Source organism: Somniosus microcephalus, chromosome 13 (genome assembly GCF_052327205.1).
Source record: "Somniosus microcephalus isolate GS21.2 chromosome 13, FLI_Smic_1.0, whole genome shotgun sequence".
In the NCBI taxonomy this organism is placed as follows: Eukaryota; Metazoa; Chordata; class Chondrichthyes; order Squaliformes; family Somniosidae; genus Somniosus; species Somniosus microcephalus.
Window position 1 is genome coordinate 172,741,457 of NC_140999.1, and position 138,135 is coordinate 172,879,591.

Consider the following 138,135-nt stretch of genomic DNA (forward strand, 5'->3'; position numbering starts at 1 on the left):
CCCAGCCGACACCCGCGACACCACAACAGCCACGTCGGTCGCAGAGGACTATCAAACCCCCGAGCAGACTAAATCTATAGAAGGGGTGAATGTGATGAAATATTCCATTCATCACTGCCTGTGACTGTGGTTGGTTTCAGGTTTCAGTTCCCTTACCTCAGTTCCGTCTCCTCACCATTGTATTGTATATTGTAATGTATTGTGTGTAGGGCTCCGCCCATACCTGACCCCTATGTAAGCAAGCTCAGTCTGGCCTCATATCCAGTACTGCAGACCTCCAGCTGGAAGATACCTCTCTCCACTGCGTGTTACCTTCTAAGTTAATAAAAGCCTTGTTTTGTTTCGCTAACATCGAGTCTCGGAATTATTGAGGCACATCACTACTCAGAGCTCCGACACGGCAAGAGAGCCCCAGATGGGCAGAGGAAATGCTTCAAGGACACCCTCAAGGCCTCCTTGAAAAAGTGCAACATCCCCACTGACACCTAGGAATCCCTGGCCCAAGACCCCACAAAGTGGAGGAGAAGCATCCGGGAAGGCACCGAACACCTCAAGTCTCTTCGCCGGGAGCAAGCAGAAGCCAAGCGCAGAAAGTGCAAGGAGCGCACGTCAACCCAAGCATCCCACCCACCCGCCTGCCCCTTCAACCACCATCTGCCCCACCTGTGACAGAGACACTAGGTCCCGCATTGGACTCATCAGTCACCTGAGAACTCATTTTTAATGTGGAAGCAAGTCATCCTCGGTTCCGAGGGACTGCCCAAGAGAGAGAGGATGCAAAGAGGCTTCAAGGCGATTTAAACAAGGTAAGTGCGTGGGCAAATACATGGCAAATGCAGTATAACGTGGATAAATGTGAAGTTATCCACTTCGGTAAGAAAAACAGAAAGGTAGAGTATTATTTAAATTGTGATAGATTGGGAAATGCTGATGTACAATGGAACCTGGGTGTCCTTGTACACCAGTCACTGAAAGCAAACATGCAGGTGCAGCAAGCAGTTAGGAAGGCAAATGGTATGTTGGCCTTCATTGCAAGAGGATTTGAGTACAGGAGCAAGGATGTCTTGCTGCAGTTGTACAGGGCCTTGGTGAGACCACACCTGGAGTACTGTGTGCAGTTTTGGTCTCCTTACCTAAGAAAGGATATACTTGCCATAGAGGGAGTGCAGCGAAGGTTCACCAGACTGATTCCTGGGATGGCAGGACTGTCGTATGAGGAGAGATTAGGTCGACTAGGCCTGTATTCAATAGAGTTTAGAAGAATCTCATTGAAACGTATAAAATTCTGACAGGGCTAGACAGACTGGATGCAGGGAGGATGTTTCCCCTGACTGGGGCGTCTAGAACAAGGGGTCACAGTCTCAGGATATCAGGTAGGACATTTAGGACTGAGATGAGGAGAAATTTCTTCACTCAGAGGGTGGTGAACCTGTGGAATTCTCTACCACAGAAGGCTGTGGAGGCCAAGAAACTGAATATATTTAAGAAGGAGATAGATAGATTTCTAGACACAAAAGGCATCAAGGGGTATGGAGATAGAGGATCAGCCATGATCATGTTGAATGGCGGAGCAGGCTCGAAGGGCCGAATGGCCTACTCCTGCTCTTATTTTTCTATGTTTCTATGGAGCCAGCAGGTAAGTGCGTAGATTTTTCCAGATTGGAGGCATCCGCACTCGGGAAGCCTCCGATCGGAAAATCCGGCCCACTATTTCAGGTTCTACCTTATCCCCATGTGAGAGCCCCAATCTTTGTTTTGCTCTCTAACATTTTTTAAAAGTCTAGATTCTTATTTCCTGGTTCCCTGCCTGCGAGAATTCTGCAATGTGATTGGCTGCTTAGAGAGCTTGTTGACATCACAATAGCTTGCAATCATTTGAACGTCGAAAAAGGCAAACTTCTCGCCACAGAGATCTCTGTGGGCAGCTTCTTCGAGGCCAGCAGCGAACACCTTTGCTTCGCCGCTGACCGCAAATTCCGGGCCCATATTTATTTTTCTTTAATATTTGGCTTGTATTCCTCAATTTACTTCTGTACTCAATGTAATTATCCTTCTTTCATCATTCCTTCTATTGCTTTAAAGTATATTTAAATTATATGCATCTTTGTACTTAATCCGTGTTTACATTTTTAAATTATGTACTTGCCACTTAAAAGTGAAAATTATAACTAAAGCTGAGTTTTCTCAATTACAGCATTCAATATACTCATTATGTTTTTCTCAACAGAGAGAAGGGAGCAAGCAGTGAAGTTCAGGTAGAGCATGGGACTAGGAGAGTGCAAAGTCCAAGGCTGAAGCAGGGCCTAGGCTGGAACTGAACTGAGATAGCAATAGTTGGAGGCCTGGAGTTGAGAGGGAGTAGCAGGAAGATATCTCATTTTTGGGAGCGAGTGTGGTGGGAAGAGAGATTACATGATGAATTGGGAGACTTGAGTTTGGGAACACAAGGCAGCCAAAATGGGGCTGAGGCTGGGAAGGGGGTGACAAAGTATGGGACTGTTGGAGGATGGGACAATGCGAGAGGGGGGATGTCTGGAGATGTGAGAAAGCTTCTGGAAGTTGTAGCTTGGTTGCTTTCTTGTGTTGAATTAGCTTTAAAGCTTTAAAGGGAGGATGTTTCCCCTGGCTTGGGGGGGTCTAGAATGAGGGGTCACAGTCTCAGGATACGGGGTAGGACATTTAGGTCTGAGATGAGAAATTTCTTCACTCAGAGGGTGGTGAACCTATGGCATTCTCTACGACAGAAGGCTGTGGAGGCCAAGTCACTGAATATATTTAAGAAGGAGATAGATAGATTTCTAGACACAAAAGGCATCAAGGGGTATGGGGAGAGAGTGGGAATGTGGTATTGAGATAGTGGTTCAGCCATGATCATATTGAATGGTGAAGCAGGCTCGAAGGGCTGAATGGCCTACTCCTGCTCCTATTTTTCTATGTTTCGAAGTACAGTTGTGCTATTTCTGCATGTGTTGGGATGAGGTTGGGTCATATAGTGGCTCATGGGAGTTGGAGTGCAGCTGGGCAGGCTCAGCAATGATGTATGGGGAATGAGAGTAGCCAGGTGAGGAATGTTAATGAGGGCCAACAAGGTGCGTTCCACATGTGTGTATGGTGGGGGGGGGGGGGAGGGAAATTGTTGAGGCAACTGCAATGTGGGATGGATAATTTTACGAGTAAGTTTGTAATTTTTTTCTAAATTGTTGAATTTATGCTTTTCTGACATAAATTTTATTTTTAGGGGAATATCGTGGGATATGGGGTGGGGGGGGATTGTCTTGGTGGCTGTACTTTGGAGATTTGTTTTTACTGTATCCTAAATGGGGAGTTTTTCTTGATTGAATGGGAGAAAATTGAAATCGGAAACAAAGATTATGCGCAATCTAATTAATACACAACAAAAGCATAAAGAACATAGCACTCTATACCCTGGCCAAAAAGTTAGAGAGGCACCATGTTCCCAGAACCATATTAATGCTAATCTTCTGCCAGTTGTTATAAAGTATTCAAGAGTCAAATGGACTGAATTAGCCTCTGGTTTTCCCTGTCTTTCTGGCGAATGAACAGCCCAGTGGCTCCCCCTGATGTTGTCTGAGGGGGATTGCAGGTTCAAGCCACTGTCATCCTGTTCCAACAAACATTGACCGACCTTCTCATAGCTCCACATTTTTGCATGAGACTTTTTTTTTACCCCCGCCAATACTCCAGAAATTCATAAATTAAAATTCATTGAAAATATCAACAGTTGTTGGTTCGTTTGAGCAATTTGTAGATTTTTAATGCCGAGCATTAATTCTACAAAAAAAATAATGTACATTCTTGATAAGAATCGAAATATTTTAGCTGGGCTGGAAGTTATTTTTTTTGTGTAAGCTGAAATATATGGAACAAGAGATTGAGTAAGAACATGCAGAGAGTCACAAAGACATATTTAATTAGTCAGTTCACTGAATTACAGGTTGTAAAAGAAACTGACTTAGATGGGGCAACATCATACACAAATACTAGTGATTTGCTGGTACCATACTGAGGGCCAGTAGATCAACGCTTCTCGAGACCATGTGATCTCACCAGCAGTTTCTGCCACGCAAGTTGGAAACTTGATATATTTAACAGTGGTAACTTGGTACAGTTTGATTAACACATCTGAAAATGGGTTTATCACAAAAAATAAGCATTTTTAATCACAGATTATTACAGATTACAGATCTGTAGGAGCAGAAGGGAAAACAACTAGGAATGGAGAAAAATATCTGCCTTGACATGGAATTTGTGTCAATTGTGTGTGTATGCACACTGGTTTCAAATGGAAATAGAAAGAAAGGCAGACTTGCATTTATATAGCGCCTTTCACGACCACCGGACGTCTCAAAGCGCTTTCCAGCCAATGAAATATTTTTGAAGTGGAGTCACTGGTGTAATATAGGAAACGCGGCAGCAAGGTCCCACAAACAGCAATGTGATAATGACCAGATAATCTGTTTTTGATATGTTGATTGAGGGATAAATATTGGCCAGGACACCGGGGAGAACTAGATTGGAGATATTCACTGGGTTATTGCAACAACAAAAAATTTGCACGAGGAAAATCGTGTAATTCATACAAGTGAGCTACAAAGAACTTTCTCACGACTAAAATTAAAATATTTCAGAGTTAAAATCTGAAGAAGTTGTATAAAAATAGTTGTAACTTAAAAGCCAGTCAGTTCAAAGGCCCAGTATTTGCAATTGCAACGCTGACATTGAAATAATCGAATTCTGGAATGGGGAGAGAAAATTAGAAAAGGATGAGAATTGGCAGTTTGGAGAGCTGAAGAAATCCAGCTGGAGATGGGGCACATAATTAAACAGATGGAAGAGATGAAACGAGCAGAATAACTGAGACAAAAATGGTCAGGGAGGGCAAAACAAGATTATAGTCAAGAATAAAGCTAGTAGAAGATTCAGTAAGATAAACCGTAGGAGTCGAGAAACTCTAAAGCTGTAGGATTCAAGCAAACAGTTAAGGTGGAAAGGAGAGAAATCATTGAGACACACAATTTAAAAGAAATATCAAAGCAGGAGGACGAAGAGACATTTTATAGGACAAGACTCGAAAGAAAAGACTTCAGATAATCAAAGGAGATGGCAAAAGTGATTGTTGCTATTAATTATTTTGTTAGATGTTAGATGGATTTAATATTAATATAACAAGTAATTTAGAAATTACTGTATTTAAATATCTTGTAATGTAAATAGGCTGTATATAAAGCTAGGAATATTTAGTTTCAAATCTATAGTTAAAGTTAACTAATGTATTACCTTTTTTATTATTCAAATATTAGCTACAACCAATTTCAGTCACTCATAATACATCATAATGAAGTCTACAGGCTAGTCAGACCCAGCCAGGGCACTTGTTATATCATTATTTTTCAAAAGTTTTACAATGTCAATAGCAGGTGTTTCAGACTTCCCCAAGAGTCATGTGAGGCAGTTCTTGCCTCTGCTCAAGAGTATCTGGTGGTCAGTTTGAAAATTTCCTGCTGGGATCCTTTCAAACACTTTGTACAGCCGTAACTGTTTGTGGAGCTTCTGAAAACGTTGTGGCTGAATTACACTTGTCCAGGTATTTTTATGAATGCACTTGTTCTGTTGAGAATATAGCAGTATATATGTATATGCATATGATGCAGATATATGACAAGTTGTGGGAGTGTTGCTGAGCTGCGGACATCCTTGATGACTAATATACCTATTCTTGCTCACTCGGGTCAGTTCCTAGCAGCTTTTGATTGCATCACTGGAGCTACTTACCAATGTTTTACCTAGTGATTTAAAAATCAACTCCATAAAAGGAGACAGGGTAGCACAGTAGGTTTTAACAGCATTCTTTCACTGGGATCTTGGCTTGAATTCAACCCAGACTGGTGCCATCAATGTCTTTCCCATCTGTCAACTATAAGTGGCTTAAGAGTGGATGGATGAATATTGTGGATTTTAGCTTGATTAGCTTTGGGATCAAGGAGAATTTATGTAGAATTTTGCCTCAGGTATAATTAACTGGGTGAGGTAGATTCATGATAGGGCTTCCTGTACATTATTTGTGGAAGGGTTAATTAGCCTTCTTCCAAATGGTCTTTTCTTGTTCTATGTTCTGTGATGTTCTTTAGTGAAATTGCATTGGACAATCTCAATCCAGTTCCTTGGCCAGAAATCCACAACACCAAATTGCCCATAATTCCACATTAATTGGCCAATTTCTTTCAGAGGAGCTACAATGATTGCTAGTGTAGGAGAAATGGATATTCTACACTAATGCTCTACTGAGGTTGGGATCAAGGAATTGTTACAGCGGTGTAAATAACCTTTACCCCGTAGATATACCTAGTCTGGCAGCGCTTGACATTGATTCTATATTTAAAAGTGGAGGAGGTCTGCATTCACCAATACTGACATTCTTCAAGTTAATGGGTACAAAAATTCGACACTCACAATTTCTATAAGCTATCTTCATAAATCTGTGCCAATCTTTTCCACAACTCCATGTTTGACAGATTTCCACCCTGTCACAGCACTAAAATGGCCCTATCAAAATTACAAATGACACTGGCCCAGAAATTCGGGTCGGGGGCTTCCCGCGGGTGCAAGCCCCCGACCTGCACTTACCTACCGCGCCGGCCGTTGAGCTGTGGGCCCGCGTGGGATTCCGATCCTGGGCCTCCTCCAACTGCCAGCGCGCAGTGCTTGTGTATCCCAGGGGCGCAGTTAGTTCGATGCGTCCCCTGGGATCACGTGCGCCATGGAGAGCCAATGGTAGCAAGGAATGCTTCACTCATAAGTTTGACAGGAAGACCTGTCAAACCTATAAACACTATAAGCCCAAAACATCACTAAATCTTCAAATAAATTTTTAAAAAATCACATTTTTAAAATAAACTATAAATTACATGAAATAACTATTTTAAACAATAATTTCAATTTTTGAAAAAATGAATTACATTTTCTAACGGGGCTAAAAATATACTTACCTTTCTTTAAAGTATTTAAAAATAATAAACCTGTGGGAAAAATGTTTTTATTTTAATTAATTCACCACTTACCTTGTAAAAAGCAAGCCTTGCGACTGCTTTTTACATGTCTTAACTTCTGGAGACTTACCCTCCCGGGAAAATCTGCAAAAAAAAACGTAAGTTCAATGCGCATGCGCTGCCTCTCCTGCGCACGCGTTCGACTTCTGAGCCCCTTCTTTCAGGGGAATGGAAGTGCGCAGTGCATGCACGAAACCGGCACTTCCATTGGGCCTACAGGTGAGTACCCTGTGCATACTCACCCGTGGAGACCTGAATTTCTGGGCCAATATCTGTCACTGTGGTGCATTATCCCCCCTAATCTTTGCCACAGTTGACCATGCCATCCTCCTCCAACACCTCTCCTCTGTTGTCCAGCTCAGTGAAACTGCTCTCGCTTGGGTCCATTCTTACCTATCCGATCAAAGCCACAAGCACTTCTCTTCCTGCTTCTGTGCCAGTACCTCTATAGTCCCCCAAGCATCTATCTTTAGCTCCTCCCCTTCCTCATCTACATGCTGCCCCTTGGCAGCATCATATGACCATACAAAAATGACAGAGAGGAAAAGACCTACCTCGCCCCTTCTTATCTCTGCAACCTCCTCCAGCCTTACAACCCTCCAAGATCTCTGCGCTCCTCCAATTCTGGCCTCTTGCACATCTCCGATTTTAAATGCTTCACCATTGGCAGCCGTGCCTTCAGCTGCCTAGACCCTAAGCTCTGCAATTCACTCCCTAAACCTCTCTGCCTCTCTCTCCTCCTTTAAAAACTACGGGCTAGATTTTCAGTATAGACAGTTTTGGGGCGCTAACCTTAGCGCCCGCCCGAAGTTAGCGCCCGCCCCAAAGTAGCGCCCCGTTGCCGGAAATTCAGTGGCTTCGCCCTAAGAGGTTGGTGGAGCGCTAAAAGCGGCGTTCCACTACTATCTTTAGGCGCTAAGCCGGCGATGCAGAGCGCAACACCCGAGCTCGGGCGCAGCGCACGGCAGACACTCTGGTGCCAGTGAGCTCTTAAAGGGGAAGGGTGCATGTGTTTTTTTCAAAGGAGGAGGAAGAGGAAGAGGAAGAGGAAGAGGAGGAGGAGGAGGAGGAGGAGGAGGAGGAGGAGATAAATCATAAATACACCGTTCACAACAACACACTGGATCCTTCCACACAACACATGCAGACTGCCTTTTATAGTGCAGGAGGAGTGCCCTTTAATTTGCGCTCCCCAGGGTGTGTTGCGTTCCATTTTACAAACGCTCTGGACGCCAGCCGCACAATGGGGCGGTCCGACTGAAGTTTGGATTCGGGGCGGCCAAAGGGCGTTGCACGAGGATGTGACGTCATTTTCTGCGCGCGCATCCGGGCGGCCGCTAAACTTTGCGCCGGCGCTAACGGGCAACTTAATTTGGGGCGGGGCGCAAACTGCGCTGCGCCCGGGTGCTACACGCATAGCGCCCGAAAATCACTTCCCTTAAGGCGCTAACTGCTGGCGCAAGCAACTGAAAATCTAGCCCTACCTCTTTGATCAAGCTTTTGGTCATCTATCCTATTACCTTCTTCTGTGACGTTTTGTTTGATAACACTCCTGTGGAGCACCTTTGTATGTTAAAGGCGCTATATAAATATATAAACTGTTGTTCATCTTTTTCTTCTTCTGACTCTGGGCTCTTGTACATTCCTCCTTCCCCTTTGCCCCACCATTGGCAGCTATGGAATTGCCTTCCTAAACCTCTCTTCTTCTCCCTCTCCCTCTCCCTCCCTGTTCATAGACTACAGCTCAGCATTCAACACTATCGTCCCCAACAAGCTGGCCACCAAACTCCAAACTCTTGGCCTGAACACTTCCCTCTGCAACTGGACCCTGGACTTCCTAACAAACAGACCCCAGTCTGTCAAATTAGGTAACCACACCTCCCCCCCCCCCCCCGACCCTGAACACGGGGGCCCCACGAGGATGTGTGCTGAGCCCCCTCCTCTACTCCCTCTTCACCCACGACTGTGTGGCTGTTCAAGGTTCCAACACCATCATCAAGTTTGCGGATGACACCACGGTAGTAGGCCAGATCACCAACAACGATGAGTCAGCCTACAGGGAGGAGGTCCAGCATCTTGTGAAGTGGTGCGCCGATAACAACCTGGCCCTTAACATCAAGAAAACCAAAGAAATCATTGTGGACCTCAGGAAGTCCAAAGGCGGAAGTCACACCCCCATCCACATCAATGGGGCTGTGGTGGAAAGGGTGGACAGCTTTAAGTTCCTCGGAGTCCACATCACGGAAGACCTCTCCTGGTCCCTCAATACCTCCTCTCTGGTGAAGAAGGCCCAGCAGCGCCTATATTTCCTAAGGAGGCTGAAGGGATGTAATCTGTCACCCCTGATCCTCTCTAACTTTTACCGCTGCACTATAGAGAGCATCCTGACAAACTGTATCACAGTATGGTATGGCAGCTGTAGCTACTATGACCGGAAAGCCCTGCAGCGGGTAGTCAAAACTGCCCAACGCATTACCGGCACCCGGCTACCGACCATAGAGCACATATACCAGAAACGCTGTCTACGGAGGTCACGGTCCATCATCAAAGACCCTACCCACCCCAGCCACAGTCTGTTCGCCCTCCTGCCATCTGGGAGACGCTACAGATGCATTCGCACCCGTACGACCAGATTTAGGAACAGCTTCTTTCCCAGGGCTGTCATCCTACTGAACTCCACAAATAAACTCTAAAGCCTGCACATCTGCTATTGCACTTTATTATGGTTATGTTATGTTAATATACTACAAGCCAAATGTATGTTGAATGTTTAAATGTCTTAATCCAAATGTACACTCTCGGGAGCCGCAAGCTTACATTTTGTTGCACTGCACTTGTGCACTAACAATGACAATAAAAGTTGATTTGATTTTTGATTTGATACTCTAAACCACCTCTCTGTCCAAGCTTTTGCTCATCTGTCCCTAATATCACCTTCTTTGGCTTAGTGTCCGTTATCGTCTGATTACACCTCTGGGAAGCGCTTTGGGATATTTTTTTATTTTAAGGGGTTTTATGCACGTTATTTATTATTGGCTACAGTTCACACACATTCAGTACTGGTTTCCTACTTTTAAGTTCTCCTATTTCACCCTCCTTGTTAGAAGAGCAGTACTCCACAAATGCTGTAGTTTACCCACTGGAGTGGATTTCTATGTAACTTTCCTCCTTCTTACACATAACCCAGCTGTCCCAACCAAAACTTCTTTCCAGAGCTAGTGCTGGTGATCTCCGGTCTCCTGGTGTTGCAGTGATCATCCATGTTATTGAAACTGAAAGTGGTATATTTAGAATTTAATATACTACCTTCAGTTCCAATGGCATGGCATATTCTTTGTAATTATTCAAAACATTATACAAAAAGAAGCAGAACAGTCCCCAGATGTCGATGTATTTCAGCAAAAGTTTTGTGATAATAAGCTCAACTACTAACCCTGCTGGATGACGGTGGTAAAACAGTTAAAGAAACACCAAATTAATTGAATAACAAATTGCCTTCTGCATTTTGCACAATATTATGAAATTTAAACAGATGGGAGATGTTTTGGTTTAAATTTCTGTACCACAATACTTTGGGGGGAAAAGTGGAGGTTAATTATTATCTCTTGGTCTTAACCTGACTTAAAATGAGCAGATGCAGCACTTTCATTTCACAGGCAAGCTTCTTGTGTGTTCATTATTTAAGTGTCCTGTCCAATATTTATCCCTCAATCAACATCACTAAAACAGGTTACCTGGTCATTATCACATTGCTGTTTGTGGGAGCTGGTTGTGTGCAAATTGGCTGCCACATTTCCTACTTTACAAGTGACTCCACTTCAAAAAGTACTTTAGCTGTAAAGCGCTTTGAGACATCCGGTGGTCGTGAAAGGCGCTATATAAATGCAAGTCTTTTTCTTCTTTCTAGCAGCATCTTACACTCTCTATCTTAGTATTTGAAGTTGGTACAGCTGGCTTCTTTTCCTCAGATGCTGGGTTACCATTTTTGCTGTATAGGTTTTCAGAAAGAAGGCCCTGAGGGAAGGTGAAGGCTCCACGTGGGTTGGTACTGAGCTGTGTACACCAGGAAAGTTCCATTCCTGATCTGTGCTGAGTTAACTGACCCCAGCTGAGGTGGCATTACGGGCGCTACAATCGGCCATAGTGCCGTGAGCTGGGGAAGGATTAACCAGAACACCTGCCCTCGTTGCCAGTCAGTGATTTCTGGTATAGAGTGTGTGTATGAATGCTGGGTGATGAGAGAATCGGGCTTGTTTTGGTGCCCCACAAGAGGCAGCCTGTCGATATTCGCCATCAAAGCTCGGATATGAGTAATGGTCACTCAGATGAGGCACTAAAGGACTAACAGCACCTGTGGAACTGAATCTCAGTCCAAATCAAATGGGGTAAATATGATTGCAATAATATCAACATTCACCATTACTGCATCAAACGTTATCCAAAATACCTGCCCAATGCTAATAGTACTCAGTGTTAAACCGTATCAAACGTTTTTTTCCAGACTAGTAAAGAAAACACTTGAGGCAACAAGTCCTTCAGTCATTTCTATAAATGAGATAATGCTGTAATTGCTATTGTTCTGCATATATATCTATCAGCATATATATCTTTCCTCCAATTTTATAAATCTAGTACCAAAGACATTAAAGTTAAGATAATGCTGACATCCACTGTAATTGCTTTCTAAATATTTCAAATTTATCACATTACTCAATCACGAGGAGGTTCACCATGAGAAGTTTTAAATGCTGGGTATTTTTCAAGTAGCCCACTAGGTTGGGTTCAAAGGTGTGTTACATTTCTAATGTAGCGGTCATGGGGAATGAACAGACAAATCTCTTGGTGCAATGTTGACTAATTGACATGACACCTAAAGCAATTATTCCCCTTCCCTCAGACTGCTCTCCAGTCCATTTTCCAGCAAATAGTTTTGATTTTACAGACTCTTCAAGGTGGAATCTAACAGGGTAGATTCTCTAGCTCACCTACTCGGGATGAGCTGGACAGATAAAGTAGCAAACCAGCGAATCAAAAAGACCAAAGTAGCTGCCAGAAGCCAACATGTAAAGCAAAAGCACCTCATTTGGTCAATTCCACTAAATCCTGAAGTGCCGGCTGGATGGTATGGGGAAGTGTAGCTGGCCAAGAACAACTTGGCATTAATAGAGAAGGTCCTCCTAGAAGCTGACATCAGGCTGGCGTGGAAGAGGCTGTTACTGGCCCCATGTGGCAGGGTTATGACAGGACCTTCTTAGTTCAATTACGATTTTTCTGTGCCCACCTTCCCCCGCACCCCCCCCCCCCCCCCACCCCCACTCCTCCCTGTCCACCCCACCTCCACCCCTCCCAAGGTGAAGGATTTTTGTACTGGGGGATGGACCCAATTTTTTTTAAAAGGTCTTCTCGGCCACCAGATTATAAATCCAGCAAGTTTACTTTGGCATTGCGCATTGTAAATGTGTAGGGCAAGTTCCTTTATTCGAACTCTAAGGGCTCGATTTTCAGTGTGCCGTGGAGTTGGGATTGGAGGCGTGCGGGGGGGGTTAAATTCCCGAAATCGGGGGTCCCGACACCATCCCACCCCCAACCCGCCTCCATGCCAGTTTCAAAGGAGGAGGGTACCCGCCCCACACTGGGACCCGCCTACCCAAGGCGGGAAGGGATTTGTGCCAATTAACTGCCTGTTAACAGGTAGTTAACAGGCAGTTTTTAGCCTAATCCCTATTTTGAAGCTTGAACTGTGGGATTCCCGACGGCTCCAAACCAAGCCAAGTTGGAGGAGTCGGGCCATCGGGCTTGGAGGGGTCGAGATGTCGGTGTTCAGGTGAGTGATGTGTGCATGAGTGCAAAGGTAAGTGTGTTTGGTGTGTCTAAAGTGATTAAAGAAGTGTAAATTACCTTTTCTTACCTTTTCAGCCTTCCTTCCTTTAGGTTCAAGGAGTCCCTCATCTCACCGGCACAGAAAGCAGAATGGCCGCGAACTGTCAAAAGTGACAGCCTGCAGCTTTCTGTGCAGGGGAGATTTCTAACTGAGTCTGTGGAGAAGGACTCAGGTTAGAAATAAGACTGTCAGTGTTTGACAGCTTCAAACAGCTGTGAAACACTGATATTTCATCTGTCAAAACGTCTTGACAGATGAAATTTCAGTCTGTGACGTCACCTGTTGCCGGGTGGCCCTTAATTGGCCTGCTGAGCCCACTGGGTGGGCTCTACAAGGTCAATCAAGTTAAAATCGCATGGATTGGCCACATCTCGATGTAGGCGGGACTACAACCCCGACAGTTGTAGTCCCGCCTCCAACCCGACTCCTGCATGAAAATCCTGCCCTAAGAATCAGATCTCTGCATTACACAATGGAGCGCAGAACCGTTACAAAGACCTGCCAGAACTTTTGCTGGAAGTGGAAGTGGAGTACTTGGAGGTCACTGTTCTGAGTAGGACACTTTTTAAAGAAAAATGTAAAAGCACTTTCAAAATGCTGAATGTACGTGTACCTCTCAAGGGTTTGGAATACAAAAGTGAGGAAGTAATGCATCAGTTGTTTGAGACTTTGTCAGACACCATCTGGAGTACTGCATTCAGTTTTTGGTACTGAACCTCAGGATCAGGGAAGATAAATTGGCCTTGGAGGGAGTACAGCACAGATTCACCAGAATGATACCAGGGCTTAAAAAGTTAAATTGAGGATAGATTGCATAAACTTGGCTTGTATTCCATTGAGTTTAGAATGTTGAGGGGTGATCTAATTGAAGGGTTTAAAATGATTAAGGGATTTGATAGGATAGATACAGGGAAACTATATTCTCTGGTGGGGGAAACCAAAACAGGGGGCACAATCTTAAAATTAGAGCTAGTCCATCTAGGAGTAAAATCAGGAAGCACTTTTTCACAGAAAGGGTAGTGGAAATCTGGAAGTCTCCCTACTGAAAAGCTGTGGTTGCTGGGTCGATTAAAATTGTCAAGACTGAGATCGATAGCTTTTTGTTAGGTAAGGGTGTCAATAGATATGGAACAAAGGTGGGTAAATGGAGTTGAGGTACAGATCAGCCGTGATTTAATTGAATGATTGGCAGGCTCGAGGATCTGAATGGCCTACTGGCGTTCCTGTGTATATTGTGTATGATTTTGGCAAACAATACACAATAAATACAGCAGACTGCTCCATCTGCAGGCGAACTATTGTAGGTGTAGAATTATACAGGATCTGTGTAGTTATTTTAGGAAGGTTGTTTAATGATGAGTGGAAAGTCATATCCCTCAGAAACCATGTAATTATTCACTTAAAACTCAAGGTTGCCACAACATTTTGTTGATAAGCTCTGAGGTAGTGGGACTAGCATTATGTCAACTGCAACAGCATTTGGGTCTTCACCTTGCCATTTTTTCTTAAATTCATTGACCAGGTTCTTAGTACATAAGGACAAAAGAAATAGGAGCAGGAATAGGCCACTTGGCCCCTTGAGCCTGCTCCGCCATTCAATAAGATCATGGCTGATCTTGGGCTCAAAGCCACTTCCCTGCCCGCTCCCCATAACCCTTCACTCCCTTATCTTGCAAAAATCTGTCTATTTCCACCTTAAATGTATTTAATGATCCAGCCTCCACGGCTCTCTGGGGCAGAGAATTCCACAGATTTACAACCCACTGAGAGAAGAAATTCCTCCTCATCTCAGTTCTAAAAGGGCGACCCTTTATTCTGAAACTGCCCCCGAGTTCTAGATTTCCCCACGAGGGGAAACATCCTCTCTGCATCTACCTTGTCGAGCCCCCTCAGTATCTTATATGTTTCAATAAGATCACCTCTCATTCTTCTAAATTCCCATGAGTATAGGCCCAACCTGTTTAACCTTTCTTCATAAGTAGTTTACTTTTCTGTGCTTATTATCTTGAGGAATGAGCTAAACATATGGAAGGTGTAGTGTATGTATCTTTAAGGGGAGAACAACTTTTTACAGCTCCTGTATACTGTAGTACCGGCAGTGACCACACCTGTATATAAACCCTGAGTAGGGATCTGTACTTTAGTTTTAGAGTAACCTTCATCCAGTAAACACCTGTCGATTGTTCCTCTGCAGTCTCTGTCGATTTATTGAAGGACACCATACATCAAAATTCACGGATTTAACAGTGGCGATGAGTCGATAAGAACCTACCTGCAACTCTGTAGAAGAAGGCCGATTCCACCAGTGCGGGCGTCGGCCAACCGGAGAGGACTTGAACATCGCAGAGGAGGCTGTGGAGAGCTGGGCTTGGTTCCCCAGTCGCGACGATCCAGCACAGCGGGCTGGCAGCAGGTACGGCGCAGACCCTTCCCGGACGGCGGCGGCTGGAGCCGACCGACGGCGCAGAAAAAGGCCGAGCAACGTCGACGTGGTAAGAGAGAGGGTAAAGCGCACAGGGCGCAGCCGGGGTTGAAGACCGAGCGGCGTCAACGAGAGAGGGGAAAACGCGCAGAGCGCGGCCGGGGTTTCAAGGGCTGAGCAGCGTCCGCGGGGGAAGAAAGGAAGCGCGGGAGACGCCATTTTGAGCCAGCGGAGAAGAAGGGAGAGTGCAGGAGACGCCATTTTTAGCCAGTCTAACCACACCCAGGGATGCCGAAGAGTGGCAGTGTCACAGCGTTCGACAATGAAGTCGAAGATTGGGCAACATATATAGAATGCGTAGAAGTGTACTGCAAGTCGAATGAAGCGCCAGATGCCAGGAAAGCACTGGTATTGTTGAATTCCATGGGTGCAAAAACGTATGGCTTACTGCGAAACCTAGTAACCCCAGAGAAGCCAGTGGAAAAGGATTTTGAAAGCATAGTGGCAATCCTACAGGACCACTTAAACCCCACACCGCTGCTGATAGCAGAAAGATTTAAGTTTCACAAAAGGAACCAGCATAAAGACGAAAGTAATGCTGAGTATTTAACGGAACTGCGCAAACTATCGAAACACTGCCAGTTTGGAACGGGACTAGCAGATACTTTAAAGGACAAGTTTGTGTGTGGGCTTCAAAGTGAAGGAACCCAGAGGCGGCTTCTATCAGAAAAGGATCTTACGCTTTCAGCATGGCAGTATCACACGAAGCAGCTGCACGGGGTGCTGCAGAGATACAACGGAGACCGCAAGAATATGGCACAAATGAAATGTCATATGGAGCAGTGAAGTGTTATCGCTGCGGCAGAACAACACACGACCATAAGGTTGTTGGTTCAAGGACCAAGTTTGCAGACAGTGTGGAAAAGTAGGACACATAGCAAGTGTCTGCAGGTCGGGAAAGAAAACCAGCAGCAAGAAATCTCCACAGGAGAAGTACAAAAAGGTACATAAGGTGACGGAGAGTAGTTCAGACGAACAGAAAAGTGATACAGGCTCCGGAAGCAAGGAGCTGGGTTGTCTGAAACTACATCATGTAATCAAAATGGAGGATCACCAAACTACCTGGGTCACGCTCAAGATAGACGGAGTCCAAGTGAAAATGGAATTGGACACAGGATCAGCCCTAACAGTCATAAACCGAAGGGACTACAAGCGGCTATTCTCACATATACCCTTGAGAGATACAGAGATTGTCTTGAAGACGTACACGGGGCAAAAAGTCTACCCCAAAGGAAAAATAAGGGTGAACGTGATATACAACGGCAAGGAAACACCAAAAATGGACCTATGTGTATTGCCAGATGGAGGACCACCACTACTAGGGCGTGAATGGATCCGGAAGATACAGCTAGATTGGCATTCCATACAAGCACTGACTGTAGATGCCAAAAAGGATGACGGCGTCACACCTGGACGACTGTCAAAAATGCTAACTGACGCACAAGAAGTGTTCCAGGAGGGACTCGGAACACTAAAAGGCATAACAGCAACGAACAAAATAGAGGAAAATGCAAGCCCAAAGTTTTTTACGGCCAGACCGGTACCTTATGCAATCCGCCCAGCCGTCGAAGCAGAACTGGAAGGTTTGGAACATTCAGGAGTACTATCCAAAGTGGACTGGAGCGAGTGGGCTACACCCATCATTCCTGTAATGAAGAGGTCGTTGAGTAATACGCCTGGGGAACCAAAGAAGGTTCGCATCTGTGGGGACTTTAAGGTGACAGTGAACCCAGTCCTTCACACTGTACAATATCCGCTTCCGAGGATTGAAGATATTTTCGCCTCGCTATCTGGAGGGAAACGCTTCACTCAGATTGATCTGGCCCAGGCGTACCTGCAAATGGAGGTAGAAGAAGCCTCGAAACAGTACTTCACGATCAACACTCATAAAGGTCTCTACCAATACAACCGGCTGGTGTTCGGGGTAGCATCAGCTCCGGCTATTTGGCAAAGGGCAATGGATCAAGTCCTGCAAGGGATTCCAGGGACCCAGTGTTATTTGGACGACATCCTGGTCACGGGCGAAAATGACAGTGATCACCTCGCCAACCTGGAGCAGGTGCTCACCAGATTGAAGGATTATGGGCTCCGAGCTATTCGCCACAAATGCGAGTTTTTCCAGAAGCAGATCTCGTATTGTGGCCACGTTATTGATGAAGAGGGGTTACATAAGTTCCCTGAAAAGATTGAGGCAGTAGTCAAGGCTCCAGCACCGGAAAATGTGTCACAACTGAAGTCGTTCCTCGGGTTGGTGAACTACTACCATAAGTTCTTGCCAAATTTGTCTACAGTACTACACCCACTGAACACCCTACTGCAAACGGGGGTACCATGGAAGTGGAATGACGAATGTAAATGAGCTTTCCAGAAGTGCAAAGAATTGATCACATCAAAAGAGGTGTTGGCTCATTTCAACCCAGCACTACCAATTCACCTGGCGTGTGATGCATCACCCTATGGCATTGGAGCGGTGCTGTCGCACAAATTCCTGGACGGCTCAGAGGCCAGTAGCCTTTGCGTCTCGGTCACTAACCTCAGCCGAGCGTAACTACGCCCAGATTGACAGGGAGGCCCTCAACCTAGTGTGGGGAGTAAAAAAGTTCAACCACTATCTGCACGGGCAGAAGTTCACCTTGCTGACTGACCACCAACCACTTGTCTCCATCTTTAATCCAAAGAAGGGCGTTCCGGTGATGACTGCGCAACGGCTACAAAGATGGTCCCTTTTTCTAGGGGCGCACCAATATGATATCGAGTATAAGGGCACGAAACAGCATGGAAACACTGATGGGCTATCACGCCTGCCACTGCCTACTGCGGAGGAAGCACCAGCAGTGGATCCTGTTGAAATATTTCATTCGACTATAATTGAATGCTTGCCAGTAACTAACGCTGGTATAGAGAAGGAGACCCGAAATGACCCGACACTGTCTCAGGTATATGATTTGACGGTGAAGGGATGGCCAGCACATGGCGACTCACTGTTGCCAGCATGCTCATCCAGAAGAGAACAGCTGCCAGTATGCCAGGGGACCTTGATGTGTGGATCCCGAGTGGTAATTCCACCCAAGTTAAGGGAGAGAGTGCTCAATGAGCTTCACGAAGGCCATCTGGGAGGGGTGAAAATGAAAAGCCTTGCTAGGGCTTATGTGTGGTGGCCGGGGATTGATCAGCAAATCGAGGACCTGACAAAGAGCTGCTCAGGATGGCAGAAGGTCCAAAATGCACCACCACATGCCCCTCTACACCCATGGGAGTGGCCCTCATCTCCATGGCAACGGGTGCATATTGATTTTGCTGGTCCATTCATGGACTCAATGTTTTTAATAGCCGTGGATGCGCACTCGAAATGGCCTGAGGTGATCAAAATGTCCTCCACCACCACGGAGAAAACTATTGCAGTCCTACGGACCATATTTGCCAGGAACGGCTTGCCAGAGCAGATTTGCTCTGATAACGGACCACAGTTTGTGTCTGAAAATTTTTGAAGATTTATGAAAAGGAATGGGGTAAGGCATTACACATCCGCCCCGTATCATCCAGCCACAAATGGATTGGCTGAGAGGTTCGTACAAACCTTTAAAAAAGCAGTCAGGGCCATGTGCGATGACGACATTCCACTGCAGCATAAGGTGGACAATTTCCTGTTAGCCTACAGAAATCCGACACATGCAGTCACCAACCAGACCCTGGCCATGATGTTCTTTAACCGAAGGTTGAGATCTCGTCTGGATTTGCTCAGACCAAATGTACGAAGAGATGTTGAGAATAAGCAATTCCAGCACATCAATGAGAAGCCGACAAGGAGCTTCAATGTAGGGCAACCAGTCTTGGCCCGCGACTACCAAACAGAGAAGTGGCAACCAGGAACGATATGCACATGGCAGGGGCCACTAATGTACACAGTGGATGTTGGGGAGAATATTGTGAGACGCCATGTCGACCAGATCCTAGAGTCACAGGAACGAGTCAACCCCAGGTCTCGTGTACCTGGTGATGAACCCGACATACAGGTAGCATCTACCCCAGAAACAGTAGCATCGGAAGCTGATGAACCAACCGACGACAGGGGGCCAGAATCGCCTCTGCACCAAGAGCAAGACACTCAGGAAAGCCGCTATCCAGAAAGGATCAGGAAGCCGCCCCAAAGACTGAATTTATAAATAGACTATTTGCAGTTAATGTTGCATGTTAAAAGTGTTAATTGTTAAATGAATGTTATGGTACTGTTAATCTAAAAGGGGAGGAATTGTAGTGTATGTACCTTTTAAGGGGAGAACTACTTTTTACAGCTCCTGTATACTGTAGTACCGGCAGTGACCACACCTGTATATAAACCCTGAGTAGGGATCTGTACTTTAGTTTTAGAGTAACCTTCATCCAGTAAACACCTGTCGATTGTTCCTCTGCAGTCTCTGTCGATTTATTGAAGGACACCATACATCAAAATTCACGGATTTAACAGAAGGTGAAATTCAACTCATGGCCGTCCGTTTCGTGCCTGAAAAATGGGTGGCTAGGAGATGAAAATCGGGGGAGAGGGGGAGGTGTGCTCTCCCCAGCTGCCCAAGGCCTACCTGATGCCATATTCAGAGGGGTCTGTAAATGGGCAAGCATCCTGCCTGTCTGAAACAGGCACAAAGCTGCTTTACTTTACCATTCGGAGTCCTATGCCAGCTGCAGGACCTTCAATACAGAATTCAGATACAAATGGGCAGAGTTTGCACCGTGCATGTTGCACCAGGCCTTGAGCTGCACTGGAGGTGCGCAAAAAAACGGCCACAAAACTTGTTCAAAGTTGTATTTTTTGTGGGCGCTAGATAGAACAGGTGTGCTCCTCCTGGCTCCACAAAAATACAGCGAGCCACTGCTAACCCGGGTCCGCCCCCGCCACCCTTCCCCCCGGCTTCACCTCCACCCCCCTCCCCCCACTCCAGTGGCCGGCTTGGCTTCGGAGCCAGCTGGAATTTGTCAGGCCTCAGCCGGGGAACCGCACTGGGATGCCCATTTGGCACTCGCAGATTGCCGCTTCTACTCAAATGAGGCCCGATGCCAAATTTATTGTGGGCCTCAGGCCGACACGGAACGCCGCCCGCAGCAATCGCTCCGTCGACTCGCCGCCCATTTTGGGCATGTGTGCAATTTCTCTCCCGTGCTGTTTGGCTCATAGCTGCATTATAAATACAACCTTGTGCAGTGAACAGCATCTGTTTATTTTAATAGAGCAATATAACTTGGGCTTCTGGGGGGAAAATTGGGTTGCTTTGTGCCTTCCGTTAGCGCCCCAGGGGGTGCTAAGCACCCAGCGAAATTCAGCGGGAGGTTAGCGGTAGCGCACCGCGGTGCTGTGCCTCCGGCGATGACATCATCGGCGTGCGCTGCGCCCCGCACGCAAACTTCGCTCGCGCCCCCTGACCTACTGCCGGACGATCTGTCCGTCCGGGTCAGGGCGGCGTTTTTGTTGCCGCGGCAGCGCTCATTATAGGGTAGGTGCTGGGCGGCCCTTTTTTTTGCCAGCACCTGCCCCCCTCTCGCCTCCTCATGCAGGGTGCCGGCCGCGATCGGTCAGCCCGGCACTCCTCTTGAGTGCCAGGCTCTTTTACTGGCACCTGGCCCTGGTGTGCGCTGTGCTAGGCCCCTCCCCTTTAATCAGGAAAGGGAGGCCTGTAGTACCGCGGCGCAACGTGCGTGGTGCTGTTGCACGTAGCGCCGCAATATTGAATGGTAGTGCCCCAGGAAGAGGGGGAGCGCTTCCAGCAGCGTCCCGCCTCCTACTTGGGGCGCCACCACTCAATTTACGACGTGGGGGCACTAACTTTTTCAGGGCGCTAAAAGTAGCTCCCCGGCGAAGTTAGCACCCCAAAGAGGGTGCAACTGAATTTTTCCCCCATGGACTACTTACACAAACAAATGGAACAAGAACCCAGGATTACAAATATCTCCAAGATATTCATCGTTCCTCGAACTACTGCTCTCGCCGCATCTTGAGATCCACGCTCAATGCCACGCGGCGCCACATGAACACACTCGACTTCTCTCTTCAGCAGCACCGACGCACTCTATCTCAAAGCTGTCCGGGTCCACGGTTCCATTTCATCCTTCGACTCATCCGACGCTTCAACAAGAAACTTTTTTTCTTCCTTTCTGCTGTCAAGGATCGCAAGCTTCATCAACTCTTGAACACAAACGCCCCTCCGGAACCTTCTTCCCCTTCACTTTCCTCTGACCCCCCTTCTCCCAATCTCACCCCCTGCCGCGTTTTCACTATCCCCTCTGACCTTCCCCTCTCTGACCCCGGCCTGAGCTTCATTCCCTTACGGCCCCACTTCAATTAATTTCGAGCTCGGCACGATGTTGAGCTCTTTTTCTGCCGCCTTCGTCTCCGTGCCCACTTCTCTGGCCAGGAGTCTTCCCCCGCACGGCTGACCCTTTCTCCCGCTTTCAGAATTCCTGTTCTACCTGGACCCCTCCCCCTGGCCCCTTACCCTCTCTAGATCTTTTCATTGCTAACTGCCGCCGTGACATCAGCCGTCTCCATTTCTCTGCTCCCCTTACTCACTCCAACCTACCTCCCTCTGAACTTGCAGCACTCCATTCTCTCAGATCCAACCCCGACATTGTCATTAAACCTGCTGACAAGGGTGGTGCTGGTGTTGTTTGGCGAACTGACCTCTACCTAGCGGAAGCTGAACGCCAACTCTCCGACACCTCCTCCTGCCTCCACCTGGACCATGACCCCACTACCGAACATCAAACCACTGTTTCCAAGACTGTCATTGACCTCATCTCCTCTGGAGATCTTCCCCCCGCAGCCACCAACCTCATAGTTCCCCAACCCCGCACAGCCCGCTTCTACCTCCTTCCCAAGATCCACAAACAGGACTGCCCCGGTAGACCCATCGTTTCAGCTTGTTCTTGCCCCACGGAACTTATCTCTTCCTATCTCAACTCTATCTTTTCTCCCCTTGTCCAGTCTCTTCCCACCTACATCCGCGACTCTTCTGACGCCCTCCGCCACTTTAACAGTTTCCAGTTTCCTGGCCTCCTTTTCGCCATGGATGTACAATCCCTCTACACCTCCATCCCCCACCAGGATGGCCTGAGGGCGCTCCGCTTCTTCCTTGAACAGAGGCCCGACCAGTCCCCATCCACCACCACCCTCCTCCGCCTGGCTGAACTTGTTCTCACATTGAACAACTTCTCCTTTGACTCCACTCATTTCCTCCAAATCAAAGGTGTTGCTATGGGTACCCGCATGGGTCCTAGCTATGCCTGCCTTTTCGTGGGATATGTGGAACACTCTTTGTTCCAGTCCTACTCGGGTCCCCTCCCTCACCTCTTTTTCCGGTACATTGATAACTGTATCGGTGCCGTTTCCTGCTCTCGCCCTGAACTAGGCAATTTCATTCACTTTGCCTCCAATTTACACCCTTCCCTCACCTTCACATGGTCCATCTCTGACTCTTCCCTTCCCTTCCTCGACTTCTCCGTCTCCATCTCTGGGGATAGGTTATTGACCAACATTCACTACAAGCCCACTGACTCCCACAGCTACCTGGACTACAGTTCCTCCCACCCCGCCGCCTGTAAGGACTTTATTCCAATCTCCCAGTTTCTCCGTCTCCGCCGCCTCTGCTCCGATGATGCCACCTTCCACACCAGTGCTTCCAACATGTCTACCTTTTTCCTCAACCGAGGATTCCCCTCTACTGTGGTTGACATGACCCTCGACCATGTCCGTTCTATCTCCTGCACTTCTGCCCTCACCCCTGCCCCTCCCTCCCGGAACCACGATAGGGTTCCCTTTGTCCTCACCTTTCACCCCACCAGCCTTCACATTCAACGGATCATCCTCCGCCATTTCTGCCACCTCCAACGTGATCCCACCACCAAACGCATCTTCCCCTCCCCTCCCCTTTCAGCATTCCGTAGGGACCGCTCCCTCCGAGACACCCTGGTCCACTCCTCTATCACCCCCAGTACCCCTTCCCCTTCGCCCGGCACCTTCCCGTGCAAGTGCAGGAGATGCAACACCTGCCCTTATACCTCCCCCCTTCCCACTATCCAGGGCCCCAAACACCCCTTCCAGGTGAAACAGCGATTTACTTGTACTTCTTGCGATCCTAGTATACTGTATTCGCTACTCATGATGTGGTCTCCTCTACATTGGGGAGACCAAACGCAGATTGGGTGACCGCTTTGCGAAATACCTCCATTCAGTCCATAGGGGTGACCCCGAGCTTCCGGTCGCCTGTCATTTTAATTCACCACCCCATTCCCACTCGGACCTCACCGTACTCGGGCTCTTGCATTGTTCCACGGAAACCCAGCGTAAGCTCGAGGAACAGCACCTCATCTACCGATTAGGCACTTTGCAGCCTTCCGTACTCAATATCGAGTTCAACAATTTCAGATCATAACCTCGGCCCCTATTACATTTTTACTTATTTTTTATCCATACTTTTGTTTTGTGCGCTTCCCCCTTTTTCTCTCTCCCACATGGCAGCTGTCTCTCATTCTGCCAGTGCATTTCACACCTAATCTAGAGCCGTCTTTTGTCTCTCCACTAGTCCTATCACCATCTCGTCTGGTTTTGAATACCTCTTAATGTCTCTTCACTTCTCTTTTTTGTTCTCTCATCCCCATTTCCCAACCCCCAAACTGGCCTTTTAATCTGTTTCATTTTCTGTGCTTTTTCAGTCCTGATGAAGGGTTTTGACCTGAAACGTTGACTCTCTTTCTCTCTCCATGGATGTTGCCTGGCCTGCTGAGTTTTTCCAGCATTTTCTGTTGTTATTTCAGATTTCCAGCATCCGCAGTATTTTGCTATCGTACAGGCTTATGTTAAAATTGGATTTACTTTTTAGACATTCTTTGGATGATTCATTTGTAAAAATGTAAAGCAACACCATATTGGGATCAAAACTTTTATTGGAGTGTTGCCCTCATTATACACATACGTATCCGGCCATTGTTTTAAACCCTCCATGCAATACCTAAGTAAATGTTGGGGCTCTGGGCCCTCGAGGTGAATCTATCCTTTTTCTGTTATCACAATTGAAAGATCCACTCTGATTTGTTTGGTTTTTCTGTTTAAATTTCATTTCTGCTGTATCTGCAATATTCTTAAAAAGATTCTCCTTATTGCTCATGTGTACATGGAACTTTCTGATGTCTTTTTCACTTTCACTCCCCCTCCCTGCTATTTGCACATTCTTTTGTCCTTTCCATATGTCTGCATTATCTCACTGCAGATCTTTTATATCAGTTGTTTTCTACTTAACAGTTTGCATTCTGGCCTCTTACGCATCCCCGATTTTAATCGCTCCACCATTGGCAGCTGTGCCTTGAGGAAGGAGTTCCTCTCCGCCTCTCTATCCTCCTTTAAGACGCTCCTTAAACCCTACCCCTTTGACCAACCTTTCGGTCGTCTGTCCTGACATCTCCTTCTGTGGCTCGGTGTAAAATTTTGTTCGGTAACACTCTTGTGAAGCGCCTTGGGATGTTTACTACATTAATGGTGCTATATAAATGCAAGTTGTTGTTGCAGGTCATTTTACACATTAACTCCCCCCCTCTGTAATTGTCATATCTGTTTTTTCCCTCCCCTTTTCCTCCCCTCCAGTTTCTCTCTACCTATCCGTGTAAACTTACTAAAATGCCCATTTATCTCTCAGCCTTCAGTCTGATGAAGGGTACATACAGGAAATGTTTTGACATGTCTTTTCCCTTTACAGAGGCTGACTAACCCGCTGTGTAGTTCCAGCAAATTCTGTTTTTATTTCAGATTTCCTGTGTTTGCAGTTTGTTTTTTATTTTATAAAAAGGATAAAACAGACTGTTCCGTTCAAACATCTACCAAATGTACACTTTCTTGCTAATGAACTGCTGATTATTTTCCCGCAAAAATGGCATCTCAAACTTTAATCCTTCAGTGTGAACACATCGCCAACACCAACGCTGAAATAAGCCTTTGAACTGACAAAAAGCTGAAAGAAACTATCATGAAAAATGATACTAGTACATAACAGATAACATGGAAATAATTTTGAAGCCTGTAATCTAACCTTCTGATCAGGCAACAGTATAAATCACTCCCAGTTTATTCTGCCATTTGGATCTAGTGATTAGCTTACTGCTTGGCAATCACTCCCAGATATCCATTATTCTCCATTTAACCCTAAAGTATTGGTATGCTTTAAATGATAAAAATACAATATTTCCACAGCCAGAAGTGTTTAGTCATCCTTCCTGAGGATAGTTAACATTTTTATGAAAAATGAATTTGAAAAAGGTATGGCACCTGTATTACTTTATCAATCCCATCTCCTTGTCCGTATCTCAAATGGGAAATGGGGGGGCTATATTCTGTTGGAAAATGTAAACCCTGGAGTTAATGTAAATTAATGCAACCGAGAGGAAACGTGCAGTTACCTCAGTTCACTCTCATTAAAACTAATGGCCCCAGTGTAGTAACAGAAGCCATGCCTCGGATTTAATTCAATTTAAACACAGATTTTTATTTGCCCGATTTTTGACAATACTACAATATTGGAAATTTTACTAATGGCACCAATAAGTTCTTCAAAAAGGCATGATGTTTATACATACCTTTTAAATGCACAGAGTTATTTGCTTTCTTACTCTATTTTTAAAAAAAATCAGTTTTGAAAATAGTTAGGGTGCAGCTTCAATGCAGTTTCTGTAGCTTCTGTTCTGTTTGCAGGTCAGGTATAACAACACCTTGGAGAAGGTGCAGAGGAGATTTACCAGAATGATACCAGGGATGAGGGACTTCAGTTATGTAGAGAGACTAGGACCATGTACAGCAGGCACCTCAAAGCACTGGAGCGGTACCACCAACGCTGCCTCCGCAAGATCCTGCAAATCCATTGGCAGGATAGGCGCACCAACGTTCGTGTTCTCATGCAGGCCAACATCCCCAGCATCGAAGCATTGACCATGCTCGACCAGCTTCGATGGATGGGTCACATCGTCCGCATGCCCGGTACAAGGCTCCCAAAACAAGCGCTCTACTCAGAGCTCTGACACATAAGAGCAAGAGAGCCCCAGGTGGGCAGAGGAAACGCTTCGAGGGCCCCCTCAAAGCCTCCTTGAAAAAGTGCAACATCCCCACTGACACCTGGAAATCCCTGGCCCAAGACCGCACAAAGTGGAGGAGAAGCATCCGGGAAGGTGCCGAGCACCTCGAGTCTCTTCGCTGGGAGCAAGCAGAAGCCAAGCGCAGGCAGCGCAAGGAGCGCACGTCAACCCAAGCACCCCACCCACCCGCCCCTTCAACCACCATCTGCCCCACCTGTGACAGAGTCTGTAGGTCCCGCATTGGGCTCATCAGTCACCTGAGAACTCATTTTTGATGTGGAAGCAAGTCATTCTCGGTTCCCGAGGGACTGCCTAAGAAGAAGAGCGAGACTGGAGAAGTTGGGATTGTTCTCCTTAGAGCAGAGAAGGTTAAGGGCTGATTTAATAGAGGTTTTCAAAATCATGAGGGGTTTTGACAGAGTAAAGAAGAAACTGTTTCTACTGGCGGGTGGGTCGGTAACCAGAGGACACAGTTTTAAGATGATTGGCAGAAGAACCAGAGAGGTGATGAGCAATGTTCCCGTTAAGCTGGAGGTCCCGCGCAGGCTGCTCAACGGCTTTAAAATTGAAATAACCACGCATGCGCAAGAAATTGAATGGGCCGCCCACCCAAAAAAAACAGCAGGAACATTAGTGTTGAGAATTTTTGTTTTTTACGCAGCGAGTTGTTGTGATCTAGAATTCACTGCCTGAAATGGTGGTGAAAAATGATTCAATAGTAACTTTCAAAGGGGAATTGGATATATACCTGAAAAGAAAAGAAAATTGCAGGGCTCTGGGGCCGAGCGGAGGAGTAGGACTAATTGGACAGCTCTTTCAAACAACAGGCACAAGCATGATGGGCCGAATGGCCTCCTTCTGTGCTGTAAGATTCTATGATTCTAGCACAATGAAGAGTCTGAAATAAAAACAGAAAATGCTGTAAAAGTTCAGCTTGATTAGCTAATAGGAAAAGGCAACTTTATCAATTGCACTATAGGTTTTTTTCAATAGCTGGAAAAGTTTAAATTAACCTTCCTATGTAAGCAACTTGTGTTTAATTTTATTAATTGGTAATGTAGAAGTTTTGTCATGTAATACATTTCTATATTTCTCTATTAAGTTACAGGATAGTAATATTCCAGGGAGGGAACATCAGATAAAATCTCCAGAATTGTTGAGCTCATAGAATGGTTACAGCACAGAAGGAGGCCATTCGGCCCGTCGAGCCCGTGCCGACTCTCTGCAAGAGCACCTCAGCTAGTCCCACTCACCCGCCCTTTCTCCGTAGCCCTGCAAATTATTTTCCTTCAGGTACTTATCCAATTCCCCTTTGAAAGCCACGATTGAGTCTGCCTCCACCACCCTTTCTGGCAGTGCATTCCAGATCCTAACCATTCGCTGCATAAGAAAGTTTTTCCTCATGTCACCTTTGGTTCTTCTGCCAATCACCTTAAATCCCTTTAGATCTCTTAACAGTGGGGAGAGAGTCACCATTTTCTGTTGAAAAGTGTAACCTCCTGGAGATCTGACGAGTCCCCAGGGTTTGTATTTCCCAACAGAAAATAGCTCCTCGCATGTAGGAACAATCTTTTTGTTGTACTTCCTGGGAGAATGGGGCAGGGGAGACTTTAGATAGAAAATATACTCTCCATGAATAATGCTCCCCTTAGAGGGACACTACCTTTACCCTCTCTCACCACTAGCATATTGTTTCATCTTAAAGGCTTGCTGCCTTTATGAAAGGTACTTGGCAAATTGTTTTGATTTTTTTGACAAAAAAAGATACGATAATGAATATTTCAAAATATGCCGTGTCACTTAGCATTAATGGAAAAAGGCAAACATTCCAGCTCTTCCAATCTGCACCCCCTAAAAAATGATTTGTCAAAGACTTTTGTGGAGACAAAGCTCCTTTAAAATAATTCTACTGTATAACTTGGCACAGTAAGATAAACTGTAACAGATGTTGCAGTTATACAAAGTGCAACAGATTCCTGCATTTTACCAGAGTTCTAAGTTGCAAAGTAACTGGAGAATCACTTCACTGATGGCTACATTTTTAGTGTAAGTTGCCGGGGTGGGGGGGGGGGGAAGCTTCCCGCCGCCCCCCAAAGCTGGTTTTTGTCTGATAATACTTAAGATGATATTCCAATATATCAACAGCAAATTTGTGCTGTGACTTCCAAACATCAATGTACATATAGGTCGCTATTTCACTGTTGCCGTGCATTTATAAGCGAGAGGTAATCATGGAGACTGTGACATAGAATTCATACCACTGAAGGGAAGGGGGTTTGTGGCATGATGCCAATGTTATTAAAATGATGAAAGAACTTTCTTTTTAAGAATATGTGTTCAATATTCCCCAAAGAAAAGTTGGTGGAAATTTATACTTCTGTAATACTTTCCATGTAGCTGATGTCTGCTTTTGAAATTGAACTAAAGTGATCTAGATTTAAACTTGCTGCAAAATGTATTTGTGGCTTCAACATCAAGGAAGAGTTTTGAGAAATATGGAACTAAATAGACTGGTTTTCCAAATGGCTTTTGAACACTACTGACCTTGAAATAAAAATGGTGCCATCACTTTGTAGGGTTCTTTACAAAGTTTAACAGAACTTGAAATAATCTGATGGGTGAGGTGATGACCTAAACAAGATTATCATTTGAGCAGGGAAGCTATACAGACCACAAAGATTCCAGGTTCAATCCCCCAGTCTGGGTTGAAATAGCTCATCTCAACTGGGACAAGCCTATGGGTCTTACAATTGCCTCAGCACCCCTGGGTAGGGGAGGAGAAAACTGGTCAGGGTTCCCACACCTGATCGCTAACCAGTATTCCCTGCTAGAAGTGAGTATGTGCAAATGTCAGGACATGATCGAGCCTAACTGTGATGCCACTTCCCTCCAAGGTCAAATATCCTGCCGACAACAACTCCCAAGGTTCCCATATCAATAATGGCCACTTCAGTGAGGTACTAGAGAAGAACCAATGGACAAGGAAGGAGTCAACAACTTACGTAATGGAAGTAAATCGACAGGGAAAATAAAACTTGATAAAAATTCAGATACTATAGTGCAAATCTTCTTGATGTGGATCTTCTTGTAACTGAACTTGCTCAGCACTCTTCCTTCCAATGACAAAGTCCCTTCTGAGATTTATCTGTCTTTGCATTTGACTTAATTAAAAAATCACATTTTTAAGGATAGTAGTCATGGTTTAGTAATTTTATGGCAATATTGTTCATTTTGAATTATTTTCTCTCATATGGTTTTCTGACAGTTGTCTGCATTGTTTCAATTAGTTTGGAGTAAAATATTACTCCATCGACCTAAACCACAGAAGTAAAGGCAATAGCAGAAGGATGGGGGTTGAGAATACATAGCTTTGCTATTACCACTTCCTCAGTTAGATTTATCAATCCTCTCATTATTTCAGATTAGACTCCCAGGGGGAGAAATTCAGTATCGCCCCATTTGGGGCGCGATTATCGGCTGAGTGCAAAGTTTAGCGCCCAGCGCTAATTATTGCCTCCGACTGCAAACTTGGCTTTTATCGCCCCTGGAGGTGATTGGAGCGCTAAATCAGGCGCTGCACACCTGTCTTAAGGTGCAAAGGCCAAGGAGCGAGGCACTAACTCAGAGCGCGGGCACAGCGCAGGTGATGTCAGTCAGCAATGGAACACAGACACACTGGCGCCGGCCAGTTCTTAAAGGGGATTGGGTCGATCTTGCTCTCCATCCACACCCTGCTCATTGCAGCCTTGAATCTCGGCCTGGAGAGACCTGTACATCAAATCTGTTGGAAAGAACAATGGAGAGGCCCAGGGAAAGAGCTCAGAGTGCAGCCCCCATAGTCTCTTCTAAATCGATGCAAGGAAGATGAAATAAAAATGAACCTGCAAAGTGCTGCTCAGTACCCAAAACTCCTCAACACAGCTTTGAATATCTCCTGCAGTCTCTCTCTCTCTCTCACTCAGAATGTGTGGTGAAAAAATGTTGCAGACAAAAAAAGGCAGGAAGCGGTCGCCTTTAAATAGCGCTCCCCCAGTCCCTTCCCAACTGCAAAACGCTCCCCTGAACCTGTCATTGCTAGTGGCAGGCAGTAAGACAGGGGGCGCCACTCAATATCCGGTCCGGGGCGCTACCGGAGCGTTGCACACTCGACTGACGTCACAATCTGCGGGAGCAGGAGATCGTGGCGGTAGTGCTTAGTGCTGCTGCAAAATGTCTAGTCAATTTTGTGAGCGGCGCAAACATTGCCATGCCCGGGCGCTAGTTGCTTTGCGCCACATTAGCGCCCTCTTAAGGCGCTAACGGGAGGCGCAAACCTACTGAATTTCCCCCCCCCCAAACTTTTGTTTCTGTCCTATAATTTCCCAGCCCAGATTCTCAATGCAGCTTGGATACCACAGAGCTTGTTGAAAGAATATTGTGGCCACCAATAAGGACAAGCAATGGCAGCTTTGTACTTTGTGGCCACCAGCAAGAATAATGGGCCAGGAATTTCCTTGGAGCTGCTCCTGCTACACCACCTTAACTTTACCAGAAGTGTGGTGGAAACCTGCATAAATGGGATTTATGGCAAAATTATGGTGGCAGAGCGGGAGCAGTTCCAAGGCCATAGAGTCTGCAATAACATTAGTTGACAGTCCAGAGTAGCCTGCAAGGTTGTACCAGCATCTTTCAAACTGAAATCTGAACAGCACAAAGGCACAGTACAACGCTTGTTTATTTCCCACTGTCTAATTCTTTGCATCCCATCTCTATCTTTCTGTTTGTATTGAACTCTGTTTCCATCATTCTCTTCCTGTGTCTGTATGTCTCTGGGACACTTTCATAGAAACATAGAAGATAGGAGCAGGAGTAGGCCATTCGGCCCCTCGAGCCTGCTCCGCCATTCAATGCGATCATGGCTGATCATCCAAATTCAGTACCCGGTCCCTGCTTTCTCCCCATACCCCTGGATTCCTTTAGCCTTAAGAAATATATCTAACTCCTTGAATATATTTACTGAATTGGCTTCTACTGCCTTCTGTGGTAGAGAATTCCACAGGTTCACCACTCTCTGGGTGAAGAAATTCCTCCTCATTTCTGTCCTAAATGGCCTACCCCTTATCCTTAGACTGTGACCCCTGGTTCTGGACTCCCCGACCATCGGGAACATCATTCCTGCATCTAGTCTGTCCAGTCCTCTCAGAATTTTATAAGTTTCAATGAGATTCCCTCTCATTCTTCTAAACTCCAGCGAGTACAAGCCCAATCGACCCAATCTCTCCTCATACGTCATTCCTGCCATCCCAGGTATCAGCCTGGTGAATCTTCGCTGCACTCCTTCCATGGCAAGAACATCCTTCCTCAGATAAGGCGACCAAAACTGCACACAATACTCAAGGTGTGGTCTCACCAAGGCCCTGTACAACTGCAGCAAGACATCCTTGTTCCTGTACTCAAACCCTCTCACTACGAAGGGCAACATGCCAATTGCCTTCTTAACCACCTGCTGCACCTGCATGCTTACCTTCAGCGACTGGTGCACAAGGACACCCAGGTCTCATTGCACTTCCCCTTCTCCCAATCTATTACCGTTCAGTTAATAATCTGCCTTCCTGTTTTTGCCACCAAAGTGGATAACCTTGCATTTATCCACATTATACTGCATCTGCCATGCATCTGCCCAATCACCCAACCTGTCCAAATCATCCTGGAGTTTCTTTTCTTTTTTCTTTCATACTGGAGCTTCTCTGCATCCTCCTCACAGCACACACGCCCACCCAGCTTTGTGTCGTCTGCAAACTTGGTGATATTACATCTAGTTCCCTCGTCTAGATCATTAATATATATTGTGAATTTTTTGAATTATATTGTGAATTTTTTGAATTATCTTGAATTTTGGCCTTGATTATTTCAATGGTGTCACTGGGTCCCACTTCAAGGGTGATGACCTTGCCCGTCAGGGTTGTCACAAGGATCAGCATGCCACCTCTCAGATGTAGTACTAAGTGCAGGGTTGATTCTGAAGGACACTGAGCTGAGGTCACACCTGTCCTGGCCAAAAAGCATAGTGAGTATGCAAGTAAGGGGCAAAAAAAACACTGCACTAAGTTCTTTGGGTTACGGTGAGGGTGTGGATTTACATCCACGGAGGTGTGGAAACCACCAGCAAGCAAGGCCCAGCTCATGGATCTAAGCTCTGGGAAAGTAAGTGAGAGGGGAGACCTGCGCAGGGAAAGGTTTTCAAGGCAGGCAAAGGCTTTCAGTGCAATTGGTGGAAACTCGCAATTTTGACCTGGGGGGACGGGGGTCAGCTTTGTGGGCGGGTCCTGATTCAGGCAAACTGAATTCTGAACCAGCGTAAAAGATCGCCGAAAACACGAACGCACGTGGTTTGGGGCGGAACTTACCTATGTTTTAAATTGCCCCATCTCTTACACTGGTGCGGCCGATTCTACCCTGATTGCGCTGGAATCTGGGCGCAAAATTTGTGGAAACTTCACCCGAGAATGCGCTATATGAATGCAGGTTGTTGTTATTGCAATCCTTTAAACTTTAAGTTAGGAATATGGGAACGGGAGGAGGCCATTCAGCCCCTCAAGCCTGTTCCGCCATCAATGAGATCATAGCTGATCTGTGACCTACCTCCTGCCTTGACCCCATATCCCTTAATACCTTTTGGTTAACAGCAATCTATCAATCTCAGATTTAAAATTAACAATTTACCTAGCATCAGGTGCCGCTTGCAGTAGAGTTTCAAACTTCTGCCACCCTAGCCTGTATAAGTGTTTCATAACTTCATTTCTGAAGGTCTGGCTCTAATTTTTAGACTATGCCCCCTAGTCATAGACTCCCCAACCAGCGGAAATAGTTTCTCTCTATCTACGCTATCAGTTCCCTTTAATATCTTGAAAACTTTGATCAAATCTTCCCCATACCTTTTAAATTTCATGGAAAACAACCTTACAACAGCAACTTATATTTATATAGCACCTTTAACGTAGTAAAACATCCCAAAACACTGCACAGGAGTGTTACAAAACAAAATTTGATGTTGAGCCACATAAGGAGAAATTAGGGCAGGGTCAAAGAGGTAGGTTTTAAGGAGCGTCTTAAAGGAGGAAAGAGAGGTCGAGGCGGAGAGGTTTAGGGAAGGAATTCCAGAGATTAGGGCCTAGGCAACAGAAGGCACAGCTACCAATGATGGAGCGATTAAAATTGGGAATGCTGAAGAAGCCAGAATTAGAGCGCAGATATCTCGGGGGTGGTGGGGGGAGGGTGTTGTGGGGCTGGAGATTAGAGAGATAGGGAGGGGCAGGGCCGTGGAGGGATTTGAAAACAAAGATGAGAATTTTTTTAATCGAGACGTTGCTTAACCGGGAGCCAGTGTAGGTCAGCGAGCACAGGGGTGAGGGGTGAACAGGACTTGGTGCGAGTTAGGACACAGACAGCCGAGTTTTGGATGACCTCGGGTTTACGGAGGGTAAAACCTAGTTTGTGTAATCCCTCATGCAACGCAAAAGAAAATAAACTCAATAAAATAAAATCTCTTCCAGTTTCTTTGCAAAGACAGAAGAATAAATAGATGTACTGCATGATTTGCTTAGATAAACAAGCCAAGCAGATTCTGCTGCCTCCCACGTGCTCGTGGCACTTGGGACTCCCGCGCTACATGACTGACAGCTGGAAGCAGCCAATGGAGTTCGAACACATCTACAGCACGCCCCGCCCAACATTAAAATTATTATTTTTTTTAATTTCAAAAATTAATTTCGACGAGGAGAAACATGCAGGCATCGACGATAGATTCAAACTCAATATATTTAACAATATTGATTCATATTATCGGGCATCTACCACCTTTGTGGAATGGAGGGGGGGGATGGTTCAGTCTCGTCGCCTCTTAATCAAACGTCAGAGCTTTTTGTGACACATCTTTGCAACTCAAATCTATTGTAAATTATACTGATAAACGAACTCGGAGCGATACAGCGGAAAATATGGATTTAAAAAAAAAATTAATTGTACCCTCTAACTGAAGTGGAATGGTCCGCTGACCCGGAAACGGATGTGCACAGGAGGGGCTGCCCTCCCTCCGGCTGGTTGACGACCTGAGACGCGGTGACAATGGGAGCTGCAGGTAATGGGGGCGGCTCAGAGAGCGGCTTGGAGCGGGGGACATTGTACACCCACCCCGTGGCACCGGAGCCGGAGTCTGACAGACAGGCCGGCCGCCGAGCTGCGAGAGGCTGAGTACCCCAGTGCGGACGTGGCTGGCCCGCCCGGCGGCCCCAACCTTCCTGTCGCTTCGCTCTGGAGCTGGCTTGGCTGGGGTGGGTGGGTTTAGACCGGGTCCCGCTTTAAACTCGGACCCTGCTTATTTGTGCCCTGGACATTGAGGGCAGAGGCCAAACCTTCCCCACCCAAAAAAAAAGCAGCTTCTAATCTCGCCCAGCTACAGACAGGAAAAGCAGGTGGTGCTGCTGCTGCTCCTTTTAACACCAGGCCAGGTTATAATGGCGAGCTTGTTGGTAATTCTGGTGCACAGTGATTGAAGGGCCACCTCTTCCGCCCTCACCTCTTCAGTTGTGAGGAGCACACGTGTTTGTGTGTCTTCAGCATTGAGGTTATCCATACAGTAGCCTTAGCTCCCAAGCCCTTCCTGAGCACCACCCCCCCAATTCTGATCGTACAACACTTTACCAGCTTCTCCAATATCCTTACTGTAGCACTGTTGGGAGTACCTTCACCACGCAGACTGCAGCGGTTCAAGAAGGCGGCTCACCACCTTCTCATGGGCAATAAATGCTGGCCTTGCCAGCAACACCCACATCCCAGGAATGAACATTTTTTTAAAAGCACTCACCAGTCTCATTCCCTCCATGAGATCCACCTGTTGTTCCTTTTGCCCTTTCCCAGTGCAGCCCCCACCCATTCAGCTATTTTCTTAGTCCAATGTTTACCGACCTCATTGATTCTTCTCTCTCAGGTAGTGTTTCCTCGTGTGCCCTTTTCAAACTGTAATTACTCTGCTCCTTAAGCCTCCCATTGACTCCTCAGAACTCTAACTACTCCCCCATCTCTAACCTTATGGAATGTGTTGTCTCCATCAATTCCATGTCTAACTTTCCCACTATGTTGAAATCTATTTAATGTCCTGCTTACAGCATTAAAACCATGCTGGCCAAAGCTGACTATTCTGTGTCACTGTATTGTGGTGCATTAACTCTCCATCTCTCGATTTTTGATATGATGGACCACATTATCCTCCAAAACTGACTCTCCCCTCCATGGTCTATCTGTTGCAACACAGCCAATACATCTGCAATGCCTTCTCTTTCACATGCATACTATGCGTGTGCAACAAAGTTCCAAACCTCAGCCACCTTCTATTCCTCATGTATGTTACAGGTCATTGACATTATCCATAACTATACTGATGATTTCCACCACCGCAGTTGTGCTCACTTAACTGTTTGTCTGACATTGTCATAGTTGAGCCAGAACTTTTTGTCACTCGATACTGGCAATACCAGAGCTAGAAACTATGCACTAAAGCCCCTGATTCTATTCCAGCTTTCTGATGCTCAACCTGATGACACACAGCCTCAGTGCCCTGTTGGATCCTGAATTGAGAGTCAAACCTTATTACAGTAGTCTTACCAAAGCCACCCGTTTCCACCCTCTGGAATGTCTGGTTCTGATTCTACCTCTTTCATTGTTGCTGAAATCCTTGTTTGTGCCTACGTCACCTCCTGGCTTCAGCTTACCAACAATCTCCTCACCAGTATCTCGAGCACCACCCGATATATAAACCCCTTCTCATTCCGCACTCTGTCACCCTCATCCAATCCTGCACAAATGCTCACTCACCTATCATACTAGTCCTTGCCAATCTCCATTGGCTCCCTGTCTTGGAAACCCTCATTGTGTATATATCCCTCCATGGCCTGAGTTCACAGTATCTCTGCAACATCTTGTGACCCGGAATCCTTGCTCACACCCTCTGCTCTTCAGACTCTGGTCTACTGTGTGTTTTCTCCCTTCCCTTAGCTAATTAGTGGCAGAGCCTTTAGCCATATTGCCCCTACATAAGAACATAAGAAATAGGAGCAGGAGTAGGCCAATCGGCCCCTCGAGCCTGCTCCGCCATTCAATAAGATCATGGCTGATCTGATCCTAACCGCCAATCTACTATCACAGAACCATCTCCTGAATCTAACAGAATTAGACACACGAAATAGGAGCAGGATCAGGCTACACGGCCCCTGGGCCCGCTCCGATACACACAGGGTCATGACCGATCCGAACCTAGACTCATGTCCAAATTCCTGCCTGCTCCCCGTAACCCTTTATTCCCTTTACTTCTAGGAAACTGTCTATTTCTGTTTTAAATTTATGTAATGATGTAGCTTCTGCAGCTTTTTGGGGCAGCATATTCCATGGACCTACCACCCTCTGAGTGAAGTAGTTCCTCCTCATCTCAGTTTTGAAAGAGCAGCCCCTTATTCTAAGACTATGCCCCCTAGTTCTAGTTTCACCCATCATCGGGAACATCCTCCCCGCATCCACCCGATCCAACCCCTTCACAATCTTATATGTTTCAATAAGATCGCCTCTCATTCTTCTGAACTCCAATGAGTAGAGTCCCAATCTACTCAACCTCTCCTCATATGTCCAGCCCCTCATCCCCGGGATTAACCGAGTGAACCTTCTTTGTACTGACTCGAGAGCAAGTATGTCCTTTCTTAAGTATGGACACCAAAACTGTACGCAGTATTCCAGGTGCGGTCTCACCAATACCTTGTACAACTGAAGCAATACCTCCCTATTTTTATATTCTATCCCCCTAGCAATGAAAGCCAACATTCCATTGGCCTTCTTAATCACTTGCTGCACCTGCATACTAACCTTTTGAGTTTTGTGCACCAGGACCCCCAGATCCCTTTGTACTTCAGTACTTTCCAGTTTCTTGCCATTAAGATAATAACTTGCTCTACGATTTTTCCTGCCAAAGTGCATAACCTCACACTTTCCAGTATTGTATTCCATCTGCCAAATCTCTGCCCACTTACTTAGCCTGTCTATGTCCCCTTGCAGGTTTTTTATGTCCTCCTCACTCACTACTTTCCCTCCCATCTTAGTATCATCTGCAAACTTTGATATGTTACACTCGGTCCCCTCCTCCAAATCGTTAATATAGATTGTAAAGAGTTGGGGACCCAGCACTGACCCCTGTGGAACACCACTAGTTACTGATTGCCAGTCCGAGAATGAACCATTTATCCCAACTCTCTGCCTTCTGTTAGATAGCCAATGCCAGAATATTACCCCCCAATCCAGTGATTTTTTATCTTAAGCAATAATCTTTTGTGTGGCACCTTGTCAAATGCCTTTTGGAAGTCTAAATACACTACGTCCACTGGTTCCCCTTTATCCACCCTATATGTTACTTCCTCAAAGAACTCCAGCAAATTTGTCAAACATGACTTCCCCTTCATAAAATCATGCTGACATTGTCCTATTAAATTATGATTATCCAAATGTCCTGTTACTGTCTCCTTAATAATGGACTCCAATATTTTACCTACCACAGATGTTAGGCTAACCGGTCTATAGTTTCCAGCCTTCTGTCTACTGCCCTTTTTAAATAAGGGCGTTACATTAGCAGTTTTCCAGTCTGCCGGGACCTTTGCTGAGTCCAGGGAGTTTTGGAAAATTATTACCAATGCATCCACAATCCCTACTGCCACTTCCCTCAAGACCCTAGGATGTAAGCCATCAGGTCCAGGTGATTTATCCGCCTTGAGTCCCATTATTTTACTGAGTACCACTTCCTTAGTGATTTTGATCGTGTTTAGCTCCTCCCCCCCCCTATAGCCCCCTGTTTGTCCAGTGTTGGGATATTCTTAGTGTCTTCTACTGTAAAGACTGATACAAAATATTCATTGTGTTTTTGCCATCTCCATATTTCCCACCATTAATTTCCCGGTCTCATCCTCTAAGGGACCAACATTTACTTTAGCCACCCTTTTTCTTTTTATATAACTATAAAAACTCTTACTATCTGTTTTTATATTTTTTGCTAATTTACTTTCATAATCTATCTTCCCTTTCTTAATCAATCTTTTTGTTTTTTGCTGTCTTTTAAAGTTTTCCCAATCCTCTATCCTCCCACTAGATTTGGCTACCTTATATGCCCTTGTTTTTAGTCGAATACTATCCTTAATTTCTTTACTTAGCCACGGATGGCTGTCTTTTCTTTTACACCCTTTTTTCAGTGGAAGTTGTTAAATAACTCCTTAAATGTACACCACTGATCATGTATCGTCTTACCCTTTATTAATCTATTTTCCCAATCCACTCTACTCAATTCCGCTCTCATACCTTCATAGTCTCCTTTATTCAAGCTTAGCATGCTTGTTTGAGATCCAACCTTCTCACCCTCTAATTGAATATGGAATTCAACCATGTTATGGTCACTCATTCCAAGGGGATCCTTTACTAGGACATTTTTAATTAATCCTGTCTCGTTACACAGGACCAGATCTAAGGTTGCTTGCCCCCTGGTCGGTTCAGTTGCATACTGCTCAAGAAACCCATCCCTAATACACTCAATGAACTCGTCCTCAAGGCAGCCCTGCCCAATTTGATTTGCCCAATTAATATGATAGTTAAAATCCCCCATAATTATAGATGTTCCCTTATTAGAAGCCTCAACTATTTCCTGATTGATACTCCGTCCAACAGAGTTGCAACTGTTCGGAGGCCTATAGACTACGCCCACTAGTGTTTTTTTCCCCTTATTATTCCTTACCTCCACCCAAACTGTTTCATTATCCTGATCTTTTGACCCAATATCATTTCTCTGTATTACAGTAATTCCTTCCTTTATTAACATAGCCACCCCACTTCCCCTTCCTTCCTGCCTGTCCTTCCTGATTGTTAAATAACCTGGTATGTTTAATTCCCAGGCATTGTCACCCTGCAGCCATGTTTCTGTAATGGCCACAAGATCATACCCATATGTAGTTATTTGTGCCATTAACTCGTCTATTTTGTTACGAATGCTACGTGCATTCAGATAGAGAACTTTCAAAGATGTTTTGTGACACTTAGTTCCTGCTTTTGCCCTTTTTATTACTTTACCTTTTACTCCATACCTTCTGCCCCTTCCTGACATGCTCTGGTTTTTAATTTCCCCACTGCTACCTAAGCCTATGACCTTCTCTGTTGTCATTTTTATTATTTGCTCTCTAGGAACCTCCCCCCCACTAGTTAGTTTAAAGCCCTCTCTACAGCCCTAGTTATATGATCCGCCAGGACTCTAGTCCCAGCACTGGCCAAGTGAAGCCCGTCCCAACGGAACAGCTCCCTCCTGCCCCAGTACTGGTGCCAGTGTCCCAGGAAGCAAAACCCATTTCTCCCACACCAGTCTTTGAGCCACGCATTTAACGCTCTAATTTTATTTGTCCTAGCCAAATTCGCTCGTGGCTCAGGTAATTTTATTACCCTTGAGGTTCTATTTTTTAATTTGACCTCTAGCTGCTCATACTCCTTTAACAGAACCGGCTTCCTAGTCCTAGCTACGTCGTTTGTACCAACATGGACCACGACAACTGGATCCACCCCCTCCCACTGCAAGTTTCTTTCCAGCCCAGAGGAGATGTCCTTAACCCTGGCACCGGGTAGGCAACACAGCCTTCGGGACTCTCGCTCTCGGCTGCAGAGAACTCTATCTATCCCCCTAATAATACTATCCCCTACCACTACAACATTTCTATTTACTCCCCCCTCTTGAATGGCCCCCCGTTCCACGGTGCTGTTGCCAGGTTGCTCATCCTCCCTGCAGTCCCTGCTCCTGTCCCCACAGGGAGTAAGAACCTCGAACCTGTTGGTCAAGAGCAAGGGCTGAGGCTCCTCCAGCTCTACCTCCTGGATCCCCGTACCTGCCTCACTCGTAGTCACACCGTCCTGTCCTTGACCATGGGCTACATCTGAATTACTTAACTTCATAGGTGTGACCACCTCCTGATACAGAGTCCAGGTACTTCTCCCCCTCCCTGATGTGTCGCAGTGTCTGAAGCTCAGACTCCAGCTCATCAACACGGAGCTGGAGTTCCTGTAGCAGCAGACACTTGTCACAGACGTAATCACCGTGAGCCTCAATGGGGTTCACCGGCTCCCACATCTCGCAACAGTAACACATCACCTGCTCCATTCTATGTAATTAATTAATTTTTTTATTGTTAGTTATGGACACCCTCTGCCCGATTTTAGATGCTAGTATCCCCTTTAATTAATTGGATTTAAATTAAATCAATCCCTCTAGTTAAACCAGTTAAATGGTTTACCAAGTCACTCTGCACCAGAAAGTCCTTGGTACACCACAGCAACCTTAACAACTATAAACCACAGACTTAAAGTTTTAAAACGAGAGAAATACTCCAACCAATCACCTACCTGTTTTGTGGTGACGTCACACCTTGAATACTTTTTACCTCTCTCCTTGCCTGAGATTGGAGATTGGTGAGGCCTACCTGAGCCTCTGGGGCCTTTTGTAGTCGCTCTGCCGCGCTGCTCCGCCTCCACCCGCTGCCGATGCCGCACTGAGGCCTACCTGAGCCTCTGGGGCTTCTTGTAGTCGCTCTGCCGCGCTGCTCCGCCTCCACCCGCTGCCGATGCCGCACTGAGGCCTACCTGAGCCTCTGGGGCCTCTTGTAGTCACTCTGCTGCGCTGCTCCGCCTCCTGCCGCTGCCGATGCCGCACTCTGGAACTCTCTCCCTAAATCCTTTCACCTCACCATAACTCTCCCCAACTTCCACAGCCTCTTTAATACTTAACTGTTGCAGCTGTGCTTTCTGCCACCTGCCCTAATTTCCCTCTTTCTTGAGTTTGACCTCCAGTCTTGGGACTTTTTTGCTATGTTAAAGATGCTAGAAAAATATACATTACTTCCAGGAAATAAAATGTAAATGCTGAGAGCTGTCAGACCTGTTTTTAACACACACATTGTTGCCTTGTATAGTGTTTTTCTCCAAGAAGAATATGCAGCATTGTAGTTAGTAATGGATCACTGATCTAATCTGTGCTGTAACTTTATCACTAATGCAAAACTTAAAAGTAGCAAATACATTGCAAATGTTTTTGTTGCAGCAAGTGTACTGTCTGTTGCAAAATTAAGTTAATACTTGCAATTCTATAGTGCATTTCACATCAGAATGTCTCTGCTTCACATCGGACATCACTTTTTGCAATGCATTGACGTGCCATTATGTAAATCTGGCATCCATTCTATGCTGGTAATACCCCCTAGATGGTCATGAAATGAAAAACCATTCAATTTGTATGTGGTATTAATTTGATTGTGGAATTTTGGCTAGAATACCAGAGAAACACTTTTTCTTTGAATAGTGCGTTGGGATGTTTTAACTTCTACCTGAACTAGCAGACGAGGAGTCAGTTAAAAGATTGGTACCTTTGACTGCGCTAGAGTGTCGGCTTAGTTCATTGTTTTCAAATTTTACTGTGTGGGAGATCCCCTGCACTTTGAGACACTTAATTTCCAAAGGACAGTGTCCGCTACCTAAAGGAAAACCGTGCTATAGTTGCAGGAAATATTCTAGTATACAGTTACAGAAATAACATTCTGGTAAATCCACAAACGTATAAAAAGTACTGAATACTTGAGACATTGTCCGCAGAACAGACAGAAATCTGGAGACTTTACAAGCATGCTATCTCCTTGTAGACAGCTATTTAAAAACCTACAGCCTAGATTATCAATTCAAGCTCTATTGTGGGGTTCGCACTGGTAAAAATCCTGGAATCCCGTGTAATAAAAATGGAAATTGACAGTCACAATAAACCAGTGGCCCTGTGCATAATGTATGTAGTATGCTGTAGATTAGATAAATAGGTAGAGAAGTGTTTTTGTTTAAAACAAAATACAGGCATTTTCTTCTGGTTTGGTCCTATGCAGCTGGAAGCATAGAGTTCAGTGCGAGTTGAGAATGTGCTTTGAGCATTCTCTTCAAATTAGAGTTTCCCTAAGAATGTTATCTCTCTTAAATATATTAAAGGGAAATTGTCTTAGAGCAGCATAAAATACATCTACTCATGCCTTCTGTCTCCACACCCCCCCATATGTGCACGCACACAAAACTGAATTCACATCAAATGCTATACTACAAAACTGTACTGAGGAATTAAATAATCTGTTTCCTTATACACACAGACGCACTTTTAAATAGGAGAACTTGCACTGCAACGATATACAGCCTGTAGCTGTGACGAGTGTATGTGTTTACAAACCATGCTAGATACACCTATGTTGATTTAGAGCGCTGTATTGTGTGGCAGGGATGTCATTGAGAAATATAGGCCCTTGTCAATTCTACAGCAGTACTTGCGATTTATATTTCGTTTTTTAATTTGTGACTTAATTTTTTTTGTATCCGGATACATTCAGATTTGTGTAACTCTTATTTGTGTTGTTATTATACATATGTATATGCAAAATACAATACGATTTGTTTATTCAATATTATATGATAACGTGTGGAACACAGAAGTCATTATTACATATGTAATGATAGCTGATGAATGGCATTGTGTGGCCCTTATCTAACTGAATATACCTAAACACTATTTGAGTATCACAGAAATGTGACTGGCAGTATAAGGGTTGTTATTTTTACTGTTGGTTAAAAGCACTGCACTGCCTGAAAGGGTGGTGGAAGCAGATTCAGTAATAATGCTCAAAGGAGAATTGGATATATACTTGAAAGGGAAAAATCTGCAGTGCTATGGGAAAGGGAGGGAGGAAAGTGGGACTAGTTGGATAGTTGTTACAAATAGCCAGTACAGGCACGATGGGCCGAATGGCCTCCTTCTCTGGTTGCTATGTAGAATCTTACACCAATGTTCAGATCCAATCATGGATTTATGTTTAAATAATTTTAAGATTATACTAACTGATGTGAAGTCCCTAATCTCAGATTTTTCTAATTCCCATAACAAATAACGTAGAGTTCCATTAAAATTACAACACGGAACAGGCCATTCTGCCCAGCCAGTCCGTGTTGGTGTTCATGCTCACACAAGCAGTAGTCGTACCTTGTTCCTACATCCCTTTCCCTCAACCACCTAACGGAACCTATTCTTAAATGTTGACATAGTCTCTGCTTCAATCACTAACTCCAGTATAGTGAATCGCTAACTCCAAATGTTGTACTGTGTTTTGTATTAGAATTGCATAAGTGTCAGCTTGGCCAATTTGGTAGTTCTCTGGCCTCTGAAATAGAAGGTTGGGAGGGTCAGGGCCCACCTGCCAAGGACATAACCTAGACTGACACTTCAGTGCAGTATTGAGGGACTGCTGCATTGTTCAAAGTACATCTTGAGATATTTGCGCATTCACCTAAGACCGCCTATTCCATCTCCGTAGCATTGCCCTGACTCTGCCCCTGCCTCAGCTCATCTGCTACTGAAACCCTCATCCATCCCTTTGTTACTTCTAACCTTGACTATTCCAACACACTCCTGGCCAGCCTCCCATCTTTCAGTCTCCATAAACTTAAACTCATTCAAAACTCTGCTGCCCATGTCCTAACTCGCACCAAGTCCCGCTCACCCATCACACCTGTGCTCGCTGACCTGCATTGGCTCCCGGTTAAGTAATGCCTCTATTTTAAAATTCTCATCCTTGTTTTCAAATCCCTCCACGGCCTCGCCCCTCCCTATCTCTATAACCTCCTCCAGCCCAACAACCCTGAGATATCTGCGATAATCCAATTCTGGCCTCTTGAACATCCCCGATTTTAATCGCTGCACCATTGGCGGCCATGTCTTCAGCTGTCAAGGCCCTGAGCTCTGGAATTCCCTCCCTAAACCTCTCCGACTCTCTTCCTCTCATTCTTCCTGTCTGCCTTGATCAGGTGAACATAAAAGATCCCGTGGCACTACTTCAAACAAGAGCAAGTAGTTTGTCCAGTGTTCTGGCCAGCATTCCTCCCTCAAGTATCGCCACCAAAACATCTTACCTGCTGTGTGTTTCCAACATTTTCTGTTTTTGCTCTACAAAAAACATTATATGGCCATTCATTAAATTGCTTTTTGTGGGGCCTTGCTGTGGGTACAACAATAACTATTTCAAATGTAATTTATTGGTTGTAAGCTCCTTTGCAATGTCCTTGAGGACCTGTTAGGGCACTATATACGTGCACATTCTTTCTTTACCTAGAGCTGATTAAATACATTTACAGCAAAGAATTGCCTATGAAAGTGGCTTTGAACATTCACATTTCACAATCCTGCTGATAAAACCGGCAGATTTAAACTGATATGTGCTAGTGGCTACAGATGTCTCACTAGTGCTGGTAACTGTGATCACAAATTCAGTATCTCATACATTCATGTGCATTGGCTTAAGTGTGATCCTCCCTGACTTCATGGTGAGAACTCTGGTTCATGGATGCCTTTAAACCCTCTGTATTTGATAGACTCTAATCATGATTTCAGTCATTCAGCACTGTAGGGTCGAAGAGTATGACGGCATCTTTCTGGATTGCCGCTAAAACTTGTTCCTGGGACTTACTGAAATTAACTTCAGTTTGTGTCCAGATGCTTTTACTTGTCGGTCGGTGCGTTTTCTTCTTCTAAATTCTGTTAATATACAGATAGCCGGTAAGTGGCACAAGACATTTAGAATTTAGTTTCTGATCAGTCAGTTGCAGATTTGACGCTTATGACTGCAAATCACATGTTCTGTTTATTTTCACTGTATCTTAATTCAGCCCCTATTGTAGATAGAGCAGTGAGCAAAAGTGTGAGGTCTTCAGTGTCATCATGGGGAGTGTGCACATTTGTCATCAATTTGTGCTGCTTCACTGCTATTTGTTGAGTAGTGTTGACGTCTGTGGATCAGACAACTCCATAGTCCTGGATATATCCTTATAATAATACAGGAAACTTTGTGCTATCCAGCACCCATGGGACCGAGCTACTGCCGTTTTTTTAAAAGCTCCGGATAGACCAGCGTCAGTGTTATCAGATAGGAGCTTTTCATCGCAGTATCTGACCACAAACACTGTTGCTCAGCAACAGCTTGTAAACACTCGGCCGGTGGCTTGGAAGCGTCTCTGAAGCTGTTGCTAAGATACAGAGACGCTTTCTAGAGCCTGCCGTGTCTGACCACAAACACTGTTGCTCAGCAGCAGCTTGTAAACACTCGGCCCAGTAGCTTGGAAGTGTCTCTGAAGCTGTTGCTAAGCGACAAAGACGCTTTCCAGAGCCTGCCTGTGAAAAGAATGCTAGGAGAAAAAAAAACACCTAACCAAAACGGCTGCTGATTTCTGCCGTTAGATCAAAGTTGCCGGACATTCAACTTCTGGATAGCTCAAAGTTTCCTGTATGCTGTTTTTATTTGTAGTGAACTGATAAATGTACATCCCAGAGTTAATAAATCATTTCAAGTTATAGAACGTTACAGAAAAAATACTTTGTAAACTGAGTACATGCATGTGTAATCTCATTTATACCTGATACTTAAACTGTATTTTTCCTCTTGTGTTTCAGATTCAGGGACTCTGTTCACCTTGGCTCTGTTGGCCATTACTCAGGCCATCACTCTTAAGCACTATTTGACAAATTCTGACGTTGAAAGATTAACACAAACTTTACAACAGCCTTTTTCTAATTTGGAGAATGCCTATTACACTATAGTAGGCTTGCAAAAGCTAGGGGATCAAGTACCAGATGAACAGGTAAGCAATTGGGTCAAGAGAATGTATAACCTAACTAGATTTCACTAATACCAATCATGATATGGATTTCTGTTCAATACAAGATTCTCAAACTTGGGGTAATCCCTCCCTCAATGAGAAATTTCCATGACACCTATCCAATTATTATTTACCAAAACAAAAGAAGTAAATGTAAAAGTACTGCACTTGCAGACTTCTCTTGCCACTTTTCCATCATCATCTCCTGGAATCCCCCAAGGATTCACCCTCTGTCCCTTCCCCTTCTTTATCTACATACTTGATTACATCATCTGTAGACATGAGGTCAGTTTCCGAATCTAATCTGATTACACCCAGCTGTACCTCTCTAGGACATCTATCAATCCCTCCACTGCCTCTGTGTTGTCGGACTGCTTGTCTGTTATCCAGTCTTGCTATTCTCGTTTATGTATGTGTTTCCTCTCCCATTTGCCTTTGTTTTTTGTTGGTTCATATTTTCTAATTCCATTGATCATACATTTTGTGCATGGGTGGATAAAATTAAAACATTGGTTGGTACTGTGGCATGACACTTAGGAACACTAACATTATGGCCCAGAAATTCGGGTCGGGGGCTTCCTGCGGGTGTAAGCCCCCGATCTGCACTTAACCTTGCGCGCCAGCCGTTGAGCTGTGGGCTCCCGTGGAATTCCGATCCGGGGCCTGGTCCAGCTGCCGGCGCGCGGTGCTTGCGTATCCCAGGGGCGCAGTTAGTTCGATGCGTCCCCTGGGATCATGTGGGCCTTGGGCAGCCAATCGGAGCAGGGAATGCTCCATTCATAAGTCTGACAGGAAGTGCTGTCAAGACTTATAAATACTATGGCCCCAAAATAGCACTAAACCTTCAAATAATTTTTTTTTTTAAATCACATTTTTTAAATAAACTATACATGAAATAACTATTTCAAACAATAATTTAAATTTTTGAAAAAAGTAATTTTATATTCTAACGGGGCTAAAGCCTTGCTTTAAAGTATTTAAAAATAATAAACCTGTGGAAAAAATGTTTTAATTTTAATTAATTCACCACTTACCTTGTAAAAAGCAGGCCTTACGCCTGCTTTTTATATTTCTAAATTCTGCAGGCTTATGTTCCCGGAGAAGCCTGTATAAAAAAAAAACCTAAGTTTGCTGCGCACGCGCAGCCTCCTCCGCGCACGCGTTCGACCTCTGAACCTCTCTGTTCAGAGGAACGGAAGTGCCGGTTTCCCGCGCATGCGCAGTGCATGCAGGAAACTGGCACTTCCATCGGGCCTACGGGTGAGTACCCCGTGCGTACTCACCCGTGGAGACCCGAATTTCTGGGCCTATGTGTCATGGAATGGCGGCTTGTGGGTTTGTGATGTCCTATGTGCTGAGTTCCCATTTTCAGATTGAGGATCATAAGCATGCATTGAACATGATGTTTGGTGACCTGGTGAGATCAAGAACTAATTGGTCAAGCATGTCTAGGATGTACATTGTAGGATTTAAATAGGTATTCTGGAGTTAGTCAGAACTTAGTGATTGTCCACTGATTCCTAGGGAATACTCAAATTCTGCACCATTGCCGCTCCTGATACCAGGAAGCAGATTGTCTGTGCATCTTCTCGTAAATCTATAAAGAAATGGAGAAAATAAAATGTTTTCTTTATTGATTCTGGGGATACAGGTGTCGCTAGCAAGGCCAGCATTTATTACCCACTCCAAGTTGCCCTCGAGTAGATGGTGGTTAGCCGCCTTGAACCATTGTAGTCCGTGTGGTGAAGGTACTCCCACAGTAATGTTGGGTAGAGTTTCTGGATTTTGACCCAGTGGCCATGAAGGAACAGCTATATACGTCTAAGTTGGGATGGTGCGTGGCTTCGAGGTGATGGTGTTCCCATGTACCTGCTGCCCTTGTCCTAGTCGGTGGAGGTCGTGGGTTTGTAGTCCCAAAAAAAAGGTGGACAGCCAACCTGAGCTACACAACAAATAATTACTGGCAGCACCTGGAATTGATGGTTGAATTGGCATTTTTCCACTAAAATAGGGAGTTATGAATTTTCAGTCAGGTGATGTGCAGCTTGTCCAACAGCTAAGAAATTATTTATCAGATTTTGTTGAAATAGTCTTTGAGCCAGAGACCTTTTCCCCCTAAATTAGTTCGTGCAGAATGATGACCACTTACTGGGAGAAATTAGAAAGACACCCAAGTTTATTAGAGCTTTGAAAGCTGACAAATTCTATGTTTAACGAAAACTGATTAGCATGAAGAACAGAACAGCTTTCATGAGGTAAGATGTGTAGATCCAGTTTTAAAATGTTTTTACAGCACAGAAACAGGCCATTTGGCCCAACAGGTCCATGTCTATGCTAATGCTCCACGTGAGCCTCCTCCCACCCCTCTCCATCTCGCCCCATCAACATATCCTTCTATTCCTTTCTCCCTCACGTGCTTATCTATGCTATTCGTCTCAACTACTCCCTGTGATAGCGAGTTCCACATTCTCAACTCTGGGTACAAAAGTTTCTCCTGAATTTCCTATTAGATTTATTAATGACTCTCTTATATTTATGGCCCCTAGTTCTGGTATCGCCCGCAAGTTTAAACATCTTCTCTACGTCCACCCTATCAACCCCTTTCATCATCTTGGAGACCTCTATCAAGTCACCCCTCAGTCTTCTCTTTACTAGAGAAAAGAGCCCCAGCCTGATCAATGTTTCATGATAAGAGAACTGAGAGGTTATACCTATCCTTCTAGTACATTTTTTGGCACCTTCTAGTAAATCTTTTTTGTACCTTTCCAGTGCCTCTATATCCTTTTTTCAAATATGGAGACCAGAACTGTTCAAAGTACAGGAAACTTTGTGCTATCCGGCACCAACGGGACCGAGCTGTTGCCGTCCCATCAAAACTGCCGGACAAACCAGCGCTAATGTTGAAACATACGGAGATTTTGAGCTCCGTATCTGGCAACAAACCCTGTTGCTTCAGCTTCTAAACAGTCGGCCGTACCTTGCAAGCGTCTCTGTAGCTTAGCAACAGCTTCAGCGAGACCTTGCAGAGCCTGACTGGTGGGGAAAAAAAGCAACGAAAAGAAAAAAAAACCTAACGAAACGGCTCTTGATTTTTGCCGGTGGCTCGAGCATTCCGGACAGTTAACCTCCAGATAAACCAAAGTTTCCTGTACTCTGTGTGGTCTAACCAAGGTTCTATGCAAGTTTAACATAACTTTTCTGATTTTCAATTCTATGCCTCTAGAAATGAATGCCACACGTTCTGCCAGTGCTATTTTCGGGAGTTTATCCATGTCTGCTTTTTAGTAATTTACTTTTGTTTTCCTATCAATGTCTCTAAAGGTTAATGTTGAGAGTTAACCAGATACCCAATTCACAGAATTATACCGTAACAGTTTTAGAACCACCATAACTGAATTCAGTTTCATTCCGCTTTTAAAAACATATAAGCAATTAATATGCTCTGTTGATACTTAAATAGAATGAATTATGCCCAGTAGTAATGACAGGATAATTACTAGTCCCAGCCCCTTTAGGGCTACCCCGGATCAGGCGTATTTCTCAGATGTTCACTTTCAACTAAAGTTTGAGGTAGCCGAATCCTGAAGACGCTTAATTGGGCCTAAAGGTCCGGACTATCTCTCCCTAAAGGAAAGGAACAACCCGAGAATGTTACTGTCCTCCAGATAGCGCTTTTAATATGTTTAGCTAAACTGTAACGTTCCGGATATTATGAGGGTCTGGAAAACTCCCCCAGAATTCTGCAACTCCTCACCAAAGAGTGTGCATAGATTGAGTTTGTGATACAGAAGTCTTATGTGAGACAATTCTAAAAATATATAGATTTATTAAAGAACCGACATGTAATTTATAGTTGGTGAGTCAATTGCAACATTAACAGTTCCAAAAAGAGAAAACATATGATCTTATTATCAGAGAATCTTACTTTTAAATCTTAACTTCACTACAGTATTACAGTTCTTAAAGTGTCCTACAGGATATCCACTAAAATCAAATACCTTTGATCCCCGAGGTACAAAGAATTGGAGACGACAGAGCCGCCTCTGAAGCCGAGAATCGCCATGCCCGATTAAAGCGAGTCTGTTATCCCATTTGAGAGTTCAATATTTATACCCATTTCCAGTGGTATCTCCTTTAAGGTTTTCTGCTGATGCAAGCTAATTATCTCTAGTCATTTTTCTGCCGACCTCTGCAACTCTTACTGCCACCTCTGCTGGTAGCATTACAGAATCATGTCTCATCTCTAGGCGTTCTAAGTTTACCATATAAAAAACAGTGTGATGGCAGGGGTTCCTTACTTTGTCATCTTTACGAGGGCAGATGTTCCTTATCTTATGTGCTTTACGAAGTGTAAATTAGAACACCTTATCCATGGTGAACCATTGTTTTTGTTCCCAAAGGTCAGCCTGTCGGAGCCCTTCACCTTCTGTTTCAATAAGGTTATTTATTCAGGGTCAACAACTGTCTTAGCTCAATAGCCAGAATGCTTTCATAGCTATTTCATCGTTAGGTTTCTAAATTGACAAACCCAGTTTGTCATGTTTTAATAAGACCAGAATTATTTCATAAGATAGTGTCTTTTTCTGAATAGGTTATAGGGCTTATTCCTTCACAGTAAAAGGCTTTTTCTGAATCTGTTCTTTCCAAACAGGCTGCTTGTAACTTTTTGAAATCGCAAGTGGACTCCAGAAATGTTGATTCCCTTTTTTATGCTGCTGAAGCAAGTCAAGCCCTGTCTAATTGTGATGTAAGTAATGCAGCAAATACCTTTATGACGAGATGGTTTATTTTAGTATGAAAAACGTGTAGAAAGTCATTTCTCTGTGATTGTCAGCTTTCTAAAGACCTGTTTACATTACCTATAAGTTACAGAACCTCTTGCCACAATATCAATTGGTGTAATGAAATGAGGGTAAGTCTGAGTTTGCAGTGGGGTAGTTCACTTTACTGATGGGCCTGTGTGAAAGCACAAAAGCAGTAGTAGTACAGGAATACTGATGATGTAAACTCTATCTGCCATTGAACCATTATTCAGTAACGTGTTGTAAGCAAAGGCTAGGACTGATGGTGGTTTGTCTGAATGTTTGTACGAAGGAGATATAATCGTATGGAACTGGAGGTTTCATGCCAGTTTTTTAAACTAATAATTAAGACAATGGCATTTACATTGCAAACTTTACATTGAGAGGCCTCCATATTATTTCCATAGTCGTGGAACGTTAGTAAAGCAGAGTTTACAGTCCATAATGGACTATTCCCATATGGTGATGGTAAAGGATGTCTGTATTAGTACAGGAAACTTTGTGGTATCCAGCACCGACGGGACCGAGCTGTTGCCGATCTATCAAAACTGCTGGACAAGCCAGCGTTAATGTTGAAGCATACGGAGATTTGCAGCTCCGTATCTGGCAACAAACACTGTTGCTTAGCAACAGCTTCAGAGAGACTTTGCAGAGCCTGACTTGAAAAAAAAGCCACGAGAAGAAAAAAAACCTAACAAAACGGCTCCTGATTTCTGCCGGTAGATCGAGGTTTCCGGACATACAACCTCCGGATAAACCAAAGTTTTCTGTAATACTCTTCATGCCTGGGACACCATTCCAGATGTACAACGCTATTTATTTTATGTTGGAGTGCAACCTATTACCCAAAATTACAGTCCCTTTATTCCATAAAAGTATACAATGGAGAAGTGATGGTATCCTAAGTAGCTTGACAAATGGAAGAGGATGTAACCTTGAATGACTGAAACAAGTGAGAGGGGCAATAAGCAGATACTTAAATTTTTTCTTCAAAATTCATTCACAGATTACAGTCAGCAATGAAACCAGAGATCTTTTGTTAGCAACAGTGAGCGACGATTCTTCGATTACCCAGATTTACCATGCAGTCGGAGCTTTGAGTAATCTTGGCCTTCCTCTGGCATCTCGGGAAGTTCTCAGAGCCCTTGCTGCTCACATCTCGAAAGATGATAGTTCCTTGGGGTATGCCATGCTTTGTATTTCTGTTATTCGTGAACGCTGGAAATTTAAGGCAGTCTGTTCATCTGGAACCTTTATATAAATCAGTGCTTTTACAAGTCAGTTGTAGATAATTACATAAATTCTTAGGTGACCAAGAGTATGTAAGTTTGTAACTACCTTGCAACGAAACTACATATGTATGTGTGTTTTTAAAAATTCCTTTAATAATTGTCAGGAGGCTATTCGGCCCATTTTTCCTCTGTCGGCTTTTGGAAGAGCTCTCCAATTAGTCCCCCACTCCCTTGCTCTTTCCCCATAGACCTGCAAATTTTTCCTTTTCAAGTATTTATCCAATTCCCTTTTGAAAATTACTATTGAATCTGCTTCCACCACCCTTTCAGGCAGATCGTAACAATTTGCTGCGTAAAAAAGAATCTCTGAATCTCCTCATCTCCCCTCTGGTTCTTTTGCCAATTATCTTAAATCGGTGTCCTCTGGTTACCGACCCTCTTGCCATCTTGTTACTTTCTGTACCAAAGACGTAACAAGTTTTAAAATCTGTAGCATTTTTTTCAAATTGCCTAGTTTAGGGTGGGGGACCTTTATTGCTGCATTGACCGTCTGTTATATCAGGGCACTGACTTGCCATACCAGTAACTTGATACAAGTATTTAATCACGTTTCGAAGAGTATCTTTCTCTTTATGTTCGATAATGGTTGAAATTGGACATGTATATAGAATCATAGAATAGTATGGTTGGTTGATTTCGTCATCAGGCGCGCTAGAAGCCAAACCTGTAAGATTTTTGGGCCTACAAACAGACTTGTGATCTAAATTATGTTTGGACAATTTCATACATTGAGATGAGTGCACTAACAGCCCAAAAATGTTCAGCAGTTGATAGTCCAAAATCATATCACCAAGACCTGTTACTATTAGTACAGGAAACTTTCTGGTATCCGGCACAGACAGGACCGACGTTGTGCCGGTTCATCATCAATTCCGGATAACCGAACGCTATAGTAAAAGATACGGACCTTAGAGCTCCGTATAAAGCAACAAACCCTGTTGCTTAGCAACAGCTTCAGAACAACGTCCACCAGTTGCAAGTGTCTCTGTAGCTTAGCAACAGCTGCAGCCAAACCCTTGCCTTCCTCCATTTGTTGCTGTGCAAGTAATAAAAGTTACCTGAACCGACTCCTGAATTTTGCCAGTTAACCGACATTTCTGGTTATTTAGGGGCCGGTTAATCTAAAGTTTCTTGTAGCTTGAGATAAATGCAAATGAATAAGAATGCATGGATTTATAAATTTTATATGTGGCCCCTAAGACTCGACACCTACGTGGCCTATGGAGGCAAAAGTTTGGACACTCCTGTAGTCGGGAATACTGTTCTGAGGCTGCAGATGTCATTGCGGCAGAGAGGAGGGATTGTGCTTTACTCTGCTTCCAAACTAACAGTACCACACTGAGACAGAATTCAAAAAGTAGGAAAGTATTCCTTTTTAAGTGTACAGGCGAAGTTATGAGAATGATGAAAAAAGGATCTTGTCCAAATAGATCATACAAAATGCACAAGGACTAGTTATTTTGCAATCTCAAACTCTTGAGTGTCTCAATAAAATTGCTGTAATCCCAGACCTTCCCAACCTTTTGATGTACAGTACTAGTGTGCGATTACAGATGCATTAAATTAACATTGTCTGATTATTCAGATTTTCTTTTAGTACCTTGTGATAGGAGATTGCAGGGAACGGAGCCTCTTCTGGTCAAGTACAGGACAATAGACCTTTTGTATATACTCTTAAAATTAGACCGCTCTGATTGTGTATTTCTTCTTTACAGAATTATCCATGCATTGTTTGCAGCTTCTTATCTATCTCAGCAGGCTGATCTGAGAAGCATCGTAGAGGAGATTGAGGTAAAAATATTGTTTCGGAGCTGTGTTTGGGCAGATTGAAAAGAAAAACACACTTGATGTGAATGGGAAAGAAATGTAAATGTCTAAATTGTTAATGTATAGATAAGATTTTGACACTAGACATTGGGAATACTGAAGTCAGTTGCTTACGAGGTTGCATTTTGGCTTTTGAAAAATTCTTTAGATTTGTTTAGCATAAAATATTCCTACCTACAGAATTCTCTACCCCAAAGGGCTGTGGATGCTGAGTCGTTGAGTATATTCAAGGCTGATAGAGATAGATTTTTGGACTCTCGGAGAATCAAGGGATATGGCGATCGGGCGGCAAGTGGAGTTGAGGTCGAAGATCAGCCATGATCGGGCTCAAGGGGACGTATGGCCTACTCCTGTTCCTAATTCTTATGCAGGATAAATAATGAAAATATGGCGACAAACGGTAGAGCAGATATTGTTATAATTATATATACTGATTCGAAAACAATTATAAAATGTATATTATTTGTAAGCATGAATGTGTGTATTTCTGACCAAATGTAATTCACATGTTTGAGTTTCTACAACTAATGTTCTTTATTTGAGCAGAACTAGACTTTGTATTTGTTTCAAAAATATTTTAACTATTTAAAAAGTAGTTGTGTGAATCTGTACATTTTGTTAACTACTTTATATTCAGTATTGTAAATTCCAACCATTGTTTTGTCCTTTTTAAATAGAATTTAATCTATAAATGCAATCAGTACTGCAAGTATACATATCGCCTACAGCAGAATTTACAACTCGCTGTCAATTACTGTACCTTTTGTGACTTAATCTATTGAACCATTTTCCCTATCCAGTAATCATTTCCCAGATGCTCCCAAGTCCATTTACAGTTTCCAATTTGCTTGATACCGTAGTTTCCTTAAATACGTATATTAGCTCTTTTGGTGGAGCTCCCTTAGCACCAGGTAGTCAAGCCTCTTATTTCAAGATAGAAAACTAATTTGGATGATTCATAGTTTGTCTTATGCCTCTGGAGGCTTTGCTATTCATATCTTACTGAAACTGAAGAAGAACGTTGGACTTTTTTTGTTGAAAATGTGAGGTGGGACTTAGCTGTCAAATCCTATTTCTTTCCATCCTTCGTAAAGGGACTATTCTAGAAGGAGAGGCGCCACTTCTGATTATTTCAGTGCGATATCTTTTTAGATTTATAGTACAATTGAGATTAAACTTTTTTTTTACTCAGCAATAGGATAGAAATTTAACATGGTTCAGTCAAAGATCAAGCATTTTTGTGACGTATTCCTGTGTAAATGTGTTTGCATGGGCAACTGTTGCATTTCAGGACTTATTTTATCTTTTTAATTATTTTATCGTTCTGTATTTCAGACTCTTGTAGGTGAGCCCTAGGTCCCCATGTCCTTCATTGTTTTCACATGTCCTGATACCTAGATAAAATTAATAGTGTGTCTGGGAAACAAACCTTTTACTAGTTATATCCCATGCCTTCACTGGATTGATCTTGTGGCAAAATAATACTATACTAGACCTTGTTTTAGACTTTAACTGCTAAAACAATTTAGTAAACAGTAATAGAACAAGCGAATAGTATATTTTACAACAGTTCAAATTAGTTAGCTCCTTGTAATTAAAAAATTAATAGCAACTTCTTTGCTTAAGAAATACTGAAATTAATTTTCTTACTTATTTGGTTCTTTCTGCTCACCAGCTATGAAGTTATCTGACTTCACTAGCTCTCTGTGCGCAAGTTCCGGGCACTCTGATCTGAGGTGGGAAAGCAGGCAGATAAATAACTTTGAAACAACTACCGGGCTCTGACGAATTTAACTGACACAGCATGTTTATCAATTTTTAGACAAACCAAAAGATTATTGTAACAAAAAAAATGAGCCAGAACATTCTTTTGTGAGTAAAGCTCATTTTTAGCCCTTGTGTACTGTGACCGAATTAAAGAAGCCAATACAATGCTAAATCTTCGACAAATAAATGCTTTATTTTTGTTAGTGCTTTTGAACAGGGTGCCTCAATGGCAGGAAGATGTTGAGTCTTTTAAATAGTTTCTCGTCATTCTCTGTCCTCCATCCTTCTGCAGTCCCCTCCCCACACGAAGAAATCCATGGCATATTTAGTTAGGACAGTCAATGTGACTGAATGCCATTCTTTAGTTCCTCCAAAGTAGGTAAGACTTTCACTCTTAGCAGTGGAAGCCAGGGTGCTAAATCTAGTATTAATGGACGACGAATTGCAACCTCACAGTTACTAGTGAAAGCTAATTCAAAGACAGACTTCATAGAGGCAGGGTGTGAGACTATGATGGTTCTATAACTTTTTCTGAAGAAATCCAGTTGATATAATGTAAAATCTCCAAGTTTGCAGATGACACAAAGCTGGGTGGGTGTGTGTGCTGTGAGGAGGATGCTGAGAAATTCCAGTATGATTTGGACAGGTTGGGTGATTGGGCAGATGCAGTATAATGTGGATAAATGCGAGGTTATCCACTTTGGTGGCAAAAACAGGAAGGCAGATTATTATCTGAACGGCAATAGATTGGGAGAAGGGGAAGTGCAACGAGACATGGGTGTCCTTGTGCACCAGTCGCTGAAGATAAGCATGCAGATGCAGCAGGCGGTTAAGAAGGCAAATGGTATGTTGGCCTTCGTAGCGAGAGGGTTTGAGTACAGGAACAAGGATGTCTTGCTGCAGTTGTACAGGGCCTTGGTGAGACCACACCTTGAGTATTGTGTGCCGTTTTGGTCGCCTTATCTGAGGAAGGATGTCCTTGCCATGGAAGGAGTGCAGCGAAGATTCACCAGGCTGATACCTGGGATGGCAGGAATGACGTATGAGGAGAGATTGGGTCGATTGGGCTTATACTCACTGGAGTTTAGAAGAATGAGAGGGGATCTCGTTGAAACTTATAAAATTCTAACAGGACTAGACAGACTAGATGCAGGAAGGATGTTCCCGATGGCCGGGGAGTCCAGAACCAGGAGTCACAGTCTAAAGATAAGGGGTAAGCCAGAGATGGAGGAATTTCTTCACCCAGAGAGTGGTGAACTTGTGGAATTCTCTACCACAGAAGGCAGTGGAGGCCAATTCATTAAATATATTCAAGAAGGAGTTAGATATATTTCTTAAGGCTAAAGGGATCAAGGGATATGGGGAGAAGGCAGGGACAGGGTACTGAGTTTGGATGATCAACCATGATCTCATTGAATGGCGGAGCAGGCTTGAGGGGCCGAATGGCCTACTCCTGCTCCTATCTTTGTTTCTATCTTTCTATATTTTTTTTCTAATTTTATAGTCCATATTTGTCATTAATGCAGTTAATCTGCTACTTCAAATTTAGATCAACTTTCTTGATTTTAAACTTCATACCAGACAAAAGCTGCTGTTGGATGTAAACAGTAACACAAATCAGGTTCAAGTTTAAAAATGTTTGATTGATTTTTAAAAAACCCAACTTACTGGTACCTTATGATAAATAAATGTGCTTCTTCTCCTTTTAGGATCTGGTTGCACGTCTTGATGATCTGGGAGGTATTTATCTTCAGTTTGAGGAGGGGTTAGAAACAACAGCTTTGTTTGTGACTGCTGCATATAAGCTGTCTGACCATGCTGGAATGGAGCCAGCAATTAAAGAGGTAAGCACAGTGAAGCTGAAGAAACCGGGCATATTGAAGCGCTAGTGCTGAGTTCATTTAAAAGGAAAAAGCCAAGGAGGGTGGGAGGGGGTACTTTTTATAGTTGAATTTTCAAACATCCACACATACATATTTTGCAAAGATGCTGTACATTTTTTTTGTGTGTGCTAGCAGGAGGCGAGCACTTATACCTCTAGGTTTCTGTAATATTTTGTTAAAGTATTCTCCACATGGGATGTGTATGTACAGGATACTTTTTTTTTATCCAGCACCGACAGGACTGGCGTGGTGCCGGTTTATCAAAAAGTCCGGATTACAGAGAGGTATAGTTAAAAGTTACGAGAGCATCCCTACACAGCAACAAATCCAGGCTTCCCTGTTGCTTAGCAACAGGTGCAGGAACCCCGGCCACAGACCAAGCATGCCTGTTGCTTAGCAACAGGTGCAGGAACCCCGTTACACAGCCACAGATCCAGGAACGGCCACTAATATGAAGTAAAACTTACCTGAACCTACTCCTGAATTTTGCTGGTTAACAGAGATTTCCGGTTATTTAGGTGCCGGTAAATCGAGAGTTTCCTGTATGTGGAAAAAATAGTTATAAATGAATGCTTGCTTTTTATAAGATATGTCCTTTCATAACTGCCCACCCCCACATCCCAGTTGCTCCAGTGACATCAGGTACAAGAAAGAGCAATCTACACTTCCAGCAGCTCCCGTCACTTTAGTGGGACTAGAATTTTGGAACAGTCTGTAAACTGACCTAGAATTGTCAAATTCAGCTTCGCTTTTTTAATTTCAGGATCAAGTCATTCAGCTTGTTAATGCTGTTTTCAGTAAGAAACATTATACCACGCTGTCGGAGGCATTCAGCGTTGCCTGTGCTGCTGCAGCTTTGTCCCAGAATCAGTACCACGTTCCAATTATTGTAGCAGCTGAAGGACTTGCCTCTGTTTCCCATAAGAAGCCCAGCCTGAAGGTAACTTCTGTTACATCTGCATATCTTGAGATAACTTAGTTCAACTTTTGTAAAGGTAACTTTATTGTCTAAACTGAGAAACTTTTTCCTCTTACTGAGGTGTTAAGAATTTGAATCTGCTTCCAGCACCTTCTCTGGTTCAGTAGCTTCGTGCGCTGCCTCAAATGATCCGAGCATCTTGGGAGTTGACTCTCGCTGCCCTATATCGACTCGTACATTAATATGCCTGGAGTGGAAGGCTGTAACAAAACATCCCCTTGTGACCTGAACCAGCTATCCATGCCTGTTGCAAATATATTTCTTCAATTTCTCCAAAGATGAACCAAGCCAACACTTGGTGAGATGAGGCTTAACAAGAAAAGATAAGCTGCTTTATTAGATGATCATACAAAGCAAAGTTATGATTGGATTCACTTATTTCAGCCAATACAATTTGTCTTCACGTAATATAAAATCATGAACACATTACACTTCCCCACATCAGTGGGCCATCTTACTTAATTAAAACACAATAACCCCTTTGCATTTTGGCTACAGCCCAGGGCAGAACCTCCTCTCCATGCAGTCTCCTGTCTTTTATTCAGCCTCTTCTGGATCCTTTCCCTTCCTCAGCAGCTTCCCCACATGTCTATCTCCCTCTTCATGTGGTTTCTCACACATTGAATTTGAAGTTGCTTTTGATTATCAGTCAAGCTGATGAATTGCTTGTTTTTTGCACCTGGGGGAAACAACTTCTATTTAGCATATTAACCACCTATTGTCTAATTGCCTTTTGTTAAAACAAAACTTGTTCTTTTGCTTAAAAAACATTAAAAGTAGCTTATTTTCAAACTTTTTCTTTGGAAAATTGGGCAAAACATCCTGATATATGTTGAGATTTTGAGCAAATTATGATACAAGTTCAAACTGCACAGTTTTAAGGCTTTGCTAATGTAAGCCTTTTTTCTGAAACTGGTGAAGGTTCCCTGGCAGTGCTCATGGTAATTGCGAGGGTGTGCCATTTTATAAGAACAGGAACATTACACAATGTAAAATCAAATGTAGTCATGTGTCGCTTTAAGATTCTGAATTGTTGAAATGGATGTTGGGATCAGTTCCCAATTAGAATCCTGGATTCCAGAGGTAGGGAATGGCACTGCTGACGGCTGCAGGCTGCATTTTTTTGTGAGGGTTGTGGGAAAATGTAGCTCTCGGCAGCTGCTTTTCCATCCCCTCCCTTCACACATGCTTCCTCCACCCCCTCACTCCCGCCATGTCCTGAACCTATTCACCTTCCCACTACCCCCTCCCCACCACCCTGTCACTACCCTGGACCCCCATCCACTCGCTCCCCTTAAGGGTGGATGACAAGGGGCCAGAGCACACGCGCCCTCAATCTGTTTCCTCCTACCTGTTGTCCTCAAAGATGCATTGTTTACTTTCAAAATTCAGCTTTTTAAAAAAAAAAAAAAAAATTGCGATGAGGAAATCCTTCGTTCTTTGCTTGTCTCGTTTCTTTTTCCTTATTGCATTTGCTTTCTCGCTTCACTTTTGTTTTCTCTCTCTTCACTTTCGTTGACTATTTCTCTCCCTCTGCTTAATAAACTTTCTAAAATTTATATAATTAAAAAGTACAAAAGCTACAACTGGTGTATAATCAGTATAATCTCTTTTTTTTACAAAAGCACTCATCAATTTTTCCTGAATAAAACTTTTGAAAATTGTCCTGTTGTTTTTTTTCTTCAAATGGTTTTTAAAAAAGCAGTTGAGCAAATCCTGCTAGAAGCTGAAGAAAAAATCTCTGCAGTTCAGCTGACTAAACTACACATGTGCAACTTGCACAATCACCAATCTGGGGAAAAAATATCAAGTTCCATCCCAGGCTTTTGGGAGACTTTGAGGCCTCCAAGTGAAAACTGTCATGAAGCCATTATTAAACAGCATAAAGGACAACTCTGGATTTGTTTAATCGTGTTATAGATATAATTTTTAGAATTTTTGTTTAAAAATGTATTTTGAACATTAGACAGTACTTTTATCATTAAGAGAAAAAAGTAGAGGAATTTAAGTAACTTGTAGGAAAAAGTTATAACAGCATCATGTGTGACAGAAGCCTGTGATATTTCAATGTCCAGTTTAAAATGAGAAATCCTATTAAAGTGTCACCTAAAGACGTGATAGGGAATCCTGCTAGCTAACTTGACATTTTAATATTGGAAATCCTGTAAGAGAGGTTTCCGTTTCTGAGGGTGCCCACGACCCATGTACGATTTTAACATATAGGTAGATTCTAGATAGCTATAACTAGATAGATAAAATATATACTCTCAAAGATCGGCTCTGCAAAATTTCCAAAAGAACCAAAGTAAAATCACAGCAGAAACTATCATTTTAACATGACTGATGCACTGGGAAAGCGTTGCCTAATCTTGTTGTGGAACCAATCCTGGCTGAGAAGCTCGCCGTCTTGACTAATTTTGGAACAACAGTGATGATGACGAGGGAGGAACTGGTATCCAGTTTTGGACCACTTTTCGGGTCAAAGAACATCATGTGCGAGTTGGCACCTAAAGGATAAGAATCACCTGTACACTTTTGCAAGACTGCATCTGAAAAAGTTGACAATGTTGTGAATTTATGCTGTTTTAGTATTTCCATTGATTTAAACAAGATGTGAATCCATCTGGCCAAATGACTAACCATTTAAATGCTCAGTAATTTCAACACAGAGTGCACGTATTGTATAACTGTTTTGCTACTGTAGGAAGGGGTTGCATTTTACACTTGTTCAGGTCACTGAACAAAATTGATAGCTCTTTTATGGAGTGAGGTGTTTAATGGGCAATATTAATATTGTATTGTCTTATCTAATTTTGGAAGTTAAAAGTAAATGATGGGAAATGTAATGGCAACAACTAATAACGTGTGGTGGGCTTCAGTGGATGGAAGAGGCGATAAGTAAGTTTTCAATTGGGTTATAACTTAAACAAGTACTTTTGTCAACAATTTTTTACAGGATTCTGTGTGCTCTTGGTGTTTAGGGAAACCATTTACAAAAATTTAACCATGGCATCGAGCTGATTGGACAAAGGACAATTCAGAGTTCTCTGTACATGGTGTACCATCGAGATTCATTGTCTATGTCAGTAACAAGTGGCCAATTGTATTAATCTGTGTCTAAGATGTATTTTAAGAAGCAACAGCATTTATCTTGCAACTAGAAGGAATCTTCTTTGAGATGTATTCCTAATGACATATCTGAAAACTTTGTCTTTTACTCTAATATTTCCTTTCTCTGTTTTTCCAGTTGCATGTGACGAATGTCATGTCCCATAGTCTGACTTCAGCTGATGTTCAGCTTGAATATGCCAAGTCTGTTTCGGCAAAAAACGCAGTTCTTCAGCAATCATCCTTTGCTTTGAAAGGGTAAGGAAGAGATTTTGTGGCCAATGCATACAGATAATATTTTCCTTTGTCTCTGTAGACCACATGAAATGTTTAATACCCAATTACATCATGTCACGGTCACATTACTGTAAATGTAAGGGTCTTGTATGTAATGGTTTTAGATATGGGCAGTCTGACTTCCAATTAATACTGGGTGGGAGTCCATGACGCAACACTGAGCTGCTTCATTAGAGAGGCAATACAACATGGCTGATACGGAAAGTGGAAAACTTGAACTGGTGTAGTAGGAGGTACCGCTCCAAGATTATGGTTAAGGAATGTCGTACCAGAGCAGAGGGTGCTTTATATTTCTGGCCCTTGTTGCACCTGACCTGAAAATCTTTAATGCCGACATTGGTTATCTTGAGTGCCATACCATAAAAATCCATGGTATATTGTCTTAAAACTTGGTTCCTCCTTCTTTGCCAGTTCTTCGACAGCACCTCCCAAGCCAGTGACCTCGACCACCTAGAAAGACAAGGACAGCAGGCACATGGGAACACCCCCACCTGCAAGTTTCCCTCCAAGTCACACACCATTCTGACTTGGAAATATGTCGCCATTCCTTCATCGTTGGGTCAAAATCCTGGAACTCCCTCCCTAACAGCACTGTGGAGGTACTTTTACCTCATGGACTGCAGCGATTCAAGAAGGCGGCTCACCACCACCTTCTCGAGGGCAATTAGGGATGGGCAGTAAATGCTGGTCATGCCAGCGACGCCCACATGCCATGAATAAATAAAAAAGAATCTATTGTTAGGTTTGTGTCCTTTTTTGAAGTTGGAGCAAGGTTAGATTTGATCAGAAGCTTTTAGTCACTTAAGTGCAAGAATTCTTGTGAAAAAATAATCGTTTTTTAAAAAGTGTGATCTTGAATCAGGCCATCTCAAAAATAAGTACATTTGAACAGAGGAATTCAGAAACTTGCGCATTTCGTACCTTGTTCAGTACATTAGTGCCATGGAATACTGGGATGCGGGTTCATATCTGCAGCTCCTATCCAAGTTCCTGAACTGAAGCCATGGTACTTTGGGAGGCTCCAAGGAAGGGCCATATGTTTACATCTTTTATTTAGCCTGACTATGAAGTAGCATCATCTGAGGCTAGGAGCAGGTCACCTGCCCACTATTGCCCTGGAAATGGTGTATGGCATGTGAAACTGTCTGATGGAATGGAAAGAAAATAATGTACTTTTTTAAAAAAACTTATCCATTTCAAAATTTAAACATGTACACACATGTATTTGCTGTTCTATTGGAACTAATCCTCTATTCTGATAATTATCTGTTCTCGAAAATGCAGAAAATCCCATGGTTAACACGCATCAATGCTTCTTGAATTAATGCAGGAAGCTGTTGACACTTTGGGGGGAAAAGTCAGTTGGTTTGCGCCTCCCGTTAGCGCCTTAAGAGGGCGGTAGTGGGGAGCAAAGCAACTAGCGCCCGGGCGCAGCAATGTTTGCACCACTCGCAAAATTAACTAGACATTTTGCAGCGGCACTAAACACTTCCGCCACGATCTCCTGCGCCGGCAGATCATGACGTCAGTCGAGTGCGCAACGCTCCAGTAGCGCCCCGGACCGGATATTGAGTGGCGCCCCCTGCCTTACCGCCTGCCGCTAGCAGTGACAGGTTGAGGGGAGCGTTTTGCAGTCAGGAAGGGACTGGGGGAGCGCTATTTAAAGGCGCCCGCTTCCTGCCTTTTTTTGTTGGTGACATTTTTGCACCATGCATTCTGAGAGAGAGAGAGAGAGACTTCTGGAGAGATTCAACGCTGTGTGAAGGAGTTTTGGGTACTGAGCAGCACTATGCAGGTTCATTTTGATTTGCCCTTCCTTGCTTCACCAGCGCTCTGAGGTAGCGCCTCGCTCCTCGGCCTTTGCGCTTTAGGACAGGTGTGAAGCGCCTGATTTAGCGTTCCAATCACCTCCAGGGGTGATAAAAGCCAAGTTTGCCGTCAGAGGCGATAATTAGCGCCAGGCGCTAAACTTTGCGCACGGCTGATAATGACGCCCCAAAAGGGGCGATACTGAATTTTTTCCCCCTATATCTAAAATAAACAGATTTTAAATATTTGTTGACCATCACAGGATAACATTTGTAATTTTCATTTTTTTCATTAGTGATCTTTTTGAATTGAATTTTATGGAGGTAAAGCCACCAAGTGGTTATTACGACTTCTCTGTCATTGTGGAGGGTGATAGCCGATTTATAGGAAACCACGTGGAGGTATGTGCATCATTTTAGAATATAGAATAAAATGGCTGGTGCTTTTGTAAGTTATATTTTTCAGGGAGTTAGCAGCATTTGTCAAGGAACTAGTTTGAATAAAAAGGCTTCAGCATTAATTCCCACAACAATGACAATTTCAAGTCATTAATGAGTTAGCTTAAGATAATCTTAGGAGTAATTACAAATTTGCTATTAACCATATTTACTAATGTAAAATAAAGTAAATCTGAGACAATTATTTTGTTAATACACACCATACATTTTATCAGAAGGTTTAATGCATGTGCCGGCTGTGAAGCCCATCAAAGTACAGTCAAATCCTTCTAAGTTGGATACCAGTGGCACTGGGAAAGGTCAGGTTGGTCAACTTGGGGAGGTGGTGAAAATGAGAAGATTGTACTTGATCTTTTTGTAACTGCTGTAGAAATGCAGGAGCATTGGTGACGGTTTATTTTATGGACTGTTTCAGAGAATTGGCAGATCAAGTTCATTGGCTTACCTATCAAATAGTTAGAGCCTGGGATATCAGCTATTGCTGTAAGGCCCATGCGTTAGTGTGTTATAATGTACATAAATGGCAAGTTTACCGCTACCTCCAAATTACTGGCGGTTGACTTGTCTTAGAGGTGAAAATGTCATGTTGGGATCAAGGAAAAATGGGCTACCTAGCAGGGTGGTTGAATTTGTGGGACGTAATTCTCCGCACCATTGGTTTTGCAAACAGGGCTTTGAGACAGGCATTTTACAGTTATCTGGTCTATAAGGCTTTGTAATTTATGGTTCCTTTTCTGAATTGACCATCCTTCGCTTAGTTGAAACTGTGTCCAACAGGACACACTTGTAATTGTTTGCTGCTGTGTGTGAGCATAAACTGGGTGACTTGACTGTTAATATATGAGGAAATGATTGGATTCCATTCAATGCAACAGTGCCATGCAAGGAAAGCAAAAGACTTAAAATGATGTCGATCAGGTGTCTTTATGCTACGTTACCAAATACTGTAATATCAGTATCTAATTCCGGCATGATGCAACGTTATAATAATTGGTGGTCTGGCAGCTCAACAATATTATTCCACCTTTTTTATTTTTCCTTGCCTCTCCGGAGCATTTCTGTTCCAGTTTATCAACTCAATAATGAGCACGTAACATATTTTGACCTGTTTTCTGTAGGCTGCCCTTATAAAATACTCGTTTTAAAAATGAGTAGGCTTAGAATCAGCTTCTATTGCATCTCTGCAAGAAGTGCCATGCCGTCAATAACTTAAAAAAAAATCTTCACCAAACTTGACAAGTGACTCATCTAACTCTTGCCGCTTCAATACAAGATGTGTCAGAGCCTGAATCTGTCCTCACCCAAGGTGAGGAGGGTTTGTTGAGTTCTATTCATATCTTTACCCATTTTGTCATTAAAATTGTTGAAACTGGTAGGCTAGCTTGCCTCTTAAGAACTTTCATATTGTCACTCACAAAAGTGTAGGCCTTTATAGAATTCAATTTAAAAAGTGGTTGTATTAATGGGTCATTAAAACGATATGCCTATGCTGCTTTTCCTATCTGTTGAGACATTTGTTGATTTGTTTTGCACCAATTCTGTTTTTACCTTACTGTAGCCCTTATCTAACTTTTTAAATCTAGCTCAAAGTCAAGGTTGCCACTGAAGTCGGTATCGCCAATGTTGACCTTTCGGTAGTTGACAAGGATCAGAGCATTGGACCAAAGACCACTAGGTAAAGCAAACTATTATTGCATCTGCTGAAATACTTTTAATATTGCAGCTCTTATTTCTGGAATTAATATAGTAGAGTTTATGAATTTAAAAAAAGTACATATTTAGGAAGACTTTTTTAATTTAATCTTCAATGTTCATTCCATTAGGGTGGTTTATCCATCAAAAGCCAAGGGGTTCATTACCGCTGACAGTCACCAGAGCTTCGCTTTATCTTTCCAGTTGGCTGATGTGAACACTGGAGTTGAGCTTACTCCACACCAAGTACGTGCTGTACAGTTTTAAACTGGCTGTGTCTTTTTTTGAATCTGTTTAAAAAAGATGCATTGTTCTGGGGTTGTCATTTTTTCATTCGCAGAATTTCTGTTCTAGAACCATTACACGCACACACTCTTAACCAAGACACGGCCAAGAGTTGTTGTGTTCAAATTTATTTCAGGAAGAAAATGTCAACCTTGATGTCAAAAAGCCAATATAAACCTGTACTTCCAAAAAAAAAAAGGAGTGGTTTTGCCAGAAAATGCTACTCAAATTAACATGTGCATTGTTACTGATGGGTAACCCATCAATCCTGTTAAACTAGAAATAAAAACAGAAAAATGCTGTAAACACTCAGCAGGTGGAGAGAGAAATAGAGATAATATTTCAGATTGATGACCTTTCATCAGAACTGAATTCTTATGTTCTGATGGAAGGTCATCGACCTGAAACATTAACTCTGTTTTTCTCTGTACAGATGCTGCCTGACCTGCTGAGTGTTGCTCGCCTTTTCAGATTTTTCCCCACATTATTATTTTGCTTTTGTTTTACTGTTAAACTCAATCTGATGGCAGCTTTTCCTCTCAATTTATCTGAATTTGTAACAATCCTTTACAACTTTGTAAAGAAACTTAGCATTTGTGAAGCTGCCCATTAGTGAATGAGGGATTTAAGCATTACAGACCTGAGTTTCTATACTCCCCTTGTTAGGAAAAAAAAAAAGTTGCTGTGGTATACACTACTGGAGCTGCTGTGCTTTGTTGCCCGGTTTAAGGTTGAAACTAGTTGACCATCAAATGCAGAGTCTGGCATGAACTCGCAGGGATGTCCACCGCTTCCCTTCACCAGTGATTGATTGTCTTGGCTATGAAGTGTGGTGGCAGTCCTCACAATTACCTTGTCACTTGCCAAATTGGTTTGAACTGCAATTTAAAGGGATGATTTTGATGAGCCTTTTTTTGGTATTGAAAACAAGTTGGATGATGGGAGTGATCCAAAAGGTCAAAGGGGTTCAACAAAGCAGATTGAAGGACATCGAGTGAGAAGCACATTGGTGCTACTTGCAAATTGATAATCCGAACTTTCATGACATTGCAGCATGGCCTATGAGCTATAATTTGTAAGTATAGTCTGCAGTAGCCAATTGTGCAAAATGCCACCTTTTCTATAACGTGATTGATATGCCTCAAGTCAAATGTTGACCATCTCAATATCTTACTCGGACACTGTTAAATGTGAGGATACATTGTGAATTTTGTACCTTTTAGACTTTTGTACGTCTCTACAATCAGAAGACTGAACAGGAAGTGGTGTTTGTGGCTGAACCAGACAGTAAAAATGTATACAAGTTTGACCTGGATGTGGTTGAGAGGAAGTCTGAATTTAATTCTGTCTCTGGAACCTATTACCTCTTTTTGATAATTGGAGATGCAACACTTGAAAATCCAATTTTGTGGCACCTGGTAAGTCTGTGTTCTCCAATTGAAAATTGTTTACTATTCACAATGTACTGCTAATAGAGATGACTCCTGCGCAGTTTTTTAAATGACCACTGCAATTTGCTGAATATGTTGTTGGACTGCTTCAACGTGTTTGATAAACCATAAGTTAAAGTCCCACGGTTCCTGTGTTTTTGCTGATGCTGCTAAGTTTACACTGAACTCATTCAAAATAATGGTTTCATCATCATAATATGGTAAGTGTATGCTCCTTACTTCATCTGGTTAATTTACCATGTACTGACATTGTTACAAAAGTGTTTGATGAATTGGCTGCAAGTAGAGTTTAAACCACTTAAGATTGGCTTTCCAGAAACTACCACTATTTTATCAACCCTGTTGATCCATGTGAACTTACTTTCGTTTTATTCTTTTAATGCAGGTAAATTTAAAGATAAAGTATAACCATTAACATTGTTGGACATCTCTCTGATTCCCTCGTGGTTAATGCCTATTGTACTCAGCAAGCTTCATCCATTAGAGTGAAAGGATAATTACTAGTCCTAGCCCCTTTAGGGCTATCCCGGATCAGGCGTATTCCCCAGACATTCACTTTCAACTAAAGTTTGAGGTAGCCGAATCCTAAAGATGCTTAATTGGGTCTAAAGTCCAGACTATCTCTCCCTAAAGGAAAGGAACAACCTGAAGATGTTACCGTCCTCCAGATAGCACTTTTAGTAAGTTTAGCTAGACTGTAACGTTCCAGATATTATGAGGGTCCGGAAAACTCCCCCAGAATTCTGCAACTCCTCACCAAAGAGCGTACAGAGATTGAGTTTGCGAGTTTGATACAGAAGTGCTGTGTGAGACAATTCTAAAAATATATAGGTTTATTAAAGAACCGATATGTAATTACAGTAGGTGTTTCAGTTGCAACATTAACAGTTCCAAATACAAAAATCTTACAATTCTATTATCAGAGATCCTTATTCTCATATCTTAACTTCGCTAGTTTTACAGTTCATAGTTTATTCCAGGATATCCACCAAAATCAAATACAATACCTTGATCCCCGAGATACAAAGAGTTGAAGAGCTTGCCTCTGAAGCCGAGAATCGCTTTGCCCCTTACAGTGAATCTATCATCCCATTTTGAAAGTTCAATTTTTATACCCTTTCTCAGTGGTATTTCCTTTGAAGTTTTCTGCTGATGTAAACTAATTATCTCTAGTCATTTTTCTGTTGACCCCTGCTATTTTTACAGTTAGATCAGCTTGTAGCATTAAAAATTATGTCTCTACCCTAGGTGTTCGAAGCTTATCATAAAAAAGTGTGGAGCAGGTGCATCTATTTGATGTCATTCTTACCAAGGTCTTCTATGCAATTCTTAAGTCACCTCAGCTGGTTGCAACACAGACTCGTGTCTCCTAGGTGTTCCAAGTTCAACATAAAAATACTGTGATGGCTGGTGCCTCCCCCACTTGATGCCATTGCCACGAAGGCATATGTTTCTTAATTTTCTGTGTTTGTTTACAAAGTGTACTTTAAAACGCCTTAACTGGGTGTACCATTGTCTTTTTTCCAAAGACTCAGACTTTCAGGAACCTCCAACCTCCTGTTTCAATAAGGCTATTGATTCAGTGTCAACAACTTATCTCAATAGCCTGTATGCTGTTCACAGCTTCTCCATTGTTGAGGCTTCCAGATTTCCAGACCTAGTATGTCATGTTTTAATAAAGTCAGAATTCTTTTATAGAATGGTGTATTTTTCTGAATAGGTATATTGCTTATTCCTTCACGAGCTCATGTAATACCACACAATTAATGATACTATTTTCTATATCAATTCGCCACAAAAATAGATTCATAGTTTGAGCTTTCTTTTCTACTGCATGAGTCCAGAACAAAGTTCGCATGTCCCATATTCAATGCTAATTGGTTATCTGTGAGAGGACTAAAGATCACAGTGCAAAAAAAGGACATGTTCCATGATTCAAGACAGTCAGAACTCCATCTGATTGAACAGTGGCTGAAGATTGTGTTGGAGGAGTAACTTTGTGCATCCATTCCAGATCTTGCCAAAAACAGCAATTCTGAATCAGTTTTGTAGTTAGTCTATTTAATATTTTCAAAATGGAACTCTATTGTCGAGGTAGTAGGAACAGTAAAGCTTTGTCCATAGATAAGAGAATTTAGCATTTTGGATAATTTTATTTTCTCATCCCAATTACCGAGACCTCCATGGGAACCTTCTGTTTTGGTTACTGAATAATGTTGTCTTAATGAGAATACAAAGTCCAAGGGAATCCCATTGTAATGCATTGGATTATCATTGCTCTCAGTTCAATGTGTTTATGGGTTGTTGAGCTCTATGTATTTTAATATTTAGAAGAAACTAAAAAGAAAAGAACAACTATGGTGCAAAGAAACCAACCACTTTGGCACCAGTGCATCTGCTGTGCTGCTTAGCTACTGAAATAAAGGTTATATAGAGTTCTGTGAAGGAACCTTATAATTGTTTAAGTCCAAGTATAAGGGCAATGTATTTATTATTCCTAATACAAGCTCTAAAGTTTGTTTCATGACATTCTGTGCTTAACTGCAATAAATAATTGATTGGAGACCAGAGTTAAAGTAACTGTTGCCAATATGTAAGGTTGTGAAGTTTGCCACTTATAAACTATTGGACACAGCGCAAAGTTTCTCTCCAATGCATCAGAATTATCAGTCTGTAGCAATTAATACTGAAAGTTGCTGTTGTCAAACATTTTATAGTTAGTTACTGTACAATTCTTCTGATATCAAACCTATGAGTACAGCGTTCTTTTTTGTAGTTTCGGTGCACAAACTAGATTTCTAAACCACGTTATATTTAAATGTAACCTGATATTTTCCAGTATTCTGGGTGAAATGGAAAAAAGTACCATCTATAGTAAAGACAATTTTTTTTGTAGCATTCCCAAAATTAACTCTTTGTGAATTTATCTAAGCTTTCTAGTAAAGCCCACTTTTTGTAAATTCATTAAAAAAAAATCTCAATGGTGGAAAAATACATTTGCATGTTTTAATCTCTTTCCACTTCTAAAGCTGGGCTTTGGACTGCATGACCTTGCATGAATTACTTCATATATTTGAAAGTCAGTCCAAAAAAAAGTCAGAACATGACGGCGACCAAGGCTTTTTATAAGATAATTTTTTCAGTGTGAACAGTAACTCTTAACATTTAAAGAAGAATCTATGTTCAGTTTTTTTTATTCCTATCATAGGCTGATGTTGCAGTTAAGTTTCCTGAGGAAGAGGCTCCAACCCCAGTACAATCTCAGAATCTCTTTGCCCCCAAGCCTGAAATTCAGGTAGGTACTTATGTAAGGTTCAGCTACTAAAAACAGGTGTCATTCTAATAAAATGTTGTCCAGCTAATAACAGTATTACACTCTCTATTAGAGTAGCAAGACACTTTACACGACACAGACCACTTCATGTTCTCTTTCTTACATGCCATGTAGTTAAAATTCTAAAAGAAAAAGAAAGACTTGCATTTATATAGCGCCTTTCATGACCACTGGATGTCCCAAAATGCTTTACAGCCAATTAAGTACTTTTTGAAGTGTAGTCACTGTTGTACTGTAGGAAACATGGAAGCCAATTTGTGCACAGCAAACTCCCACAAACAGCAATGTGATAATGACCAGATACTCTGTTTTTTTTAGTGATATTGATTGAGGGATAAATATTGGCTAGGACACTGGGGATAACTCCCCTGCCCTTCTTTGAAATAGTTCGATGGGATCTTTTACCTCCACCTGAGAGAGTAGACGGTACCTTGGTTTAACATCTCATCCAAAAGACGGATTCTTCATGAATTGCATTAACAACATGACTCATACCACATGTGGTGACGTTCTCGTAGGTTATTTTGCGTTTCATGGAGATGATGTCACATTTGGGAAGGGAGGACAAATTTACAGTGACATCACCAAAACCAATTGATGCATCAATTTAACTTCCATTTTAAAATGAATTTACTTATAATTTTTGATGCATTTAATTACCCAAAGAGTGCTATAAAACAAATACATAACGAAAACTATAAGACAGGCTCCAGGTCCCACTTGTAGTGGCCAGCCTATTTGTCAAATGTAAACTGTATCCTGCATATTGACATCTTCCATGCTTCAGTTTGTGTACTATTGAATTCAAAGGCTAAAAAATAATTGCACATTAAAACTGTATACAATTCATTAACCTAGATTTAAGAAGATAAAAGCAGTTCAATTTGAATTACAGTGCATTAAATGTCAGCCTATGTAAACTTTTGTCTTGTTCAAATATGCTTAGCCTTATTGAATTATAGTCGCAAGTCAAATATGTATCCAATTTTCTCTTTAAAAATTGCAATAGTCTCTTGCCTCAGCTACTCCCTGTGGAACCATAATTACATGCTTTGACAGCCATTTGCTTAATGAAGTTTTCATAACCTCTCCTCACTCTCATAGTGGCAATTATAAATTAATGATCCCTCATCTCTGACTCCCCAACCAGAAGAAATGGTCTTTTCTCTATTCACTTTATCAAAACTCGGCATAATTTTAAAAACCTCAAATAAATCTCATACAGGAAACTTTGTGCTATCCGGCACCGACGGGACCGAGCTGTTGCCGTCCCATCAAAACTGCCGGACAAACCAGCGCTAATGTTAAAACATAGAGCTTTTGAGCTCCGTATCTAGCAACAAACCCTGTTGCTTAGCAACAGCTTCTAAACAGTCGGCTGTAGCTTGCAAGCGTCTCTGTAGCTAAGCAACAGCTTTAGCTAGACCTTGCAGAGCCTGACTGGTGGGGGAAAAAAAGCAACGAAAAGAAAAAAAACTTACTGAACCGACTCCTGAATTTTGCCGGTGGATCGAGCATTCCGGACAGTTAACCTCCGGATAAACCAAAGTTTCCTGTATTAACCTTCACTGCTCTAGTGGAAATAATCCCAGTATCTCAAGTCTCTCTATAGTTTCCTGTCCCTGGCATCATTCTGGTCAATCTGTGCTGTTTGTTCTCTGTGGCTTTTAATATCCTTTCAATAATTGGGCAGCCAAACTGCAAGTTTACCATTACTTTTTTATCCTATATCCCTATTTATAAAACCCAAAATGCTGTTGGCCTTTTTAATGGCTTTATTATCTACATATGCTCTCACTTTCAGGGAATTCGGGATTGAAACCCCTTGGTATCTCTGTTTATCCATACCCTTCAGTGCCTTTCCATTTGAGTGTATACCCACATTCTTTGTTTTTCCTCCCAAAATGCATTGCCTCACACTTCTCTAAATTAAATTGCTTCGGCCACCTGCCTACCCATTCAGCTAACCTGTCATCTTTCTACTAGGCACCTTGCAGTTCTCTGGCTATAGAATTTAACAACTTCCGACCTTGACTGCAACTCCTATGTTCTCTCTGGCAGTAGCTGCTGGCAATGTGGGAGGGGTGTGCTGGCATTTCTGGGCATGGGGCGAGAGAGCAGATTGGTACTTTGGGTACATACCCCATGTTGGAACACTGCTGGCGGGGTGATCTGCACCCTTGGCGTTGACCTGCTTTTTTTCTTCCACCAGACTCCAGGGCCACTGGAGCCTGCATCACTGTGCTAGTTTTTCATGCTTCCCTTTCTGCCTATCCCCCTTTCAGCTACTCACACACTCTGTGTCCAGTTTATGTCTTCTTCAATTTCTCTCATTCTGCCTCCTTTTATCTCCTGCTAATATCACTACTATTTAACCATCTCCTGTTCTCCACCAAAGCACTTCACAGGTCATTCTATTTCTTTTCCTGTGTGTTTTTTTCCCCCTTGTTCCTTTTTAAATGCTGCTCATCTGTAATATCTTCCAGTCCTGAGGATGGGTCTTGAACTCTAAACCATCGAATTTTCTTTTTCCACAGACACTACCTGATCTGTTGAGTATTTCCAGCTGTTTCTCTTTTTGTTTTGTATTGTGATTAGACACTCTTACTACACCCCCTTTCCCCTACCACCCTTTCATAATGTGCTCGCTCCCTGCTGCATTTACTGACCTCATGTCTCGCACAGGTGGCCAGCTCACCCCCTAACAGGACATAATGCATATTTACAAGAAGCCTGGATCCGTCTGCATTTCTGTTCATAAGACCAATGAAACTTATACTTTTATGTCCTTTGATTAGCCTTTTAACCATACAACTATGTTTGCAGGCCACTGCTTTATTAATCAAATGTGAATATTGGGGAACCGGAAACCTACCAACCCATTTAATAGATGTTATTGTATGCATTTTTCTGAAAAGCAGTACAGTTCAAAGCTTTTAACTTGCAACAGCACCCATCATAGGAAGTAAATGTATTCATTGCTTTAACTTAGGTTCAATATCTTTTGCAATATTAGCTGCAATGTAGCAATTAATCTTTCAACTCTACTTGTTATTATGCAATATACTTCTAAACATTATTCTTTTTACAGCACCTCTTTAGGGAACCTGAAAAGAAGCCACCTGTTGCAGTCTCCAATACTTTCACTGCCCTTGTACTAGCACCCCTCTTATTGCTTGTAATTCTGGTAAGTATTGGTTTTAGCAAAGTTTTTAAGATTGTGGTTTTAGGAATGACTGGACTTTTAATTACAGCTACCTGGTTTCAACGTAATTGAGGGAAGAATTTTTTCTAAAGTTATTGCTACTGTGCAAGTTAAGGTTGTATTCTGAACAGATTCCTTTTGGTGTACCATTTGAAATTCTTAAAATCATAAGGCAAGAAAATGAGTCTTTCACTTGTCACATATACCGTTTGCATCTTTTTCCCAATTTTCTCCCATTGTCCCAAGAAAACAGTGACATGCTGGGGTGTTATTTTCATTGATACCGGCAACCGAAAGGCCATTGATGAGGTTTGAGCCCAGATGGTGAACGTCCTCAGAATTTGTGATCATGGAGGATCACAGCTGAACCTGATCCGATTTTTACCAAACATTTACATGCACACTTGTCCCAGGTGGCGTGTGGTGCCAAGGATCAAATGTGCCTGATGTGTTTTTTCTGCTTTCCCCCACCCACCCCCTTCACCTATGGTTACTGAGACCAACTGCAATGCTGAGAGATAACTCGGTATAAACCAGCGTTCAAAGCTGACCTTCCCAACTGACATTGCTTAATGTCACGGCAGCTAATCCATTTGTCCCCGAGCCATTTGGGAGCCCTCTTCTGTTTGTTGAAGTAATTTTTTTGTAATGTACATTTTAAAAATACGTTAAGAATTCCCTGCATTTGAATACACGTATAAGGGATGAATTAATTTCCGAGAGAACATTGTCCTTTTACTGTTGGTTTCTGGGTTTGAAGTCAGCCAAGACATGAGTGTTTTTCCTGATTGTTGATCTTGAGTAACATCAATTTATGCCAGTCTTAATTCAATTCTTGGTGAACACAGATAGGCCTTAGTCAGAAAACTGCTCTCCGGTTTGAAACCATGTTAATAACAGCACATTATCCAGGCCATAAGAATTAACCATGCTCTTCTGCTGCGATGTTATAGGGAGCCTTAGATTGTACATCTCAATATCAAACCTAAGGATTCTTGATATCACTTATCGCAATGCAAAAAAAAAAATCAGCTCCTTCGAAAAATACTGTTGTCTTCAAGAGCATGTAGAAGTATTCAGTTAGTTATGAAGCCCTTTAGGGAGTGCCTTCAAAGAGTACAGGACCACTTGGCATCTGATCCTAAACACTTCAGCATCTGGTACTGGACATTTCGAGCTCTCATGTTTTTGACTTCATCCCGGGATCAGAAGGATACTGATCCCTCCCACTCCCTGTGGTACAGATATTGATAAGCCTATCACTGTTATCAGTGGATCATCTCCCTGGTGATGCAGACCCAGAATGGTAGGTGTTGACATACCCTTGTTTACAAACTAGCTGCTGTCTCCCCTTCCACTTTCCACCCCTTGGAAAAAATCAGCAGAAGAAATTCACAGCAAAAGTAAGGCAGACTTTCTGGAGTGCAGTGTCCAAATACTTTGAAATTAGTTTCTGATTGTATTTTGAAACGGGTTATTATATTCTGTGATGAAGGGTCCAGTAAATAGTCCACAATGTCCTCTGTATAAATTGGGTCATCTATGATCAGAGCTTCATAAGGAATTGAACTGATCATCCAAAACCCATTTATTCAACAATCAACTCTTTAGCTCAATGTCCTCTGGAGTAATGTGCATGCAGTTTTCAATATCTTGATGTGTACTGATTACCACAGTGACAAAATAATGACTTACCTCAAAACTATGAGAATAGTCAGAATGATAAGAGATATGGCAAGTTGAATAGGATACTAGAATAATTAGTAATTTTAAATTCCACTTTTAACCCTGTGACTGATGAAAATTTTCTTATCGGAATATGAATGATGTACAATAACTTACTGAGTATTTGTTTTGTGCCTTGATTTTTAACATGCTAATTTAAAACACCTAGATTTAATGGGGAGACTAATTTAAACAAGTAGATGCCTTTTCACACACGGTGGTCGGGTAAAGCTTTTGTCTCTTTAGGAATAATTGGGATGTCCCAAATTAAACAAAGCTCAGTTTTGTTTAAAATTGGTCAAAAACTTACAATTCTGACAATAGTTACAGCAATTTCACATTTCACGATCGAGAATTAGAAGGGGGCTGAATTAGATCCAATTACTGTAATAACTTGTAAATTGTATGGCATTAAAGACTGTGGCCTAGAAATTCAGTTGCTTGCGCCACCAGTTCGCGCCCAAAGAGGCCACTCAGAGGCTTTAGCGCCACTAGCCACAACCACCGCGATATTTAGCGGGGCGCTAATGGCGGAGTTAGCCTGTAGCGCTGCGCCGCCACCGATGACGTCATCGGTGTGCGCAGCGCCCCGCTACCGCCCCGAACGCCATATTAGGTCGCGCCCGCCTCTTCCGCGCCGGCCGCAAATAGCGACCTGTACACAGGGGCCAACCTGTGGCGGTAGTGGCGCTAGTTAAGGTGGAGGTGCGGCCGGCCGCTTTTTCGGCGGCCGCCTGCCCGCACCTCCGTCCCCGGCCTCCTACACCCCCCCTCCCCCGCGGCATTGCCGGCTGTTTCCCGAGAGCCTGGCACTTCTCCTTGGTGCCGGGCTCATTTGCCGGCACTCGCGAGCGGGGATCGCGCTGTTGCAGGCACCTCCCCCTTAACAGTGGGAGGAAGGCCTGCAGTACCGCAGCGTGCTGTGCCGCAGCGGGTGGCGCTGCGGCACTTTGCGCGCCGATATTCAGTTTCAGCGCCCCAAGCGGGGCGCGGGAAGCCTCGTTTAGCGGCCGGCTTCCATTTGGGGCGCAGAAACTGAATATCCCGATGGCGCAAGTGGCTCCGCGTGCAGCGGTAATTCCGGCGCCCAGGCGAGCTTGGCGCCCCAAACTGAATTTTTAGCCGTGACTGTTATCAATGGGATTTTTCTAACTGCTCCTCTAATTTGCATATAAAAAACCTACAAGCAGGAATTTAAATTATGATGTAATATGCAATTTGTGAAACAGAGGAATGTACTGCAGATGCTGGAAATCTGAAATAAAAACAAAATGCTGGAAATGCTCAGCAGGTCAGGTAGCATCTGTGGAGAGAAAAACAGAGTTAACGTTTCAGGTTGATGACCTTTTGTCAGAACTGGAAAAAGAGATGTAACAGATTTTAAGCAAGGGCAGGGAAAGTGGGGGGGAGGAAAGAACAAAAGGGAAGGTCTGTGATGGGGTGGAGGGCAGGAGTGACATTCCCATTTACACCTCTTCTACACTCTTATCTTCTGTTTCTTTACTTGTCCCATTACCATCTCCTTTTGCTTTGTAGCATAGAAACATAGAAGATAGGAGCAGGAGTAGGCCATTCGGCCCCTCAAGCCTGCTCCGCCATTCAATGCGATCATGGCTGATCATCCAAGCTCAGTACCCTGTCCCTGCCTTCTCCCCATACCCCTTGATCCCTTTAGCCTTAAGAAATATATCCAACTCTTTCTTGAATATATTTAATGAATTGGCCTCAACTGCCTTCTGTGGTAGAGAATTCCACAGGTTCACCACTCTCTGGGTGAAGAAATTCCTCCTCATCTCTGTCCTAAATGGCTTACCCCTTATCCTTAGACTGTGACCCCTGGTTCTGGACTCCCACGCCATCGGGAACATCCTTCCTGCATCTAGCTTTTGTCATTTAATCACTCCTGCCTTCCATCCTATCACAGATTCTGTGCTGTATAACTCTGTGACTCTATCTTCCCTTTTGTTCTTTCCTTCCCCTCCCCCCTTTCCCTGTCCCTGCATTTGAACATAAGAACATAAGAAATAGGAGCAGGAGTAGGCCAATCGGCCCCTCGAGCCTGCTCCACCATTCAATAAAATCATGGCTGACCTGAACCTAACCTCAAATCTTCTATCACTCTCCATCCACCCGATCCCATGTGATCTCCCGGGAGAGGCGAAAAAACCAGATAAAAGACCCAATGGCGAATTTGGGAGAAAAAAATCTGGGAAATTCCTCTCCGACCCATCTAGGCGATCAAAATTCTTCCAGGAGATCACTCTGTCCCTATATTTTCTACAGTACTTACCTTCTGTAAAGGCGATCTCCACCCCAGCCAGGAACAGGAATAAAACCATCTCCTGAAATCTAACACAGAATTAGAACACAGTACGAGCAGAACCAGGCTACACGGCCCCTGGGCCCACTCCACTACCCACAGGGCCATGACCATTCCGAACCGAGACTCATGTCCAATTTCCTGCCCGTAACCCTTAATTCCCATTACTTCTAGGAAACTATCTATTTCTGTTTTAAATTTATTTAATGATGTAGCTTCCACAGCTTTCTGGGGCAGCAAATTCCACAAACCTACCACCCTCTGAGTGAAGAAGTTTCTCCTCATCTCAGTTTTGAATGAGCAGCCCCTTATTTTAAGATTATGCCCCCTAGTTCTAGTTTCACCCTTCATTGGGAACATCCTCACCGCATCCACCCGATCAAGCCCCTTCACAATCTTATATGTTTCAATAAGATCGCCTCTCATTCTTCTGAACTCCAATGAGTAGAGTCCCAATCTACTCAACCTCTCCTCATATGACCACCCCCTCATCCCCGGGATTAACCGAGTGAACCTTCTTTGTACTGACTCGAGAGCAAGTATGTCTTTTCTTAAGTATGGACACCAAAACTGTATGCAGTATTCCAGGTGCAGTCTCACCAATACCTTGTACAACTGCAGCAATACCTCCCTGTTTTTATATTCCATCCCCCTAGCAATAAAAGCCAACATTCCATTGGCCTTCTTGATCACTTGCTGCACCTGCATACTAACTTTTTGAGTTTCGTGCACCAGGACCCCCAGATCCCTTTGTACTACAGTACTTTCCAGTTTCTTGCCATTAAGATAATAACTTGCTCTATGATTTTTCCTGCCAAAGTGCATAACCTCACACTTTCCAGTATTGTATTCCATCTGCCAAATCTCTGCCCACTTACTTAGCCTGTCTATGTCCCTTTGCAGGTTTTTTATGTCCTCCTCACTCACTACTTTCCGTTCCATCTTTGTATCATCTGCAAACTTTGATATGTTACACTCGGTCCCCTCCTCCAAATCGTTAATATAGATTGTAAAGAGTTGGGGACCCAGCACTGACCCCTGCGGAACACCACTAGTTACTGGTTGCCAATCTGAGAACGAACCATTTATCCCAACTCTCTGCTTTCTGTTAGAGAGCCAATCCTCCACCCACGCCAGAATATTACCCCCAATCCCGTGATTTTTTTATCTTGAGCAATAATCTTTTGTGTGGCACCTTGTCAAATGCCTTTTGGAAGTCTAAATACACTACGTCCACTGGTTCCCCTTTATCCACCCTGTATGTTACTTCCTCAAAAAACTCCAGCAAATTTGTCAAACATGACTTCCCCTTCATGAAACCATGCTGAGTTTGTCCTATTAAATTATGTTTATCCAAATGTCCCGTTACTGTCTCCTTAATAATGGACTCTAACATTTTACCAACCACAGATGTTAGGCTAACCGGTCTATAGTTTCCAGCCTTCTGCCTACTACCCTTTTTAAATAAGGGTGTTACATTAGCAGTTTTCCAATCTGCCGGGACCTTTGCTGAGTCCAGGGAGTTTTGGAAAATTATTACCAATGCATCCACAATCCCTACCGCCACTTCCCTCAAGACCCTAGGATGCAAGCCATCAGGTCCAGGGGATTTATCCGCCTTGAGTCCCATTATTTTACCAAGTACCACTTCCTTAGTGATTTTAATCGTATTTAGTTCCTCCCCCCCCCTAGAGCCCCCTGTTTGTCCAGTGTTGGGATATTCTTAGTGTCCTCTACTGTAAAGACTGATACAAAATAATTGTTCAGTGTTTTTGCCATCTCCATGTTTCCCACCATTAATTTCCCGGTCTCATCCTCTAAGGGACCAACATCTACTTTAGCCACCCTTTTTCTTTTTATATAACTATAGAAACTTTTGCTGTCTTTTTATATTTTTTGCTAATTTACTTTCATAATCTATCTTCCCTTTCTTAATCAATCTTTTAGTTATTTTTTGCTGTCTTTTAAAGACTTCCCAATCTTCCATCCTCCCACTAGATTTGGCTACCTTATATGCCCTTGTTTTTAGTCGGATACTACCCTTCATTACTTTACTTAGCCACGGATGGCTATCTTTTCTTTTACACCCTTTTTTCCTCAGTGGAATATATATTTTTTGGAAGTTGTAAAATAACTCCTTAAATGTACACCACTGATCATGTACCGTCTTACCCTTTAATCTATTTTCCCAGTCCACTCTAATCAATTCCGCTCTCATACCTTCATAGTCTCCTTTATTCAAGCTCAGCACGCTTGTTTGAGATCCAACCTTCTCACCCTCTAATTGAATATGGAATTCAACCATGTTATGGTCACTCATTCCAAGGGGATCCTTTACTAGGACATTTTTAATTAATCCTGTCTCATTACACAGGACTAAATCTAAGGTTGCTTGCCCCCTGGTCGGTTCAGTTACATACTGCTCAAGAAACCCATCCCTAATACACTCAATGAACTCATCCTCAAGGTTGCTCTGCCCAATTTGATTTGTCCAGTTAATATGATAATTAAAATCCCCCATAATTATAGCTGTTCCCTTATTACAAGCCTCAACTATTTCCTGATTAATACTCCGTCCAACAGAGTTGCAACTGTTCGGAGGCCTATAGACTACACCCACTAGTGGTTTTTTCCCCTTATTATTCCTTATCTCCACCCAAACTGTTTCACTATCCTGCTCCTTTGACCCAATATCATTTCTCTGTATTATAGTGATTCCTTCCTTTATTAACATAGCCACCCCACCTCCTCTCCCTTCCTGCCTGTCCTTCCTGATTGTTAAATAACCTGGTATGTTTAATTCCCAGTCATGGTCACCCTGCAGCCATGTTTCTGTAATGGCCACAAGATCATTTGCTTAAAATCTGTTACATCTCTAACTTTTTCCAGTTCTGACAAAAGGTCATCGACCTGAAACATTAACTCTGTTTCTCTCTCCGCAGATGCTGACTTAACTGACCACCTGAATATTTCCAGCATTTTCTGTTTTTAATACGAGAATAAGTGTCATGGTTTACCAAGCTTCTGTTAAAATCAATACAATACTTTATATGGAGGGAGTGCAGATTGTTGACTTTTAATTTTAATAGTACACAGATTTATATGTTTGAAACATGGCTATCGCATGGGATTGTTTTGGTAAACATGATGGGCACATTGTAAATTGGAAAAAAATAATCTAGAAACTCTAATCTAAATCTCATTCTTTGCATCCACTGATCTGTTAGTTTCTACGGATTGTTTTATCCTGTCTTAAAATGGTACACTTTGGGCTCGTGATATTTCTGACTGCCGTTTTGTGTAGACTTTTTAGGGAATGCGCCTTCCAAAAAACTATTGATGCATTCAGGGTTATGCAAATAGTGCATTTTTTCCTGCAAGAATCTAACCTATTTCAAATTGTCGCCATTTTTGGACAGCTGTAATGGCTGAGGCTGCATCTGAATGAGTAGTTGGCCAACAGTAAAAGGTTTTATTCCGATGTTGAATCACACTAACTAAGCACAATCCAAGTAAATAACATGTTTAATATCTGTTCCAGGTATAAAGGCTACTTTGTGTGGCAGTACTGAGTGAGGGGGCATACTAAGCACTTTTTTTTAAGAATCCATTTTTAGTTGTATTCTGCTCAGAAACTCACTGGTGCTTTTCAAAAGGATGATAATTAGGTTGTTTCTGTACACGCTTATTGTATGTGTCTACATATAAAGAAATGCTTTTGAGATTTTCAACTAGCAATCTTAGAATTGTTGAGCTACTTTAGGGCCTGCTTCTTATATGTTTGCCTTTGTGGGACTCTGTCTGTTTAAGAAAAGATGTTACAGAATAATGTATTGCAATAAGAAGTGATATTGAATTGCAATGTCAGCATTATTATTGTTTATAAAACTAATGACCCGAGTTGGAAGTGAGTCATTTTTCTGACGTGGTGCAGGTAAAGAGCTTCTGCAAAGAACTGGCACTGAAATTAAATCCCTGCGATAATTAGTGAAATCTCTGATTGCCAGCAGTTAATTCGAGCGCACAAAAACCGTAGACCAAGGTCTCTTCAAGGTGTCTAGGAGACGACATGCTATTAAGACTATAAAATTGCAGTATTGAATTATTAGTAATTATATGCATTATTTACTGAGCTGCACAGAAATGGCAATTACAGGATCAAATGTTGTGACAAGATCTAAAGGCCACAATGTTATAACTGTCTTCAGGCCTTCACTTTGGGATCATCAGTTTTCTGGCCCTTTATAGTACTGTGTTCCTAAGTGGATTGGGACATATTAAGAGAGGGGTCAGTTTAAGTGTGTCTAGTGACATGCTGTGGCCCAACCATAGTCTACCTATTGCCATAGGGAGTTGGGGAGAAATCTCCCGCAGGACTTTTCTCTTTTTTTTGTCTAACCTCAGGAAGTTAGCATTACTGGTGGCTGGCGAGGGTAGTGCACAATGTTGCATCATCCAATGGATGGGTCGAATGGACTTTCCTTGCCTTTTTTTTTCATATGTTCCTGTGTAAAACTGTACCCATTAGAAGGATGTTACAACATGTTATTTTAAAGGAGGCATAATTTTAAACTCTTAAATTGTGGCCTATTTTGAGATGTGCTTATGATTTTTGAAAGTTGTGCTGTACCTTTGAACCTTGTATATTTTTTTTAATGTTTTCTGCAGTGGATCAAACTTGGTGTCAACATCTCCAATTTCACCTTTTCTCCGAGCACCATCATATTCCATTTGGGCCATGCTGGTAAGTATTTTTTTTGCCTCTTGGGGAAACTAAGATTTTGACAACTTGTGCAATGTTTATCATGGTACACATTTAATTGAAAACTCATTATAAATACAGGTACGTGGTCCTGTCATTGGTACTTCCACTGTTGATGGTGCCACACTTCCCTATCACAACTTGTGTCGCACACAATGCCTGCTATTTTATTGTGATTATTATGCAACCTGGCCACTAGATTCCTGCAAGTTACTCAAAATGCTTTCTGAAAACTTTTTTCATCTGCCATTTATTTTCTCTAACTGAAACTTCTAATATCTAAAATAAAGGTTCAAACAAAATAAAACAAAACCAAATAAAAGTTGCATATGTCACAATAGCGTGGTTAAATTTATGCATCAATTGTCTTCTGTGTCTTTTCATGCCTTCATTAATATTTTTTCTTGAAAACCTGTCTCTCACGCCTGGGCTTAAACTTGATATTGTGCCTCGAGCTGTGACTCTGAGCTGAATGTGGATTGTGCAGTCTGAACATGTGTATCAGTACCGTTAGCTGTACTGCTGGAATATTCTAGCAGTTTCTGCTCAAAAGGTTTTTCAAAATTATTTGTAGGAAAGCTAAAGAACAAATTTCAAACCTTTTTCAGGTAAAATATGTAGTTTTTTTTCCCCAATGCTGAGTGGGGGCTGTGTATCTGTGTCCGCAAGAGAGAGAAAGGATGACTGATTACTGTTGTAGCTTTTGTTTCTATAAACTTCAAAGAAACGATGCATTAAGCTCAAAGTAAACATTTTCCTCATTGTAATTGAATTCAGTTTTCAAAAAAATTATCTCGCCTGATTATCACGTTATATACGACAGTAATTCAGATTCAACATTCGGATGCTGCTTGAACCCTTCCCCACGCAAACAGTTGTCAGAAACAGAAAGAAGAGCACAGAGTATCATTTCCCATTTTTAATTTATGGGTGTGGGGTAATGTAATGGTTATGTTACTGGACTAGTAAACCAGAGGCCTAAAATGGGTTCAGTTCCAACTCTGGCAGTTTAAGAATTTGAATTTGGTTTAAAAACAATCAGAAATAAAAAGCTGGTATCCGTATAAAAAAATAAAGTGACCATGAAGCTATCAGATTGTTGTAAAATCCCAATTGGTTCACTAATCCTTTAGGAAAGGAAATCTGCCGTACCTACCCACATATCCGGCCGGTATGTGACTTCAGTCTTAATTGCCCTCTGCAGTGGCCCATCAAGCTACATGGTTGTATTAAACCACTGCTGCAGTGGTTCAAGAAGGTGGCCCGTGACCTCCCCTTGTCGGAGCAAGTAGGGATGGGCAATAAATGCCAGCCTTGCCATCAATGCTACCATCTCAAGAATGAATTTTTAAAAACTTTTTTCAAGTTTAAAAAAACCCCAAATGAGTTGAATTTTTATCTAATTCCCCCCTGTAGTTTGATGATAGTAATTGCAATGCTTATATTTTCTTGTAGTGATGAGAGGGACAGTGTGCATTAGTGAAGTAACTGAGCGTATTTATCTGAAAAAGACAGCCCTGTGTTCAATTTTTAAAATGTTACTTCTAGGTTAAAATTATTTCAACATAATTAACAAACATAGAGACGCACCTCCAGAAACCAATCACAAAATGACATTGGGGTCGGGATTGGAGGCGTGCGGGGGGTTAAAGTCCCGAATTCGGGGGTCCTGACACCAACCCGCCTCCATGTAAGTTTCAAAGGAGGTGGGTACCCGCCCCGCACTGGGACCCGCCACCCCGAGGCGGGAAGGGGATTAGTGCCAATTAACTGCCTGTTAACCGGTAGTTAACAGGCAGTTTTTAGCCTAATCCCTATTTTAAAGGTTGAAGTCTGGGATTCCTGACGGCGCCAGACCACGCCAAGTTAGAGGAGTCAGGCCATCGGGTTGAAGGACTTAGAGGGGTCGAGATGTCGGCGTTCAGGTGAGAGATGTGTGCATGAGTGTAAAGGTAAGTGTGTTTGATGTGTCTAAAGTGTGTAAAGAAGTTTAAATTACCTGTACTTGCCTTTACAGCCTTCATTCCTTTAGGTCCCGGGAGTCCGTCATCTAACCGGCACAGAAAGCAGAATGGCTGCGAACTGTCAAAAGTGACAGCCTGCAGCTTTCTGTGCCGGTGAGATTTCTAACTGAGTCTGTGTAAAAGGACTCAGGTTAGAAGTAAGACTGTCAGTGTTTGACAGCTTCAAACAGCTGTGAAACACTGATATTTCATCTGTCAAAACGTCTTGACAGATGAAATGTCAATCTGTGACGTCACCTGTTGCCGGATGGCCCTTAATTGGCCTGCTGGGCCCGCTGGGCGAGCTCAACAAGGTCAATCAAGTTAAAATTGCGTGGATTGGCCGCATCTCGATGGAGGCGGGACTACAACCCCAAAAGTTGCAGTCCCGCCTCCTTCCCGACTTCTGAATGAAAATCACCCCCATTGTGTTTACAGAGATCCCTTAGAAAGTCTCCAACTGGTGCTGGTTGAAGTGGGATTTTCCCCTAACCAATGTTGTCAGGCCCATACGCTGCCCCTCCCGTCACGGCTAACACCAGGAATTTACCGGTGAGCCAAACTTCACATTTAATCCCCAATTCTGCCATACCACAGGTAGCCTTTCCACAGTAATGGCAGATCAAAGGACCCCGGATCCCCATGCTGCTGGACTGCAGCAAGTCCCACTGCAGTACTGCCAAACTCCAGGACTCCATTCAACTCCTATTTAAAAATCTTAGGTGTAGTGTGCTTGCTTCCTCAAAGTGTCACACTTACTTTCAGTAACATTTCCCCCCATCGCACTTGACTTATAACATCCCCATTGTTACAAAATAGTAAGTCCCCATTGTTATAAAATAGTGTATCCTCTGCATCATGGTAAGCAACATTTTGGGAGGTCTGCTAGTTAACATTAAAAAAGATCCTAAATTGTGAACTTCAGCATTTGACTATCTCTACATGAAATCACCTCTCTATCAATTGAATGAGTAATTTAATAGCTTGCCATTTCGCAATTGTGCAAAATTAATTTGCTTCAACAATACTGGTCACCCTTTTGTCCCCTGTGATTTATTCATTTTGATCATTCTACTTTTCATTAAATTATTCTGTTTTTATTCCCTAATGTTATCAAATCTTTTCTGTTTCTTGTGCATCAAGGAAATGATGGGTATCAGCTAACGCAGTGGGTGGAACTACAACTTGATGCAAAGATATTGATGACAAGAGTGAAAAAATCACAAGAAAACACTTGCAGCAATGGCATCAAAATTAACTTATTTAAACCCCAGTTCCATATGTGCTTGTAAAAGCCAGCAATGACCCCATAATTGGCTCATTTGTGGACAGAGTAGGGGACCATTGGGTCTGCAAGGCCTAGGTGTTGATCTTGGATGGCACAGATATGTAATGATTTGAACTGACATCAAATAATTTTTCAGAACCATTGCTTTCTTTTTTATTGGTTTGAACCTATTTTGATTTGATAATCCAAGTCAAATTGTAATTCGTTTGCTAATTTCTAGCAACCAAGCAGCAATGACTTGAGACCATGCCAGTCTATATTTGGTGAGCTACAGACTTGGCTTAATTATAGACAAGCATTCAATGGTGATGGCTGTAAAATTTGTAGGCTGGATCAGCTGGTCCTCCAAAATGAAGTAGGTTACAGATTTGAGGCATTGTGGAGAAAATATTTTAATTGTCTTGTGTTTCAGAGAATTAGTGAAATAAGGTGCTCCATACAGATGGCTGAAGGTTAAGCATTTACATTGGTTAAAATGAGATTCTGAATGTAACTAGCTGTTTCTGATGAATTGAAGAATCCCGACGACCACATCAGGCCAGTCACTGATGTGGTTAGCTGTTACTAGACTAGGTCCAATGTTTGTTCAGCATAAGTGACCTCTATACCGATACCCCTGTTGTACAACCTCAGCCTAAAATTTCCCCCTTACCCTGCTCTCTTCCAGGTATGTTGGGACTCATGTACGTATACTGGACTCAGCTGAACATGTTCCAGACTCTGCAGTATCTCGCTATACTTGGCAGCATCACATTCTTTGCTGGGAACAGAATGTTAGCTCAGAAGGCAGTAAAGAGGTAAGAAATTCTCATACAAGAACAACAACAACTTGTATTTATATCGTGCCTTTAAGAAAGAAAGACTTGCATTTATATAGCGCCTTTCACGACCATCGGATGTCTCAAAGCGCTTTACAGCCAATGAAGTACTTTTGAAGTGGATTCACTGTTGTAATGTAGGAAAACATCTTTAACATAGTAAAACATCCCAAGGCGCTGCACAGGAGTATTTTAAGACAAAAAATTTGACAGCGAACCACATAAGGATAAATTAGGGCAGGTGACCAAAAGCTTGGTCAAAGAGGTAGGTTTTAAGGACTGTGTTGTGACTTCACTGCAGTATATGCAATCACAGTGAACATAGGTTATAGATTTTTATGGAATTTAAGTCTGTGTAGCTGAAGCTTAATTTTGCAAGTGCTGATTCACTTGGTACTTTTGAAACATAAAAGGCAAACACAATTACCTTACAACTATTTGCCATTAGTGCTGAGGTCCTGAATGTTTCCAAGCGGGTTTCTTGCTCTCTTGCAAGTTAATTATCCAGTGGTTGAGGTAAGTATTGGATTAGCACAACATTCGTTTAGCTCTGGGACCAAGGACTGAATCCAGCTCTAACCATTGGGATGAAAGTTTCATCTCTTCTGGCTGGCAGTTTGATGCAAAATGGTAAAGAATCCATAAGGCGCTTTGGTGTGGGAAACAACAGTAATTCTAATGGCAAGGTATGGGATTCTCTTTCTAAGTTGGGGCCGGTTTGAGGGAGCTTTAGTTTTAACTGTTTGTACAAGCAGGGGTTGGTTGATTAAAAACAATGGTTACTCAGAATGGAAAAGTATTCCATTCTCTAGTAGTAACATTCCTCACCTTGATGCACATAATTTTTCTAACAAGCAGGACACAACAAAACAAAATTCTCTTTAGACAGAAATATTCGTTGAATGGGACCTGCAGCACTGGATTCCCATATTGAGGATTTGCATTCCATCCAGGGTCTGCTGAATGAAACCCATCATTGTAACACAGCATTGAATCATACCAGAAATAAATAGGCTGGAGAAACTCGTTTTTTTTTTTGCCACTTGACAGGTGACGGTCAGTTCTAAAAATGGCTGTAGAAATTTATGGCCAATGTGACCGACCCTTTTATCTGAAAGGGAATTGCTTGGAAGCAGGAAGAAAAGTGGAGCATTTTAAAAAATACACTTAGAGTTTATTTTTAAATATTGATCATTTTAAAACACTTTTCTGACTGCTGTTGTAGAACTGAGAGAAAACGCAAAACAGCTTTTAAAATGTTTTTTGTTGTACCTTTCAAAATTCAGCTGCTACTTGACCCATTCCCCACCCAAAGTGATGGATATGCTGTGCTGAGCAATCCTGCTCAATGTGTGGCTGTACACATTAGATGGCACTTCAGTGTGTTGATTTTATATATTTGACATGTCATTTAGATGTAATCGACTTCAGGAATCTGAAATGTTACAATTGTATTTCAGTTTAACCATTCACTCTTGTATTGAAGAATTTGAATAATTTGCATTTTAAAGCCGTCTGCTACTAATATGTTTCATTGGTCACTTGTGCAATCAAGGTATGCAGGAGAACAGTGAGTTTGAGGGTGGGGTATGGGCTGGAGGAGGTTAGAGAGATGGAGAGGGGTAAAGGCCCTGAAGGGATTTAAACACGGGGATGAGAATTTTAGTTTTGAGGCAATGGGGACCCAGGAGCTAATGTAGGTCAGCGACGACAGGTGAGCAGGACTTGGTGCAGGATAGGATATAGGCAGCAGAGTTTGGGATGAGCTGGTAAGGATATGATGTCGGAAGCTCAGCTCAGGATCAAAGCGGTTTGGTTCAGCTGGAGACTCTGGTCAGTGGCAAGTGTATTACAGCTGTCTACAGTGACTTGAGCAACTCAGTTATTCAGCTTATTTAGTAACTTGTGTACAGTAATGTTTTAGCTCACGTCTGTTAGCGTCATCTACAAATATTGGCTCAGAAGCTATTGTCAATGTATTTGATTTTCTATTTCACTGACTCAAATTTGCATCTACAAAAGAATCTTGGAATAATGGGATTGCTACAGCATAAGCATTTTTAAAATAAATTTCTGATGTGTCAGAGATTCAGTATTTTCAGTTGTACGGAATGTGGTTTTATATCCTTTGAAAATTCTAAATTACAGGAAAAATAGCAATTTATATACATGATGTTTCTCATTTCAAAATCTTAATACATGTGACCATGGATTTGTAATTTAGAATTTCTGTATTTATACACCATGCACAAATACGCTGCTTGTCTTTTAAATGCAAGTTTCTGATTTGTCTGATGATCTTTGCCTCTGATCTTTCTGCTCCCCCTTTACCCCCTCTCTTGAAGGCAATGATGTGTGAAAGTCATTCTATAGCACCTTGACCAAGTGCAAGTTGCCATTCCTCGCGTGAACCTAGACAGAGAGTGTTGCCAGGCTGTTCATCCATAGCAACCGCACTGCTAAGCCCAAATCTGTTAACTGGCTGTCAGATAAAGATGAGCAGTGGAGAGTTTTTCCCCATTTTGGACCAGGGACGCTGGTGCAAACTAGTGACTGTTATCACCCTAAAATTGATTACTTTAGCACAGACCTGCAACCACCCTGGTCCTCATGGCTCAGTACCACATCGCACAGTCTTAAGTTTATCCATTGAGCTTGTGAGGGGGTGAGAGTTCATAGAATAATACAGCACAGAAGGAGGCCATTCAGCCCATCACATCTGTGCCGGCTCTTTGAAAGAGCTATCCAGTTAGTCCCACTCCTTTGCTCTTTCCCCATAGCCCTGCAATTTTTCCTTTTCAAGTATATATTTAATTCCCTTTTGAAAGATACTGTTGAATCTGCTTCCACCACACTTTCAGACAGTATATTCCAGATCATAACTCGCTGTGTTAAAAAAAAAAAAAAAAAAAAAAAAAAAAAAAATCTTCCCATCTCCCCTCTGGTTCTTTTGCCAGTTATCTTAAATTTGTGTTCTCTGGTTCCTGGCCCTCCTGCCAGTGGAAACAGTTTCTCCGTATTTACTCAAAACCCCTCGTAATTTTGAATACCTCTGTTAAATGTCCCCTTTACCCACTCTGCTTTAAGGAGAACAATCCCAGTTTCTCAAGTCTCTCCACATTACTGAAGTGCATCATTCTGGTAAATCTCCTTTGCACCCTCTCCAATGCCTTGACATCCTTCCTAAAGTGTGGTGCCCAGAATTGGACATAATACGAGACATAACGGGTGATTTATAAAGGTTTAGCATAATTTCCTTGCTTTTTTACTCTGCACCTCTATTTATAAAGCCACGGCTCCCGTATGCTTTTTTAACAGCCTTCTCAACTTGCCCTGACTTCTGTTCCCTCTGTAATTCTTTATAACCAAGCAGGGTAACTATTAGAAGTCAATGTTTGTTTATGCTCCAGGCTGCTTTGTCCGCAGGTGACTGATCATGTTGGTGAATTCCTGTTGGATGTATAATTTTAGAAATGCAGCTGAAGTTAGTGTACTTCGGAATAGATTATCTGCATTGTCTCATCGGAACTTGAGCCATGGGGGAAATTTGTTTTAAAGTTACCCAAGGTGCAGTGTTTCAAAATGGAAGAATGCAAATGATAAGTTTGTCATGCTATTTGACAGCTCTTTAGTATCTTCTAAATCAAAATAAATCTAATAGACTTTAGTGGTTAGTAGAGAATTTTGTTCTATAGCATTTTACTGGAGGACAAGTTTGAACTCAATTGTGATGCTCCCAAAGGTCTAATAGCTTGTTGAGGCTCACACATGATAGCAATAGGATTGCTACAATTTACCACAGAGCTTCTGGCTTAAGGAAAGGAATTGGAGGGCAAGGTTCCTGCTTGTATTTGCTATCCAGTACTTGCTGGAAGTACTTATGTATGATGTCAAAATGGGCTCTGCTGTGATGCCCCCTATGATTGAATATCCTACCAAAAGCCACTGAATAACAGCTCCTTGGGTGAGGTAACTGAGGATGCCTATGGAACCATATTCTAGTGAGCACCTTGAGAATGACAGGTGAATATTGTCAAGGGGCAGAAAATGGGCACTTGGTGAAGTAATGGGGGGCTGCTGCCATCCTGAAAGAGTGCCTTCAGGAGAGGAGAAAATTGGGAGTGGAATTCACTGTTTTATTTTACATCTATTATGGTTTGTTGAAACATCTATAACACAAGTTCAGATCTAATTAAAACAGATTTTTGTTTAAATTTGTTCAAGCAAGTGAGTGGTGAAGAGAGAAAAAAAATCAAATGTCTGAGATAGCAATCTCTCCAGCAGCTTGTTTTTACAGCAGGCGATACATTGAAAATCTTGCAATTAAAAATGACATAACTTACCACTAGTCACTAATAAACCTCCAGGAATAGGTCAAAACCTTCCATGTAGGCTTCAATGGTTTGACCTTTTAGTATGTACAGTTGTGAAGTCTCAACCTACCATCAGTGGCACTTCACTGGCGAATGTCTTATTCTATGAACTTTAATACTTTTAATCATATTCCTCTGTCCTTAAGACCTTTGTCTTTCTAAATCTATATTCCTCTCTCCTTTGCCAGGATTGCAGCAGAACAGAGCAGTAGATTGGCAAAATATAGGACTCTTCGGTAGAAGGGTTTCTAATCAACTTAACCCAAGTAAGGGTTTGAAGTGCATCAGCTGTGTACATATATATGTATGTGGAAAATGAGCTTCTCTAATATGCATGTGAACCATTAAACATTTCCCATTCCACCGTGCATGGCTAAAGATGTGTTATTGAAGTTGGTGGTAAAACTGCGTTATTTTTACATGCTCATTTTTAAAGTTAATGTTGCTGCTGGGATCATCCAGTCCTCCCATTAGTTGTGATTTGGGCCAAACGTACATTTGCTGCCAAGCCAAACCTTGTTTGGAAGTTTGATGCTCGTTAAAAACAGAATTTCTTTAAATCTTAATGATTGGCTACATAAGGATCAAGCTACGATTTGGAAGCAAAAATATTGCAACACTGTCGGCTTGAGGTGCCAAAGTGATTTATTCCCATTTCCAATTACTTCCCGTTGTTGACCATAGGATTACATTTAAAGATTTGCATAAATTATTAGCTTGGCATTAAAGAGGAATGTCTACTGTAGAAAATTAGAAGCTTTCAGTATATTCATAGAATCACACAGCACAGAAGGAGGTCGTTCAGCCCATCGTGCCTGTGCCGGCTCTTTGAAAGGGCTATCCAATTAGCCCCACTCCCTTGCTCTTTCCTCATAGTCCTTCAAATTTATTGTTTTATATTAATATTTTATTAAAGTCAACTAACCTAGATACATGATAAGTACTTAAGAGTTGTATAGGTAGTAAATCTGGAAAGGAATGAAATATATAGTGACTTGTGACATTGCAAGATATTCTTGAAAATGCATGCTAGAATTTGTACTAATTTGGTCAATAACAGGAAAGCAGGAACTAATAATGCCATAAGGATTAGTATTTCACAGTGGTGATCTGAGGATGTATGATGATCAGTTAACTCTAACCTTAATAGAACCAGCAATAAACTATATTCGGGCACTGAAGGTAATGAATTTGCAACCATTTGATCAAACTGGCTTGATGAATTGTACTAGTCATTAATCCTGGTTCCGTTGAATGGGGCATGTTTCTCAGGAGTTGATTATAATTAACTGCATGTTGTCTTGCATGCTACATTTTCATGTTCAAACATCATATTTGGCTTTTTGTACAGTGTTTCATTTGTATATTTTTCAAATTGCTAATGAGACACAATTATTCAGGAAAAGCATAGTTATAAATATTCAGGCGTCCATGTAAATTCAATTGAATGGCTTTGAATTCATGATCATTTCAAGTTCTGGTACTTTAACTTTTCCGGATGAAAAGAATCATGTTCCATTTCTAGCAGAAAAGTTTATCAAAGATCGCCTTTGCTTAAAAATTTGGTGGCTGCATTCAGTGGAAACTCAAAATATAGCAAAGATTGCATTCTGTATACTGAGGTGAATTCGATGTCTTTAGTTTTTGAGTTTAATTTTTGCTGGTAAGATGCCACTTCAAGTTGCATTTGATCTAATTTGACAGTAATTCCACTAATTTGAAATACAGTAAACTCTTGTTTAAACGGCACTTTATCATCCGGAATACTTTAATAACTGGTAATCTTGCCGAATCCATCCAGCACTCGTTTTGCCGAGTCCGAGTCTCCCGCAGTGGCCGAGTTAGTCAGTGGTGATGGTGAGTGGAAAAGCAGCACCGTGGTAGGTATCCCTCTCTGTTATCCAGAATATTTCATCAACCGGCACCATCCTGGTCCCATCGGTGCCGGATAAGAAAGAGTTTACTGTATATGGCCTGGAGTTTGTTTTACTGGAACAGCTGTGTGCTGATTACTTTGTAGCCACGATCCAATTTACTCAAGCCAAATTAGTGAACATTTTTAATGAACTAATCTTGGCTCTAAGTTTTTTTTTTAAGAACAGAGCAACATTCTTGTATGCCAGTAAATTCAGACTGCATAAGCACAAGGTTAATTTTGCTGGCCACTGCCCAGATTTTAATTTACCTTTCTCTTAAATCATATTTTAAAAATCTCATCGCTTTTGAAAAGTTTGAGACAAGATAACAAGCATAACTGTTCTTTTCGGAATGGGTACTAATAGCAACAACAACAATTTGTATTTATATAGCGCCTTTAATGTAGTAAAACGTCCCAAGGTGCTTCACAGGAGTGTTATAAGACAAAAATTTGACATCGAGCCACATAAGAAATTAGGACAGATGAGAGTTAGGTTTTAAGGAGCGTCTTAAAGGAGGAAAGAGAGGTAGAGAGACGGAGAGGTTTAGGGAGGGAATTCCAGAGCTTAGGACCTAGGCAGCTGAAGGCACGGCCACCGATGGCTGAGCAATTATAATCTGGGATCCTCAAGAGGCCAGAATTTGAGGAGCGCAGATATCTCTGGGTGGGGCTGAAGGAAATTACAAAGATGGGGAGGGGCGAGGCCATGGAGGGATTTGAAAACAAGGATGAGAATTTTGAAATCAAGGCCTTGCTTAACTGGGAGCCACTGTAGGTCAGCGAGCACAGGGTTGATGGGTGAACGGGACTTGGTGCAAGTTAGGACACGGGCAGCTGAGTTTTGGGCGACCTCAAGTTTACATAGGGTAGAATGTGAGAGGCCAGCCAGGAGTGCGTTGGAATAGTCAAGGCATGGATGAGGGTTTCAGCAGCAGATGAGCTGAGACGGGCAATGTTGCAGAAGTGGAAATAGGCGGTCTTAGTTATGCCGCAGACATGTGGTCTGAAGCTCGTTTCAGGGTCAAATATGACACCAAGGTTGCAAACTGTTTGATTCAGCCTCAGACACATGCTAGGGAAAGGTATGGAGTCAGTGGCTAAGGAACAAAGTTTATAGTGATGAACGAAAACAATGGCTTTGGTCTTCCCGATATTTAATTGGAGAAAATTTCTGCTTATCGGACAAGCAGTCTTGACAATTTTGAGACCATGGAGGGGTTGAGAGAAGTGGTGAGGTAGTGGGTGTCGTCCGCGTACATGTGGATACTGACGGCGTGTTTTTGGATGATGTCGCTAAGGGGCAGCATGTAGATGAGAAATAGGAGGGGGCCAAGGATAGCACTATTGTTGCAGGTTTTTATCAATTGCCTTGCAGAGGTGCAACCTGAATTCGATATTGCTCTCAGATGATCTTTCTTCAGAAAGAATATTATTGCAGGGAATGACTTGTATGGTTCGAAGCTCTTTGTATATCTCACTGTCTTGATCTGGTTCCAGTTAATTATTTTGCATAATAGAACCCCAAAATGTCCTTGTTTTCTAAATATGTGCTGTTATCCTGTTCAAATGTTGCTGCACAAACTACATGTGACAGGATGAGAACATATGGGTCCTACTTTACAGTAGTGCTATAAATCTTCAGGTTTTTTTTATAAATCTGAAGACAAGTTACCTTTATGTAAATGAAATTCTAATGAACCTACTGTATGCACTAGTGTTATAGTGGATGTATTGTACTTCAATTTTTCTTGACTCTCAAATGTTCAATGCACTCCATTTATTTAACTGAATTTCTTATCGTCACTTCTGTATCAATTTTTCATGCGCGCAAAAACTGTCAGATTCAAATATTCGCATCTCTTGATGAGCAATTTAGTTAAAACCTACATTAAACAAAAGGTGAGTAGAATATTTTAAGCTAATGTTAATATAAAATGGTTCCTCTCAAAGACTTCTTGGAGGAAAACCACATTTTGACCGTGTCACTTTTTCACACTGGCAGATTGAAAACTAACCTCAACAGGGACCCACAGTAATTTTTAAAATCATGGTGTTTGGTTAATGTGAAGCAGTAAGGGCAGTCATGTATTTCATGAAAAGTGGCCGTTTTAACCTTGTGTTTTAAAGCTCTGACCTCGTCATACCTAAATTCCTAAGAGTGTGTAAATTGTCTATTAGAGATATGTTTTGACTGGGAAATTCAACTGTTTAAAGAAAAAAAGTTGCAATGTGGGTGTGATGTATACCATGCATAGGTTTGTATGACATAATGCACTAGAAAAGAAATCATCCATACCCGTGGAAGAGAGTTGAGAGCTAGGTTCAGAATTTGCTGAAGCTCCGTGTCTGGGCTAGAAAAGTAAATGATTTGTTGATTAGCATTGTCTTAAAAGGATTTGCTACATTTTTGGTTCAGGAGAAATGGTCAGTCATTGACCAGCAGATAAAGGAATCTGGCTTGGTAGCTTTTCTCATTATTGTATGTAACTGTGCATTTAAGAGCCATGGTGCTTTAAGAAGTTACGGTGATTTTTTTTTTTTTGCTAAATATATGTTTTTCTTGTTTTAGATCAGGGAATCAATAGAAGTCCATGAAGAGGAAAAATCTGAAGATGAAAAATATTTCTAAAGCCTGAAGATGTGCCACCAAATTTTGAAACCTGATTGTAATTTCTTCATTGAAGTGGTGAAGGTGTTTTTTTTATTAAGTGCACTGACTTTTGGTCCATATGAGGCCACCTCCTGATTTTTGCAAGTAATTGGCTGCACCCCAAAGGTGTGCCGGCTTCCCTTTTGGCTCTCTGATGGTACATGTTTTGTAATATCAGTTATGTTTTCTGCAATAAACCTGAGCAGGAAATGAAATATTGTCACCAACTTCATTGAAATGTCCACCATTTTAAAGGTCCTCTTGCGCGCACACACTTCTGAAAAGTTTGCTGTCACTTGTTTTACAACATAACTATCTGACTGTCAGTATTGACGGTGTCTCGCTTAAATCTATTTGATTTAAAGTAATGCAATTGATAAATACACAATATGCAGCATGCACATGAACTTAGCATTTCAAGGGTGTAAATATAACTTGCATTTAGGTAGCACATTTATATTCTCTCAAACATTTTAAAGTGCTTCACATACAAAGAATTGCGAGGACGTATAGTGACTTACGTCGGCAAACGTGCCAGCCGCAGCAAGACGCTAATGTTTTTTGGTGGTGGTAGGCGAAGGCAAAATGTTGGCCAGGGCAATGGGAGAACTCGCTGCTCTTGAAATAGTTCCATGGGATGTTTTGTGTGCACCTGAACCAGCAGAACAGGGCGTTGTCGTCTTAGTTTAAAGTTTCATCTGAATATGGCACCTCCAACAATGTAGTTTTTCCTCTACTGGAAAGACCAGATAATGTGTGCAATACCTAGAATGGGTCTTCTAACAGAGCCAAGCTGACACTGCAATCTCTACACTGCTGCAGGTGTGTATCATTGAAATAAAACCAAAAAGAACGCATTTGCTTTGTCCTCATGCAATCCAGAATCTGAAATAAAAACTTTGTACGAAACAGTTTGTCAGTAGCCCCTGCAATGCCCAGCTATAGTTGAGTATACATTAATGCAAATTTAGAGGAAGTATGGCAGCTTTTGAAGAAATATGATCACTAAATATTGAATACAGTAAAAGAAATTTATAAGTTTGTTCCATTTTTTAAATTTACAGTTGACATTTTCTGAATAAGTTGGATTGTAATAGTATCAATTTTAGAATCCTACAGCAATATATAAGTAGTGAACCTTAGGCTACTGAATTCAGGCCTACAATAACTTGTAACTGTTGCATAATTCCATCAAATGTTGGCTTTAGTTCAAAACTATATTGATTTTGATATGTGCATTTATGTTTCAGGACAGAAATAATGGCCCAGAAATTCGGGTCCCAACGCGTGAGTACGGACGGAGTACTCACGCATGGACCCGATGGAAGTGCCGATTTCTTGCATGCACTACACATGCGCGGGAAACCGGCATTTCCGATCCTCTGAACCAAGGGGTTCAGAGGTCAAACGCGTGCGCGCAGGAGTCTGCGCGTGCGCGTTGAACTTTTTTTTTTACAGGTTTGCCCGCGCGTGAAGGCCTCTACTTTTTGCGCATTTAAAAACCAGGCGTAAGGACTTCATTTTAAAAGGTAAGTGGTCAATTAATTAAAATTAGAACATTTTTTCCACAGGTTTATTATTTTTAAATACTTTACAGTAAGGTAAGTCTTTTTAGCCCTGATTTTTTTTACAAAATTATTTTTTTTTCAAAAATTTAAATTATTGTTTAAAATAGTTATTTAATGTTATTTATAGTTGATTTAAATAGTGTGATGTTTTTTTCAAATTTATTTTAAGGTTAAGTACTGTTTTGGGCGCCTGGAGTTTGAGTTTGCCAGTTCTTTCTGTCAAACTCATGAATGGACTTTTCCCTCCTCCGATTGGTTGCCCAGTGCTCACGTGATCCCAGCCGACGCATCGCACTAAGTACGCCGCTGGATCACGCAAGCACAGCGCGCCGGGAGCTGGACCGGGCCACGGACAGGAAATCCACGCAGGCCCAGGCCTCAACTGCCGGCGCGCTAGGTAAGTGTAGGTCGGGGGCTTGCACCCGCGGGAAGCCCCCGACACGAATTTCTGGGCCATTATATTTTTTTAAAAGGCCAATTTTAAATATCCATCACTTCATGTCCTTTTACAGATAGATTGATTAACTAATTTGGGTTCAATCACAGTTTGGTATTTGAGTACATTTTAACATGTTGGTTCATTTTCAGTTAGGGCTTCATGTCTCATAATGCAATTCAGAGTATTGCATTATAGTGCATGCTTCTAGTGAACTGCACTTTAGGGTGTCGCACCTCAACAGTGTCTATAGTGCAAAAAAAATTGGCTGAAATAACCACTGTCTGTTCAGTTAACAACGCTGATTTACTGAAATATTCAACTGAATAAATAAAAATGATCAAAAATCACTGCCACTCTGCAACAAGCAAGCACCATAAAACCAACCAATGAAGTCACTTAAATAATTTTCTTCATACTGTTTTCCCCTGCCATTTTCCCCCTTCACTCCGGTCAATCAGTCTAAACAATAAAATATTTGTTGCATAAGCACACAATTCTGAAAACAAACACTAAACTCAACCATAAAATTGGTCATTAAGCTTTTCATTTGGTTGGCTTCTGATGAATAATAGCATATATTTAAATCCATTTTTGAATTCATTCTTGGGGTAGGGTCATTGCTAGCAAGGCCAGCATTTATTGCCCATCCCTAGTTGCCCTTGAGAAGGTGGTGGTATTCTTCTTTAACCGCTGTACGTAGAACAGGAGTCCAGGTGCCCTTGCAATCTGCCTTGGAGGGAGTTTGTAAAAGGACAAGTCTAGTGCCAAGCAGTAGGTGGGGGAACAAATAAGCTGACATGTATGTTAAAATGTCCACTTAGAAAGTTGACATTTACATGTATGAAATATGTAATACAGTATGCGGTATCCATGCTATTGACTCGCCCTTAACTGGCCTACCAAAGGTACTTAAAAATAAAAGTTAATTTAAAATCCTTAACATACCCTCACTTCATGTAATCCTGTTCCTGCCTCTGGGCTGCTATGGGGTCAGTTAATGTGATGTATCTGGGGTCAGATTTACTTGACTCAAGTTGTATTGAAGTCCCAACAACTACTCTAATTTAAACATCTAAAATGTTTGGCTTAAGATACAGAATTACAATAGGCACCAAAATACCTGGCAATGCACCAAATGAAGTGTCAAAATCATGCTTTTCTGGGGATGCTTCCAGGTCCCCTTACAATCTCCATCCCTCTCCCTAGCAACTGTCTGAGGCTGAACCAGACCGTTCACCAACTTTGCTTCCAATTTCCACCCTTTCCTTGCCTTCACATGGTCTATCTCTGACTCTTCCTCGATTTCTCTATCTCCATTTCTGGGGATAGGCTAATGACCAATATCTACTATAAGCCAAAAGCAAAATACTGCGGATGCTGGAAATCTGAAATAAAAAAAGAAAATGCTGGAAATACTCAGCAGGTCAGGCAGCATCAGTTCTGACGAAGGGTCATCGACCTGAAACGTTAACTCTGTTTCTCTCTCCACAGATGCTGCCCAACATGCTGAGTATTTCCAGCATTTTGTGTTTTCATCTACTATAAGCCTACTGACTCCCACAGCTACCTGGACTACACTTCCTCGCTCTCTGCTTTTTGTAAAAATTCTATTCCATTCTCCTGGTTTCTCCGTCTCCATCGCATCTGTTCAGACAATGCCACCTTCCACACCAGTGCTTCCAATATGTCTTCCTTTTTCCAAAACTCAGGATTCCCCTCCAAATGTTGACGGGGCCCTCGACCGTGTTTGTCCCATTTCCTACATTTCTGCTCTCGCCCTTTCCCTTCCCTCCCAGAACCATGATATGGTTCCCCTTGTCCTTGCCTTCCACCCCCACCAGCCTGCACATTCAACGGATCATCCTCTGCCATTTCTGTCACCTGCAGCGTGATGCTACCACCAAAAACATCTTCCTCTCCCCTCCCCTTCCAACATTCTGAAGGGACCATGCCTTCTGTGACACCCTGCTCCACTCTTCAATCACCCCCAACACCCCCTCCCCTTCTCATGGCACCTTCCCGTGCAAGTGCAGGAGATGCAACAACTGCCCTTTTACCTCCTCCCACCACCCAGGGCCCCAAACACTCCTTCCAGGTGAAATAGCGATTTACTTGTACTACTTGCAATTTAGTATCATCTTCTTAGGCAGTCCCTCGAAACCGGGGATGACTTGTTTCCACATTAAAAATGAGTTCTCAGGTGACTGATGAGTCCAATGCAGGACCTACAGTCTCTGTCACAGGTGGTGCAGACGGTGGTTGAAGGGGCGGGTGGGTGGGGTGCTTGGGTTGACATGCGCTGCTTGCACTTGGCTTCCGCTTGCTCCCGGCGAAGAGACTCGAGGTGTTCGGCGCCTTCCCGGATGCTTCTCCTCCACTTTGTGCGATCTTGGGCCAGGGATTCCCAGGTGTCAGTGGAGATGTTGCACTTTTTCAAGGAGGCTTTGAGGGTGTCCTTGAAGCATTTCCTCTGCCCACCTGGGGCTCTCTTGCCGTGTCGGAGCTCCGAGTAGAGCACTTGCTTTAGGAGTCTCGTATTGGGCATGCGGACGATGTGACCCGTCCATCGGAACTGATCGAGCATGGTCAAAGCTTCGATGCTGGGGATGTTGGCCTGAGCGAGAACACTGACGTTGGTGCACCTATGCTGCCAATGGATTTGCAGGATCTTGCGGAGGCAGCGTTGGTGGTACCTCTCCAGTGCTTTGAGGTGCCTGCTGTACATGGTCCATGTCTCTGAGGCATACAGGAGGGTGGCTATCACTACTTCTCTGTAGACCATGAGCTTGGTGCTGGGTTTGAGGTCCTGGTCTTCAAACCCTCTCTTCCTCAGGCGACCGAAGGCTGCACTGGCACACTGAAGGCGATGTTGGACATTGTCATCAACGTTTGCCCTTGTTGACAGGCTCCTGAGGTATGGAAAGTTGTCCACGGCCTTGTTGTGGATTTTGATAATCGGGGGGCAGTAATGTGTGGCGGGGGCAGGTTGGTAGAGGACCTTTGTCTTACGGATGTTTAGTGTAAGGCCCATGCTCTCGTATGCTTCGGTGAAGGTGTTGACGATGGTTTGGAGTTCGACCTCCGAGTGTGCGCAGACGCAAGCGTCGTCTGCATACTGTAATTCAACGACAGAGGATGGGACAACCTTGGATCGGGACTGGAGGTGACGGAGGTTGAACAGTTTCCCGTTAGTTCTGTAAATTAGCTCCACTCCAGCGGGAGCTTACTGAGGGTGAGATGGAGCATTGCAGCAAGGAAGATCAAGAAGAGCGTTGGTGCGATGACACAGCTTTGCTTGAGCCCCGGTCCCTACGTGAATAGGGTCTGTGGTGAATCCGTTGGTCAGAATCACGGCTTGCATGTCATCATGAAGCAAATGTAAGAAGTCACACAACACCAGGTTATAGTCCAACAGCTTTATTTGAGTCAGAAGGTTGTGGGTTGAAGTCCCACTCCAGAAACTCGAGTCTAAAACTCTGTGTTTTAGACTCTAGTTTCTGGAGTGGGACTTCAACCCACAACCTTCTGACTCAAATAAAGCTGTTGGACTATAACCTGGTGTTGTGTGACTTCTTACATTTGTCCACCCCAGTCCAACTCCGGCATCTCCACATCATGAAGCAGGTGGGGGATGGTGACAGACTTTTGAGGGCAGCCAAATTTGAGGAGGACGCTCCATAATCCCTCACGGTTGACAGTGTCGAAGGCCTTTGTGAGGTCAAAGAAGGCCATGTACAGTGGTTGATGCTGTTCCCTGCATTTCTCTTGTAATTGACGTGCGGTGAAGATCATGTCCATTGTGCCCCTTAGTGGGTGGAATCCGCATTGCGACTCTGGGAGGAGCTCTTCGGCCACTGGGAGAAGGCGATTGAGGAGGATTCTTGTGATGACTCCCTGTGGCAGACAGCAGGGAAACTCCTCTGTAATTACTTTGCAATTTAGTATACTGTATTCACTGCTCACGGTGCGGTCTCCTCTACATTGGGGAGACCAAGCGCAGATTGGGCGACCGCTTTACGGAACACCTCCGTTAAATCCGTAAGCGTGACCCCGAGCTTCCGGTCGCCTATCATTTTAATTCTCCGCCCCACTTCCACTCTGACCTCTCTGTCCTTGGCCTCCTTCACTGTTCTGATGAAGCTCAAGGAACAGCACCTTATCTTTCAATTAGGCACTTCACAGCCTTCCGGACTCAACAATTTCAGATCATAACCACCGCTCCCATTTTTTCCAGACAGTAGGTGCTGCTAATAATTCTGCTATTTCCATTTACACCTCCCCTAGACCCATCTTTTGTTTCTTTACTTATCCCGTTATAATTCGCTTTTGCCTTGCACCATCATCCCTTTTGTCATTTAATCTCTCCTGCCTTCCACCCTATCACAGACCTTCCTTTTTGTTCTTTCTTACCCATCCCCCTTTCCCTGCCTCTATACTTGCATAAAACCTGTTGCATCTCTAACTTTTTCCTGTTCTGATGAAAGGTTGTCGACTTTCTATCTGTCTCCAAGATGCTGCCTGACCTGCTGAGTATTTCTGGTATTTTCTGTTTTTATTCTATATATGTTTAATCAGTACATGTGAAGACCAGAGTTACTTAGTGATTTGATAGGAAAGTTAGAATCATAGAATGATACAACACAGAAGGAGGATATTCGGCCCATCGTGTCTCCAGCGCTTCTACATTCTTGTTATAATATGAAGACCAGAACTGTGCACAGTACTCTAAGTGTGGTCTAACCAAGGTTCTATCTAAGTTTCCCACCTACATCCGTGAGTCTTCCAACACCCTCCGCTACTTTAACAGTTTTCAGTTTCTTGGCCCTAACCGTCTCCTTTTCACTGGACATCCAAGCTCTCGGGCAGAGAATTCCACAGATTTACGACCCTCTGAGAGAAGAAATTCCTCCTCATCTCAATTTTAAATGGGCGACCCCTTATTCTGAAACATGCCCCCTAGTTCTAGATTCCCCCATGAGGGGAAACATCTTCTCTGCATCTACCTTGTCGAGCCCCCTCAGTATCTTATACGTTTCAATAAGATCACCTCTCATTCTTCTAAACTCCAATGAGTATAGGCCCAACCTGCTCAACCTTTCTTCATAAGTCAACCTCTTCATCTCAGGAATCAACCTCGTGAACCTTCTCTGAACTGCCTCCAATGCAAGTATATCCCTCCTTAAATAAGGAGACCAAAACTGTACACAGTACTCCAGGTGTGGTCTCACCAATACCCTGTACAGTTGTAGCAGGACTTCCCTGCTTTTATACTCCAACCCCCTTGCAATAAAGGCCAAGATTCCATTGGCCTTCCTGATCACCACCACCTTCTCGAGGGCAACTAGGGATGGGCAATAAATGCTGGCCTTGCCAGCGACGCCCAGATCCCATAAACGAAAAAAAAGTCAAAAGTGCATTAATCTGATGATAGACAGAAATCTAATGCACTTGCAAAACTCTTGGGATCTCCTAACAAACCAGTAGGATCTGCGAATCCCAGGTGTTGTCATATTTCAAATTATAAGAAAGTCTTTTAATAACCATTGATGATATGTGACTGGTCACTTTAAATTGATGTTGCTAAGCTCTGGATAAGATAGAATGTCCAGCCCAGAAGCCACTGATTCTGAAGGATAATTGGGCAGTCTTTCCCAGTTCATCAGTTTTTCTGGATTTATTGAAATAGAGACAGTTACTTGAATTTATATTGTGCCTTTTAGGGCCTCAGGACATCTCAAAGTGCTTCAGAGCCAATGGAAAATACCTTTGAGGTGTAGTCACAGTTGTGATTTAGGGAAAGCTGTGAATAATCACTTAGAAATCATAATCATCCATGTTACCAACAGATTATTTATGTGTTATTGTTGGAATTTATGCCGTTATGTATTTATCATAGAGTTTAACCACAGCTAAAGTAAAGGTGATTGTCTTTAGGATGATTTACTCAGACCTTTCTTATAACACGTAATTACATTCACATTTAAAAAGAAGTCTGCTTTATACTATTAGGATGCAGATGATTAAACCCCATTTACAGAGCAGACACTGGTTTGGTTCTCTTCCTCTTAATAAGTGAAAGTAATAGACTGAAGTGATGTAATTGGATTATTGCCCCTCGTTACACTTATTCTTGAAGTGCAAGGTGATTTTAAAAATGTTTAGGATCTTAGGGACCAACTACCTACCTACTGATGACCATCGCACAACATGCTTCCACATGCTGAATTTTGGAATAGGCTCATTAGGCTAAGTAACCCAGTTGTTGTTGGATTATGGTTTAGACACTTTCTTGTCCTCTTTCTAGCACTGAATATTTGCATTCATACATAGCAACAGGAGTATGCCATTCTGCCATTGTTAGCTGTGGTAGCTCTATAATTTTAATCCCAATTCCCTGTCTTTTTTCCATGACCCTTAATACCGTTGCTTGCTATGTAAGTATCTCCCTGTTAAAATCTAAATTGACTTTGCATCTGTAGCCTTCTGAAACAGTATATTCCCACAACCCTTTATATGAAGAGGTTATTCCCAGATTTACGTTTAACTAGTTTAGCTCGAATTCTGAGGGTCCCCTTATGTCAACTGGTGTGCAGTGATCAGTGTAAGACTTTCCAAAATGAGCTTTTACTACCGGCTGTTAAGGAAATCGAAAGGGATGGACTAGCAACCCTGGCTTACTTGGTAGAAGAGCCGAATTTGGTTTAACAACAAATAAAAGAACACAAAACTGTTAAACTTGACTGGAATCAGATGGTGAAAGGAAAGAGTTGTTTCCTATCTACTTTGTTAATTCCCTTCATTATTCTAAACCCCTCACCTTCATTATTCTAAACCCCTCAATCAAATCACATGTTCACCTCCTCATCCCCAGGGAAAATAATTCAGTTTACCCAGTTTCTCATCAGTTTGTTCTTCCCTGGTATCATCATTGCTAAACTTTCTCCAAGGCCAGTGTATCTTTCCAAAACTTAAAACTGAACTCAATATACCAAATGAGGCCTGACCTGTGTTCTTGTATAATTGTAGTAATCATAGAAATTGATGGCACAGAAGGAGGCCATAATGTTCCCTAGCTTTTATATTCTACACCTTTTGTGCTAAAGCCGAGCATCCCATTAACATTTTTGATCACTAGCGCCATATTAGATTATACCGCAAATACTTTTTGCATTCATAGGCAATTACAGGATTCGCCCAGGCAGTTTTTGCTTCAGCGGGCACATGTATAAATTGGTCATTAATTTGAGTACCACCTTTGTAATGTGACAAGCTATCAAGTTACTTCTGTCTTTGAGTTCAAAGCCTTTAATTTCATTCTGCAACATCAAGACAGTTTACACTTTCTCAGTTTCTGGTCTACATCCAGGAGGTCACATTTTCTGAGTTCTAATTTAATAAGTGATCGTGAAGGTATTACATGGCGAGAAATTTGGATTTTGAACAAATGCGAGTTAACAGTCGTCTTGATAAGCAGGTTGATTGATTCGAGGGTTGAAAGGTTAAAATGCCTGGAACACTGCTGTAAATGACTGGGATTGATTTTATGCACATCATTTGTATTATAGAACCATCCTCCATTCACCACATTTTGAACCTATATCCCAGAAGTGAAAGGTTAGTGCACTTAACCCGCTGTACCATTCAGTTTCCACCAGGAGAAACACGAATATACTAAAAAGACAGTCAGAAAAAGACCAGCAGATGCATCGTGTCTGACCCATTCAGCCATGTTGCAACTCGGCAACATGAGCCCCAAATTACCCATCCACCAGCAACCATGTAATCTGCTGGGAAAGGCAAAATACAGATTTTTAAAAAGAATATTCTGGGGTATTCCTTTCCGATCCCTGAAGGTGATCAAAAATGAGTTGCAGGAGATAACAATGACCATGAGGTGCATTCGCAATCTTCCCACCTACTTTTTGTACGCAGCGATATCAGCCTTCAGTCTCCTCCAGGAACTTGTCCAGCTCCCTTATGAACATTTGCTGCAAAGTTGCACTCACTGCACAAGCCAGCAACCTAATCCAAAGGTCTGTGACCCTCTGGGAAAAGAAAAACCTCCTATCTAACTAATTTTTATGCTTATATAGTTTGTATGCGTGTTCCTTTGTTCTCCCTAGCCTATCTAATTCAAATAATCTCTCAACATATACACAGTCTAATCCTTTCACAATTTTAAATACTTTCAAATGTCTCCTGAAAGCCTACATTTTTCTAGAGTAAAAAGACCTAGTTCCCTGTGCTTACCATGATAGCTAATGGATTTTAAACTGGGTATTAATCTAGTGGATCTCCTCTGAACCTTTCCTAGGGCCTCTACATCTCCCACCATGTGATAGGACCAGAACTGGCCTAACCAAGATCTTGTACAAGGACACTATTGGATTGTCCGAGCTAATACTTTGTTTTTGCTACAGCCTCTCTCCACGTGGGGTGCAGGCGCTCAAACCCTCCGTACAGCAGCACTCGCCCTGGTGTACTCTACAGCAGAGTACTGCTTTCCAGCATGGCTATCGAGTCCGCATGTCAAATCCGTTGATGTCCAGTTGAATTCTACTATGAGAATTATCACCAGGATGCTTTTATTGACACCAACATCTTGGCTGCCCATGACTGCAAACATCGCAGCACCACACCTACGCTGCGAATATGCAGTCTCGAGAATACAACCGTTACATCAGCAAAGACATGCCGATCCAGGCCAACTTAAACAACCTACCACCAACCCGTCTCAAATCTAGAAGGCCATTTTGGAACGTCGCTGAAGCCCTTTAGCGATCTCCCCTTGGCCTTGATGACCGATGGTGAAATGCTTGGAAAAACTGCGACATACGGAAAGGATTCCTTATAGAGGAACCCACAGTGCAACCTGAAGGATCAAACCTTCCTCGCAAACAGTGGACAACCATCAACCACCTCAGACCTGGTCATGGTAGATGCTGCCACCTTCTCCATAGATGGAAGATTAAAGCATCCCCATCATGCGACTATGGAGCTCCTGATCAGACTCTGGAGCACATCATTGAGTACTGCCCAGAGGAAATTTGCAGACAGCCGACAAGATATCCATGCTGTTACACCGGAAGCTTTGGCCTGGATATCTGACTTAGATATTGACATCTGATTTGCTTTGCTACTACCATAGGAAAGAAGAAGTGAAGAGTAACGGGCCTAATACTGATCCCTCAGCTACTCCACTTGTGACCAGTTTCCATGCGGAGCTGCTAACATTAGTGATAACCCTTTGCCTACGAGAATGAATCAATTGCCTATCCAACCCAGGATCTGCTCTCCAATCACACAGGACTCTAATCCATTGAATTAGTCTTTGTTACAGTATTTTTAAATTTGGAAACTGCAGGTTAGAAGCATTTAGGACCAGTAATTTTATATACACCATCTTATTATGTGACATTATGAAGAGGAACAGTGGCTGGGGGCAGCGCGTTCCCAATTGTAGTGTCACTGGATCAATCAAGTAGAATTTGAGCTTTCCAGCTTGAACTTCTCTGTGCATTATTATTATTATTGACTTTTTATTTCATGAGCAATGTTGTCATGGTTCAGAAACACTGGAGAACTTCAAGCTCAAAATCATTATGCCTTGCAACAAATGAAGTGTTTTGTTTTAATATCCTTTTTGCAAAAAGCCTCTTTTCATATGTTTGGGCAGAATTATTTTATTCTAAGTATTTTTAAGCCAACTTTTTGTGCAAGCTGCTTTGATGTGTTAGTATGAAATATCAGATTGGGCTGTATGTTGTATCCTGTTTGCAAGACTATCTACCTGCTAGATGTGGAAGTGTGGAGAGCTCTATAATTATTGACTTACATGAGCTGTGCTGGGCTGAGTTGATAATGATTTTGTTAGCTACATATCTAAGGTGCAAAACATGGATTTTTTTTTGAGTAGGAAGGTTAATTTTGATTTGGTGATTGGTGTCACTCCGAAAGGCATCTTTTCATTGCCATTGGGTCTCCAGGCCATGCACAACAGAGCATGCAGTAATTTCTCATTGGTGTCTTGAGGTTCATTTTGTCACTGACTGTAGAATCTTGATTATTTGCCCTACTGGGAGAAATCCCCAGGTTGGATAATGGGAACTACTTGGTAATTAAGAATTTCCAAATCTCCATTCAACTAGTGTTAGAAATGAACTTTTATGCTTTATTTCAAGCTGGAAATTTCTTTTTAAAGTATCTGTTGATAGTTTCATATCCTGCTGGTTTCCTGACCCTAGCTTCTGTAACATTTTGGTGGGGAGTGCAAATAAAGAGCTGGCAGATAACTGAAGTTTTGCTCTTTTGGGACTAAAACTAATGTCAGACTTGATTTTTTTTTTCATTATTCAATCACGGCATGTGGGCGTTGCTGGCAAGGTCAGCAATTATTGCCCATCCCTAATTGCCCTTGAGAAGGTAGTGGTGAGCCGCCGCCTTGAACCGCTGCAGTCCGTGTGGTGAAGGTACTCCCACGGTGCTGTTAGGGAGGGAGTTCCAGGATTTTGATCCAGCAACTATAAAGGATCGGCGATATATTTCCAAGTCAGGATGGTGTGTGACTTGGAGGGGAACTTGGAGGTGGTGGTGTTCCCATGTGCTACTGCCATTGTCCTTCTAGGTGGTAGGGGTCGCGGGTTTGGGAGGTGCTGCCGAAGACGCCTTGGTGAGTTGCTGCAGTGCATCTTGTAGCTGGTACACACTGCAGCCACGGTATGCCGGTGCTGGAGGGAGTGAATGTTTAAGGTGGTGGATGGGGTACCGATCACATGGGCTGCTTTGTCCTGGATGGTGTCGAGCTTCTTGAGTGTTGTTGGAGGTGCACTCATCCAGGCAAGCTGCACTTATCTAGGCCTCCAACAACCACAACCATCTTTTCTGTGTTAGGTATGACTCCAGCCAGTGGAGAGTTTTCCCCCTAATTCCCAGTGACTTCAATTTTACTAGGGCTCCTTGGTGCCTCACTTGGTCAAAGGCTGTCTTGATGTCAAGGGCAGTCACTCTCGCACCTCTGGAATTCAGCTCTATTGTCCATGTTTGGGATGCAGATTATCAGGCCCTGGGGATTTATCAGCTTTCAGTCCCATTAATTTCTCCAGCACTATTTTTTTACGAATACTAATTTCCTTTAATTCCTCCTTCTCACTAGACCCTTGGTTCCCTAGCATTTAAGAACATAAGAATATAAGAAGTAGGAGTAGGCCATACGGCCCCTCGGGCCTGCTCCGCCATTCAATAGGATCATGGCTGATCCAAACTTCGACTCACGTCCACTTCCTGCCCGCTCCCCGTAACCCTTAATTCCCTTATCAGCTAGGAAACTGTCTATCTCCGTTTTAAATTTATTTACTGTCGCAGCTTCCACGGCTCTCTGAAGTAGCAAATTCCATAGATTAACTACCCTCTGAGTGAAGAAGTTTCTCCTCATCTCAGTTTTGAAACGGCAGCCCCTTATTCTAAGATTATGCCCCCTAGTTCTAGTCTCACCCATCTGTGGAAACATCCTCCCCGCATCCACCCGATCAAGCCCCCTCACAATCTTATATGTTTCGATAAGATCGCCTCTCATTCTTCTGAATGCCAATGAGTAGAGGCCCAACCTACTCAACCTTTCCTCATAAGTCAACCCCCTCATCTCCGGAATCAACCGAGTGAACTTTCTCTGAACTGCCTCGAGAACAAGTATATCTTTCCTTAAATATGGAAACCAAAACTGTACGCAATATTCCAGGTGTGGCCTCACCAGTACCCTGTATAACTGAAGCAAGACTTCCCTGCTTTTATACTCCATCCCCCTTGCAATAAAAGCCAAGATTCCATTGGCCTTCCTGATCACCTGCTGTACCTGCATACTAACCTGTGTTTCATGCACCAGGACCCCCAGATCCCTTTGTACTGTAGCACTTTGCAGTTTCTTTCCATTTAGATAATAACTTGCTCTTTGATTTTTTCTGCCAAAGTGCATAATCTCACACTTTCCAACATTATATTCCATCTGCCAAATTTCTGCCCACTCACTTAGCCTGTCTATGTCCTTTTGCAGGTTTTTTATGCCCTCCTCACTCACTGCTTTCCCTCCCATCTTTGTATCGTCGGCAAACTTGGATACGTTGCACTTGGTCCCCTCCAAATCTTTAATATAGATTGTGAAGAGTTGGGGTCCCAGCACTGACCCCTGCAGAACACCACTAGATACTGATTGCCAACCCGAGAATGAACCATTTATCCCCACACTCTGTTTTCTGTTAGATAGCCAATCTTCCACCCATGCCAGTATATTACCCCCAATCCTGTGATTTTTTATCTTGTGCAGTAATCTTTTGTGTGGCACCTTGTCAAATGCCTTTTGGAAGTCCAAATACACCACATCCACTGGTTCCCCTTTATCCACCCTGTTTGTTATGTCCTCAAAGAATTCGAGCAAATTTGTCAAACATGACTTCCCCTTCATAAAACCATGCTGACTCTGTCCGATTAAATTATGCTTATCCAAATGTCCTGTTGCTGCTTCCTTAATAATGGACTCCAACATTTTACCAACCACAGATGTTAGGCTAACTGGTCTATAGTTTCCAGCCTTTTGTCTACTTCCCTTTTTAAATAAGGGCGTTACATTAGCAGTTTTCCAATCTGCTGGGACCTTTCCTGAATCCAGGGAGTTTTGGAACATTACCACCAATGCATCCACAATCCCTACCACTACTTCTCTCAAGACCCTAGGATGTAAGCCATCAAGTCCAGGGGATTTATCCGCCTTAAGTCCCATTATCTTACCGAGTACCATCTCCTCAGTGATTTTAATCGTGTTTAGCTCCTCCCCCCCCCCCCCATAGCCCCCTGTTTGTCCAATGTTGGGATATTTTTAGTGTCCTCTACTGTAAAGACTGATACAAAATATTTGTTCAGCGTATTTGCCATCTCCATGTTCCCCACTACTAATTTCCTGGTCTCGTCCTCTAAGGGACCAACATTCACTTTAGCCACCCTTTTTCTTTTTATATAACTGTAGAAACTCTTGCTATCTGTTTTTATATTTTTTGCTAGTTTACTTTCATAATCTATCTTCCCTTTCTTAATTAATCTTTTAGTTATTCTTTGCTGGCTTTTAAATGCTTCCCAATCTTCTATCCTCCCACTAGATTTGGCTACTTTATATGCCCTTGTTTTCAGTCGGATACTGTCCTTCATTACTTTACTTAGCCATGGATGGCTGTCTTTTCTTTTACGCCCCTTTTTCCTCAGTGGAATATATTTTTCTTGAAAGTTGTGAAATATCTCCTTGAATGTACACTACTGCTCATGTACCGTCTTACACCTTAATCTATTTTCCCAGTCCACTTTAGTCAACTCTGCTCTCATACCTTCATAGTCTCCTTTATTTAAGCTTAGTACGCTGGTTTGAGATCCAACTCTCTCACCCTCCAACTGAATTTGGAATTCAACCATGGTACAGTCACTCATTCCAAGGGGATCCTTTACTAGGACATTTTTTATTAATCCTGTCTCGTTACACAGGACCAGATCTAAGATTGCCTGCCCCCTGGTTGGTTCAGTAACATACTGCTCAAGGAACCCGTCCCTAATGCACTCTTCGAACTCTTCCTCAAGGCTGCCCTGCCCAATTTGATTTGTCCAGTCAATATGAAAGTTAAAATCTCCCATGATTATAGCTGTTCCCTTATTACAAGCCCCAACTATTTCCTGATTTATACTCCGACCAATAGAGTTGCAACTGTTAGGAGGCCTATAGACTATGCCCACTATGACTTTTTCCCCTTATTATTCCTTATCTCCACCCAAACTGTTTCACTATCCTGATCCTTTGACCCAATATCATTTCTCACTATTGCAGTGATTCCATCCTTTATTAACATAGCCACCCCACCTCCCTTTTCTTCCTGTCTCTCCTTCCTAATAGTCAAATACCCCTGGATGTTTAGTTCCCAGTCATGGTCACCTCGCAGCCATGTTTCTGTAATGGCCACCAGATCATACCCATGTGTAGTTATTTGTACCGTCAACTCGTCTATTTTGTTACGAATGCTGTGTGCATTCAGATAAAGAACTTTTAAATATGTTTTGTGACAATTTATTCCTGCTTTTACCCCCTTTACTACTTTACCTTTATATATTCTGTCCCTTCCTGACATGCTCTGGTATTTAATTTCCCCACTGCTACTTTGCTCTATTGCCTTCTCCGCTGATATTTTTATTTTTCGCTCTCTTGAAACCTTCCCCCCACTAATTTGTTTAAAGCCCTCTCTACAGCCCTAGTTATTCGGAGGTTTTTGTGTCCTCTTCTGTGAAGACAGAACCAAAGTATTTGTTTAATTGCTCTGCCATTTCCTTGCTCCCCATTATAAAATCTCCTGTTTCTGACTGTAGGGACCTACATTTGTCTTCACTAATCTTTTTCTTTTTACATACTTGTAGAAGCTTTTATAGACCATTTTATGCTCCTTGCAAGTTTACTCTCATACTCTATTTTTCCCCTCTTAATCAATCTCTTCATCCTTTCTTGCTGAACCCTTGAAGCGATAATTACTAGTCCTAGCCCTTTTTGGGCTACCCCAGATCAGGCGTATTCCCCAGACGTTCGCCTTCAACTAAAGTTAGAGATAGACGAATTCTATAAGATGCTTAATTGGATCTAAAGGTTCAGACTATCTCTCCCTAAAGGAAAGGAATGACTTGAAGATGTTACCGTCCTCCAGACAGCACTTTTTTGATAAGTTTAACTAAACTGTAACCTTCCGGATATTATGAGGGTCCGGAAACCACCTCCCCCCGCCCCCCCCGGAACTCTGCAACTCCTCACCAAAGAGTGTACAGAGATTGAGTTCATGAGTTTGATACAGAACTACTCTGTGAGACAATTCTAAAAATATATAGATTTATTAAAGAACCAACATGCAGCTAACAGCTGGTGATGCAATCGCAACTTTAACAGTTCAAAATACAAATAGCTTACATTTCTTATTCTCAGAGATCCTTATTCTCAAATCTTAACCGTTACATTTTTACATTTCTTATTGGCCCAGAAATTTAGGTCTCCACGGGTGAGTATGCACGGGGTACTCACCCATATGCCCGATGAAAGTGCCAGTTTCCTGCATACACCGTGTATGCGCAGGAAACCGGCACTTCCGTTCCTCTGAACGAAGAGGTTCAGAGGTCGAACGCGTGCGCGGGGGAGGCTGCGTGTGCGCATGGAACTTTGTTTTTTTTTACAGGTTTTTCCATGAGGGTAAGTCTGCAGAATTTAGAAATGTAAAAAGCAAGCGTAAGGCCTGCTTTTTACAAGGTAAGTGGTGAAATAATTAAAATTAAAACATTTTTTCCACAGGTTTATTATTTTTAAATACTTTAAAGCAAGGTAAGTTTATTTTTAGCCCCGTTAGAATATAAAATTATTTTTTTCAAAAATTTAAATTATTGTTTAAAATAGTTATTTCATGTACTTTATAGTTTATTTTAAAAATGTGATGTTTTTTAAAAATTTATTTGTAGGTTTAGTGCTATTTTGGGGCCATAGCATTTATAAGTCTTGACAGGTCTTCTTGTCAGACTTATGAATGGAGCATTCCCTGCTCCGATTGGCTGTCCATGGCCCACGTGATCCCAGGGGACGCATCGAACTAACTGCGCCCCTGGGATACGCAAGCACTGCGCGCCGGCAGCTGGACCAGGCCCCGGATCGGAATTCCACGGGGCCCTACAGCTCAACTGCCAGCGCGCAAGGTAAGTGCAGGTCGGGGGCTTGCACCCGCGGGAAGCCCCCGACCCAAATTTCTGGGCCAGTATTTCTAATCCAGGATATCCACCAAAATCAAATAAGAGTACCTTTTGATCCCCGAGATTCAGAGTTAAAAACATACAGAGCCTGCCTCTGAAGTTGAGAATCGCTTGCCCCTTCCAGCAACTTCTGACTTCCTTTCTGAAAGTTCCATATTTTATACTCTTTTTGCAGTGGTATATCCTTTGAAGTTTTCTGCTGATGTAAGCTAATTATCTCGTGTCATTCTGTTGACTTCTTTCTAATCTTACTGTCAGTTCAGCTGTTAACTTGTAGAATCCTGTCTCTACCTTTAGGTGTTCAAATTTTATCATAAAAATGGTTATGACAGATGTATCTATTTGATGCCATTCTTACGAAGTCCTTTCATTCAATTCTTAAATCACCTTATCTGGTTGGAAACAGACATCGTGTCTCCTAACTGTTCCATTTTCAACACAAACACAATGTGATTGCTTGGTGCATCTATTGATGTCATATTTACAGTCTTCTGTTTGTACCTTTTACAACATGTAAATCAAAAACACTTCAACTAGAGTGTTCTATGCATTTCTTAGCTACTTCAATTGGTTGTATTAAGAATTTCTTAGCTACTTCAATTGGTTGTATTAAGAATTATGTCTCCTGTCTTTCATTTGATATTACTTTTACAAAGGCACATGTTCCTTTAATGTTCTGTGTTTCTGTTCGAAGTGTTAGTTTTTAACACTTTAAACTGGGTATTGGTATTGTGTTTCTCCCAAACTGCAGACATTCTGGAAGCAACTCTTTGCTTCTTCAATAGGGCTATTGTCTCAGTATCGACAACCAATTCCCATTTCAAAAGCTTGTATGGTGTTTACAGCTTTGTGTTAACACTTCATCTTATCTCAGAAGCCTGTATTTCTGTTTACAGCTTGTGTCATTGAGGCTTTTAGATTTTTAACCCTAGTTTGTCATGTTTTAATAAAGACTGAATTCTGTTCATAGGATGGTGTATTTTTCTGAAATATGGCTATTCCTTTACACTCTAAACTGCTCCCAATCCTCAGGCTTGCTACTTTTTCTGGCAACTTTATATGACTCCTCTTTGGATCTAATACTATCTTTAATTTCTTTTGTTAGGCATGGTTGGGCCACTTTTCCTTTTGTGTTTTTGCGCCAGAAAGGAACGTATAACTGTTGCAATTCATGCATTTGTTCCTTAAATGTTAGCCATTGCCTCTCCACCGTCATGCCTTTTAATGAAGCTCCCCAATCTATCATAGCCAACTCACTCCTCATTCCTTCATAGCCATGCCTACAAAAGCCATCCTGTTTAGTTTTCACCAGAAACTCGACACCTAACCCCTTGATCCCCCATCTCCTTGTCCAGCTGCTCACTCAGGGTGAACCCAAAAATGTGCAACTTGGTACTCTGCCAAACCCTAAATTGAGCTTCACACTTTACATCCACTTCATCACAAAGACTGCTTATTTCTACCTCCATAATATTACGTGTTTCTGTCGATTCTTTACTCCTCCTGCCACTGAAATCTGTATTTCCCCCTTCCCCTTTGTGAAGCAATTTGGGGCATTTCATCTCATTAAAGGAGCTTTAAGTCGAGTTGCTGTTGTCTTCTCTTCTTTCTACAATCTGCACGGTTCGAAAACCAAAACTTGGTATGGACTAATAATATATATATTTTAATTATCTTACTGTCTATCCTGATCATTTCAACACTGGTACTGTTCTGCGTTATTGAATTACGCCCTTCAACTAAGTTTCTTAACTAAAAATAGAAATGCTAGAGTTCTTGCTTTGTGGAAAATATCAAAATACCTAATATGTTTTCTAAGTTTTCGCATCTCAGGTCATGTATTGCTATTATTGTTCTACAAATTGAAAAATATCCTAAGTCACCAGTAAAACAAAGCTGGTAATAAATGTGGTGATGTTCTATTCATTCTGCGGATTTTTTTGTGGTCAGTTTCAACTCATTGATATTGTGCAGCAAAGCAAATTAAGCGACGATCAAAAGATTTGTATTTTTTTTAGTTTTCTCTGGTATGAATTATTAGAGGAGATAAAAATCATCAGTAATACAGAGAATAAGAAAACCAATCTCTATGTTATCTACACTTTTCTAAATTAAATTAATTCTTCAAGGTAAGGAATGTTAGTCTTGGGGAATGGAACATTTTTCTATTTCGTGTTCAGGGTTAGCATCAAGCACTTAAAGATTAAATACAGCACCGGTGAGGTGCAGGATAAAGCCCTTCCTGTACTATCAGTTCTTGCAGTTACCTTGGACTTTAACCTTGGAAGACCAGTGCCAATTACATCAGTGTGACATTTTCAGTTCCCATATCAACCTCAGTTGTGGCTAGTCTGAGCATGAGAGCAATTTAATGCAAGCTAGTGGTAGTGTTGTGCTTTGGATTATCTAGAAACTGTGTTGAAGCTGTTCAGACTCACTTTACTTCAGGACTTACAGCTAACGGAGAGCGACTTGTATTCCATCAATTTAGATTAGGTTCAATCTCCCAGAGCTAAAAGGATAGTGTGCTTATATATTGTGTGACACAATCGCTGGGATAACTCTCTGCGCTTCATCGAAAACTGTCACTGAATCTTTTACATCCACTTGAGCGGGCAGACAAGACCTCGGGTTGATGTCTCAGCCAAAAGACAGCACCTCCAACAATGCAGACCTCCCTCAGTACAGCACTGAAGTGTTAGCCTAAACTACGTACTCAAGGTTGTATTCGGCTTGAATCCACAACGTCCTGGCTCAGCGATAACAGTGCTACTAACTGAGCCAAACTGATGGGTAATTATTTTAATTCTTGTTTATCTTTACAAAAAAACATATACATGGATTTTTTTTGGAGAGTTTTCAAGGAATGCCTAGAGAATGTAATCATATTCCTCAAATATAGTTTAAAATTATTTTGATACCATTTGTTCTACAACGTGATGTTCAATTGTGTAACAAGCAAAGCAATGTGCTGTTTGGAAAATGTATCCAGAAAGTATTTGTAAGTATATTAAACTAACAAGTCAAATAGTAAATGTATGCCCTGTATTTACAATTTAAGACATGTGCTAAGTCAATGATAAAACAATGACTATCATTTCAGATACATATTTCATCATACAACCATACTGATTTTTCTTCAAGCAGGTTTTTATTAATTGCACATGAAACTACGACAATTAAAATAAATAACATTTTTAAGCATGTATTGTAAACAGTATTTGCAAGAATTACATTTAACCTTGTATATATTTGCACTATTACAGTATTTGAAAACAGTTAACTCATGGGTAATCATGTATATAGCCAATTAGCAATACCAGGAAACCTCTCCACTGGAGTAGGATGTTATTGATGCTTCATACTTTACATTATTCCAGTATTAGGATATTGGGATGTATAACCATATTTCTGTTGGACTTAGTCACCATATTAAGCATATGCGGGTTTCTTTAGTGGTAAAGAAGTTATCGCCATTATAAATTACAGTAGAGTATTTCTCAACATTACCCACTTGGAATAAATCTCAGCGGTGACCCTATACAGCAGGACTCATTACATACAGTCTTATAGTATCATTCTGGGAAGAACTAGCCTGATTCAATAAATGGTGTTTAAATGTATTGTTAAATATGACTTTCAAGTACAGTCATGGATTGTGTGCTTAGTCCCATAGTTTGAGAACACAACATTTCAACCAAGAATTAGACTGTAATGATTCAGCCCTGCACACAAATGAGAGAGTCTTGATGACAGTCATGAAGAACAATATAACAACGATGGTGGTAACTGGACTGTTCTTCATGAATGTTGGTGGCAGAATTTCATTAAGAACAAAAGTGAATGAAAGAGAAACATGATCTTAACAAACATGCAGGCATAACTTTAACATGATATCACAATACAAATTTCTATACCAAAATAATGTTTACTGTCAACTCTATCAATAAATTTAGTGCATAATACTGTGCGTCAAAAATAATTTAATGAAGAATTTCTCTCTGAAAGGAAATTTATAAGCCATTAGGGTGGAGAATTGTCACTTCTTCCATCAGTTACCTGTGAGAAAAACAAAGAATTTTGTTTACTTTCATTTACATTCCAGTAATAGTGTATTTGTATTTGGACGAGATAATATGACTTGAGATTTAAGATGAACATTTTTTGGGTTAGCTTGGTATTTGACACATACAGAAACATATCACCATACTTAAGGATTTCTAAACTGGGCTACTAAGAAATCCACACAGGTAGAATTTTGGTTTCTTCAACATAGAGCATGCACTCTCTCTCTACAGGGACACTCCCCGATTACCTAAGTCCAGAGTGTTTAAGTCCAAGTTTGCAAAAGTCAAGGCCTAGGAACCTCAAGCCTACACAAAGGTACTGCTAAAGGTTAGGCAGCTAAAACTTTATCAGCACAGTTTATCAGCACAAATCAGTGGTAAGGTTTATGCTGCTTGTCCAACCAGGACCATTATACTCATTAGGGCATTGTCTTGCGGAGTTATTTGGAATCAAGTGGGACAAATTCTGGCCTCCACGGCAGGTCCTCTCCAGGCTCCATTAATGAACCAAGCTGGCTGATCAATCATCAGCAGTGCCCTGGATTACCGTGGACCTGTTTAGCTCGGGTATTGGATTAATGAGTCTGCTGCAGAGGGTTGCCTTGGTGCCAATCTTCCAATGTCATCTTGGAGCCAACTTGACCCCAAGGAGGCCCTACTCATCTCCCATGCCACTGCCAGGATTTGCTGTCAGGTGTTGGTCATTTGACAATTGAGATACACAGGTTTGAGCCCTCGCTAGGTGGACAGCAGGTAATGGGTAGGAGCACTATGGTGAGCAGCGTAACTCGCCATAAAACATGTGAGTACATTGCCACCGTCCCCCTCACCACTGTTTGAATCAAGTTTAACGTCTGGAAAACAAACAATTGTTGACTCAGCGAATAAGTGTGTCCATGTAATGTAAGTCATCCAGACCAGGCAATGTCCAGGCTCAATCCTTAGTCAATGCTGAGTTAGCTGACTGTGGTTAAGCACCAGTGGATGCTTCATTTGTCCTTGTCGGCTTCAAAGCTCCAGAGAAGTAAATAAACCATGCTTCCTGTTTCTCACTACTGTTCAGTGGCCCTGCTGGAAGTTTTTCTGTGTGGACCCTAAGTGATACAGGATGGGTAAAATTGCCCACACACTCAAAAAGTCCCCTGACACTTACTGTCTAAGGTCACCCATGGCAATTATACACTTGGGTGTGGTATTGGAGGACTGGAACCGTACTCCGCTATTGTCTTCAAAAAGGGAGGTGAGGAAATTGAAGGAGAAAAAGAGTAGCTTAATAACAACAAAAAAACTCACCATAAGTGGGATTGGCACCATAATCTGCTTCCAGGGCTTCAGCAAAGTCCTCAGGCAGCTGCCGTATATTTATATTTTCAATTCTGTGTTAGATCACAAACAATTTTCAACTCCAAACCAATTTTTAAAATCTTAAACCTAATCTTAACCCTACTGGTACTTTTTTTTATTTTGCCTATATTAGTAAAGTATAGTAAGTATATGTAATGTAACAGTGAGAATTTTCAGCCTGTTTTTAGTTCTGTGATGGTTTCAGAAAACAGAGTAGTAATACAGTATACAGTAGGTAGGTGTGAGCAGATTTTATGGCCAATTTTCTCTCCACCTCCTCTCCTGAATGTGTTGCCCCCTTGCTGGGGTACAAGGGCTCAAATGGTCACTCTTCATGCATGAGTCTAGATAGTAAGTATCAGCCGACTATGTTACCATGAAGGATATCACAGCTGAGTCCCATTCTGTTCTTGCCTGATACCCACACACTCTTCCACTAGGAGTCTGTTTCCCCCTTCCAATCCCAGGAGCACCAAGGCCAATTGTTGCAGCACCCCCCCCCCCCCCCCAAATAATTGGGCACAGACCACGGATTGAAAACCTAGAGCACTCCTGTCCTGTACGGCTGAGCTTTAGCGGTTTAACCGTTGAGGACGTGAAGATTATGTTTTAAACCTAATTTAAAACTTGTTTCTAAACTTACATCAATCATGTTATTAAAATAATTGAATTGTAAAATCACTACTGCATAAAATAACTGCAGGGCCACTGAACTGTAGGTGGAGGGATGTATGTGAAGCTGGAATCCTGGGTTAAAAATCCTATGAATAACTGTTTTTGCTGCTGTCTTGCTCAATATAGGCTGATCTTCCATCTTTGTTGAAGTCAGCTCCCAAACTGGAGAGGATGACATCTTTATAGGAGAGCAAGATCATTTATCATTCTGGTTTTCTTGGAAAATTTTAGATGCTCCTATAGGAAAGGAGTTCCTTGCTTTCATCAGACTGTTTCAAAATAGCCAATTAAATATTGTAGGGTACTCTTTCTGTTGATCTATAGAATATACTTTTCTCTGCAGTTTCTCCCCTACTTTGAGGAAGGCACTGGCACTTGCTAGGATATAGTTCCATGGACATTGCCATTCTCCTAGCACTTCATTCTTCATATATCAAGCCAGACATTGAGTATTGATAGACACCCAACTGATTCCAATTCCATTCTCACCTGATGACCACACAAATGTACTTTAAGAAAGGGGTCAATGAATTCCTCACTGCGACAAATTGTAGTGTCTCAACTGCTGTCCTAACTAAAGCCAGCCAGCTCAGCAAACACTACGAACTGAACCTGGAACGTCTTGTTCTATATAGCTTAGTTCTACACTGGATGGTAACTTTGCCAGTTGGCCATAATAGAGCAATATGATTTTTTATTTGTCTTATATTTTTAGCATAGGCTACTTTCTAATGGTTTTAAGTATCAAAATCAATAATCTTTAAGTAACAAAATGAGAGTTTGTGCACATTGTGTTAGGAGTGAAACATGACACTTATCAATGCCAATTAGCTTGCCCTATTAATTATACCTTTGATTGCCCAGAATTGCAGCCAAGTATTTTCTAATTGCCATCTGCCGCTGGTATCGAGAATAGGTATCTGTAAAGATGTCATCAGAATGTCTCTTGGCTAAGAGCTCAGGCTCTTCCTCAAGGCTACTATCACAATTTAAAAAAGACAAAATTATTCCCAGATGTTGTAATGGTTTGAAGATTGTAGTTGGAAGTTGTGTTACTTAACTTACATCACATATATTAACATTTTTCAGTCCCTTAGTAGGGAAGGACCTGGAGGCTATTATCTACATTTTTCATTGTTTGCAGCCACAGACACGAGGTAACCAAACCAAATTTATTTTTATAAAGCACAAGTGTCATATACTGAAATATATGTATTATGCTGAGTAACACATTCAGTTTACAGTGAAATACATACATTATACACCAAAGCTACAGCTACGCTACATAAAAACCATATACATTATGTATTCAAATAAACTCATTGTATGCTGAAAATATGGTTACATGTACACCCCATACTGAGATGAATTGTTAACATGCTGTGAGTGAAGGCATTTAGGTTACAGTTTTCTCAAAGAATTTAATAAGGTTGGTCAAGCATGACCTCCCCTTTTGAAATCTGTGCTGACTATTCTTTATTATATTTTCCATTTTCTAGATGTTTTCTGTTACACTTTTGAGTAAAGATTCCAATATCTTTCCTACCACCAAGTTTAAGCTAACTAGTGTACAGTTCCCTGGATTTACTCTATCTCCATTTTTGAATATATAAATAATATTAGCTGTCTGCCAGTCCTCTGGCATTATTCCTTTTTATATTGAATTTTTATTTATATATATATGTATCTTTATACATGTATACTAGTGCCTCTTCCCTAGCCTCTTTGAGAATGCGTGAATGCAATCAATCAATCAAGAGGCCAAAATCTGGGGTTTTAGCCTCTCTAAATTTGTCTTGTTTATCAATTATCCCCCTCCTTTCTATCTTAAATGTCTTGATATCCTTTTTAATCTCTTCTTCTAATGTCCTGCCCACCTTGTTAGTCTCCCTGATAAAAACTGAGGCAAAGTAAATTTTCGATACTTCTGCCATTTCACTATCATTACCTGTGAGTTTATATTATGCATCCCTTTGTAGCCCTACTCCTATTTTAATTTTCTTTCTGTTACTTATATGTCTATGGAATACTTTACTGTTTCTTTTTATATTCTTTGACTATTTCCTGTTATAATTCCTCTTTGCCTTCCTAATTGTTTCTTATAAACTTCTTTCCTAATCCCTTCCTATTCCCTTTTGTCATCCATATTCACAATGAGACATCTGAGTATTCCAGGACGTTTTGGACGTCTGTAATTAAGCTACCATCTTATACTTTTTAATATTTATGTGGGTGTAGTAAAACATATTAGATTTCAAAATTAAATGTGGACGTTTTTGATTTTAAAGGGAATTTTCTTTTGATCAAATATTCTCATGAATATCACTTGGGGCAATTAACACCATGTTATTAGAAGGTGAGAGAGAAAGATCGAAACTGAACAAAAGATACAGCATAACTAGCTAGAAAATAAAACTGAAGGAAGCTGGAAAAGTGTTAACTCACCCCAGTCTTTTCCCCATAATTGTCTGCAGAAATTTTCTAGCGGAGATCTGGCCCAGGACCTTCCTGTAGGTGTTGGTGAAGATTGCGTCCGCGTGCCTTTCAGTTCTGAATGTATAAGTAAACAGCAAGGACTCTTAAAGCCACATTGAAATTAATTCACTTACAATAAAAAGTGGACTTAAATTTTTTTAAAGTAAAGTCCATGGGACAAGCAGACCACAATCTGAGAAGCATTGTTGATTTTTTTTTCATAATACATTTTAATCATTGCCCATTAGAACCAAAATGGGGCTGAACACATCACTGTAACTAAGGCTAGATCATATAGCAACAAACATGCAGTGATCGTGCTTATGTTGAAACGGTGAAAGAAAAAGTGCATTGGATGGAAAACTGATTTAATGAGAAGTTCACATTAGAAATGTAAGACGAAATGATACATGCAAACTCCTTAAGTGCAATCAGGGGAGTGAAAAAGACAATTTTGTGGGGGCATTGGTTAGGTCCTACTTGCGACAAGTGCCAGAATTGCCCCTGATCTCCCAACACTTTATACTATCTCTGATACACAGGCGCATAAACATTGATATTGCCCAGAAAGTTGGACTTTAGAAATGAGGAACAGTCATTCAGCCAGAGTGATGGGTTAGTTTGGTTATTTTTTTTATTCATTCATGGGATGTGGGCATCAATAGCAAGGCCGGCAGTTATTGCCCATCACTAATTGCCCTTGAGAAAGTGGTGGTGAGCCACCTTCTTGAACCGCTGCAGTCTGTGTGGTGAAGGTGCTCCCACTGTGTCTTTGTTGTAGCGGTTTGGTACAACTGAGTGGCTTGCTAGGCCATTTCAGAGGGCAGTTAAGAGTCAACCACATTGCTGTGGGTCTGGAGTCACATGTAGGCCAGACCAGGTAAGGATAAGCTATTTCCTTCCCTAAAGGACATTGGTGAACCAGATGGGTTTTATATAAAAAAAACACTGGACATAACTAGCAAACGGCAGAATATACCTCAAGGTGTTGGGAGGATAGTTCCTTTATATAATGAATTGGTGAATCCGTTTATAAATATGTTTAAGACTTGGTTACACAGCACAGAGGAAACCTATCCTGAATGGATAAAGGGTGAAATGATGTATGGGGCAGTTAGGTCGAATGGCTGTTAAAGACACAGATATAGGTATAAATGTGTCTGTTAAAATGCATCGTTTGGGCTGACATTGTCTGGACTCACCGTTTTCCGGTGGAGTCCAGGGCGGACTCATCGTCCTCATAGACCCCTCTAGCTTGGACCACGCCGCTCTCCTCCGCTGGGGAACTGAGCAAACTCCCCAGGGTCGACCTGTTAGCAAATCTACAACCAGAGACAAAGAAGCGTCCTCTTTAATCCATCGATTAACTGCATGAAGCAGGCTATGAATAGCAATCTGTAACTAAGTCTAAATAGACTTTGAAGTCTAAATGATTAAAATCACCACACAAAATGTGATCGTATATCAACCAATTATGTCAGATTTATCTATTAATGTTTGTGATTAATCATATCCATGTCTTAATACAGTAGGGATTCTAAATGTATTTTCACATTTATTCATATATCAATAATAATTAGAAAATCAGGTCTGAGTAAGAAATGGAACAAATACTAATATTTCCCCTTGTATTCTCCATTCAGAAATGTTATACTGTATTCTCGATCTTGCTTACATTTCTGCAGAAGTCTTGCGGTCGACTGTTAAGATGACTCTGAGCGGAGGAGTTTTATCCCCGATGAAAACATACATGTTTGTTTGACAACTTTCGCCGGTTCAAATTGTATAAAGCCCACATCAAAACCAGCAAACATATTATAACAGAACCATATACCACAGGGAGGGAAAATGATACTTTGTGACTGGAGAGGCAAACTTTATAACGTGACGTGATTTTATTGCTATCTCCAATCCAAAATGCAAACAAGTTTAAGTTCTGAAACTCTGTAGACAATTTAACTCCAAATATAGTCAGGGTTATATTTAAAATGTCAAATTTCTCTCCAATACGCTTAGATTATCCTGTAGAAGTGGTTTGATGTTTGCAAATAATTCTGCCGAATGCTATACATGCGGCACTGATTTACACAATCTATAGTGCAACCGCTATCGCCAAACCCACCTTAATGCGGGATACACCGGTGAGCATACTGTGTGTACAGTAAGGCAGTAGAACACCAGGAGGGAGGCTTTGCCCAGCATTGTCTGTTACACAGAAGAAACGGTAACATAAATATGTTTATAACACTACCGAGAATCAGAGAATGGTTACAGCACAGAAGGAGGCCATTCGGCCCGTCGAGCCAGTGCCAGCTCTCTGCAAGAAGAGCTCATTCAGCTAGTCCCGCTCCCCCGCGCTTTCCCCGGAGCCCTGCAAATTTCTTTCCTTCAGAGAAATAAGAAAAGGTTGAAAATGACATGGAATTGTACAAACCGTTGCTTAAAAAGTTTGATGTTTAAGTATGATGTTGAAAGTAGTGGCACAGCCTAACTTACCGTTGTGGGTTTCGGCAGTGACACGGCGGCTGGAGTCGGGTTTGCCGTTGCTGGAGTGCTCGGTGCTGTCAAAGCGCTTTCCCTCACAGCTGCATTTATAGTGCTGCTAAAGCCCAGCAATAAACAGCCCTGCTGTATGGGAGGGAGGGAGGGGGCAGCGCCCCACTGGTTACATCAGGTGTGAGACCGACTCCCACACAACAGGCGTCATCCAGCCCGGCTTCAAATGCAAATAACATCTTAAATTTCGGATTTACAAAAATAATTGTACTCACCTTCGGAATATTTGTCTCTCTCCCTGGTAAAGTATCGAGGACATTGGTATATACCTGTTGCTTAAAGCATTTTATTAATAGTTGCAAGGATACTTCGAACGACTTATTTTTCTTTCTTGACACAATTTGATTCTGAAACATCATAGATTGCTCTTTGAAAGAGCCGACCCAGACTCGATGGGCCGAGTGGCCTCCTTCTGTCCTGTACTATTCTATGATTCTATGATTATACAACGCCCATAACTGATACCGTTATCTTACATCACATGCAAGTTTCTAAAAGTTGCGGGGGTACTTGAGAAGTTAAACCTTTATACTAAAAATCTACAGTGCTCCGAAGTTAGAGAAGTAAAATGGACAAAGCAGAGATACAAAGAAAAACTATTGTGGATGCTGGAAATCGGGAATAAAAACAAGAAATGTTGGAACTGCGCAGCGGGTCTGTCTAAAAATATGAAAGAGAAAACTGCACCCCAAACTTTACTTTTTCCCCACATTTTAAAATTTCAACTGGATTCCATAATAGAAAAAAAATGAATGAAAAGACGATTCTCCTATGTGGAGAACACGTGTGTGAAAAGAAAACCTGTCTGTAGATAGATTATAATCATGATCTTCTGAAACTGAATAAAGAATGTACTAACATTACCAGCGGAATAGTAACGTGTGCATCACACGGCAAGCTGAAATACATGTACAACTAGATGATTATTTAAACATTCCTTTGACTATTAAAAGTATGCACAAAGTACCATACATTCATCGTTTTTTTTCTTTGAGAAAATCACCAAATAGGACAAGAGAACAGAGATGGTTGTGGTGGTCGGAGGATATAGAAACATAGAAGATAGGAGCAGGAATAGGCCATTCGGCCCCTCGAGCCTGCTCCCATTCAATGCGATCATGGCTGATCATCCAAATTCAGTACCCGGTCCCTGCTTTCTCCCCATACCACTTGATCCCTTTAGCTTTGAGAAATATATCCAACTCCTTCTTGAATATATTTAATGAATTGGCCTCTACTGCCTTCTGTGGTAGAGAATTCCACAGGTTCACCACTCTCTGGGTGAAGAAATTCCTCCTCAATCATCACAGCCCCAGGACATCACTGCAAGAGTTCCTCAGGACAGTGTCCTAGGCCCAACCATCTTTAGCTACTTCATCAATGACCTTCCCTTCATCATAAGGTCAGAAGTGGGGATGTTCGCTGCTGATTGCACAGTGTTCAGTGCCATTCGCAACTCCTCAGATAATGAAGCAGTCCATGCCCGCATGCAGCAAGACCAGGACGACGTTCAGGCTTGGGCTGATAAGTGGCAGGTAACATTCGTGCCACACAAGTGCCAGGCAATGACTACCTCCAACAAGTGAGCATCTAACCGCCGCCCCTTGACATTCAATGGCATTACCATCGCCGAATCCCCCACCATCAATATCCTGGGGGGTCACCATTGACCAGAAACTTAACTGGACCAGCCACATAAATACTGTGGCAACAAGAGCAGGTCAGAGGCTGGGTATTCTGTGGCGAATGTCTCACCTCCTGACTCCCCAAAGCCTTTCCACCATCTACAAGGCACAAGTCAGGAGTGTGATGGAATACTCTCCACTTGCCTGAATGAGTGCCGCTCCAACAACACTCAAGAAGCTTGACGCCATCTAAGACAAAGCAGCCCGCTTGATTGGCGCCCCATCCACCACCTTAAACATTCACTCCCTCCACCACCGGTGCACCGTGGCTGCAGTTTGTACCATCTACAACATGCACTGCAGCAACTCACCAAGGTTTCTTTGGCAGCACCTCCCAAACCCGTGACCTCTACCACCTAGAAGGACAAGGGCAGGAGGCGCATGGGAACATTACCACCTCCAAGTTCCCCTACAAGTCACACACCATCCTGACTTGGAAGAATATCGCTGATCCTTCATCGTAGCTGGGTCAAAATCCTGGAATTCCCTCCCTACCAGCACTGTGGGAGTACCTTCACCACATGGACTGCAGTGGTTCAAGAAGGTGGCTCACCACCACCATCTCAAGGGCAACTAGGGATGGGCAATAAATGCTGGTCTTGCCAGCAACGCCCACATCCCATGAACGAATTTTAAAAATTTCAAAATCGAAAGATTTTGCTTTAGGTTTTAATTATGTTTTGCTCTGCTAGCTCAAATTACCCCTTCTTCAATAAGGCTGGTGACATTGAAGATATTCTGTGCACTTATAGGGAAAGTGACTGTCCATACTGTGTGCACTTGCAGTGGTGACATTACTGGTACTCGGTATACTTACAGTGCCAGTGAGGGGAAGGGTCATCTCAATCTATAAAGAGTTTGAGAGAAAATAAATTTAGTGCTTCCAAATTATTATTTAATGTATTTATTATTAATTATAAAACAAGTCATTTAAGGGCAAATTCATAAAAGGAACTAGAGTCCCAACTCATGTAGTGAATGCTGATATACTGTACCAATATTTACACCAGGAATTATGCATATTTCTGCAAATTCCCCTAAAACTCAAAAAGCAACAAATCTAGAAAGCCAAAAGCAAAATACAGCGGATGCTGGAAATCTGAAATAAAAACAGAAAATGCTGGAAATACTCAGCAGGTCAGGCAGCATCTGTGGAGAGAGAAACAGAGTTAATGTTTCAGGTCGACGACCCTTCATTAGAAAGCCCCCTACAGACAATGTGAGGGAAAACACAGTGGGCCAGAACTTCAGGACCCCACGGGTGAGTACGCGCTGGGTACTCACGCGTAGGCCCAACGAACGTGTCGGTTTCGTGCATGCACTGCGCATGCGCAGGAAACCGGAACTTCCGTTCCCTTAAAGGAAGGGGTTCACAGGTCGAACGCGTGCGCCGGAGAGGCAGCGCGTACGTCTGGAACTTCCGTTTTTTTGCAGGTTTCTCCACGAGGGTAAGTCTCCAGGAGGTACGCTTGTAAAAAGCAGTCGCAAGGCCTGCTTTTAAAAAGGTAAGTGGTGAATTAAGTTAAATTAAAACATTTTTTCCACAGATTTATTATTTTTAAATACTTTAAAGAAAAGTAAGTTTATTTTTAGCCCCGTTAGAAACTGTAATTAATTTTTTCAAAAATTTTAATTATTGTTTAAAATAGATATTTTATGTAATTTATAGTTATTTTAAAAATGTGATTAAAAAAAAAAATTATTTGAAGTTTTAGTGATGTTTTGGGGCTGAATTGTATTCATAGATTTGACAGCTCTTCCTGTCAAATCTATGAATACAGATTCCCTGCTACCATTGGCTCTCCATGGCCCATGTGATCCCAGGGGACGCTTCGAACTAACTGCGCCCCTGGGATACGCAAGCACTGCCCAGGATTGAAATCCCACGTGGGCCCACAGCACAACGGCCGGCGCGCTAGGTAAGTGCAGGTGGGAGGCTTGCACCTGCGGGAAGCCTCCAACCCGAATTTCTGGGCCAGTATCTTTAAGACCATGCACTGTTATATATCTACATAAAATATCTACATTGGATGTCTGTCGATCAGGTAATATCATTGGAAATATTCAAACCCAGTAAAACTGTGCAAAATATAAGGCGATTATTTTGCATGCACGTCCTAACATTCTACATAGAACTGTTAACCTGACTTCCTCCTTTCAGAAGCTGGGATATGTGCTGTGTATTTCCAACCTTTTCAGATTTTGCTGTTACGCGAGTGCTATTCTCTCACACATTCACACTTTTGTCCAAATTTAATTTCCCATTGGAGAGAAATAACTACTATATAACCTAAGGGTGTATATATACTGTGGCTGCCCATCAAAGAGTATCTGCTGGCCATGATGTGCTGTTGTTAGACATTTGAGTGTAGTTATACTATCACTTTCATGGTGATGTAAAGTGATTACAAGTGTACAAGAATCTAGCAGTGTAACTTTTGTGCCAATACTGGGCACCACACCTTAGAAAGGTTATATTGGCCTTGGAAGGAGTGCACCGCAGATTCACCAGAATGTTACTAGGGATCCAAGGGTTAAATTTTGAGGAGATATTACATAAACTAGGCTTGTATTCCCTGGAATATAGAAGGGTAAGGGGTGATGTCATAGAGTCATAACGGCACAGAAGGAGGCTATTTGGCCCATCGAGTCCGTACCGGCTCTCTGTAGAGCAATCCAGTCAGTCCCATTCCCCCGCGCTATCCCCGTAGCCCTGCAAGTTTATTTCCCTCAAGTGCCTATCCAGTCTCCCCTTGAAAACATTGAGTGTCTCTACTTCCACCACTTCCGTCGGCAGCGAGTTCCAGGTCCTCAACACTTGCTGCATAAAAAAGTTTTTCCTCACATCCCCCCAGTATCTGTTGCCCAAAACCTTAAATATGTGTCCCCTAGTCCTTGTACCATCAATTAGTGGGAACAGCCTTTCCCCGTCTAGCCTATCCAAACCCATCATAATCTTATACACCTCTATCAAATCACCCCTCAACCTCCTTTGCTCTAATGAAAACAAATCCAGCTTCTCCAACCTGTCCTTGTAGCTAAGATCCCCCATCCCTGGAACCATTCTGGTAAATCTCCTCTGCACCATCTCAAGGGCCTTCACATCCTTCCTAAAGTGTGGTGTCCAGAACTGGACACAATACTCCAGTTGTGGCCTAACCAGCACTTCATAAAGGTTCAGCATAACTTCTCTACCTTTGTACTCAATACCTCTATTTATGAAGCCCAAGATCCCATATGCTTTGATAACCACTCTCTCAATATTTCCTGCCACCTTCAGGGACCTATGCACATTAATTCCCAGGTCCCTCTGTCCCTGCACACTCTTTAAAACTGTGCCATTAAGTGTATATTGCCTCTCCCTGTTCCTTCTGCCAAAATGCATCACCTCACACTTCTCTGTATTAAATTCCATCTGCCACTTGTCTGCCCATTCTGCTAGCCTTTCTATGTCCTGTTGCAGTCGATTGGTATCATCATCACTGTTTGTCACACCCCCAAGTTTGGTGTCATCGGCAAATTTAGAAATTCTACTCTGTATTCCAATGTGATCGAGGTTTTTGGAGTTTGAAAGGAATTGATAGGGTAGAATAGAGTAACTTTTTTCTGCTGGTAGGTGGAGCCCAGAATAAAGGGGCATAACCTTAAAATCAAAGGCAGGTCATTCAGGAGAAAAGTTAGAAAACATTTCTTCACACAGGATAGTTTAAGTGTGAAACTCTCTCCCACAAAAAAAGCAGTAGATTAAGTCCAAAATTGGGAGAGCTGTCCCACAGACTATCCTGAATTAGTCATACTCACAGAATTATACTTTTCAGCCAATGTCCCAGACTCCTCCATCACCATCCTTGGGTATGTCCTGTCCCACCGGCAGGACAGACCCACCAGGGGTGGCAGCACAGTGGTATGCAGTCGGGAAGGAGTGGCCCTGGGAGTCCTCAGAATTGACTCTGGACCCTATGAAGCGCCATGACTTCAGGTCAAGCATGGGCAAGGAAACCTCCTGCTGATTACTACCTACCGCCCTCCCTAAGCTGATGGACCAGCACTCCTCCATGTTGAACACCACTTGGAAGAAGCACTGAGAGTAGGAAGGGCACAGAATGTACTCTGGGTGGGGGACTTCAATGTCCATCACCAAGAGTGGCTCGATAGCACCACTACTGACCGAGCTGGCTGAGTCCTGAAGGACATAACTGCCAGTCTGGGCCTGCGACAGGTGGTGAGAGAACCAACACGAGGGAAAAACCTACTTGACCTCGTCCTCACCAATCTACCTGTTGCAGGTGCATCTGTCCATGACAGCATTGGTAACAGTGACCAGCATACAGTCCTTGTGGAGACGAAGTCCTGTCTTCACACAGAGGACACCCTCCATCGTGTTGTGTGGCACTACCACCATGCCAAATGGGACAGATTCTGAACAGATTTAGCAGCTCAAATCTGGGCATCCATGAGGCGCTGTGAGCCATCAGCAGCAGCAGAATTGTATTCCACCACAATCTGTAACCTCATGGCCCGGCATATCCCTCACTTTACCATTGCCATCAAGCCAGGGAACCAACCCTGGTTCAATAAGAAGTGTAGAAGAGCATGCTAGGAGCAGCACCAGGCGTACCTAAAAATGAGGTGCCAACCTGGGGAAGCTGCAACACAGGACTACATGCATGCTAAAAAGTGGAAGCAGCATGCTATAGACAGGGCTAAGCGATCCCACAATGAACGGATCAGATCAAAGCTCTGCAGTCCTGCCACATCCAGTCGTGAATGGTGGTGGAACATTAAACAACTAACGGGTGGAGGAGGCTCCGTGAATAACTCCATCCTCAAAAATGGTGGAGCAAAAGACAAGGCTGAAGTGTTTGTAACAATCTTCAGCCAGAAGTGCCGAGTGGATGATTCATATCGGCCTCCTCCTGAGGTTCCCACCATCACAGAAGCCAGTCTTCAGCCAATTCGATTCACACCACGTGATATTAAGAAACGGCTGAGCACACTGGATACAGCAAAGGTTATGGGCCCCGATACATCCCGGCTGTCGTGCTGAACACTTGTGCTCCAGAACTAGCCGTGCCTCTAGCCAAACTGTTCCAGTACTGCTACAACACTGGCATTTATCCGACAATGTGGAAAACTGCCCAGGTATGTCCTGTCCACAAAAAGCAGGACAAATCCAACCCGGCCAATTACCGCCCCATCAGTCTACTCTGAATCATCAGCAAAGTGATGGCAGGTGTCGTCGACAGTGCTATCAAGCGGCACTTTTTCACCAATAACCTGCTCACTGATGCCCAGTTTGAGTTCTGTCAGGACCACTCAGCTCCAGACTTCATTACAACCTTGGTCCAAACATGGACAAAGGAGCTGAATTCCAGAGGTGAGGTGAGAGTGACTGCCCTTGACATCAAGGCAGCAGTTGACCAAGTGTGGCATCAAGGAGCACTAGTAAAACTGAAGTCAATGGGAATCGGGGGGAGAACTCTCCACTGGCTGGAGTCATACCTAGCACAAAGGAAGATGAAATAACAACAGAAAATGCTGGAAAAACTCAGCAGGTCAGGCAACATCCGTGGAGAGAAATTTGAGTTGACGTTTCGGGTCTCTCTCCATGGATGTTGCCTGACCTGCTGAGTTTTTCCAGCATTTTCTGTTGTTATTTCGGATTTCCAACATCTGCAGTATTTTGCTATCGTACTAGACAAAGGAAGATGGTTGTGGTGGTTGGAGGTCAATCATCTCAGCCCCAGGACATCATTGCAGGAGTTCCTCGGGGCAGTGTCCTAGGCCCAACTATCTTCAGCTGCTCCATCAATGACCTTCCCTCCAACATAAGGTCAGAAATGGGGATGTTCGCTGATGACTGCACAGTGTTCAGTGCCATTCTCAACTCCTCAGATAATGAAGCAGTCCATGCCCGCATGAAACAAGACCTGGACGACATTCAGGCTTGGGCTGATAAGTGGCAGGTAACAGTCGTGCCACACAAGTGCCAGGCAATGACTATCTCCAACAAGTGAGAGCCTAACCACAGGCCCTTGACATTCAACAGCATTACCATCGCCGAATCCCCCACCATCAACATCCTGGGGGTCACCATTGACCAGAAACTTAACTGGACCAGCCACTAAATACTGTGGCAACAAGAGCAGGTCAGAGGCTGGGTATTCTGTGGCGGGTGTCTCACCTCCTGACTCCCCAAAGCCTTTCCACCATCTGCAAGGCACAAGTAAGGAGTGTAATGGAATGCTCTCCACTTGCCTGGATGAGTGCAGCTGTAACAACACTCAAGAAGCTCGACACTATCTAAGACAAATCAGCCCACTTGATTGGCACCACCTTAAACATTCACTCCCTCCACCACCGGCGTACTGTGGCTGCAGTGTGTACCATCTACTGCAGCAACTCGCCAAGGTTTCTTCAGCAGCACCTCCCAAACCCGCAATCTCTTCCACCTAGAAGGACAAGGGCAGCAGGCGCATGGGAACACCACCACCTCCAAGTTCCCCTCCAAGTCACACACCATCATGACTTGGAAGTATATCACCATTCATTCATCGTCACTGGGTCAAAATCCTGAAACTTCCTCCCTACCAGCACTGTGGGAGTACCTTCACCACACGGACTGCAGCATTTCAAGAAGGCGGCTCACCACCACCTTCTCAAGGACAATTTGGAATGTGCAATAAATGCTGGCCTTGCCAGCGATGCCCAGATCCCATGAATGAATTAAAAAAAAATAGGGCTAAAGGAGATTGCAGACGTAGGGTGGAGGTATTTTTAAATGAATATTTTGAATTTGATGTAATAAAGCCAAATCCCCTGCACTTTCTCCACCCATCATCTGTTCTTTAGGTCACAAGTTTTTTGTTGGATCTCGGCCTTCAGGCATCGGTAGAGCTGCATTCTTGCTCTCGAGTTCTGTTGCTGTTTCCAGATCAGGAATGCCTTGCACTTGCAACTTATTAGCTCCTGGATCTCCTGGTCATTCTCGTCAAACCAGTCTTGGTGTTTCCTGGTCGATTGATCGAGCGTCTCTTCACAGGTGCTGATTATGGAGGCCTTGAGTGCAGACCAGGCACTGTGGGTACTCTGTGTCTCTGAATCACTGGGAGTCGTCAGGTTGGTTGTGAGGCACAGGCTGAATAGAGCTTCCTTAGTAGGTTCTTTGAGTGCTCCAGTTTTGATTTTCCTGCGGCATTGCTTCTGTTGCTGCCATTGTTTTGGGGCTACGTTGATGGAGATGACAGAGCAGATTAGGTGGTGGTCTGTCCAGCAGTCATCAGCTCCTGTCATGGCGCGGGTGATGCGGACGTCCTTGCGGTCCCTCGCTCGGACGATGACGTAGTCCAGCAGATGCCAGTGCTTGGAGCAAGGGTGTTGCCATGAAGCCTTGTACTTGTCTCTCTGATGGAACAAGGTGTTGGTTATGACAAGGCCATGTTTTAAGCATTTCATCAGGAGGAGGGTACCATTGGAGTTGGCTTTCCCTACCCCCTCTGTGCTGATCACACCTCCCCAGAGGTCTGTGTCCTTTCCAACTCTGGTGTTAAAGTCACCAAGGAGGATCAGCTTGTCGCCCATTGGGACTCGGGACAGGTATTGTTTGAGGCTGGAGTAGAATTCCTCTTTGGTCTCTTCTGTGGTTTCCAATGTTGGGACGTATGCACTGATGACCGTAGCGCACTGGTTCCGGGTTAGGGTGAGCCGTAGAGTCATGAGGCGTTTGTTTATTCTGTAAGGGGAGTCTCTGAGACGTTAAACTAGATGATCCAGCAGCTAGCCGACAACCACGACGTACGTGGATTCTTTAGTGCAGTTAAGACCACCTACAACCCAAGCACCCACGGCGGGCCAAGAATGGAGAGGTACTCATCAAGGACAGAGAGGCAGTCAGTGCCTGCTGGAAGGAGCACTTCGAAGTTCTCCTTCACTGAGACTCTGTCTTCGATGCGAGTGTCCTCAACTCCATCCTGCAGCATGCTACCTGCCACCACCTCAGCACAACCCCAGCCTAGCATGAGGTTGAAAAGGCCATCTGATATCTGAAGAACAACAAGGCCTCAGGAGCAGATGGAATCCCCGCCGAGGTGCTAAAACATGGCAGAGAAGCACTACTGGCGCGAATTCATGAACTAATTTCTCTTATCTGGAAGGAGGAGAGCATGCCAGGGGATCTCAGAGATGCCGTAATCGTGACCATCTTCAAGAAAGGTGACAAGTCCGATTGTGGTAATTACAGAGGAGTCTCCCTGCTGTCTGCCACAGGGAATGTAATTGCAAGCCTACTCCCAGTGGCTGAAGAGCTCCTCCCAGAGTCGCAATGCGGATTCCGCCCACTAAGGGGCACAATGGACATGATCTTCACCGCGTGTCAACTACAAGAGAAATGCAGGGAACAGCACCAACCACTGTACATGGCCTTCTTTGACATCTCAAAGGCCTTCGACACTGTCAATCATGAGTGATTATGGAGTGTCCTCCTCAAATTCGGCTGCCCTCAAAAGTTTGTCACCATCCTCCGCCTGCTTCACGATGACATGCAAGCCGTGTTCCTGACCAATGGATCCACCACACACCCAATTCCCATATGGACCTGAGTCAAGCAAGGCTGTGTCATCACACCAACGCTCTTCTCGATCTTCCTGGCTGCAATGTTCCATCTCACCCTCAGTAAGCTGGAGTGGAGCTAATTTACAGAACAAACGGGAAACTGTTCAACCTCTGTCGCCTCCAGTCCAGATCCAAGGTCGTCCCATCCTCTGTCATCGAATTACAGTATGCAGACGACGTATGCATCTGCGCACATTCTGAGGTCAAACTCCGAACCATCATCAACACCTTCACTGAAGCCTACGAGAGCATGGGCCTACACTAAACATCTGTAAGACAAAGGTCCTCTACCAACCTGCCCCTGCCACACAGTACTGCTCCCCGATTATCAAAATCCATGACGAGGCCTTGGACAACGTGAACCACTTTCCATACCGTGGGAGCCTACTGTTAACAAAGGCAGACATTGATGACGAAGTCCAACACTGCCTTCAGTGTGCCAGTGCAGCCTTCGGTCGCCTGAGGAAGAGAGTGTTTGAAGACCAGGAACTCAAACCCAGCACCAAGCTCATGGTCTAGCTGCCCTCTTGTATGCTTCAGAGACATGGGCCATGTACAGCAGGCACCTCAAAGCACTGGAAAGGTACCACCAATGCTGCCGCCGCAAGATCCTGCAAATCCATTGGCAGGATAGACGCACCAATGTCCGTGTTCTCGCTCAGGCCAACATCCCCAGCATCGAAGCTTTGACCATGCTTGATCAGCTCCAATGGACGGGTCACATTGTTTGCATGCCTGATACGAGACGCCCAAAGCAAGCGCTCTACTCTGAGCTCTGACACGGCAAGAGAGCCCCAGGTGGGCAGAGGAAACGCTTCAAGGACACCCTCAAAGCCTCCTTGAAAAAGTGCAACATCCTCACCGACACCTGGGAATCCCTGGCCCAAGACCGCACAAAGTGGAGGAGAAGCATCCGGGAAGGCGCCGAACACCTCGAGTCTCTTCGCCGGGAGGAAGCGGAAGCCAAGCACAAACAGCAGAAGGAGCACACGTCAACCCAAGCACCCCACCCACCCGCCCCACCTGTGACAGAGACTGTACGTCCCGCATTGGACTCTTCAGTCACCTGAGAATTCATTTTTGGTGTAGATGCAAGTCATCCTCGGTTCTCCGAGGGACTGCCTAAGAAGGAGATTAAAGCCAAAGGGTATGAGAATACCCCCAAGAGGCCAACCAAAAGTGCTTTGAGTTCACACCCGATAACTCCAGTGAAGCTGCATTTTAAAAATGCGTAGGCAATGCACTGGACCTGCTGGGTCATTCAAAAACGTTTAACATTAGAAGGCAGAAACACTTATTCTCACACTCTTTGTCCAACATTAAAGATTACCAGGTGGGGAATGGAACTTTGTATCTGTCGACATGCATACACAGAGCTCTCCAACATCACTACACCATAGTGCCAGTCAGACTGAGTTTGGTCTGCAGCATAAGGGCTGACCAACTGAACTTTGTCGTGGCAGATACCAGTCTCAGATTTGTAGTTGCTCCATATAACTATCGCATTTGTTGCACTGGCACTGAGGTGCAGCAAGAATAGACTCTTCACATCTGTGTTTTGACGCATTTGCAAAGCTTTGCTCCCCCAGAAATTCAAGAGGGTCAGTTCCCGCTCCCCCCACCCCCTCCCCCCATTAAAAAAAAAATCTCATCCAAGATTTAAAAGTTCCCAGGAGATTCAGCGAACTGCCCAGATACTTTCAAAATTCAACTTCACCCGGGGCTGGAACACTGCAACCGATACAAACTCTAAGCGGAGTGATTTGCTCTCTTGCAGGGGGGATCCCATACTCTTTGACACTAGCACGGAGAACATTTAAATTAACCTCAGGTAGATTTCGAAAGAGTCTGGAACGGCTCTCTCCAGTGAGTTTCTCGTGATTTCTCTTTTGAGCCGGTTCGAGTCCAGACTCTGGATTTACATTGCAGTGAGTGAGAAGCAGAAACCATTTCTACAGCCCTGATAAACTTGCAAGTGGAAAAGCACCTCTAGAAACATAATGGTGATTATGGATTTGGTGTAGAGTTTGACAATAATGTTTGGAAACAGTTATTTTCATGAGTCGTCCTTTAATCACACATACATTATGCGCCCCTTTGTTTACCGCTCTTTGGTGGAATCTGTACGCAATCTGCTTTCTGAAATGTCTCCGTAATCCCCTGCAAGTGTTAAATAAACAGCAAGTTCCAAGACGACAATGTTCTTGCACCAATGGGAAGCAATTTTCAATATCCGCAGCTTCTGTGCCCACCTTAATATCACTTGTTCTTACTCATCTCTTGGTTACGTCTGATGGTTTAACGATGTTTAACCGTCTAATCTCTTCCATGCTCCGCGGCACTGAGCATGGCCGGTTCTTCCTGATTGTGATGAACATTTGGACACAGATAGTTAAATTATATTTGGCCTATCTCAGCTGTACACACGACAGAAAATTGGTTTAATTTTGTATTTGTTAAGTAATCAAAGCAAGGAACAGACGGGGCAAATATTTCAGTATTGCACCAATGGAAAGAACAAGACTTTTGTGTGTTAAAGTAATATGGAAAATGCAATAAGCCTTTATAGGTGTTATAG

The 138,135-nt window shown here is 42.7% G+C and overlaps 2 protein-coding genes across 6 annotated transcripts; one reads left to right on the plus strand and one right to left on the minus strand.

Annotated features, from left to right (window-relative positions):
- The first annotated feature begins 34,541 nt into the window (after positions 1-34,541).
- Positions 34,542-96,555, plus strand: rpn2 (ribophorin II). Of its 2 annotated transcripts, XM_086005596.1 has the most exons (18): positions 34,542-34,649; positions 46,089-46,276; positions 50,946-51,041; positions 52,103-52,278; positions 54,104-54,179; positions 57,692-57,826; positions 58,629-58,805; positions 62,092-62,210; positions 64,354-64,459; positions 66,100-66,191; positions 66,340-66,454; positions 67,717-67,911; positions 71,153-71,239; positions 74,370-74,465; positions 83,197-83,272; positions 87,249-87,378; positions 91,961-92,038; positions 96,260-96,555. In XM_086005596.1, exons 1-17 carry the CDS (start codon positions 34,637-34,639, stop codon positions 92,010-92,012), a joined length of 1,929 nt encoding a protein of 642 aa, XP_085861722.1. In that variant the 5' UTR covers positions 34,542-34,636; the 3' UTR covers positions 92,013-92,038; positions 96,260-96,555. The 2 variants fall into 2 exon arrangements, with proteins under 2 accessions (XP_085861722.1, XP_085861723.1); XM_086005597.1 differs by lacking the exon at positions 91,961-92,038 and having other exon boundaries at positions 34,543-34,649.
- Positions 96,556-117,277: 20,722 nt separating this feature from the next.
- LOC147108776 (glucagon family neuropeptides-like) lies at positions 117,278-128,256 on the minus strand. Of its 4 annotated transcripts, none has more exons than XM_086005601.1 (7): positions 128,232-128,256; positions 124,829-124,911; positions 123,909-124,028; positions 122,677-122,781; positions 121,082-121,210; positions 119,506-119,588; positions 117,278-118,204 (listed from the first exon to the last, which is right to left on the minus strand). In XM_086005601.1, exons 2-7 carry the CDS (start codon positions 124,906-124,908, stop codon positions 118,197-118,199), a joined length of 525 nt encoding a protein of 174 aa, XP_085861727.1. In that variant the 5' UTR covers positions 124,909-124,911; positions 128,232-128,256; the 3' UTR covers positions 117,278-118,196. The 4 variants fall into 4 exon arrangements, with proteins under 4 accessions (XP_085861727.1, XP_085861725.1, XP_085861724.1 ...); XM_086005599.1 differs by lacking the exon at positions 128,232-128,256 and adding an exon at positions 127,765-127,788 and having other exon boundaries at positions 121,082-121,207; XM_086005598.1 differs by lacking the exon at positions 128,232-128,256 and adding an exon at positions 127,765-127,787.
- Between the last annotated feature and the right edge of the window lie 9,879 nt (positions 128,257-138,135).

Excerpts from the sequence above, each read along its gene's own strand:
- rpn2 (XM_086005596.1), top strand. Across the intron at positions 46,277-50,945 it reads ATCAAGTACCAGATGAACAG|GCTGCTTGTAACTTTTTGAA; the intron begins GTAAGCAATTGG and ends CTTTCCAAACAG. Across the intron at positions 52,279-54,103 it reads AAAGATGATAGTTCCTTGGG|AATTATCCATGCATTGTTTG; the intron begins GTATGCCATGCT and ends TCTTCTTTACAG.
- LOC147108776 (XM_086005599.1), bottom strand. The coding sequence starts at position 127,788 with ATGACCCTTCCCCTCACTGGCACT. Across the intron at positions 124,912-127,764 it reads CCCTTCCCCTCACTGGCACT|ACAATGCTGGGCAAAGCCTC; the intron begins GTAAGTATACCG and ends TCTGTGTAACAG. Across the intron at positions 122,782-123,908 it reads CTGGACTCCACCGGAAAACG|AACTGAAAGGCACGCGGACG; the intron begins GTGAGTCCAGAC and ends TTATACATTCAG.